The following is a 144,179-nucleotide window of genomic DNA, read 5'->3' as shown; positions in this document are numbered from 1 at the left end:
TGGTAACTAATGTTATATGTCATTTTAGAAATTATTTTATAATTTTTTATTAAAAATAAAAATTACTTTAAATACTAATAATTTTTTAGTTAATAAAATAGTATTTAACTTAATTTTACATGTTTTTTTTTCTCTAAATTAGTTGATATTTAATAAAAGAAAATTTAGTGTAAAATTATCAATACAAAAACTTGATTTAATAAAAAATAAAGAGAAGCATAAAATTTATAGAAAATGAAGAAATTAAATTCATACAAATTAGTTAACAAATGAATGTGTTCATTTTTTTTTCCTTCTCATAGTCTAGTTTATATCCTTTCAATACTTACATTATATATTTATTGTTTTACCTTATTTATCTGAAACAAATATATTCTACTATCAAAATACAAAACGATATAGGAATATGGCTTTTTAAATAATAAAGGTAAACAGTAAAGGTAATAAATTAATATTTTTTATTCATTTATACGGTTTAATATCCTCAAAAATACTTAAATTATATGTTTCCTTACGTTGTACTATTGTATTATCATTGATTTTTGGCCAATCAAACCATTAAATATTTAAAATTCATATAAAAATAATCCTAGCCATGCATGCATATACACTTAAATTTTCTTGAGACATTAATTTTCTTTATTAATTTGACATTTTATATACATGAGTAAAAATGAATTATGAATCTCTATTATTGGAAAATTGAACAATTATTAGAAAATGTACAAGTATACCAAAATTAAGAAAATAAATCAAATGTATGAAACACATAATATTTAATTATATTATGAATATTGCACTAATTACCTACATTTTGTTTCTCTCTATTAGCATCACAGCTCCAAACCAGATACAAAGAGGTTCATCACTGCATAGCTTCCTTCCTTTGTTCTATCAGTGAGAATGGAAGGGAAAATGATCAAACAGAAAAAAAAACGAGAGATTAAGAAGATTGAGAATAATAGGGATCTCCTCATCACTTTCACCAAAAGAAAACGTGACATTCACAAGAAAGCCAGTGAGTTATCAACTCTTTGTGGAGCAAAAGTTGATATACTCATGCATACTTCATCTGGAAATTGGTTTAGTTATGGGGAACCTTCTCGCCAAGCGATGACAGTTTCCAAGGATAAACAAAACCCTTCAGAAGATGTCATTAATCAGCTTGTGGAGAATCAAACAAAAGTAGAGATAGATGAACTCTGTGCAAAAAATAAGACACTTACAGATCAAATGCACTATGAGGAAGAACGAGAGAAAGAACTTACAGAGATTCTCAAGACAAGAAATGCCCATGGTTGGTGGGAGGCCAAAGATCTTAATCGTGAACAAGCCAAAGAAATGAGGGCTTCTTTGATGGAACTCAAACAGAAACTGGAAAATGAACTTTCTATCAAGCGTGGGGAGAAAGATAGGTCTTCTCATCATGGTAAGGTCTTTTATCATTATTCTTATTTGTTGTTTGCATTGATTAATGATTTCATCATGGAAAGTGATAACATTTTGGTGGTGGTGTTGTTTTAGCTCCCCCAAATCAAGTGACTGGATTCAATTTTTGCCCTAATTACACAAGAGGAAGTAGCATATCTGAAGTTGTCTTTGGTGCTAATAATAATGAAGCTTGTGGAACTGCTGCAACTGAAAGTATTCTTCCTGATATTTCTTTTAGTCCCATAGAGGAAGGGAAAGAATTCAAATATTTTCCATATGGTGAACGTAGGGAAGATTTATTTGATATTGTTTATCCTCGCAAAAATCTTTATCGTGGATACAGTTTTTTTGTTGATGATCCAAATGATAGTGGCAAATCTGCTTTTGCTTCTTTTCCTGAAAAACAAGTGCAAGGACTTAACCCTATTGATGCAAATGGAAGTACCAGTAGTACTCGTGTCTTCTCATCATTTTCAAATCAATCCCAAGGAGATAACTCATTTCTACACAATGCAAATAACGAGAATATCGGAATAAGAGGTAGTTATGGTGACTTTGGCCTTTCTGATTGAAATCAATGTTGAGATAATGACTCTTTTTTCTGTGATGCAGGTAATGAGAATGTTGGTGGAAATGAGAGTGGTTCTCTTTTTTCTTCCTCCTCTTTGAATCAACAGCAAGAGACTAATCCGTTTATGGACATTGAAACTGACATGAAAGATGATTTTTCTTTTCCTACATTTCAATGGTCTTGATGAGCAAGGCTAGTTCTGAGATTTGTTGTTAGCATCATTACAGTTATGTTTAATACTTGAATTCTTGCAGTAGTATCTTTTATGCTAAATCATGGTGAAAGACGTGCTTATTTTGTTTTACCTGTGATATATTTGAACCTATATATCATGTAATAAATTTGCTTGAAGATTCATGGATTCGTGTTTTGTTTTCAATCAATTTTCTAATCTCTATAAAAGATAAATAAATATAACTAATCAATAGTTTGCTAACAAAGTGAACTGAAGGAATCTTTTGTTGGGGGTAGATAATAAACAAAAGAGAGTAATTGAAGTTCATATTGATTTTCTAGCATAAATTATTAACTATGTAATTTGTAAGAGATTTTATATAAATCTGCCATTGTCCATATTTTATAGAGGTTATTGCTTGATTAAAAGGTGAAAATTATTTAAATGTGATAATCGTTCAAAAAAAGTAGTTTTTTTCATCTAAAACAGACTTTATAATTAAGTCAAAATTCAATCTTCTATCGATGAAATAACAATATCTATTGTATATACAAGATTAGTGTGGAAATAAATCTAATACAATATTTAATGTATGAAGATAAATCTAATTACTAGATTTTTATAGACGTGTAAATTATAATAACTTTCCAAACTTTTTTAATGAGTAAAGTCACTTTAAAGTTTAATGTTATCTATCTAGTGGCTACGTTTTTTTTATTTTATAAAAAAATATAAATATTAGAGTTTGATTAGACGACACGATTATTGTTAGTGTTTTATTTCATATATGAAATAAAGAGATTTTTATAAGATTTTAATTTAAGCTGTTCAATATGCATAACAAAATGGTTGAACTAATAAACAAGAGAAAATGATATTATAAGAGTTAACGTCTTAACAAACTTGTATATGAGCAAGACATAACATCAAAGCATAAAACTAATTAAACCCTAAACCTAAAACTCTCTCTGATGCCCATGGTCATTCTTGCTCCCACTATCCCATTTTTGCTACTTTCAAGATGGTTCAAACCCTGTTGAGAGACCATGAAGAATGCTAAATCAAGTAGTTAGACCAGATGGCTTCATTCTCAGCTGATCAAATGTTGTGTAAGATATGCCAAAATTTTCAGACATTTACATTAATTGTTCCATCTCTTCCATAATTTGTTGAAGTTATTTCAGTTGCGCCAGCCACACTAGTTTTAGATAACCTCTATGGCCCAAAAAACCAACTCTAACTCTTAAGAAGCTCCACCAACCCAATCACCCCACAAATAACTCATGAACCATCTCAGTATTTTTGAACTCATCCCTAACCCATTCACAAACAACCGCTAACTCAACAACATGACACCTCTACACCTCAACTCAAAATATTTTAAGTTGTTTAGTATCATAGCCACCATGAGAAGTTGTGCAAGTTGACCATGGAAGAAGAAGGACATATCAGGAGAGGAAACAAGCTAATCTTTTATCTATAGACTCATTCGTCTATATCATTCTTCTACGTGGAGTAAAAGGCCAACAGTAGATGTTGGTGAACGGTTATTATGAACTCTCTTAATCACTCTAAACGAGTTGTAGAATAGCCCCAAATGCATGTCCCCTTGAACATTCTCTGAAGTGTTCAAGAGCACAAACAATGACAAGGCCTTTTTGTTGCCATTGAGCATACCACATCATCAGAGTGATGAGAAATCAATTGGTATGTTTGTCATGAGACAGATGAAGGATCCCTCTTCTTTCTTATCTTCTGAATCGAAGAGATTAAGGTCTTCTCAAGCATACATGAGATTTTTCTTCTTCAAAAAAATTCTTTTCTTATCAAACTCTTTTTTAGGACACTCTGACTTGTAATGTCTTGGTTTGTTACATTCATAGCAAACAACTTTCATTTTACGTTCTTTAACTACTTTATAGTGAACTTCTTTCATTTACTAAATTCTGTGTTTTTTAGTATCTTCTTGAACTTGTGAGTTAGGAAAGAGAACTCTTCTTCATATTGACTTTTTAGAGTTTGATCAATGAATCATCTACTGTTTCCAACGCTTTAGTAAGTTAGATCTTCTTCTGCTTTTGAGGTTAAGGATTTGAATTTTCTTTTATGAGCATTGCATTGAACAACTCCTCATGAACTTAAGGATATTAATTAAAGTAATGTCTTGAATTCCTTATATATTTTTAAGGTTGTTTCTTGATTAAATATCTCCATGAAGTCGACAAAGTTCTCATAATTTATGATAAGGTCATAATTCTCAAGACTCTTCCTAAGGAACGTAGTTCATTGAGACTAACTTGGAACCTATAGAACATGAGTTAGTGATTTCATTATGTTAAACACCTCTACAGATGAGTCAAAGAACTAAGTTTATTTCTTTTGACTTCTTTAGAACCCTCGTATGTGATACCTAACTTGTCCCACATCTACTTATAAACTCGAACGCATCAATCTTCATGTATTCACCTTTAAAGCTGACAAACATAAGAAAGTTATGTGCTCTTGTATTGATCTGGTAATAATAGGATTTTATTTGCCATCTAGTGGAACGTGGTTGTCATTCCAAACATGTCCACATGACATGACTCAAAGAAATTAATCATCTTTTACTTCCAATAGCCATACTTCACGCCAATGAACAAAGATGAATGACTAAACATGTGACCTTCTACTAGGGAAAATATCAACAGAACTAACATTTCCTTAAGTGATTTTGATTACGTGTTTATAAAACATAAAAGTATATTTGTTTCTAAGTATCAGATCTTGGTAGATCAGTTCTTTTTTCTGATAACCATGGACACAAAAACATCTTGCATATATATCTTTTCCTAGTAAACTGAGTTTAGACAAATGTTAAGACATGTAATCTTCAACACTTCACAATACTATTTTTTTTATAAGCAATAATGAATAAATAAATATGAGTCACTTTAAGGATGATTCAATTCTTATACAACAAACCAAAACAATCCGCTAACATAAAACCATCCAAACTACTCTAAAGCCATCCAAAACTACTCTAAAAAAAGTAGCCCCAAATCCAAAAACAAATAAGCTAAAATCAGAGCTAAATCGAGTATAAACAAACCAAAGGTTCAAGACATCAATCTGAATAAGAAAAACAAGCGGAAAGAATTTTAGAAGAAATCCAAGATCAAACCTTCAATTGAGTCAAAGAAAAAAATTTTGAATGGTTCGTCACTCCACCTTTAAAAATAACCTTATTATTAAGATACTAAATCTCACTAACCACCGCAATCCAAACATTCCTCAAGGACAAATTAATAGAATTTGGTGCATTACTGCAAGAAATGAGATTGAGGATTAATAGAATCATTCGACTTCAACCCTAACCACGCATAGCAGAGACTCCATACTAACCAGGTGAATCGACAACCAAAAAATGGATGAAATAAATTCTCCTCTTTTTTCCCACAAAAGCAACACAGGATACTTTTAATCACAACCTCACGCTGGACTAAATTAACCTTAGTAGCAATATTATTTGCCAACACCCTCCAAGAAACAAAAAGAGTTGAAGGTAAAGATTTAATCCTTCAAAAGGCCTTAAACAACGACAGATGATCCCCTTTAGAATCTCCTTTTAGAATAACGTAAGTTGACTTAACCGAAAACTCTAAACATGCTTCATCTTTCCGGACCCACTTATCAGCTTTTTCCAAATTAAGAACTAAGTCATGGACCACCTCCAGAAGCTGACTGGCCTAGTTCTTCTCTCAATCAATAGGCTCCTTCTTCAACCCAAATTCCACACCCAAACATTGTTAACCCAAGTCCCACAACAATCCAACAAAGCTTCTTTAAAAACACTAAGAGAAAAGAGCCTTGGAAATTCGCTCTTTAAGGCATCATTATCCACCCTCCTGTCTTCCCAGAAATTAATAGACTTTCCATTACCAACTTCTCACTTAAAACGATTTTCGAAATTCATACCCCAATCTTCCAACTTCCATATCACCTTCAAATCTCTCTACCACAGAGAGTCTTTTTTGTTTAACCGAAACTTTTTCAAAACATAGTAAAACATTCATAAGTCTTTAAGAAGTATTTCTCAAAATGTTATTTCATCTAACCACCAAGAAAATCTCGCAAGAAATGGTCTCTCAAAGAATATGTCACAATTGCTATGCATAGATCATTCACCTTGTACAATGACTTTTACTCAATATGAGACAAAAGTTATTTGACCTAGGTCCCATAAGTTATGTTATGTATTAAAATGTTTCTTCAAGATAAAGTTTACATCAAATGTTGCAAGAAGAGAATTTATTGCAACCCTTATTGCCTACAATATCATATGCAACTTGATGAACAAAACACTTATCAAGATTCACTACAACTATAAAAGATTTGCAATGACTATCTTTCATAACCTCTATAAATAGAAGATATCCTATTTAGTGGAATTTGATAGTGTTGATCAAGAACTAGATAGTTTCAGTTATAGACAAACTAATATAAAAGTCTTTCTTCCCTTTGACTCTTTCAAATTACATATTATCAAATTGTTATCTAACTAGACAAAGAAGGAGTTTCTTTTTAAACAAAATTTGCAAAAATATCTTGATAATAAGTCCATCAACTAAAAAAATTTTCGATCATTATATCATATGTTGTTCTTGTGAACAAAAAAAATTTAATACACAATTTAACCTCCCTTCTTGTGCATTTGACCTATTTTTCACAGTATTGCACAATGAGTTTAAGATGAAGGATTTAGGGAATGTTGTTCAAATTCTAGGCATAGAGGTCAAATGATATCATGCTCAGAATAAGTTTTTTCTATGTCAATAGCAATACATCAAAAGGTCTTTAACCATTTTGACATGAGTGGTGCCAATCAGTTGTTACTCTATCGACATCGTCCGTTCATCTACCTGTAGCTAATACTACTCTATCATAAGGAATACATGTTCTATGTTCCTTATGCTAGCGTACTTTTTTTATAATATGTGTGATGTTGTGCATTAAACTAGAACTTGCTCAAGCAATAAGTTTGGTGAGTAAGTACATGATGAATTTAGGTAATGAACACTAGCAAATGGTGAAGCGTATTTTAAGGTACTTAAAGGGTAAAGGGTATGTTGATGTTTGATTCATCTTAAAGGGTGCATTAAGTGTTGTTTTACATTGGTAGATCATCTAATATACAATATTGAAGTGTTTAATAGAATCTTTTGTAGTTTAAAAGTGTTTATTGTTGATTATTATTAAATGATTATTCTATTATAGTTATTTAAGATTTTTATGACATTCTATTATAGGGTTAGTTAAATCAGTACTAACCTATATACAATGTAGTCTTAGTAATATTTTGTAGATATTAATTATATTTGTTGATGTCATTGCAGATAAAGGTAATTTCAGTAATAATAATTTTTCGCAACCAAAAAGGGAGAAATATTTCTACCTTTTATATGAAAACTAACTTGTGTAGGATGTTTATGTTCCTTATTGTTAGAGATATATTGTTCTATGTATATAACATTTTCTTTTCTATATTATATGTTTTAGGAAGGGAAATTCACGATACTCCATGTGTTGGTATTTTATGTTTTACAACATGTATAGTTGTTTTTTTTTGAAAAAATATTTGTCATTTATATAATACTTTTACATATGTATATTTACATGCAATGACTCTTGTATGATATTTATTGTTTCAATTGTTTTCTCTATTTATTTATGAGGTGAGGTTTACATTCACTTACAGACACTCCTCATGACTAAAAAATCAATTCGAGAATTCCTAATACAAGTATTCAACTAGTTCGGACTTGGCTCTGATACTAGATTAAAAATGAACTTTAAGTCTAACTCAACCTCATAAAACCAACTTATGAGGTGAGGTTTGCACACACTTATAAAGAATGAAGTATACAAATCTCTAGTCGATGTGGGACCTCCAACATATTATGGAATCAATCTAAAATTAAAGTTATTTGAAAGTGAATAAGTTTATTAGCATGTGAATTATTAATCTTTTAACCTTAATTAAATTGATTTAATGTATACATTTTAAATTGTTTATATTGATTTATATGAAAAAAATTTAACATGTAAATTTATCAACTATCATATTAAACCTAAATTAATTTAAATTAATAATGATTCTTCTTACATTTTACTATTTCATGAGATTTGTTTTAGCAAAAACAATTAAATATAAATAGTTCTTAACATTTTAAAATATATCTAAAATCTATCTATTACATATATAACAATATATCTATTTTCGTTTTATGATATATCTCTTATTCCTATTTTATCTTAACATATTTTAAAATTTAAAAAAAAAATAAACAACTTACATACTAAAAGTAAAGGCACACACTTCAATTACTTTATAAAATTTACACTTATTTTTTCATACAAATTTATACAGTTTTTCTAAAACTTCTGGTATTCAGATTATAAATTACATATATTAAATATAAAAATAATAATATAAATAGTAATTTTTAGTTCATGATAACGCATGTGCTCCACTTGTGTGTATATATATAATCTTCTTTCTCCCATTACTACATTCACAGCAAAAATTTGGTAAGTGTAGAAAAGGTGGAATTATTAACACTTGGATGTGATGTACTTGAATTTTATTTTATTTTATAGGCGCAAGTGACTAAATTAGCCTGCTGCTATATTTTGTTACGAAGAAATTCTTTCAAAAAAAGTATTTATAAAAATATTTATTTATTAACATGCATTTTTTTTTTAAGTATTTTTTATCAATTTTAAGTTTATTCTTATGAATGTTAGAGATCTCACGTCAACTAAAGATTAAGACATTTCATTGTATATAAGTGAGTGTCAACCTCACCATGAGCTGGTTTTATAGGGTTGAGTTAGACTTAAATCCACTTCGTAATATGGTATCAGAGCCATTTTCGAGACTATCCTAACAAGTATTTATTGGATTTATCAAGTCACCCGCTATCCGACTCTTATCGGCACCCATAATATAACACACACAAAATCTTAAAGATAAAAAAAATTAAAAAATATGAAATATCATAAAAAAATTATGATGGAGTAAAAATATATTGAACCCTTTTTATACAATAGAATTTCCTTAATCTTAAACCTATTATGAGTGAGCAAGGGCCACTTAGCCCTCCAATTGTAGGACCAAAAGGGAGGGTGGGGAGATGAACACAATTAATGAATTAATCAAGCAAATAAATAGCTATTAATTGCAAAACAAAATTATTTAAAAGCCAATACACACGTGAGATCATGAGTCAAGAGTCAAAGCAGAAAGTCAACTGAAGGAAAGGGTTTTATTTTATTTTAAAAAAACCCTAAAAAAGCGAGAATGTTTATGTGCAGTGTGTGACAGAAAAGAAGCAGAGAAAGAAGTGGTCTTTGCTTTCTCACCACGACCATAATTCGTAGGGTGGGTTCACCTTATATTATTAATTAATTAATTAGTATATTTATTTTTAACTTTTATATTTTATTTTATTTTGTTTCTAATGGATGCCCCTCCACTAAATCAGCTAAGTGTGTCACGTTTTGTTGGTGCTGCGGATGCTGTGAATGAATCTGCGATGCGATACGATACACCCACGCATCACATGCATATGCGTATGCGTATATACGCGTAGATCTGGAGGAGTGAGCAGAACAGAGGAGAAGGAGAAAGAACAACACAGGCGCTGTTTGTTTGTTTCACACGCACGAGGCCATGTCGGGATTCAGAGACGCTCACTGTTTTCCGCGTCTAGTCCTCGCTGTCAATCTCGCTCTCGCTCTTCTTCACGCCCTCGTTGCTTCCCTTGCCTTCTTCCAGGTTTTCCCTTACGCTGCTTCCTGCATTTGCCTCTCGCTCCACAATTTAGGTTTTCTTCTTTAATTTCGATTTGGAACATGCCGAACCGAGAGAATGTGTTGGATTCGAGAGGATAAAATAAACGTGCATTTTGAGCCTTTTTTTTTCTGTTTCTTCTCCGTTATCGTGTGCGGTGACGGTTTTCTGAATTCAATCATTTGATGTTATTAGATGTTTTAATTTTCAGGGCTTTTTGTTGAACCGTTTTTTTTTTTTAATATTCAATTGTTAGTTTTAGTGGTATGCTTGTCTGGCTAATTGGTTTAATTTTAGCTACTCTTTAAGTTGACTTTTTTGTGGTTGCACTTTGTCTCTGTTTAGTTTTTGGGATTCGTTGATATTCCATAACACTGATTTGAGATATTAAGCTCTGTGCTAAAGTGGAAGTGCTGAAGACTAAGTTATATGTGTTTACTTATTGTCGTTTTCTTTTTCTTTTTTAATTGGGTGCTGCAGTTGATGAGGATTCACTTGAGAAACGCGCAGCTTGGTTTGACTCGGCAAAAAGTAAGTGCATTTTAAAGGCTACTTGTCGAATTTTCTGCTATAACCGGATCTTTTCTCAATAGATGAATCTGTTTGTGTTGTAAATGTATTAAGTGATTGGTTGTCATTCGCCATTTACTGGTTAGTACTGTAGCCTGTGTATAGCAGTGCTGTTGGAATTATGTCTATACCAATTATCGAGATATGAGAGGATTTCCATTGTAGCATTCGCTAGAGCTTTAGGATATGAGTCACTGGTCTAATGTGTGCATATTGAAGGCTAGAAGAATGTGCTTTCGTGACTACTTGAAGTTACTGTGCTTAGTAATTCCTAGATGGAAATATTTGCTGCTTTCACTGCAGAATTCAACTGCTCTTCTTTATCCTTTCTGCCTTGCATCGTTTATATATTTTGTTGATGCTTTGGGGTGTTAGATATTTGTGTAAGAATGTTGAATTCTGAATGTATGCAACAATTTCAATGTAATGTCCAAGTGTCTATGAAATAGTTCAAGTTAGTGCTGTCCTTTATAATAAGAAAGGATAGAAATATTGCAATGCAGTTATGCATTTGTATAACGTTGCTCATAGGAATTTTTGTCTCTGAATTTTTATAAATATATAAACTTTTATGGTTTTTTAGTTTTCATGCTCTACTCAATTCTAGGCTTTTTTTACTTGCTATTACCCCAGGATTTGTTTATACATATTAAGCTTCTAATGAAATGTAAATATGGTGTGATGCAGGTGTTCCATCTATTGATTGGATCTTCTAATTTGGGTTAGTTGTATTTTACTTTTGATGTTCAAGTATATTGTATGTGTTATTTATGTCATCATTTCCTCTCTTGTACCTCTCTTGTATTTATGGTTAATTAATTTAAGCCATTTAGCATTTCATGGTTTGCTACACTATAGGAGCCAATTCTGATATTTTATCCAGTAATTGTTATAAATTCATAAGTGATTGGGTTTAGGTAGATTTGGTTCATGGCTACATCATTTCATAAGAAAATTCGACTTTTTAATTGTCTTGCCATTCATTAGTACTGCCAATTTTCAAGTTTGTTTTACATGAGAGTTCCTCTATACTTTGGCAGTTTGACCTGCTTTACCTATTTCGCTTCTTAGTTTTCTTTCTCTATTCTAGGTTAATACCTTGGCTGAGATGGCTATATTTCTAGTGTTTCTCTATCAAACATCCATTGTAGTTTTGTCACATCTTTCACTAGTGTAAATTTTGAGTGATAACAGTTATGTTTGATACTTTACATTCATTTTCCCTTATGCCTCTTGAAATGTCACCAAAATCCCAGAAGTATGATTCAAGTGAAAAAGAAATAAATATATACACCTATGAAGCACTTACCAGTTCTGAAATGTCAGGCTATTAACAGTGCTATATATACTGAGAATTTGATTACCAAGGAAAAAAGGCTTTGTATTCCTTACTCCTGGTCATTTTCTTTTCCATTTTTCATAAGAATGGGTGCTTAAGATGGGGATGAATCCCAGCTAGATCCCTAAAGGCTAAAGGACTAATGATGCTTGGGCCTTGGTCAGAATTCTTTAGCATATTGGTAAACTTGATAGTAAGTCTGTCACAGAGACAATTACCTTGTTACAACTTTTAGAAAGTGTTGAATGTTTAGTCCATAGTTTCTGTTATTTTGTTATTATTTTCATCTATAAATAAACAATCCTATGTGTGTAATTTACACAAGGGATATTAATCCTATATTTTTTTTATTTCTTTATTCTTAATATGGTATCAGCGTCATTTAGAGTTTATCCTAACAAAAGTTTTTTTTAGACTTATCAAACCACCCACTATCGAGCCACTATTGGAATACCCATAAATATATAGTCTCACGCACGAGTTGGGGGGTCTTGCCATGAGAGAAGGGCGGGGGATGGAGATCCCACATTGACTAGAGATAAAGATTTTTCATAATATATAAATAGGTGTAAACTTGACCTTATAAATTGGTTTTGTAAGGTTGAGTTAAGCTTATGTTCCTAGGTCTCCCTTCAACTTATCATCCATTTGTCGTCTGATATGTTCCCTTGATTGTGTTATTTCTTTTACCAAAGATTTTGTTTGTTTACAACACTGGAGTTCGGGACAAATAATTGGCACTAGATGTGAGTCTCATAGTCTTTATCACCTATGAACAATTGAACATGTTGGTAGGGTCATGGATTCTCCATCTCTCCTTCATGCTCAACTAGGTCATCCTAGTCTTGTCAAGACGCAACACCTTGTTCCAAGTTTGTCAAAAGTCTGTAGTTTGTATTGTGAGTCATGTCATTTAGGTAAACACTCAGTTCTTTTCCTAGTAATGTCTCACAACGTGCTTCATCCCATTTTGCCTTAGTTCACTCTAACATTTGGGGATCAAGTTGTGTTAAGTCTAATTTAGGATTTCAGTATTTTTTTACTTTTATTGATGATTATTCAAGATATACTTGATTATTTTTTATGAAAACTTGTTTTGAGGTGTTTTCTATATTTCAATCTTTTTATAACAAAATTAAAAATCAATTTGGAGGTTTGATTTGAACTTTACGCAATGATAATGCTTGTGAGTATTTTTCTCGTTCTTTAACCACTTTTATAAAATCTCATGGCATTCTTCATCAAACCTCATGTACCTCTCATCAGTGATAATGCTTGTGAGTATTTTTCTCGTTCTTTAACCACTTTTATAAAATCTCATGGCATTCTTCATCAAACCTCATGTACCTCTCATCAGAATGGGGAGGCTGAGTGCAAGAATAGACATCCTGTTGAAACTACTCACACTATTTTAATTTATGGTGATGTTCTTCAAAGATTTTTGGGTGATGTTGTTCTTAGTGCATGTTATCTAATTAATCGCATGTCATCTTCGGTTTTAGAGAATAAAATTCCTCATTCTATTTTATTTCCTCATGAACCTTTTCATCACTTACCACTTAAAGTTTTTGGGTCTACATTTTCTGTTTACAATTTTTGTCCTGATCTTGATAAATTATCTGCTAGGTCACACAACAAATGTGTTTTTTATGGTTCACTAGATCTCAAAAATGATATCAATATTTCGCACCCTCTCTTAACCGTTATTTCATTTCGGCATATGTCACTTTCATTGAGTCTTTATTTTAAGTTTTTATCTTCACCTATGTCTACATCTGATTAAGTACAATATTCCTTTTGTCTTTGATCCTCTTGTTATGTCTAGTGTACCTAAAGATTTCCTGCCTCCACCACCTTTTCAAGTTTATAGTCATCGTCAGGCTTCTCATCATCCACCGAATGACTCTCTTCTAGTGCCAAATCCTCCGCATCTTCTAGCTTCAATGGTTGAACTTGATTTTCCCATTGCTTTTCGTAATGGAATACGTTTTACCCGTAATCCTTCTCCACATTATACTGCTTTAAGCTACCATCAACTATCTCAACCTTTTTATACCTGCCTTTCGTCTATTTCTTACGTGTCTGTAAAGTCTGTAGGTGATGCTTTAGCTCATCCTGGTTGGTGTCAGACAATGCTTGATAATAAGTGCTCTTCAGACCAGTGGAACTTGGGAACTTGTTCTTTTACCTTCTAGGAATTCTATTATTGGTTGGAGGTGGGTTTTCGCTATCAAAGTTGGTCCTGATGGTACACTATTGATTGTCTAAAAGCTTGTCTTGTGGTTAAAGATTATACACAAATTTTTTGTTTAGACTATGGTGATACATTTTAACCAATAGCAAAGATGGTTTATGTTCGCTTATTCATAGCCATGGCAGCTCTTCAATGATGGCTTCTTTATCACCTGGATGTCAAAAATGCTTTTCTTAATGGGAAATTGTAGGAAGAAATTTATATGGAGCAACCTCCTGGTTTTGTTGTTCAGGGAGAGTCATGTATGTATGTATGTATGTATAGACTAAATTTCTAGGATAAATATTTCACCAAATCCACTTGTGGGTTAGAAAGTCATAATAGAAGTCATGCTATTTCATGTTAATTAGAAATTCTTTAAATGGTATAGGTCAAGTACTAAAGTCTTAGACTTTTTACAGTTAGTCCAATCTTATCTGTTGTGCAGTGAATGGCAGACTTAAATCTGGAATCTTGCATTTAATGGAAAACATACTTCGAGTATCTTTTCGTAGATCATGATAAATTTGATTGTGCAATGAAATGGGGTCCCAATTTTCCCTTATAACTTTATCAAGGTGAATTCGTTGCTCATGCTCCTTGATCATAATTGAAAACTTGGCAAGTCTGTCATCCTTTTGGCCTTCCAAGATTGCAAAGGCTGATATCGTGGGTGGCTTGCAATGGCCATCTAAATAATCTGAGACAGCTTTATCATAAGTATAGGGTTTAGGCAATGAATTTAATGTAAAACCACCTTAGTTTCATGCATAACAATTCTTCTGTGCAGAAGAGATATTCTTTTGATAACTTCTTTGTCATCTGTCCAATATGAGAATGGTTTTGTTTTAGACTTGTAACAAAATACATGTGTCGATGAATAAAATATGAGCTGTCAATAATTCATAACCCTCCGTACGTTTTCTCTTTATTCCTTCTAAACTACTAAATTTAAAAATTCAGGTTATGTCATTTATTTGGCATTGACACTTATTGCTGCTTGCAATGGATGGACCTTTTGGTCACACTCTTGTGGTTTCATGTTTATGGGTAAGCCTCCATTCTTTATTGACTAGACACCTGTGATATATTTTCATCCTTAATTAAAATGTTTGAATTGTTGAAAATTGTTTTGCAGCTTTCCCCAAAGTACTTTTTTTTGCAGCATTTCTTCTTCTTTTATCCTTCTGGTATGTAATCTTGCTTATTGTTATGACATTTAAATTTGTTTGATGAACTAGCTTCCTAGAAAAATTTACTTATAGCAAGTACTTGCAAACCCTCTTTAGTAGGGATGGCAATGGATAGGTGCTAGGTAAAATTATATGTTCCCATACCCACATGCTTATGTTGGTCATTAATTTAATCACATTACCCCTATTAAAGATATGATTGGATTACATTAAATAGGAAAATATGGTATGATTTGATTACATCAAATTTGGAAATATGTCAGCAAATATTTTATATTATTAGTTATTGATTTTGTTCCTTATTATTTCATCTCTTCATTATAAATCAAAGTACTCGTGTGTACAAGATACATAATTACAAGCTATTATTACCATATGGGATAAGAGGAGTACTATCCTCCGTGACATGTTTTGTCATTCATTTGTTGTTAGACAATGACTTTCCCAAGAGACACTGGCCCTGACTTTGTCAACTTGACTTTTTCTCTTGGAGTGAACAATACGCTTAACTATTTCACTTTGACTCTCTCTCTCTTGATTAAACAATACTTGTTGCAACATTCTTTGGTAGTTGTGGGCGCTCTCTAATCAATTTGTCTCATTACCAATTGTGAGTGCCTTCTTAGCATTTTGCACCATGGCAGTTGTCGCACTCTTAGAGCATCTTTGCTCTTGGGCAACCACCACACCCGTTGAGCATCTTTGCTCTTGGGCAACCACCACACCCGTTGAGCATTTTTTTCTTTGGCAACCACCACCCTCTTTGAACCAACATGTACAAAGTCATGCACAAAACAAATGATTTCAACTTTGACTCATGATGGTTGCAAACTTGTAATTGTTTGGTGGTGAAGAATGGAAAGCAAGAAGTCAAGAATAAGGTACAAAATAATGCAATGTATTGTACAAGAATGTGTGAGAATGCAAACCATTGTGGGCCCATTTCTCTCTTCTCCCTTCCCTTCTATAGAATGTGAGACTCCAATTCACACTTGAACTTTAACAAGTTGTCCAACTAATAGGTGATCTAATCTAATGGCTATAGTGCTCTTAGCAAAGGTATTTTCATTTCATGGAAAAGTGAAAAGCACAATGCTTTTGCAAGGTCCAATCCAGGTCATGGAAGAATGATAAGCATACTTCTTTTGCAAGGTCCAATACAAAGGAATAATATTGACTTATGGCTTTTGCAACATTGTACATCGCCTCCTAATCCAATTTTGCATGAACAAATGAAGCATGCTGAGATTGATTATCATTTAATTCATGAAAAGATTCTCTACATAAATCACCACATCATTTGTTAGTTCTAACATCATGTGTTGGAGATCTCACATCAACTAGTGATATGATCAAATTATACTATATAAGTGGATACAAACCTCATCTTATAAGTTGGTTTTGTAGGGTTTAAGTGTGGCTTAAATACTTGATGTCATATATATGTAATGAGATGGATGAACACGCCTTATGTGCTCCAACTCTTGGGGCAAGAAGTTCCAATTAAGATAAAATTGTATTGTTATTTCTCTATATAGTTCTTGTGATACCCAGACCCACATGGACCCTCACAATTTTCATGGGTAATCAATTACCTAGCCCGAACCCATTTAATAGGTAAAATCTCTACATTGTAAGTAAATTTAGCAAATGCTCGTCAGGTCCAAACCACCATCCCTACTCTTGAGGAGTGATGCCATCCCTTTTGTGCGTGCTCGTCACTTTTATTTCTTTTTTTCATCTTACAACTGTAGTTGTGAATCTTTGATTAATTTATGTAGCATGATTGCTAAAATTTGCTATTCAAGCTGCTTGAGTATTAGTACATATCCACAACATTGACATTTGCTACCATTGACATGAAAAGAATTTCTTTATTGAATGAGTTTTGGAATGTATCTTTGAAGATGTTTGTCTATTTCATCAAATTTTAGGCCCCTGTATTTCTCAATATCTCTACAGGATGATGATTTGTTGTTATTGTTGCATAGCTAAATATGAACTAGTTTCTTTGAATTGGGGCTTTCTTTCACAGGGTTGACCTTTGCCATCAGGCAGATGATGATGATGACTACGAAGGAAGTTTTTGTGACAGCCCTTTGCTGGAAAAGACATCCAATGAATCAAACATTGCAAGCATAGATAGCCATCGAAAGTGCTTTCCTCTTCGGCTTTCTCGGGTTGGAAATCGGCAAAAGATTGTGATTTTGGTATGCGAAACAATGAATGTTTCTTATGTAGTTTTGATTTTGTGGTATCGTTTTTCCTCTTTACTATGACTGTTGTCTAATAACTTACTTTACAATGTATTTCCTTCGTATATAATGATGATTCATGATTTTCCAGGTTACATTGCTAGTTTTCATTACCATGATGGCATTTGCTGTGATAATCTGGATTGGGCTAGGAAAGAATCCCATTGATTCTGAAGTGGCAGCTCAGGTATGGCCATTGTCATTTTAGCTTTTGATTATAATCTATCCATGAAAAAGGACTTAGATCCAAAAGGATTTGCTGAGGATTTAGTTAATGACAAAATACAATGTTATCATTTGATTCATATAGCCAATACCTAGTGGAACAAGGCTTTGGTTACTGTTGTTATTTATAATCAATGTTTTAAGTAGCACACTATAGCTCTGCTATAACAGCTAAACGGACCCTGCCTACAGGGGCTGCTGTAGTGGAGCGGCTTAGTGTAGTTTTCCAACTAGAAGATTGAATTGGGACCTGTATTGGCACTATAGCAGCGCTGTGTTGATTCCAAAAAACCCTTTGAAGTATGGTTTGTGACCAAAATTATCTTGCAGGTATATTTAGATCTTTCTGCTATTGGAATGCTTTTGTTGGGAGGAGCATTAGCCTGCTATGGTGAGCAACCGCTATTCTGTTTCTCCATTTTAAGTTTCAGTAGATTTGAATGTAATTTGTTTCTTTTGCTTGAGTGGATATATACTTGCTTGGTTTGTCTGTCGAAGTGCATCAATGTTGAGCAGTACTAAAACCTAGATACATATGTATGTATTAAGCTGAGATTATCTAGAAGGCCTGTTCTTGTCCAATTAAATGGATTTTATGTCCTCAAAATGCATGTGATACTACGTTGTGTAATTCTAAAGTCTCTATTTATTATTATCTCCACTCTCATGTAAAAAAAAACTAACTTCACACAGATTAGGGAAAGTAAGTGCAATAAATTTTACTAATCTATTAGTATTCTTCCTAAAATGTCTTCATAAAAAAAAATACATATAATGTTGGTGTAACCAAAAGTCAGACATTAATTAAAGTTAGGGTATTTTAGGAAAATTATCATTAAATGAAGTAAAAGTAGTTAAAATTTGTTTATATTTGAGAATAAGAAAAGTGTGATTTTTTTTGCTTATAACTGAAAGGAGGTAGTATTTGATTATTATTATTCCTAGTTATTTACAAATACAAATAATAACATGAATAGCCAAAAAAGCTGTTATAGTAACATAACATGTACCTAGGACTTTATTCTTGCTAAAGAAACAGAGTGGCATACACATGTCTACTATGTTTATACTGTGTACATGTTGGAAAATTCGAGATCACTTGGCCCAAGTCAGTTACTGAGGTGCAGTTTAATGCCAATTAGTTTTAAGATGAAATCTAATATGCTTTTAGAAGCTACCTAATCTTTGAAAATGTCTAATCCTCCACACATCATGGCACAAATGTTCAGTCGTAGTTGTTAGGAGTGTGTTAAGATATCCGAAATTGGGTAGGAATATGATTAGAATACTCCTTACAGATCTTGGGCAATTCTTCTCCCCTGATGTCACCTTTGGAAGGAAGTTAGACCTACCTTTGTTCACAATATGTTATTAAAGTTGATAGGCATTGTTGTTGCTTCCATGGTGTGTGAAGGGGATCTCTAGCATTCATATGGTTTCTATTGTGCATTTCCAAATTCGGTAGGCATATGCAGAGGAAGACGTGGGGCAATCCAATATTGCCTGTCTTAATTATTAGGGTACATTACTCATTAGGCAACTTCACTTGATACCAACTGGTTTTGAGAATAAATCCAACGTGGTAACAATCTATCAAAACCGCTATGACCACTTGTTGGGAAATCCAAGTTCACGAGCCAACCAAACAAATAAGAGAACAAGACACTGCCATCAAACCAAAAGTTTAAGGTAACAAGTTTATGGGTCTATCTCACTTCTATGTGGCTCAGCTTGCTCATTTCTACACAATGCAGAACTTCAACTAATATTTGATCTCTAACAAACTCTATCTTAAGGGAGTCCCTTCCACATTTTGTCCACAAGTACTCAATGGTGATCTTTACTTGCATTGCCAATCACCTAGTTGACACATTGCATGGATGCCCTGTCAGAAAGACTTTCAATACAAGGGATCATTTGCACACTAGGATCCACCACCAACTTCATTATACTTGTCTAAGTTGACCACCTTGAACCATAGACTTTGATACCATTGTTGAAAATCTAAGGGAGAGAAATATCAAGAAAATCTTGACCAATGGGTCAAAGTTGGTGATTTGCCCTGGTGATTGGTTTAGATGATGAGTACAATGGAGTTGGTGGTGAATCCCGTGTGCATATGATTCTTTGTATCAAAAGTCTTCCTAGTAGTGAATTCATATGTTTACTATGTGGAGACTCATACCTGAAGGGGAGTTTGTTGGTGTTTTGATGTTTGAACATGAGTTGGAGTGAGTCCCACATTGTGTAGAAATGGGCAAATTGAGAAACATATAAGTGAGTAATACCCACAAACCTATTGTCTTCTTAGGTTTTGAGTTGAAAGTGGTATCATATTTTCTTACATGTTGGCTGTGACCCATTTGTGAAGTCTTCTAAGTGTTTCTCACTACGATTGTGCAACAAAATGTATCTAGCTTATACCAACATTTTGAGAGTAATGTTCCATAACTGGCTTTTATATGATGAATAGTTTGACAAAAGTCAAAGCATATAATGCTAGGACAATATGGGAATGGGTAAAGATGGATTATTATGCACCAACGTAGATATGTTTTTATTTACAACTAACTACTGTCCAAGTAGGTAGAGGTATATCTTAATCTCATGCTTTTTGTGCCTTCCAACTTCCCTTCCTTCATTTTAATATAAAAATGTACTTTAGGAAAGATTGACTGAAAGATTAATGAAACTTTCACCTATCTGTGAGATACGTAACCTAATTTTGTTGTAAGCCTGAGGTACTTGTATGAGTACCTGCACAACTCTCATAACCTGCACCAATGCACGTTCTCCATGTTTCCAAATTTAATAATATTGATCATTTGCATGATTTCCCAACCATAATGTTGAATTGAAATCACTCCTCCAACATAGCCTTTTCAGACAACTTACAAAAATGTTATTTAAGTGACATTTCTTGCTTGGTTACAGGACACTTGTGATAACATTTGACCCTGATTAGTTGGCAGGTTGAAAAGGATGTTTTTTAAGCATTATTACTCACCACAAACCATCCATATAGATATAGCTTGGTTAGGGATAATAATACAGAATAGAACATATGAAACACCAATCTATAATGTATGGATTTAGGGTTTAGGGTTTATATTTTGTATAGATTAAGGTTTCAATCTCTTCTTATCATGGAGTGGAAATTTCCGTTTGCAAATAAAAATTCATTTTGTGATAACGTTAGATGAATTTATACTATAAAAGGTGTTAGTCATAGTATGATGCCTAGTGAGTTGTGGTGTGCCTCTTTTTGTCAACTGTTGTTATTATGATTTTTGTATTTCCTTTTAACAGGAATTCTATTATGCTTGAAAATGAGCAAAGTGAGAGCCGAGAAACCTTCATCTGAAATGTGGAAGGTACTACATTTCTCGTTTCCACTGGAGTACTGGACAATGTTTAGCCTCTGTGATTTTGAATCTTTTTTTTCAGGGGCATGGTGGTCTGTGACACCCATGGCTGCCATCACTTAATCTAACTTTTCATCTGATGCATACTTTATATGCTTATTTTAATTTTAAATATATTGACATATATTGAGATAGAAATATACAGTCTTCTGCTGTCATGTTTGTGTGTTTATTAAATTTAAATACATTGTTGATGGATTCAGTTTTCTCAGGTTGCAGGTTTAACTATTGTCTCCGTACTATGCTTCACATCAAGTTCATGTGTAGAACTTTTAACTGACATCCCTGTATGTATGAGTTAAATGAGTGCAAGAATTCTACTTTTTTTTCTTGATAAAAGGTTTAAGATTTCCTGAACTTTCTTGTTATGTAAATTGTTTTATTATTGCAGATGCAGTATAACTGGAATCAGCAGCGTCTGAATGATGCTTACACCTCTCTTATGCTCATTTTGTATTATTTCGTAGGTATGTGCTGTTAATTTAGTTACCAGTTACTAGTTCAGTTGCAGGAATCTTCTATTCATTCCGTAAAAGTGTTTGAAACTGTTACACAGCCTGCTATCTAATACTTGGATTATGCTCTCCATTCAACTTTCACATAGCGTACCACTGCTAATTACTCTCTTAAGTGGCTTCATCTCCTTTATATCTGAATATGATCCTTCTTCCAGGTTCATCAATACCTTCAGCAGTGATACTGTGGGTAATGAGAGAATTACCACCTGCGGAAGCTGCTGGCATACCAGAAGAATCTAGTACAATAACTTTTGTTGCCGATAGTTCAATTGCAATTCATCATCCTCAACGCTGGACTACAGCAACAAGCATGCAGAATCAGGTGCCTATATATTCCTTTGGTTAAATTATCCATGCAGTATTCAACTTTTGATTTTAGAATACACAAACTGTTTTACGTCATTGTCTAAATTCTAATTTCTCCTATACTTCATCTGTATAAAACTATTTTTATATTAACATGGATTGCTTAAAGCTTGACATGAAACTTGTTCACAATCATTTTGTTTCCCTAAGAGACTGAGTTCATAAGGGGAACGTAAATGATGATCCAGCATAGCACAATAGTACATCTATGCGGAATATAATAATCTTTAAAAATTGAGCAGTATAACCTTGTTTATTGAACATGCATAAGAACTGTTAGTGATATAAATGCTGCTAGTATTGCAGATATCAAGAGCGAGTCCTATATAATTATGCATTAACCTATGCAAATGTCTTGTTCTGCTGGAGTTTCGACAGCTTATTTCCTCAGAATATGTTTAACCCTAGAGCGCATCAGAGAAAATGATATGATGGATGCAAGTGCTCAAGGGCCGTGAGGTTTCCCTTCCCACTGTATTTACAATCTAAATCTAAATGTATATAGCAGCAATTTGATATATGAAAAATTCTTTTCTTTATACAAATTTTGGGACGCTACTGTTTCAATGCTGGTTGGGTATTTTTCAGAGCTTGAATAACTCCCTCCGACATCAATATGGCTGTCGCAGGTTGACCGTCTTAGCCTGCTTGCAAACTGAATTAATCAGTTGAGAAAGATTTTTTTTTATCCAAATAGTCCTAACATTTCCTTTTTAACTGCTAGGGAAAATCCTGTACCCCTGAAATTCATCACGATATTTACAATTTTGGAATAAAATATGCTTCAATTTAAGCCTCCACCAGGATGTAGGATGTAATCAGATCCGTTATTTGAATTTTATGCTTGAGATCACCAAATAAATAACCAAATATGGTTCGTATTAATGGAACCTAATTAGGTTGGAACAACTTCAGTATTCATGAATACTCAAAAGAAATTAAAATGGTTTTCTCTGACAAGTTAAATACTTTTTATACCTTTCTAAACTTATTTAATCAAACGAGAGTTCTTATAAATTAATGCAAATTTTCATTTTATTTTTATTATTTCTTGATGACATTTATAGAAAACTTGTACCAAACTGAACCAAAAAAATGTATTTTTGGTAATTTCTAATAAAATATTTGTATCTATTAATTCTTTAATCATTATCTTGAGAGCAATGCCGGGGGAAAGCGCAAAATTCAGAATTTGAGTGCCAACGGTTATGCAGCTAAATGGATTTTGAATGGCCATGGGCCAAAAACGGCATAAAGGTGGAAGGCCACTGAAAAAGGCTTTTCAATGGTGCGCCACTAACACTGCAAAACTAATTGAGGGCAACACCACTTAAACACACAATGCATGCATGACGTTCATCTGTGTTGCTTCAAATTTACACTTTTACAAGAAAATGACATCAAATATAGAAGAAAAAAAAGGTCAACAAGAACTTTAGCAGCCATGTTATACAACACTTGCGAGAAACATACCTCAAACTGAGCGTACTATCAAATGAAATCCAACTCAAAAATGAAAGTGGAGTTTGGCAGCAGCATATAAAACTTCATTGTGACAAGGTACCAGAAGCATTTATCTTGGGCCATGTATATTAATGGGACATTCATAACATAACAGCATGCATAATAATAATTGAGTTGTAGGTAAAGCTCAACCTAAAAGTACAACATTATTTATGGTATTTTCTTACATAACCTGAACCAGTAAAATGTCAGTCATAATTTATTACTCAGATAGCAAGGACCTGTTCTCATAACTTGGATGGTGAGTGAGGCTAGTAACAAACGATGTTGGGGAAATACTGAATTGTTGGCGCAACATCTTACATCTTCATGGTCCAACTCCAAACTGTTCCACCTCAACCTTGAGAGACTTGAGGTATTTAACCGCTTCATCTAAAACAGTGACAGAATCCATTTGATTACCTCCACCAGGCACGATATTTCTCAATATCCTCACCATCCTCTTTATCTCCCGGTTATTCCCATCATTGTGGCAGCAACCTCTACCCTCAGAACACTTGTGTACACAAGATGATGGCACCCTCTTCTTCCTTGATTTTGAGCAATAACTGGAGCAAGTATCAGATAAACTTTCATAATGTTCATGAGTCCTCGCCGTGCTTACTTCTTCCTCATCAAAGTCTTCTAGTTCATCACCTCCTATGCTCATCAGTGCATCAATGTCATTAGGATCTTCTTCAAAAGGAGATGACAATTCTCTTTCCATTTCATTCACTTTATTCTTCTCAAAATCTTGAGAAAAAGTAGCATCAACATCTAAGCCAGGACTATTAAATTTGTAGGTCATTGCAGGATGGAACATAATCCTACTTCGCTGATCTGTTTGATCAAAGATAACAAAATTCTTGGGGCAAGCCTCAGAGGGTTGCAACTTAAATCTTTCAAAGGGTGTTATCTGCCCCACACCTGGAGGTAAAAACGCATCAAAGGCAGAAGCAAGTGGAGGATGCATGTGAGCATCAGCATCAATGGACTCATCTGCCAAAGGAAGTACCATCTTCTTCGGGAGAAAATATTCCTGAGTCTGCATTATATTATCTGTTCAATCTGAGTGACGTTCAACGAGCAATGCTGATTTATCCTATGCAACTGGCAATTATTCTGTACTAAAGCTTGAAGGAAGTTCCTAAAGGAATGTTAAAACTAAACAGCAGGTGCTAAGGTGATTCCAATTTCCATCTAACATGAAGTGGCAATGGCAACTTTTCCAAACTAAAACTTCATCTCTCTGCAGCTTTTAATGATGAAGTACAATATAAGGCAATCCCCCCCCAAACCAATGTCCCTCAAAGCTAGACTACGTAACAGGTTTGAGCAACTGACGAAAATACTCAGCCTGCAAAAGAAAATGGTGTGGTAAAACAGCAGTAATAGTAAGGAGGAAAACCAAATATGAGTTTGTTGCTAGCAACAACAGTTACTGAATCTAATCGTGTTATACAATTAGAGAGAACTTCCATGGCAACCCAAAAGTGAGGAAGATGAAAAATTTACCTGGCAAACAAGCATCAATTGGTTGTACGCAATGACTCCAACACTCATTTTAATTTGTCCAACTTCCTTCACAGCTCGGTATCTCTTTATTGTTATCGCAAAGAACATCCTCAAATCCCCCAACAGCTTTGCAAATGAAATGGAGAAGAACCAAATAAAAGAGTTCCTTCGCAACCTAATGGGACTACACCCGCAACGCCAAGAAACAATATAAGACCATCCGAGGTAATATGACATGTAAAATATGAGATTCCACAAAATGTTCATAACATACAAAACTATGGCAGCTAAATTCAATGTATCGTTTCACATATTAAGAAGTTGTCATAGGAACTAACATGTTCTCCATGAAACAAAACAATTATACCAACATCACAATTGTTTTCATTCCATGGCAAGCAATAGACATAAAACATGTTAGAAGACACGTTCCAATAAAATTTCATCAAAAACAAAACAAGAATAGTTCTACAAACTGTAGAAGCAAATTGACAGGACAAAATTCCTCACCTGAGCGAACTAATTTACAGAATCACACGAAAAAACACCACCAAGCGAACACAGTTTCTTTTGTGATCCACAAACAAGGAAACCCACGGCATCTTGACTTAGCTCCACTCCAGATTATCAGATAAGACAAACCCAAAAACCTGACCTGAACAGAGTGTCAAAGTAAGGCTTAATCTTAAAATCAAAAGCAGCCATCCATAAAAGAGACACCAAAGGACTCAAGAACAAAACACTCCAATCTAGCTCCAAAATACTAAAACGAAAAGGCAAGATTTTTTTAGAAATAAAAGTAAAGTATCATGATTATCCTCAGAAAAATCTTAAATCTAATCTCAATCACATAATCCATCGTTCAACTTGCATACCCATTACCATAAACGAATTTTTGCAGCCCACCACACAGTAAAGTTCCAAACTTTGCATCAAACTAAGCCCCCCACCAAACCAGCATATCAATTTCGGAAAGAAAACACTATGTAGCAGTAGTGCAAAACTCATCACATGTATATATCCTTCTTTTTTAAAAAAGAAACAAACTTTGAGATATAGATCTTAAAACTGGAACCTCAGCAGCACAAAACAATTATTTTTACCAAAATTGACAGCAGCGTTTGAACGGAACAAATTGGAGTCAAAGATCACAGTGACAGAGCAAGACCTAAGATTTTGGAAGAAAATAAACAAAATGAAAGAGGAATCAGTGAAGGGCGGTGATGAAGAAGAAACAGAGAATTTTAGTCAGAATGCGTTTTGCCTTTGTAGCATTTTTCTTTTGTCTAAGGAATTGAAGGAGAGAGAAAGAGAGAAAGAAATGTGAGCCGTTGGATGGAATGAGCATGGTTCTTGGAAATGCACTTCCGTTTATTGCGGGTGTGATATGAACCGTTGGATGAGAGCGCGCGTGAAGAGAAAGTGGGGCCCATGAGGTTTGACAATGCATACATAATGGACTCACTCCAGTCACTAGTTTCCATGTGGAGCAGTGTCTGTTTGTGGGATTAATTAATTAATTAATTAACTAACTAAAATTAATTATACTTACTACTTCATAATTAATAAAGAAATTCACTCTTTGTTAATTAGTTAATTAATGAAGTACTTCCTTTTATAGATATTATTAAGTAATTATTACAGTTACTATTATTTTAAAATACTTAGGTTACTATGAACATTCAAATTGTTTACATGACCTTACTTTATTAATAAAAATAATATCTTAGTGTGTATTTTATGAATATGGATTTATTAAAATTATTTATTTCTTTAGAAATGTTCTGATGGTATTATTTATAATTTAAGTAGTTTTATTTCAAATTATAAAGAAAAAAAACATAATTTGAATTGTGTTTTTAATATATTCTTCAAAAAATAAAAAAGCCTTTATTGAAATGACATCTAAAAACGAAGAGGACGTGTGGAAAGGGAAAAGAAGACTTTATAAAAGATAAAGTTGAAGCATTTAAAGACAAATATAGAACACTTTGCAGGATTTGGACGATTTTTTTTCAGTTTCTTTCCAAAAAAAAATTAAGGAAATAAACTTTTAGGAATTACTTTTAATACCCAAAAATCTTAAAAATAAAATAAATAACGAAATTTGACTTTCATTATTTAAATATTTTTAATTTAAAGATTAAATCAATTAAAAAATTAAGTATCTTATAAATTTAAATCTTTTTAATTAAATTTATATTAAAAAATTGTTTTATTATGCTTTATTTTTATTTTTGTTGAAATTTCACTTGATTTTATTGTCAACTGAATAATTTAAATGTTGTTTTCATTTTCTCATCTTCAACTTAATAATCAACTTGTTCATTTCATCTCCAATATCTTTCAAATTGTTGGTTAACTCACTTTTAGCCTCTGTTTGTATCCGGGTGATTACTGTTCACCCGGATTGAAAAGGAAATAAATATAATGTGTTGTATCTGGGAGTTTGTGGGTATTAGAGGGAGAAGAAAAACGAAGAAAGTGAAAGAGACTTCCCTGTTGGGTTGAGAATATTTGGTGAGAAACTCTTTGATTTTACCATATTATCCATCACCTCACCTACTACCTATGTGTCATAGTAGCCTGTGCCAACAGCCCGTGCCATGCAGCTGCAATATTCCCTCCACGAGATTCTCACGCATGAGATTTCATCTGCATAAACACAACACAAACAAAGATTCGTACATTGTTTGGTGGGTTACTTCAAGTGTGTGAGTGATAAATAAATGAGAGGAATGATAAATATGGAAGAGGAGTGGAGGTGAGTTATTTGTTTTGAGTTGAGGGAGTACCTTAGAAACGGTCAGAGGTGCTCGTCGAATTAAAAAACAAACAACAAATTAAAGAATTAAAAAAAAAAGAGTAAAGAATCAAATAGTAAGTTAAGAATAATGACAAAAATATCACTAATGTCATTCCATTAATTATAAAATCAAACAACAAAGTAGTTAAAAAAATAAAATAAAAAATATTTTTTAAACACATAATATAACAACAATAATTAAAACTATCCAAATTTATAAATTACTAAGAATTTAAATATACATTAATTTAAAACCTTTTTATACTTAATTAATTCTACTCACGTGAGAGGTGGAGAAGCAAAGTTTTCCTAATATCAGTGAACTGGTATGCAAAAATCAAGAAAAGTCTTAAGCAAAAATCAAATACATACGTTTTACTAAGAAAATGATATGTGGATATAATAAATTAGTTAGTTAATTATTAAGGGCAAAGTTAGAAAAAAAAAGGTTTAATTATGAAAAATTAAATAAATGGACTTAATCTAAAGTGAAGAGAAAATAATAGCTCCATTACACAGAGTAGTATAAATAGTAACACATTTAATTCGGTAGTTAGATTTTAAGGAACAATTAATGAACAAAAACTCACTTAAGTTTTGGAGGATTTTTGCAGCCACCACACGTGACACTTGTCATACCGAAAATATGATGTCGAGAAGTGAAACTATTATGGAAACGAGGACGGATATAAGTGAAACATAAACCCTAAACTTTAAACTCTAAAGTCATACATAGTATGTTCGAATTATACACCTAAATTAAAATATAATTACTAAAAGTACTGTGAGATTACATAATAATTAGAAAATGCTCAATAAAAAATATTTAAAAGAAAATAAATAATAGATTTTAAAAATAAATTGAGTCCATTATTAATTTCATTTTTTATCAGCTTTATTAGTTTCATATAGTAGGTTAAACTTCAAAATTGTAAAGTACAAGTTTATAAATACACATATATTTTGACCGTTTATATTGGAAACTACACAAATTGACAAAATCTAAGTTGTAATATTTGAAGAAAAGTAAAATATGAGATGTTTAATGTATGATAAAGTAACGAAACCGTGGCAGTATGTTGGAGAGACTCAAGTAAGAAGGAAATAATTTTGAATTCATAAAATTAAGTTGGTGTTATTTTATTTTGAAGTTTTATAAGAGAATTGACTTTTAAATTAGTGGGTCTCATATGTAAGTTTTGTTATCTATTTTTTACTTTGTTATTTATATTAATTTAATAAATATTTTTTTTATTTCTTAAGCTTAAATATGTTTTTAATTCCTAAAATGTAATCCCAGTTTTAGTTCTAAAATTAAAATGAGCTGGTTTAGTTCTTAAAATTAAATATATATATATATATATATATATATATATATTCAATTCTTGTACCAAAATCACATGACTTAAAATGATGCACGATGTCAATTGTTGTCGTGTGTAGTTTCTTGAGTATATGAAAATTAATTTATTTTAACGAAAAAAAAATATATTTGTTTTCTGTTGTTCGAAATCCCCCGACTCTCCTATGTTGAAAAAATTCAATTCATAATCTGCAACCCTAATTTTCTTTTGAAATTTGTTGTAGCGAATGACAAATTACGGTTGGAGGTTTGGTTCAGTGGTGCTTGAAATATTTTGATTGGGCAAACTAAATTTATTTAGTTGGGTCAAACATTTATTGGATGATTCCTAAATGGTTCGTTATTCACAAACGTTCAATAATTGCTCAACGTTTTGAAATATTTCCAAGTACATACAAATATTCCACAAATTATTTGTATTTTAAGGTTTTAATAATTTAATTAAACATTAGGATGTATGAGATAGACACACAAATGTAAAAGATTAAGTTCAAATCACTTAATAAAACACTAAAAAGATAATATATGCATATTTTTATACTCAATATGTGTCGTTTTATAGTCTTTGATCTAACATGTTGTTTTAACTTTTTGTGGACATTTTTTTTTTCATTAAACTTGAAGACAATGTAAAATGAAATGAGAGGATTGATTTTAATATTCTAATAAACAAGGATAATTATTACAAATATTAGATATTAGTTATTGAGTCTATTAAGACTAGTATGCAAGAAGCAACACTAAGAATATTTTCAAAAGTTCACACATTTCATTAAAGAAGAACTTTATTTCAATGTGTCTATTGGAAGTTAAAAATTTTATATATAATTTTGAAGGTGGAGTAAAGTGAGTTTTAGGGAAGAAGGACATTGTTATAACGCAAAAAACTAGTTAGTAGGTAACTTGTATATCCTAAAAGGTTTCACTATGACACTCCACATTGTATATCTCTACTTGTGTCTAATACTGCTTTGTGGCATTTGTGTTTAGGCCACATAGAATGAAAGAGGTATGGACATTTCTTCCAGACATGGGTTGGGTTATTGGGTAACCATTAGATAGAGGTTTTAGAGTTTTGTGAGCATTGTGTCTATGGTAAGCCTCATAAATAACCATTTTCCAAGGCACTGAACAACACAAAGCACATGTTGAACTATGTTCATTGTGATTGATGAGGTCCTTTGAAAGTTCCTTCTTTGGGAGACAATAGATATTTCCTATCTATCATTAATGACTATTCAAAGATGATTTGAATATTCATAATGAAACAAAAATTTGAAGTCTTCCGTCATTTTAAACACACGTATATATATATATATATTTGCTTAATCAGACTGACAAGAAGGTTAAGTGTTTGAGGACAAACATCGTGTTAGAAGTCTCCTTTAAGGAGTTTGATAACTTTTGTAAAGATGAAGGTTTTCTGAGACATTGCAATGTTCAACATACTTTGCAACAAAATAGAATAGGTGAAAGGAATTAACAAAACCTTATCGGAGAGAGCAAGGGGTATGTTGTCTCATTTTGGATTAGATAGAAAACATTAGGCTAAGTATGTCAACACAAGATGTTTCTTAGTGAACTAGTCTCAATCTTCAACTAATGTACTCAAGACTTATAATAATGTGTATTTGGTAAGTCAATAAACTACTCAATATTAAAGGTGTTTGGTTGTTCAATATATTGTCACGTAAATGATGGTATATTAAGAAGGACATTCTTGTGTGCTATGGAGCATGAAGCCCTAAATCTTAAAACCATAAAAAATTATAACTAACATTTAAAGAAAAATTTCAAATTAAACTCATATCAAAATTTAAATAATAGTTATTATTTTTAAAAATAAATCCCTGTTAGGGAGGTCATGGAAACTTTCTTGTAGGAAATTATTCTAATATTTTCTTTGAAAAATCATTGGAACTAAGCATTTCTCCCTAGGTTGAAGTTAATTTTTTTTAACTTAATTATGTTTAAGGAAAAATATTACTTGTAACGAAATATCATTTCTGCCAACAATGTTGAAACTACTTTTTTTTTCTCTTTATATATTCTGTATACTAATTAGTTTTATATCTATATTTTTTTTCTTTTAAATTTAAAACCAATATGATAAAAAAATGAAGTTTGGTATTTTCTTATTTCTCAAATTCGATGAGTTTACTTTAAATGTTATATTTTTTATACAAGAATGCACAAATTTAATAAAAAAACATTGAAACTACAAATTGAGATTCAGCCTTCCTCTTATTCTTATATTTTTTTTAAAAAAATATTCTTAAAAATATTACTTGTTTCACAATTTTTAAAATTTAATTGTTTCAAATAAGATTTAAGGATCCAATTAAAAACAAGTTGTAACAATCTTAATAAGATTTCTCTTATCTTTTCATTTATTACTATTTCACAAGTTACTTGGTGGGTTGATTTGATGATACTAGTAACAAATGAGGAAGAACAAAGATTCAATATGAAATTTAGAAATTTTTCATAATTTAAATTTGTGCATACTTAATGTATTATATTTTGATATGGTATCATCCACTACAAGAAAAATCCAGTTTATCTACGAAAGAAATTCATAGGTAACAACCAAAATCTGTAGGTAAATAAACATTACATACGGATTACCCACAAACAAAAATCCATATGTAATGTAGACGTCGGTAATTTACCTACGAATATTGTGTTCGTAGGTAATACCCACTGACCATTACATCAGTCAAGTTTTGTTGTCCATAGAAACTTTAACCATTACATTAGTCAAGTTTTGTTGTCATGTTATGATTATTATTATACTTATGAGTATGATTATCAATATTAATATAATTAATAAAATAAAAATTAATATCATTATTATTATTATTAATATTGTTAAATATTATTCATATTATTAGATATTATTCATATTATTATTATTATTATATATTAATAATATTATTATTATTATTATATATTAATAATATTATTAATATTATTAAATATTATTAATATTATTAATATTATTAAATATTATTAATATTATTAAATATTATTAATATTATTAATATTATTAAATATTATTAAATATTATTAAATATTATTAAATATTATTAATATTATTAATATTATTAAATATTATTAATATTATTAATATTATTAAATATTATTAATATTATTAATATTATTAAATATTATTAATATTTATTAATTGTAACATCCCTATACTTTCCCATATCTATAACCATAATCTGTATGAAATATTAAAATAAATATATAAACATAATACAAATATATATAAAATTTCATTATTATAATGTTTCAAATTATCTCTCTCTTCATAAGACTTGAAACATTTACATAAAATTTAAAACAAAATTTCAAAAGAAAAATAAACATTTTCCATTATCCATCTTCTCATCGAGAAACTTTATCACCTGTAACATCATTTGCTCCCGTATAAAATACACGATCATCACATATCAAAGAAAAACAACCACAAAACCAAACAAAGGGTAAGCTAGGTATTTTTAAAACTCATAACACAAATATGAGTTTAAACATCCACATAAATTCATCATTTCTCATGCATTTCACATAACCATCAAGTGTCTATCAACAATTTCAATATTCATCTTTCTCATGTCAGACTTCTATTGACTCATAACACATAGACACTTGACTCTACTTCCGAAAGACCCGTGCGTTGACTTAGACTCAGAGATTTGCACCTGTCATACTACATCAATGTGAAATCCACACAGCTATGCGCATAATTAATCTCAATATCATCTCTCTCCTAGTATGACAGGGTTAATTCATATAACAGGTCAAGTTAATTATCTTTCAAACAACTTACCCATTCATATGAACCTCCTTCGACTCTCACCACCTGAATAACTTCATCTATATGATTCCATTATCTCAGGAGAGTCAGGATATCTCCTTCTAGACGAATCCCTAGTCAATGCGCATCCTAAACAATCTTAACACGGTATTTTCTTTCTTGAAAATACTATGTCTTGATTAGAATTCATATTTTGAACCTCAAAATATCCACCATCAAACAATCAAATCATACCAATGTTTAAAATTTCCCAAATACACAACAATTCTTTGACTAATCATATAAATGTCTAATTAAAGAGATTTTCAATTAACTATACATGAAATAAAAGTTTACATACTTTATAAGAAAAACTATATAGAAATAAATAAATCAATCTTTTAAAAGTTGTACCGCCCTGGTAGTCGGGAGTGATGACGTGGCATCCTGCTACAGTATAGGCGTGTTGGCAAGGCGCCAGGCTGGCAGAAGGGAAGGAAGTCGGGGGGCTCGTGAAGCCGCCAGTTATTAAGTTGGCGTGTTCCGATCTCCAGCATATCAGAATAGGCGATCACCGGGTTAAAGATGAAGTCGCCAGATGTGAACTCAGGCGACCAAGCGGTTGGAGATCGCCAGAGAAAGCACATCGCCGAAGATGAAGGAGAAGCAAATTATGAAGGCGGCCGGCGAGACCACAGGGAAGGTGTATGAGGACACCCTAACTCGCCAATTCCAGTAGAGATCGCACTCCCAAGTTAGCTATGCACTGGGCAGTACCATGCATAAGTAACTTAGCCAAAAGGAGAGTAGAAGCAGCGCCAAGTCAAGGAGGCTCCAGATGATGACACGTGTACGACTGGATGCGAGCCACGTGTCCAGGTCTGTAACTGCCAGGAGAGAGAAAACAACCAGGTATATAAGAGTTCTCAACAAACTTTCTGAGGTACGCACGTTCAGATTATACTCTTTACGCTTGCGAGTTATAGAGCTTACTGTGAGAGAGGATTTGCACGGTTCTTGTTCTCTTAGTATTTGGTGATTCGGTCACTGACTTGGGCGTTGGAGTGCGATCGGCCGCAGCGGCGCCGCTCTGTTTCTTTGCAGGTTCTTGAGGTGGATCTCGAAGAGGAACGGAGGTGTGAAGCGGCGCGCACGTCGATCCTTTGACGAGGCAGTTTCCAGCGTTCCGGTCAACAGGCAGGATCAAAAGCAAATAAAAATTAGTTTAATATATATTTTATTTTTATTTATTTATTATTATTTTTATTTTTTTTAGACTTTAGCTTGAACTAAAATTCGATAGCTTGAGCTAAAATCCACCAGAGAACACCCAGAATTTTAGCTTGAGCTAAAATTCACTAGCTTGGGCTAAAATCCTCCAGAGAGCACCCAGAATTTTAGCTTGAGCTAGAATTCGCTAGCTTGAGCTAAAATCCTCCAGAGAGCACCCATAATTTTATAGCTTGAGCTAGAACTTGCTAGCTTGGGCGAAATATGCAGAAAAATTCTGCATAACTTAATATACCTATTAGATTATAAATCAACATCTCATTCGATTTCATAAATTATAAATTTACACATTACATTGGTATCCTGTTCAGCATGATACAATCACTCTCATTGAATCATTGAGTTATTATCTCCATCTATACATATATATGATTTCTAATTCTACAACCATTTAAATCAAACAACCAATTCTCAATCACAACACTTTCAATTTCAATCAAACTACAATCTACTCAAAACAAGAATTTTTGCAACAAAATTTGGAATTGGTGACCACGTCACACTCACATTCAAATCTTCTAACCTAGGGTTCTATTGAAGATTTTAAACTAGCTTCCTTACCTGGACTTTAGCAGATGCTCACTAAGAGTTCCAAACCCACCAAAAGCTTAAGGATACCCTAACCTGCACCATAGAGTCATGATCATAAATCTAACTACATCACTAGGACCCTGAGCTAACAGAGACTAATTCTGAAGATAAAAACTTCACATGCAAACTTAAATTAAAAGGCAACCAACCAGATCAAAACTAACTCAAAGGAAAAATAGTCAATAATGAACTTACTCTATCTAAGATTTTGATCGGTCAATCTTGTAGAATTCACTGTCAGGAGTTCAATGACAGACTCTGATCATCAAACTGACGAAAGAGGAGGTCATAATCTAAGAGAGAAGGGAGAGGAAAGGAAAAAAGGAACAAAAATGAACATACTCTATGAAAGATTCTGATCGGTCAATATTGGAGATCTCGTTGCCAGGAGTCCAATGATGGACTCCGATCATCAAACAGATGAGCGAGGAGGTCGGGATTTTAGAGAGAAGGCAGAGGAAAGGAAAAATGAGTTTTTAGAGAGATGATAGTTCTTTTTAAAATGAAACTTGAATAACTAAATTTCTATTTTCACTTTAATAATAAAATATTCAGGTGCCATTTTAATTGTACCATTTCTATTCTAAGACTATTTTTCTCGGTCCTTACATTAATATTATTAATATTTATTAATATTATTAAATATTATAAATAGTGTTAATATTATTAATATTATAAATAATGTTAATTTTATATATATTTTTATTATTAATGTTATTATTACTAATATTATTAATTTTGTTATATTACTAATATCATTAATATTATTATTATTATTAATATTATTCATATTATTAATATAATACTAATTATATTATGTACATTATTATATTAATATTATTAATTTTATAATATTAATAATATGTAAAAGTTAGTTATGATTATTATTATTATTTATGAATATTAATTATGATTTTATAATTTTTCATATTATATTAATATTTTTAATATAATGTATATAATTATTATGATAATAGTTTATAGGTAATAGAGATTCGTGCGTGATAGTTTATAGGTAATAAAGATTTGTGATAATAGTTGGTAGGTAATTGAGATCCATAGGTAAAAGTTGGTAGGTAATAAAATTCGTAGGTAAGAGTTGGTAGGTAATGTTGAATCTACCTACGGATTCAGAATTTGTGGGTAATGTCTGTAGGTAATATTGTTCGTAGGTAATGCTGAATTTACTTACGGACTCAAATTCGTGAGTAAAAATCCGTAAATAATAATGATTTTTTTTTAGTGATCACATGTTACCATTAAATATTCTTTTAATTGTGGTTCAGCTTTATATTCAATTTTTTCATCCATTATAGAGTATAAATCAAAGATAAAGTGAATAGTAAAGATACATTTGAGAGAAAAAAATAATATATGTTTTAAAAATTACAACCACAAAACATTAGAAAATGGAGCATTAAAATTTAAATCTCACATTTTTTATATTAGGTAATTTTCTTCCTTTTCCCTACTATTTTCTATTTTTTATTTGTGACAGATTTGTTCCCACCGAATCAATTTTAATTTTAACAACGGTGTTTTGATCCGTAACATTTGTGAATTACCTCTCCACCTACACAAGAATAAATTTTTTTTCATGGCAGAAAAACTTTGCAAACATTAATCAAAGGTCATAATAATGATTGGGTCTAAAAAATCACAATATGATGAGATAAATATCTCATTAACTACCTCTTAATTGGTACCAACAGTTTTTTTATTGAATTGAATAAAATTGGTTCAATGAATTAACATATTTCCTTCTTTGAAAGGAAATCTTGTGTGCAGATCTTAGGTAGATTATTTAATGTAGAGATGACGCATGTGATTCATAATTTTTTAAAATGGAAAACTCAGTTAAAAATAAATAACAAGTATAAAATAATATAAAATTTCCTTTAAAGGTTTTTTTTGAAAAAAAATATTTTTTATTTTCCTTTCTTTCTCATTTCTAATTTCAAGAATAATAATTTAAAATTAAGATAGAAAATAAAAATTATAGTGAATGCAACAAATGAAAATTAAACTAGTAATGAAAAGAATCCAAGGACGGTGCTTTCACTTTCCCGTACCGTCATTGTTATTATCGCTTGCCTAACTCTAGGGCTTTGTGGTTGAAGGTGTTTTGGATAAATTGAGAAATACAATAATTTTTATTTTACATTACAAGAAATAAATAAATATATACATATATTTAAAGCAATTAAATATTGGTTAAGGAATGAGAGTGTAAATAACAAATAAAAATAATTAATTTCAACTTTGAAAAGTAATAAACAATTTATTTTAAAAAAATACAAACATAAAAAGAAGCAAAGATAATGTATTCCCTCTATCTAGATTCAATAGAAATTTAAAAGAAAATACATAAAAAAAAATTCATGTAAATTTTAAAAGTTTTAGGTTGTTGTAAATTTTTTAAACAATTTATAAAATATGAAATCATAAAATTTAAAATGATTTTATAGATTTAAATGAATATTAAAGTTACAGTGCTTAAAAAGATTATAAGTATTTTATAAAATTTTAGTTTTACTTAAATTTGATTTATCTATTACATTATCATACAATATTACAGGAATCAAAATATAGTTTAATGATTAAAAATACTGATATTACTATACTAACATTTTGTAAATTGTTGACTTTTGTGAAATTAAAGTCTAGAGTAAATAGTGATTAATTTTCATATCTTCTTATTGAGAGTGTTTCTTGAACATAAAACAAATGTGTATTTGGCCAATGATATTTAGGTTATATCTTAGAGAAATATAAACTAATAGTAATGAATAATTTTGTGTACTCATCTATAATTTAGAAGTAACAGTAAAAATGTACTTGTAATCATTGTTTAATTAATAAAATTCTTTATAGTGATAAATGATATTTTGACGTAATTTATGTGAGGATAAACTAATATAAAATTAAAGTGTGCCAATATATTTTTGTTTACATGTGTATAAGTTTTAGGTTGACTTATAAAACAATTGCAAAATTATTTGTGAACATCATGTAAAAACTATTACATGATCTCTTTCAGCGTCTAATAATTTATATTGTGAAATGTTTTTTAAAGTATTTTTATTAGTTCTATTATTCAACCTTTTTCTAGAGATAATCCTAGCCATGTATGTGTGTTAACATTTTTTCATTCATAATCTTAGTTATAAACAACAGATTCAGAGTTATAATATTTGTCAATTAGTAATTCTAAATATAAATATTCGTTTATTAATTTGATAAGAAATTTATTAAATATATTTTTAACAAAAAAAGTTATGAAATGTTACACGTGTTAAACACTAGTTTTACTTAAAATTGCTTTGTTCTTATAAAGATGAGAAGGTTTGGAAAAGACTAATTTCTCTTCCTCCTTGCTTAGAATCTGAGATGTAACCATCACAACGGTTTCTATAAATACACTCCCACATTTTAAGTCAACAAAATGTATTAAAAGTAATAAACGCATGATAAATAAACACTATTTTAATATTTTGATTTTGATTAATATGAATTAAGAGAGATTAGTGTTAGGTAATGTTAGTTTAGAGGATTAATTGGTATCCGACATGATGAAGGATCCTATTACAACATGGTTAAACACAATAATGAGAAGTTTGGACATTGTTAATGTTTTGGCTTAGAATTTCCAATTAATGAGAGCAGCACAACAAACATCAGCTTTGTCACCTTTGTTATTATCGCTTGCCCATGCTGGTCCATTTAATTTTATTTTCTATTATTATGATATTAACCAATTCAAAACACCTTTTTATTATCTCTTCTTTAATTTGAACGATTCCAATACACAATATTATTTGTTATCTCTTATTGCGTTCGTAAAAAATTTGGATATGTAAATACCATTTATCTGTCATATGCGATTATAAAAAATGTAATATAAAATCTAAAACTATAAAATGTGTTACGAGACAAGTAAATTAAAAATGGGTGGAATTAAAATTCCTTTATTTTAACTTTTATACATTTTATTTTATTTTATACTTGATATTATCTAAATAAAATAAAATTAAAAGTAACATATATTTGTTTGAGTATAAGTAATTAGACGTGGAAACATAGATGTTTAATACTTGTGTGTTCGTATTCTTTTTATGGTTAAAATTTAATATTTTAATTTAGTACATTTATTTAATACTTTTTTTTTATATATTTATAACCTAATTAATAATTTGAATGAAAATGAAAACATAAAAAATGAGGTGCAAATAAATAGTTTGATTGTGTAGTTGCAATAGCACAGAACGAAGTAGTTTGAGTTCACTGCATCGCATTCTCCGCCATCATGCAAGCGCTACACTCCCCCACTCTCCGGGCTTCTCCGTTGGAACCGCTTCGCGCCCCCAACAATGCTGCCAACAGAAGAACCGCCGCCAAGCGCGTTTTCTTCGTCTCCGCCACGGCGGCGCCCAAGGTCTCCGCCCCTCAGCGCCAGAAGGACCCCAAGAAGCGCGTGGTGATCACCGGAATGGGCCTCGCATCCGTGTTCGGCAACGACGTCGAGGGCTATTACGAGAAGCTCCTCTCCGGACAGAGCGGCATCACCGCCATCGATCGCTTCGACGCCTCCAAGTTCCCCACCCGCTTCGGCGGCCAGATCCGCGGCTTCTCCGCCGAGGGCTACATTGACGGGAAGAACGACCGCCGCCTCGACGACTGTCTCCGCTACTGCATTGTTGCAGGCAAGAAGGCCCTCGAAAGCGCCGACCTCGCCGCGGATAACCTCACGAAGGTTTCTCCTTTTCTCAGATCTATTATCTTTTCGCAATTCTCTACCTTTTCTTTCCTCTCATGTATCTTCTTCCGAAGACAATTTTGTTCGACAACATTTTTTCAGGATACTAAATGTAAACACTTGTCCAAATCGTAATTTGCCACATTACAGGAACCAGCTTCCACTAGAATCTTGTTAAAACTTTGTTTAACTGGAATCTCTGATTTTCTGGTTCTTCATTTTTCTTGTGGAAACCCTATTTAACTTGAATTTCTGATTCTGTGCAGCTTGATAAGGAGCGTGCCGGTGTTCTTGTGGGATCCGGAATGGGAGGCTTAACGGTGTTTTCCGACGGTGTTCAGGCTCTGATTGAGAAAGGGCACCGGAAGATAACGCCGTTTTTCATTCCGTATGCTATTACTAACATGGGTTCAGCTTTGCTTGGGATTGACCTTGGCTTCATGGGTCCTAACTATTCCATTTCCACTGCTTGTGCTACCTCCAATTATTGCTTTTATGCTGCGGCGAACCATATACGAAGAGGGGAGGCTGATTTGATGATAGCGGGTGGAACTGAGGCTGCCATCATTCCCATTGGGTTAGGGGGTTTCGTCGCTTGCAGGGCGCTTTCCCAGAGGAATGATGACCCCAAAACTGCTTCAAGGCCGTGGGATAAGGAGCGTGATGGCTTTGTTATGGGTGAAGGTGCTGGAGTTTTGGTAAGGTTACGTTCACCTTTTGTGTTTCTTAGGTCCCTTTTCAATGAACTTTTCCGTTTTGTAAGAGAAGAAAAAAAAAGGGGAAATGAATTCAGCATTTGACCTTTATACTAGCTCAATTCATTTTACTTTCTTATTTTTTCATCGTATAATCATTTAAATACGTACGAAGAAGTTTTTCTGCATAAGGACTTTGTAAGTATAAACTGTAGGATCTTTTTGAATTTATTAAAGTGGTAAACTGCTTAGAAAGTAACACTAGCTTTTTCAGTATGCTCATTCCCTGTTCTCCCATGCAATCCCCTTTTCCTGTGAGTGTTTTAGGAAATTGCTATTTTGTATGGGTTTTTGTTATATGCAAGCTAATTTTTAAATCTTATAAGGGGTACTTTAAAATGATAGGTGATGGAGAGCTTGGAACATGCCATGAAGCGAGGCGCTCCTATAATTGCTGAATACTTGGGAGGTGCTGTTAACTGTGATGCTTATCATATGACTGATCCAAGGTCTGATGGACTTGGTGTGTCTTCATGCATTCAGAGCAGCCTCGAAGATGCTGGTGTGTCACCTGAGGAGGTAATGTTTTTCTCCTTGTACTACTTTTCTTTTTCTAGCTAATTTTTTCCTTCAAAAAGATTGGTGGTTTCTCTTCTCCAGTTTTTATTAATTGTATTTCTCTTCAAGGATGTCTCCCTAGTTGACTCTACCTTTCTGTTATCTTGCTTGCATATTCCATGTGTCATCAATATCTTTGTGGTATGGTGGGGGATGACATAGCATATATATAGAAATGGTAAACATTTCTTATGCTGCTATGCAATATTATTTACAGTGGGCCTCCCAAGATTTTCTCTTCTAGCATTGAGGTTTGGATAAATGACGGCTAAGAGTTTAAACAGTTGCTAATACCCAATTAAATAAAACAGGATGCTCATTATGCTTATAAAATACTTATCTTCCTATTCAACCATTAAACTGCTGCATGGTTAGCAGTGTCAGGAAATAACCCGAAAAACAGGTTTACCTCGGGGAAGAAAAAGAAAGAGGGATGGATGAGAATGAGCACCTCAAGTGACTAATACCTGGAGTGAGAGAGTGGTATAATTTCCTTCACATGGCAAAAGGATATAGGAAGGTGGGAGAAATCTGTTAGAAGAGAGTGGGATGATAAAAGGGGAGGAGATAGAAAAGGCAAGAAAGATTCAAGTAGTGAGAGAATTGGAAGGAGAGACCAAAGCCTCCCATGAGTCTCGGGGGCCAAATGTTTTCCATTTTATAGTTTCTGTTCAGTTTTTTCTCTTGCATTTGGGGTATTGTAGCTGATGTTGCACTGAGATCTATAGCATACAGTATTTTTTTGGGTGTTTTTTACGTAGTCATGCCCAGTTTCTATCAATTGCTATTTGAGCTTCCTATTTTGGTAGTTGTGAAGAGTAACGTGCATATGAGCAGTAGAAGCTCTGGATATGAAGAAGTCAATAATGAAATGTTGTGACTCCTTCAAGAGGGATCTTGTGGGTTAGGATCTTGGGATAAGGGTTGGAAGGTGAAAGAAGCTAAGGGGGACCAATGGGAACCAATCTCAGCCATCAATGACCTAAATGATGGTTTCTTTTCTATTAAAGTATGGGTCTGGCTGTCTGTTTTCCCAACTGTACTCGTAGCTTGTAAGCTGAAAGTTCCAGTGGACAACCACATTTAACCTGTATTACATACTTCAAAGAAATCATTTTCTGCTTCTGCAAGTAGTCGGCCACTACCTAGGCATCAATAGGATGAATGAGAACACTTAAGTTCAACCAAATAAGGTCTTGAATATTAGGATTAGCCTAGATGCAATATTGATGTTCTTAGGAAGTGGCAGAATCTTCTTTACATTCCTTGAGAACAAACAAGGTGAAACTGCGTGGATACCCATAAGAATAAAAGGTAGAGGAGGCAGAGAATTTGTAACACACGTGAGGAAGGTTGTTAAACTCCAGAGTTTGCAAGCTTGTGGAGGCTCCATAAACACAACTTGTAGATTCAATTCATAAACTACGAACAGTCTTCTAAATACAAAAATTGTATAAAAAAAACTTAACTTTAGCATCCAAACAAAATAATAATATTATGTTATAAAATAATAAGAATAATGTTAATTTATTGACAGTGTAAAATATGTCATTCAAATAAAAATGACCTTTGGTATGCCTTTTGAGGTAATTATTGTAAAATTAACAAAATTATTATACTTTGTGGTTTGTGATTAGATTACGTATAAAACATTTTTACATTGACCGTGCATAGACTCTCTTTTTTCAGATATTGAATTTCCAACATTCTACTAAATAAAGAAAACCAAAATAACAAAGTATTTAAGTGTGATAGTAAAAATTAAAATTGTTCATAAACAACCATGTTAAAATATCGCAAGGTAAAGCTAGTTTGAAATTCAGAAAGAACACAATTGTAAACAATTTCAGCTTAGACACAACAGGGGATAATCAAGTGGGGTAGTCAAACATTCAGTGTTATTAAAACTTTGCACAGTTCCACCAAGCTATTGAGGGGAGGCACAAGACAACTCAGCACAATAGGGAATGAGAGAACGTACAAGACCACAATATCCATATGAGCTGGTTTTTAACTTTCAATTAGGTTCAGTTCAACTACAATAAGGGAAGCACCAATGCACAATAAGGAACAATGGTTCCTGGTTGCAATGTTGGGGGGTCCTTTGCAGGGGGTTGTGATCGCCATAGGTCTGTTGTTGCAGATTGTGGGGTGGTCATGTTTTAGAGGTCCCTGTTTGGTTGTTTGAGCTTGTACTTGCACCAATAATGCAAATGCAGCAGGAACACACAGCAGGGTTGTCTTTTGATGCTCTTGTACCTACCCTGTAGAGAAACACTTGCTATATAACACAGTAGAGAAACCCAGCGTTAAAAGTCTGTTTTTTCTTTTTCTTTTTTTTAAGTGGAGAATTTCAGACTTTGCTGAAGTTTATAGCTCAGCCTCAAACTTGTGAGTTTATCCATCCAAGTCTAACAAGTAATGCACAAATGTAATAAAAGATGAGTTTACATACTATTCAACTTGCTTCTCTAAGAGTTCAAACGGGTTAACTTTTGAATTTGCAAGACATCTTTTTTGTACTGCTATCAGTGTTGCATTTTACACTTTTCAGTCATCTTTTTTTCTTGTAATCATGGGTATGATTCTGACATTACAGAATTACACTGATTTTAGTAGAAAAATGATAATATTCAGTATGTGTAATTGTGTTGCACCATAGAACCCTTTTTTTTTTCTTAGAATGTGTGAGAAACGCAACTAGTAGAGCATAAATCAAAGTATGTATCTGAAAGTAAGGCCCTGGGCTGTTGCAGCTTATGCAAATAATCCTTTAATACAGAGTTACTCCCTCAACTTTCCAAGAGAGAGGGGCTTAAGCTACTAATGGAGCTAAAATGAATTTTGTAATGCCATCCCTACATTTTTCTGTCAGTTCTAGAAGTTAGTATCAATGTTTTGTTATTTTTATGTTGTTTCTGATTCAGTCATACCATAAATTTGCAAAGTGAAACTGGGAAAATTGCTTCTTTTCAGGTCAACTACATAAATGCACATGCAACTTCCACTCTTGCTGGCGACTTGGCAGAGATTAATGCTATTAAGAAGGTTTTCAAGGACACTTCTGGCATCAAAATTAATGCCACCAAGGTATTATCACGCTGGTGACAGCTTTCTGTTTTCTTGGTTATATTGGATTGTTTCCTTCTCCAGGAACTGACATACATGTTCTTCATTTTGTATCAGTCTATGATAGGGCACTGCCTTGGTGCAGCTGGGGGGTTGGAAGCCATTGCCACCGTTAAAGCCATAACAACAGGATGGCTGCATCCAACAATCAATCAATTTGTACGTTTACTTAATATTTTTAGGGTTAAGATTAATTTGACTGACTGCATGAACTTTTGATATTGTAAGCTGTTATTTATCAGTGTCTTTTTTCACATTTCCTTAGCCATGTGGGCTCTATTTATTGGTATGGCAAAGTTTTTTCTGGAAATGATTGGAAATCGTACTAAGGAATTTGCATATATCATCAACTTATATAAACACTCGTAATAAAGATGTGCGAATTATTTCACATATTAGACTGGTATATAGGGATGGTTAGTTTGAGGTCCTCGGGTTGTCTGAGCCAGATTCCAGTGAAGATCATCTTAGTATTAGTTATCATCATTCATCTTAGTGTTAAAGTTGGGAAGTATTGTTTTATGTTGCTGCGTGACTGGTGGGGCAGAAATAGCTGTGGACTTGTGTTTTTAATCGTGATTATTACTCGCACAAGCAAGCAGTTACGAAAATATTATGTCCTTTTATTGTCCCATTCTGTTTTTGAGAACCAAGCAGTATCATTCATTTTTATATTCTTGCTGCATTGTTTCAATTTTAGAGTTAAAATATGTACTTGGTCTTGAGTGCAGAACCCAGAACCGGCAGTTGATTTTGATACAGTGGCAAATGTCAAGCAGCAGCATGAAGTCAATGTTGGTAAGATTCTAATTTCTAAATAATGCAATAGGCAATTCCTCCACATTCCATAATAATTTGAACAGCAATGATTGATTCTTTTTCTATTTCAGCTATTTCAAATTCATTTGGATTTGGTGGACACAACTCTGTGGTGGCATTCTCTGCTTTCAAGCCCTGATTGCCCTGCTTAGTATTTGCAGTTTATGTAGAACACGGGTTTAAGTCAATTGAAATTTTGTTCTCTCTACAACTTTGAGGCTGTTTGTTCTATTTGAGCCCATCATTATATAAAAGCCGTAGGCCTTTAGTTCAGTTTGTGGTAATTGTGACTTGACAGTTAGCTATAAGACTTTGTTGTGTAGAACTTTTTGAATGTAGCTCGAAGTCATTAGTTTGGAGGTATACAGAGGATAGAATGAGCGTTCTTCCATATTGTTTGAGTAAAGATATTTATCATCAAACTTGTATCTAAGATACTTGCTGATTGCTATAAATCATTGTAGCATCAGGTGGTTTTATTTGAATCATTCATGAAAACATGGTGATACTCAATTAGAGTTAGGTTTCATGAGTTTCTAGATAAATTTGTGATCTCTAAATACTATACTTTTTATGCATTGTTAAGGTAACAGTTAAAGATTATGATAATAATATTGTTTTCAAAACAATTATTACAAAAGTACAGTCTTCCCATACATAGGCAATGCATATTTAGACTTGTTAATATATTCTACTTAAACTTCTAAATTAGATATTGAATATTTTATTTTAAATATAGTTTTGGTTGATTAAGGCAATGGTTATAATTGATTCAATCCGGTCAAAACAAAACATAACAGAAAGTTAAATGCTAAATATATTGAAAATTGAAAATAAAAAATAAAAAATAAGTTTTTCTATAAAACCGGATTTTATTAATTTATGATAATTATTTATACTTTCATTTCTTGTTTATTTATTAAAGGAATCGCATAACTTTATTCATTCATGAAAATATATTTAATTGAAGTTTTTTGTAATAATTTAAGAAAAAGCACATAAATATAAACTATCAAATTCTTTATATTTTTTTATTGGTATATATTTTAAAAGTTATACCACCTTATAAAATTACTTGTTTTTAAGATGGAAAACTTGTCCAAGCCAAATCGCTCTATATCAGATTGGATTAAAATTTTAAACTAAGCTCCTTAGATGATTGATCCTGAATTTTAAATGATAGAATTAATTTTAGGTGCTCAGAAGTTGCGGCAAACACTGAAAAGTAAATTAAAAAATGCTGAAGTAGAGATATGTTTAAAAAAATTAAATGCACATTTCTTACCAAAAAAAACTGTCAAGAGGAATCTAACAAATACAAATTTATTTATTAATATGACAATTAAAAAAATTCATGGTAACAATAATGAACAGACATATTTCGTAATGGTGACAATAACACTGACATAATGATAATAATAATACATAATAACAATGTAATAATGAGATGATAATAGTTGTGATGACAACAAGCTATAATTGAGACAATGAAAATTATATAATGATAACAAATTTTTTGATAATAATAACGAAAATAGTGTTGATTGTTAGCAACCATGTTGTGGTAGTGATGCTAATGTGATAGTTATAGAGATAGTACAATACTAATGGAGATGATGCATATCGAAAAAGTGATAATAAAAACAAAATAAATTATGATAATAATAAAGAAAATGAATGACAACAACAAATATGATATTCAAAAGTGATAATAATGATTGTAATAAAAATTAAGTTGTGGTGTGAAAAAAAAAAGATTGCAAGCGTAAAATATTAGAAAAATTATTAAACTAAAAATTATAGAAACTTCATTCTTAACTTTTTTTACATTTTCATTTTTTTAAATATAAAAATAAATATTTTAATAATTAAAATAGTTTCATTCAAATTTTATTTTCTGATTTAAAATAAATTAAAATTCCTACTGAAAATTGATTTCTGAAAAATGGAATTCCATCACTAAAATTTCAAACATAAGCTAGAATTGGAAGTGAAATGTGTTAGTTTTTCCTTTTCCTCTTCCAACCAAACACTTATTTTCTAACCACAATTAAAGATTTCAGTAATGTTCTGTGTGGGTACATAAATTATATCAGTGAGTGCAGAGAGCAATTGGGCCTTGGAAGTAAGAAAGCCCAGGCACAGCGCCAAGTTATTGTTCCCGCCACAACGCGAGCACGAAGCTCGATGTTCCCGCCAAAAACAGAGCCCTAGCGCCAAATGAAAAAGAAGCACCACATCGTTCTCTTTCATTCTTCTGATTCCACCATTCTCTGACGCTCTCTCGCTAGTACCAGAGGCCTTCCAAAATGGACTTGAGCGAAGAAGTTAGGGCAGCGCATAAGCGAGAATTTGCCGATTTCTTGGATCAAGATGTATGTCTTATTATGCATTCTTTCTTCTCATTTTCTGTGTGGTACTTTTTCCTCGTTCTAACGTTTTGTGTCGAATCATCAGGTGGGAAAAGGCATTTACATGGACGAAATCAAAGCCCTAATCAACCACAAGCGCCACCGCCTCATTGTCAACATCTCCGATCTCCACAACTTCCGCGACTTGGGTAACAGGTTAACACTTCCCAACACTAGTAATTAGTTTTTACTTTTATACTTTCAATTCTTTGGAGTTTGATTGTGTGTGAAGTTATTGTTTGCAGTTGGTGTTTCTATTTTTTTTAAATAGATATTGGATTTTTTGCAGGATTATCAGGAGTCCAAGTGAGTACATTCAATCGTTCTGCGATGCGGTGACGGACGCTACTCGTGCTATTGATCCTAAGTATTTGAAGGAAGGGGAACAAATGCTCGTGGGATTTGAAGGTCCCTTTGTTTCTCGCCGAGTCACGCCAAGAGAGCTTCTCTCTGAATTCATAGGTTCTATGGTCTGTGTTGAGGGCATTGTCACTAAATGTAAGACTACCTTTTTTTATATTTTTTTGCCCCTTTTCATTGTTTGTCATAGGTTGAGTGTTGAGTGCAGCTGGTTTCTCATTAAATTAGGGTGTAAAATGACTAAATTCCAATTCCCAAGTTGATTGAGGGCATTATCTGAAACCTTATTAAATAAAATCAAACTCACCGCTGTGTGGCTTTTTTAGTCCAATTTCTCTCTGATAAGTTTTACTGGGCTTAATTAGTGGCTTTGGGAATCATGTTCTATTTTTGGTTATTTTGAGTATTCAAAGGATTATCTTTTGTCATCGTCATTGGTAGTATGGTCTGAGTGTATTTTTGCCCCTTTTAGGTTGACAAGTCTTCCACTTCATATTTTTATCTGACCTACAAAGCTGTTATTTTATTTGCAAGTTAATATGTAACAAGTTGTTTAGTATGTCTTGAGTGGCATGTTATTCACTATGCTATGTGATAATGATGGAAATGTGAATGTCCTTTGCTGGTAAAAGTGTGTAATTTATTTCTCTTAAAAGCAGCAGTTTGGTTTTATCTTTAGGTTGTTCAGTGTCCCGCATTAATTATTTTTTACTGTTCAACAGGGGATAAATTTATGAACTAAGTTCTAAAATTGTGAACAAATACTCTGGTTTAAGAGTGCAGGGATCTTACCCTTTATTTTAATTTATAGGTTCTCTTGTAAGGCCGAAGGTTGTTAAAAGTGTTCATTTCTGCCCCACCACGGGAAACTTCACTTCTCGCGAATATCGTGATATTACCTCTAATTTGGGTTTGCCCACAGGATCTGTTTACCCTACAAGGGTAATGTCAAGCTCGTTGTTCTCTAATTTTTTTTTGTCTTCTCCTGATGATGAAATTTACTGACTAGATCTTTGTAGGATGAAAATGGCAACTTACTTGTGACCGAGTATGGATTGTGCAAATACAAAGATCATCAAACCTTGTCCATTCAAGAAGTTCCTGAGAATTCTGCTCCTGGTCAACTCCCTAGGACAGTGGATGTCATTGTAGAAGATGACCTTGTTGATTCTTGCAAGCCTGGAGATCGAGTGGCAATTGTGGGAGTATATAAGGCTCTTGCAGGGAACAGTAAAGGCAGTGTGAATGGAGTGTTCAGGTAGCTCCAGGATACATACTGACAATTCCTTTGCACTCCTTTGCTTTATTGAACCGAAACTTGATTGATTGATTGATGTTCATGCAGGACTGTGCTCATAGCCAACAATGTTTCTCTTCTCAACAAAGAGGCTAATGCACCAATCTACAGCCCCGAAGATCTCAAAAACATTAAAAAGATAGCTGAAAGAGATGATGCATTTGACCTGCTAAGTAATTCGCTTGCACCTTCTATATACGGGCATTCTTGGATAAAGAAAGCAGTGATTTTGTTGATGCTTAGTGGAGTGGAGAAGAACTTACAGAATGGCACTCACTTGCGAGGGTTAGTGTTTTTGGCTTGATTTCCCTTCTCTCTTTTAACTTGGTATAAAATTATAATGCTCGTCCGTCTTGCTTCTTTAGTGACATTAACATGATGATGGTTGGTGACCCCTCTGTTGCCAAATCCCAACTCTTGAGAGCAATTATGAACATTTCTCCCTTGGCCATATCAACTACAGGCAGGGGTTCTTCTGGGGTTGGTTTGACAGCCGCTGTTACTTCAGATCAAGAAACAGGTAAAAAGATCATTGTCATGGGCTCCATGCATAGTTCTTTATAACATTTTGTCATCTAAGGAAACGATTCTAACTTCTTTCTCAGGGGAAAGAAGGCTAGAAGCTGGGGCAATGGTTCTTGCCGACAGAGGCGTTGTCTGCATTGATGAATTTGACAAGATGAATGATCAGGATCGTGTTGCTATACATGAAGTTATGGAGCAGCAGACTGTGACTATTGCTAAAGCTGGTATCCATGCATCACTGAATGCTCGATGCAGTGTGGTTGCTGCTGCAAATCCCATATATGGAACTGTAGGTGGCGTTATGCTGCAATTGGCTGTGCAGTTTTAAACTATCCAATTTCCTGATATTGTACTGAACCTTCAATTTCTTTTCTAACTTGTGACCTTTTATTTGCAATTCTACAGTATGATCGTTCATTGACTCCAACTAAAAATATTGGACTTCCAGACTCCTTGCTTTCTCGATTTGATCTGCTGTTTATTGTGTTAGATCAAATGGATCCTGACATTGATCGTCGAATCTCAGAGCATGTACTTCGTATGCATAGATTTCGTTCTGCTGTTGATGGAGGTAAATAAGCAGTTTTCCAATGCTTTGAGACGTTCTTATACTAGTTAATTATTTTATTCAAAGTAGCTTAACAATATAGGTGAGGCAACGATTGATGGGAGCTCAAGATATGGAAGAGAAGATGAAGCTGATACGGAGTCGTCTATCTTTGTCAAATATAACAGAATGTTACACGGGAAGAAAACTGAAAGAGGTCGCAAACGAGATACGCTTACAATTAAGTTTCTTAAGAAATATATCCACTACGCTAAGCATAGGATTCAACCTGAACTGACTGATGAGGTTACGTGCCTTTTCTTATTACTATAAGCAATTCCATCTTTCATGATTTATGATTATTTCTCTTTAGAACTTTGTAATTTATCCAAGTTAATGTACGTTCCGTCTGCTATATTTATGTTACAATTGCCATAGTTGAGTGGTTCTGATTATTTTTAATGTTCGTTACGCTTCTATTCCCGTCCATTATTGTGTAGACATATGACTAGATTTAATTTAACATTAATTGACATTGTCCACAGGCGTCTGAGGACATTGCCACTGCCTATGCTGAGCTCAGAAATGCTAGCTCAAATGCAAAGGTTAGCATTCAGAATTGAAATTGGCGCTCTGCATTCGAGCCATTGTACAACATAGGTTTCTTATTGATATAAAGCTGACTTTATGCAGACTGGAGGAACACTTCCCATAACTGCCAGAACTTTAGAAACCATCATACGTCTCTCAACAGCTCATGCCAAACTGAAATTGAGCAGAAAGGTACTTGATTGGCGTCACTTTTTCAGTGCTCCCTTCTCCGTTATTTATAATATAGTGACATAAATATCTATTTTGGTAACAAGTCCAGGGACAATGTTAACTAACCTTTCGTCTATCTAATCATGCTTGGAAAACTATTCCAAGCTAATCTGTGGTTATCCACTAGTTTTTTTGCTGGTGGACTAACGTGTTACTTTCAACCAAAAATAATGTTGATATCTCCATTCAGTGTCCAATATTACTTTAGTAAGGGTTTGAAAAAAATAAGATTCATCCTTCCAAATGCAATTCTATCAAAATTAATTCTTCTAGAAGTACATTTCCCGTAACGGAATATTACTCCAATTAATCAAATCCGCACTTGGCATTCTCCTTAGCTGCATTTTTCTCTTTCTCCTATTGCTATTTTACTTATAGGAATTATTCCACTGTTTTGTTCAGTACACTTTGTGATTGAACCAGCACTTTTCTTTTCAGGTTTCAAAGTCTGATGTTGAAGCTGCTTTAAAGGTTCTAAATTTTGCAATATATCACAAAGAACTTACAGAAATGGAGGATCGTGAGCAAGAGAGGGAGAAAGAGCTAGAAAGGAAGCGCAAGGCTGATCACCATGAAAATGATGGTCCTGATCGTGGTCCTAAAGATAGAAGAGGGTGAGCAATAATTTAAACAAGTTGCAAGCATCTTTTTCATTCTAATTATTACTATAATTTAGATTACACGAAAATTCATTTATTGCCATTCTACAGCAGAAGCGTTTTTCTTTGTAACTCTTTATTACCCTCGTAATTTAGTATCCTTGCACACTTGTAAGCATTAAGACTTCTTCGTTGCCATGTAAATATTGAGGGGGTTGATGTCTAGATTTCTTAAAACATATTTGTCCATTAATGATCTATTAACTGGAGTCATTTTTTTTTACTAGATCAACATTAACAGCAGATGCCATTGAAGTAGATGATACCTCAGCAGCTGAAGCTGATGTTGGACTCACCCCTGCAAGGTCAGTCAACTGCCGATTCCTGCCTTGCAATTGTTTTCTTAAATTTCTTTCTGTGCTTCAACTGTTTCTGACGTAAAATATCTTATGTTGACATGCAGAATTGAAGCATTTAATTCTCTATTTGGTCAGCATATGCGTGCCAACCGCCTGGATCTCATAGCTATTGCAGACTTAGAGAATGTTATCAACAGAGGGGCACATTCACCGTACACCGCTGCAGATATACTACTCCTATTAGAGGTATGATCTTCTGATGAATTTCTGCTTCCACCTTCCCAACACGAACTTCGTTACTAGTGCGTTTTGTCTTTTCTGAAATTTCAGAGGTTGCAAGATGACAATAGAGTGATGATAGTTGATGGAATGGTGCATATGATATCATAAAATCTAAGATTGTTGCACAATTTCTCAATGAAGATTCAAAAGGGTATGCGATTTTACAAACTGATTATTATCATTAATTGTCATTGCTAAATATGAGCGCATTGGTTTAATTGGACGTGGATGTTTACACAATTTGCAATTGTAAAACTAATTTTTCATCATAACTATGGATGAATTTCAGGCAGCGGATTTTGCCGCCCGGGTAGGATGGAGTTCACAACTAAGGGAGACAAGAGAAGGATTTGGAATTTCCAGAGTTCATATATTTAAGGGAGTTCTTTGCTAACACTTCAACAAGAAAAATAGCTTATGCATTGCAACTGCATATTCTTCACAAAACATTTAAATTATGAACTTTGTCCTCCCCAATTGAGTTTTTTTACTGTTCATAATTTGATGCTGGCTTATCTTATGTATTGCTGCTCTGCCAACTGCAAAGTATTCTGTTAACAATACTTTAGAACTGACTGGTCTCACCATACTTTTATGTTCCGTCACTTGCGATACTTTTTTTTATTGGTACCTAATAGGATGTGGTTGGTAAAGTTTAATATTTAGTAAAATTAAAGGAGAAATGAAAAAGAACAGCTTGAAGCATGTGACGCGAGCTGAATTCAATTATAAACTTGTGATTTTTGAACATTAACAAGTAGACCCTTTTAAACCTTTGTCCTCTATAAACTGGGGGAGGATCAAAATATTATTTTATGTTGCACCTAGTTGAATAAGAAGACTTCTGGCGTGATTAAAATTAAAGCAGCAGAATATCATTACATATACGAGGTCATATAGAAGTAACAATCAATTTAACGTACTTAATAACATTAATGTATAAATGTTGCATAACATGCTGAATGTTACCAGAATCCAAAATACTTTGGAGAACACCTATTCCTGATTCATGATTGGAAGGTTTACATTGGTTATATTGGCCTCAGGGCAAATTACATTGGTTACTTACCTGGCTATACGCAAATGAACACATCCATAAACTAGTAATGAAACACGTAATTTGTAAACAAAATATTTGTATGGTTACGAAATAACAAAATTTGCCCCTGTAACATGCAGAAGGAGTCATTTTCTGCTAGGACTGTAGGAATGCTGTTTGGCAAGCACTTTTCAAGAGGTCCATAACTCATAATAAGTCGGGGGTGCATGAATCCTTATTTCATGTCATATTCGGCACATTTTCATGCTGCTTTCCTCTTTAAGTACAGGCAGTAAGCAGCCCCAAGAATGATATAATAGCGTGGATTCACTTGGTTAGATTTTTCTTTTGTTTCTTCGGCATTTGCCTTTTACGGTTCTAACCAAAAAGCAGAATTGAAGAAATATGAACGGCACGAGTATGTTATCATTATACGATTATTAACATGGCTCCTTGTTCCTTTGTGTTATTTAAAAAATGGCAATTCCATTGCAACAATTGCAATAATTTCGTCGTGTCAGGGTTGGCACTTAATAAGCTGATTGATTGAATCATTCTGGAGTGCGTGCTTAGAACCGTCGAAATGCTAATCTTAAATAAAACAATAAATCTAGCTGCCATATTTATTAGAAATGGCAGAGAAATCTCTCCAAGTATTTACCAAGACACCTCCCCCTCAATCCTGCAGCTATCCAAGGATCTTTATATCATCCTAATCCCTGAAACTAATAATTCTGGGAAGTAAGGATTGCTGAAGAGACTAACATGTAAGGAGGAAACGATAGAGGCAGCAATATGTGACATTAGTTGTCCCAAGACCAATAGTTTATTTGTCAAATTCCCATATAATCCCTCCATCTTCTGCAATGCCAAAACAAAAGACCATTACAACAATGTCTAATTCAAAATTTAACAGTAATGCCGTTGTTGTTTAAACTAAAACTTTGTCATTGGCAACGATTATTATCCTCTGAGAGTTGATAAAAATGACAATGAGAAACTCAAGGCAAGCTTGCCGAAGATCCATTCAACATCACAAAATACATAATTATGTACATTGACTTCAAATTTTTTAGAAGTACTTTAATCTAGCTTCTCAAAAACTTGCGGGATAAGCTCAATTCATTCTATCTTCTCGTTTAACGATTCTTTTATCTAAATATGGTCAGTCTAAAAAGTATGCGAACAGCCTGTCTAACAGCAGTGATGTTTCTAGATGCTAGATGCCATCCATTCAGTTAGGCAATTTTGTTTCTTAAACAAAAAATGGACGATTGGGGCAAAAGGTTTAAGAAGAAACTAGCTCTCATGATAGTAGTGCTCACTCAACATTGTCCTCTAGGAGAATCAGAAATGGTTTCCAAGAAAGATAGGCTTTCCATTTGGTAATTCAGAAGACTAACATAACACATTGGTTGGTGAAAGGAAAAAAGTGTATAATCAGAAAGGAAAGAGAAGGAGGTGAAAATACCTTTAACTTTTTTTTCAATCCAGGTCTCAACAACCATTCCGGTTGCTACACCAGCACCAATGCATGCACTGCAAAATAAAATGGCTTTGGGAAGTGGCCATCGAGGAAGGAAATAGAACTCAGGAATTTGCCTAACTCTGTTTGGTAATCGTTTCTTCAAGGTTGGTGGAGCACTAGGATTTTTCTGCATTTCACTACCAACAGCTTTCCAATCCACCCCTTTGAATGGGTCTTTTGCATCTTTACTTTCCATAACGCCTCAATTCCAAACCTTTAATTCCACAAATTATGCTGGTCGTGAACCAAAAAGCCTCAGAATTAACAAGATAATAAACGCAAGCAAAAACAAAACAAAATCCACTGGTTTTTTAAACAGAATACATGATGAAGAAATAATTACAAGTAGAAAATCATAGGAGGTCGAGTGAAATAGCAAAAATCAAAGAATACTGAAAATCATAAATTTAGCCAAAATGAAAACTGAACATGTAAATTTTTGGAGTCTTGGAAAATAGGCTTGGTATTTTATCCATTTCCTTTCTCAGAATTTAGATTCATGGTAATCAAACGCACCTGGGTAAAAAATTCGTGGTTCTCTCTTGCAAGCTTTTGTCCGTTTTGGGTGTTGATCTTATCCTCTACGTTAATCACAACAGTCTTCGGTCGTATTAGGGTTTCTGCTGTTTTTTTCCTCTTCCTATTTTGGATGATTCCCTCTTACTTTAACTCTAACACCTTTTTCAACTTTTGTTTCCTGCACCCGCACAATTACTAAGTGCACTCTCATACTAACAAGTGAAAAATACTAAACTATCCTTCTTCACTACACCACATGTCGTTGCTGTAATATGAAACTCAGACACTCCTCTTAAATGGCGTGTCAGTGTCCGATGTATGACACGCATCCATGAAGTGTCCAATTCAAAAAGTATTTGTTAGATGTATGATAATTGTAATACGGTTCTAACACAATTTGAAAAAAAATACGTTAATTTTTTAAAAATTCAAATTTTATTGTATAAATTGTTATTATGAGTATAAAAATAAGAAACAAATCCTTGTGAATCAGTCATGAAAAACATCTTTATGCTAAATAATCTGAAACATACTTGTGCACATAAATCTTTATTGTCAATTTATATAATTTATAATTATATAATATATACATTTGTATCCCCGTGTCCTATATTTTAGAGATTTTACGTATCTTCGTATTCGTGTTTGTGTCTGTGTCGTATCAGTGTCCGTGTCAGTGTCAGTGTTACATAGCAATACACCTACAATTACTTCATTGTCATTGCACTTTTTAAGAGGAAGAAGAAAAGAGAGAAATAATTGTGCTGAAATTTCATAAGGTATTAAAACTCGTTCTTTTCAAAATTTTATTTAAAAAATTATGTTCTGAAAAACATATATGTCACAATAAGTTTATTCTGGAAAGCTTATTTCGAAACACATCTTATATGTTTTAGAAATTATATTATAGAAATTCCAAAAAGTTTGCTTTGAAAATTTTTCAGAATTACCTTTGTGAAAAGTATAAGGTTCGTTTTAAAAAAAAGTGTGAGAGTGTAGCTAGAAATTATGGGGTGGAAGAAAAAACATTTTTTTTATAAAATATAATAAATAAATACAATATACTAAAGAATAATGATAAAAGTTTAATAATATTAGAAAATATATAATAATAATAAATAATATGATCCTATATTAATAATAATAATCTACAATTTATATTTTCTAACAAATAATATTTAGGGATTGAATTTTGTAACTTTTGTTTGGTTTACACAATTTTTACGCTTAGTATCTATGTAACACATACACTGACACAGATACTGATATGATACGGACACAAAAGTACATATAATCTCTAAAATGTAGGACACGAGAACAAAAAATCTATATATATTATATAATTATGAATTATATAAATTGACAATAAAGATTTATGTGTATAAGTACATTTCATTTTGTTTTAGAAAGATGTTTTTCATGACTGGTTCAAAATGATTTGTTCATTCTTTTTATAATCATACTAAACATTTATACAATAAATATGAGTTTTTACAAAATTAATGTATTTCTCATTTTTAAAATTATGTTAGAACTGTGATAAAATTGTCAGAAATCCAACAAATATTTTTTGAATTTGATACTTCACCGATACGTATTTTACAAGAATCATACGAGTGTCGATATTCATAAGTATACCCGAAACAAATAATAATTTAAAAAAATTATCCCAACCTCATAACTCAGTGTCCCTGTATTGGTAAACGAACTTTTTTTGGTTTCCACGTCTAAAAAAAGTTACCCTTGTATTTTTATTAAATAATTATAATAATCAATCAAACTTAAAGATTTATAACTAGTTTTTATGCACATATTTTATTATAGTTTTACTTTCTACTTTTAATGAAAATTACAAAAAATCCTATTATATGATTTAACATTATAAAAATTAATTAAAAATATTACCTTTATGATTTTTTATGTACACAATCTTTTATAACTTTAATATAAATTTTAGTTGTTGGAGATCCCACATCGACTAGAGATTAGAGCCTTTCGTTGTATATAAGTGGGTGCAAACCTCAACCCTATGAGCCGATTTTATGGGGTTAAGTTAGGCTTAAAGACCACTTCGTAATATTAGTGTTTTTTAATTAATTTTATTATAATAATTATTTTCTTAGTTTTTATTATCATAAATGGACACACTTTTTTTCTAATAGCAATAATAATAATAAACTAATAATAATAATAGTAACAATAATATCATTATTATATTAAGAAAAATATGAAAAAAAATTATTTATAGCCTAACATATTACGTATCTTTTAATATAACATCGAATTAATATATTATTTATAGGTATTTTTTTTATTTAATTAATTTCTTGAATTTGACAATTTGATTTACATGATTTATTTATTTGACCCTGTATTATGTGTTGGTAATATAATTAGTTTTAACATATTAGTTTTAATTTTTTACATCAATCCTATCCACTTAAGTTTATATTTTGGTAATTGATTTTTGTACCGATAAAAATCAACCGAATATAAGAGGTTTCAGTTTGTGTCGACCGACATGTTGAAATGAATTAAAGATTAAAAGAAGATTAACAAGTTTAAACATTGATCAAACATAAAGTATTGTGTTCTTAGTTACGATCCAAACGCTAATTCGATCTAATAATAATGAGTCCATAATAATCATATAAATAGTTATAAGTTTTGAGAGAGATATATGTTATTATCACGATTAATTGTACCAAGCATCGAATACTTACTTGATTGTTGGAGCACTTTTTGCCGGTACCATCTCAACCAAGAGCATACGAAGGAGAAAGGAGGTTGGATAGTAAAGGAGAAGGAGCGAGCGTTATCCAAGGTGAAGTGGAACTGTTGAGTTGAGTAGAGAAGGAAGATAGGTGATCGGCTGAAGGAATGAGGTAATAATTCTTGTTAATCTTCTTCTGATCTTTAATTCATTTCAACATGTCGGTCGATACAAATCGAGTATTGAAGCCTCTGCATTCGTCCAGTTCTGACCGGTACACTTGTTCCCCATGTTCGAGAGATTCAACCTGAAGAGTCTAAATGTGACCACTAACTTATCGATGTTGGATGTGACCACTAGCTTATCAATGTTGGATGTGACCGAAATCTTGACAAGACATGCACCATTATTACTTAGGGTTTTAGGCGCCAAACCATACGACACAATGATGATCGTTTGATTAAATAAGATTTAACGATTGAGATCAAATAGACGTTTCACTATTCCTCCCCCTCATTTGCCTATAAATAGTGGTCCCCCACCACTTCTCTTTTCAAATTTGTGCGAGCTTTGAGGCCGTGAGAGTGAGACCGTGAGACTTTGAGTCTGAGTTTTGCATTTCCATTTTTTTTTCAATCTTTGCGAGTTGAAGGTTGAGTCTCAATCTCCATTCCCATAATGAATTTCCTTCTTTTTTTCAATCTCTGCGAGTTGAAGACTCAACCCTAGATTTCGCTTTATGTGTTGTATTGATTGAGGTTTGTTTGTGTTGTGTTATCTTTGATTCTCAATACGAATTTTATTTTTGAAGGTCTAGCCCTAACGATTCCAGAATGATTCCCAGGACCACGTTTTTTTATTTCAATAGTTTGAGGAAGCTTGAGAACAATTCTATTATGAAAGTTTGAGGTTAAAACAATTTCATGGAGGTCTACCGTTTAAGATAAATTCTTAGATATTTTTAGGTGATATCTATTTTAGAATATAAATTTGACTAAAATACACTTTATAAACTAAATACAAGTTTAATAAACATACATTATTACAAGTCAAGTTAACTTGCTCAAGAAGAACTTCTATTGTAAGTTAACTTAGATGTTATGTTAACTTCCATTATTATTTTTATTTACGTTTTAATTATGATGTTAGTGATCTTTGAATCTGCCATAAGCTGTAGTTTACTCTGTTTAAAGCGCTTTGTTTATCTATGGGAAGAGTTTTTAGTTTTTGTTCTCGATTCCATTTAGATTTAGAGTGTTTAATGTTCATAATCTCTGTTGAGCAATTATGAACTTTAACCTGAAATGATTTTTCAAATTTTTAAATTTCACACTCGTGAAAAAGTATGTCAATAAAATTAAATTTTAATTCCGATTTTTTTAGAGTAAATATTATTATTATTATTATTATTATTATTTTAAAACTTTAGTAATAACATAGAACAAAAGCTAAGGTATCCCACGGTTGGAGCACGTGGCAGGGTTATAGCGTCTCGTTTGGCAGTGTGGAAATTACAAGAAATCTGTGTTTTTTACAGTGTCTCAATCATGTCAATGGCTTCGACTCTCACAATTGTAAGAAATCCCATTTTCCTCACTAGCCATTACCAATTCAACAAGCACTTCACCACACCCTCTTCCTTTCGTCTCCTCACTTTCGCTAAGGTAACAAACAACACATCACATTTCACAACATCTTCTATTGTATTTTTTCAGCATCATTTGCATGTCGAAAGCATACCGTGTGTTGTTGTATCAGAACACCCTTTTATTTACTTATGATTGGATTGCATGTTAGATGGAAGGAAGTGAGATCAGTGAAGAAGTGGGGGAGGATTTGAGAGCGGAGAGGAAAATTTTTGTTGCTGGAGCCACTGGTAGCACTGGGAAAAGAATCGTTGAGCAGTTATTGGCCAAGGGATTTTCTGTTAAGGCTGGGGTTAGAGATTTGGACAAGGCCAGGTCCACCCTTTCTTCTGCCAACCCATCTCTTCAAATTGTAAGTTTTTCCTCCATCTTATTGCTACATTAAGCTAATCCAGTCCCACTTTGTTAGTGTAGAGAAATGCTAGGAACACTCTATGCACTCTTTCTGATTGGTTGAGATTTATTGAAAATCACAAAATTTGATGGACCTCACAACTTCTTTAACTACTCCCTTTCTTGATTTTGTAATTTTCAATGAATTTTGACCAATCAGAAAGAGTTTACTAGAGAGTATTTTAGTAACATTCCTTTTAAGTGTATATGAGTGTGTTGGTGTGTTTGTGATGCAGGTAAAAGCTGATGTCACAGAGGGTCCTGATAAGCTAGCTGAAGCCATTGGTGATGATTCAGAGGCAGTGATATGTGCCACAGGCTTTCGGCCAGGGTGGGATTTGCTTGCTCCATGGAAGGTTTGTCAATTTTTTGTTAATGTCTTGTAGTATACTAGAATGTTTAAAAGTACAATTATAATCGTTTTGTTTTGCTAGTATGACTCACTTTTCATATCAGTCCTTGGTTTGGTTTAGAAGAAATATAGGTTGCAGTAGTTCAGGTTGACTGTTGTGCTCAACGTATTGAGTGATCCAGAATCTACCATGGTAGAAGTTATTTAATTGCTTTTGAAAGTAGTACAGGTTGTGTATGTTTTTGTAGAGAGTGCCATTGTTTATTTAATCTTTAAGCAGTTGATTCCCCTGGATCTTTGTTTCTTCCATGTCCTTATTCTGCACTTTGGTTCATGTTGTACTTCTTGTTTAGTAACTGACATCATCAAGGATATTAGTAGGAATGGAGGATGTTGATGGAGATTATTAGAATCTTTTTCATCAGCTTAATATTTCAAACTTGTATGTTGCTATGTGCTTTCATTTGTGGAATTTTTAAGACTTTCACCTGGGAAGGGATAGCATGGTTACATCCCTAATTTGAAATGTTATTCGTCCTCCAAAGAAGACATTAGAAACTAATTACATTACGAAGAAAATCACCAATAATGCAAAAAATTATTGCAGGGTGAGTGGATTATTCAGTCTTTTGGTATCATTCAGTGCTTATAATAAATTGCTGTGCAGGTTGACAATTTTGGTACTGTAAACCTTGTTGAAGCATGCAGGAAACGTAATGTCAACAGATTCATTCTTATCAGTTCCATTTTAGTTAATGGAGCATCTATGGGACAGCTACTCAATCCGGCTTACATATTTCTTAATGTTTTTGGACTCACCTTAGTAGCAAAACTACAGGCAGAGAATTATATCAGGAAATCTGGCATAAACTACACAATTATAAGACCGGGCGGGTTGAGAAATGATCCTCCAACTGGAAATGTTGTTATGGAGCCAGAGGTTGTACCTACATTTCTGACTTTCTGTTACATTTCCTCAGTAGAATCTTAAGTTTATATTTTTTGGAACAATTGTTAAATTATTTAAAATCCTTGTGTACCAGGACACCCTTTATGAAGGTTCCATATCCAGAGATCACGTTGCGGAAGTAGCTGTGGAGGCATTGGCTTATCCTGAGGCATCTTATAAAGTTGTGGAAATCGTGTCTCGCCCTGATGCTGCTAAGCGTTCATACCATGACCTTTTTGGTTCCATAAGGCAGCGATGATTCCTGAGTTTATGACTTCATTGCAGATTAACGAATTTGTTTCTCTGTTATTTTTATTTGTGGTGGTCAATGTGTATCTTTACTGTGTTTCATTTCTGTTGCTTCATTCAATTGGTGTGCTAGAGTAATATTGTAAATATTTCAGTATATCTTTTATTTTATTATCTCCTACTTTCCCCCATTAAAGGTGAGTAGATAATTCACCTTGTGCACTATTGAAGATAAGGCTACTTTTGTTTAGCAAATTTAATTAAGACATGTTTGGAGCATACGCTTAATAAGCTCTTATACAACGAGAGTTACAGTTACTCATATAAGCTTAACTGAAAGCTTACTGAAATAAGTTCAAAAGAGCTATTTTGATAAGGTTTTTCATTAAGTTTATTTTATAAGTCAAATATTCATGAGTTGAAATATGCCCCTTCAATTGTCTCCTTAATTTTTCAGTTGAAGCCTCTATTAGAAACATTCAAGTTTGCAGAAAATACCCTTCAGGATTGTGGTTAGCTAGTCAAGGCATTAGGATTAAACTGAACCTGAAAAAGACATGGAGAAGCTTTACTGGAGGTTTTCCTTCTCGTTGGAGCTGCCAACTGGGGAGGCTACTACATGGATACAGCAGGATCTCAGCTCTTTTCTCTTAATTTGTTTTGAAGTTCATTGAAGGAATTCTATAGAAAGAGTGATCTGATATATTTACAGAAGATTAGGTTCTTTGCTTCTACACTTAGCCTTTTTCTTTTAGATTTCCTTCTGAAATCCATCTCTATTTGTTCCAAACCAACAATTTACATATATAAATAGTAATTGACAGATGCAATTGCTTTTGCTTTCTTTCGCACAAACTTGATCTGTTCTACCCAGTAGGAATAGTGATAGCAAAAAATGCCAAAATGAACAAGGACTCCTGGGCCCATTTAGCTACTTTGATATCAATGGTAGTAATAAGCAGTCACTGTTTTAAATATTAATGTTTCATTTTCACTGGATAGCATTTCATTGGGCAACAGTTTTTCTTAACTTGAGCACTTGCTATCTCAGATGAACGGATATTTTAAATTTGGCGAACAACTTGTATCATGCAAATACAATATTCTTATGTGTATTCTATGACTCTATATCAGCACATGAATATTTTATATTTTAACCTCCTCATAACTTGAATCATAATACATTCATTTAAATTTCGCTACATAATGCGTGTTTAATAAATTTCAAAGGAGATTAATTACTAGCAATGATACCATAAAATATAAATATAAACTATATTGAGAAAGAAATAAAGAAATGAAACAGAAGAGTATGCAAGTTAGCTGGTGTTTAAAATATTTGCTGTATTACAAGCAAAGGAAACATTACATAGATGGTTGATAAATGTTGTGAAAACACCAATTCTCTGAGCATTACAGATCCCAACTCTGTTTCAACAAACATCAACCCACAGAAAATAAAGAATTAAATCATGTAATTGTATATTCTCTGAGAAACTGGACATCATATTACTCTTCTCAGGTGAACCTAGCAACCACAAAAGCAAAGACTACAAAAACAGCTTGGGCACAAAGTTGCACTCCTGCGCTTTCCATTGGTGCGGGTGGAATTGCAGCAACATCTTCTACCACATTCTCAGCCACACAACACTGAGCAAAAACCAACATAGCCATAATGTAGAAAGTGAGAACTAAAACAGTTTTGCAGCTCTCCATTTTTGTACCATCCATCACTTGATGAATAACTACTAGTTGGGCAGTGTCTGTAAATATTTGTGAATGATGAAAATAGTGGAACACCACAAGTCATTATATAGTTACGATTTGAGACGAGTGAGGAATTTTGAGTTGTAATATGTAGCTGAAACCGTAAACACAATGATCTGAGAGAGTGGGGAGTTAATGATAATGTTTTGTCTCTCTCCCCTTAAACAATTAGTGTGCCTGCACTATATAACGGTGCTGGAAGTATGTAATCAGCTTTAGAAGCGTAAACACTAAGCATGCAAAGAATTATAATTAAACCAGAGGATTATCAGTAGCTAAACAAAAAGAAAGATAAAAAAGTATGACAGAAAAGCTACAACACATAGCTTGTGGTGACAGTGTCCGTGTTGTGAGGGCCACTTTAGGTGCATAACATGTTAAAATTTTGGATAATTATACGTTCACAACTCACTTTAATATTTTTTTATATTATTTAATTATAAATTTATTCTTTATTATATATATTTATTTCTAAATTTATCACATCAAAAAATTTATATAAATTTAAGAGTGGTGAAAGTATCATTTTTCTAAAATTGTAACTGATAAAAAAGTGGCAGAACTTGTTTTTGCTCTCAATCAATAGATACGGATAAATACTTTTTGTTTCTCATTTTATTTATTTTGATTCATATATTAAAATAGAAATTGTATCTAAGTCTTGATCTTTTACATTTTTTATAATTGGGTTCTTTGTGTAAGCTATTTTCACAGCATTATTAATCCAAGTAAAAATTATTGAATATTAAGTACATAAATTGAAATAATTGAGTTCAAGGACCCGATTAGAAAGTCTTAAAAGAGTTGGTCAAACTTTAAGCGGAGAACCCCTTAAAAATTGAAGTCCATTGTTCAAACTTCAATATGTTTTATGGTCAGATTAGTTGTCGTAGTACTTGTGGAATCCAAATTATTTCAGGGCATTTTCTTTTATTCAAAAATTATACAATGTATTTAAGTACAGAAATATATGTAAATTAAACAAAAATGACTCTGTGGCCCAATGGATAAGGCGCTGGTGTACGGAACCAGAGATTCTGGGTTCGATCCCCAGCAGAGTCGTTTTACAAATTTTTTTCATATTTTACAATTTATATAGTTTAAATAATTTTAAATTAGATTATATAATATAAGTCAGGATGGCCGAGTGGTCTAAGGCGCCAGACTCAAGTTCTGGTCTTCGAAAGAGGGTGTGGGTTCAAACCCCACTTCTGACAAATAATATTTTTATTTTTTTAATGACAAAAACAATATATAAATGTTGTTAATTCGAAATATTTCCAAGTTAAAGTAAACATGTTTTAAAATAAATAAAGTATATATACTATATATAGTATTTAAAATTAACAATCCACAAACATAAATATAATATCTTAGAAGCACTAAAAAAATATTTCAATAATAAAAAATATTTGGTTTCTTGACTGTATTGTAACATGTAATCTACATTGGGAGCTACAAAAGCATTAAGGGACTACAAATGATTTGCTTTTTAAGAGAGGATATTTTAAGAACTAAATGTTTTAAAAGATAAGAAACTAAAAATATAATTTATTAAAAAATACACATGCATGCCACATTAGACAAATATTTGACATTACAATTCATTTAACAATTATATTAAATGGTAGGGATTAAGGATGCAAAATTTAATGTTTGAGACCCATAATTTTTTAGAGAAATAAAAGTATAATTTGAAAACAAATTAAAGAATAATAACATATTTAAACAAAAATTATATGATCATGATAATATGTTTTTTTAAGAGAATCTTTGTTGCAAATGTTTTATAAGATTTTTTATGGAACTTAGATTTTAATTTAAATGGATTATAGTATTATGTTATACTATTTAGAAAGAAATATTTTATCTCACTAAATATTTATATCAATTAGAGTACTGATGTAAGTTTAAAAATAATGTAAAAAGTGAAAATATTACAATTATGAATATTTAATAACGTTGTATTAGAAAATGACATACCACATCGATTATTGTGCAATAAACTTTATTCTATAAAAAAATATTAGGTGAATTGATGTAAAAGAGACACATGACATGGTTGTCTAATGCAACCGGTGCAATATGTGTTATTTTACATTAATTCTTATTTTATTTTCTCTTGTAATCAATGTTCCTCTCATTTTTATGGATTATATTAATAATATTTTCATAAATTTGTAATGATTTTTATCGATGGTATTTTAACATATTCCAAAAATTATGAGGAACATGAGAGACATGTTAGGATTGTCCTATAATGCTCAAAGAAACGAAATTGTATGAGAAATAGTCAAAGTGTGAGTTCTAATTGAAACAAGTTCAATTTTTTGAACATGACATTGTTGTTGATCCCTCAAAAGTTGAAGTTGTATACTAAAAAATATCCTATAAATATATAGTTTCTTTGGATTAATAGGGTATTATAGAAAGTTCATTAAAGATTTTTTTAAATTAGCATTACCTTTTACTAGTCTTACACACAAGCTCAACCTTTTGAATAGGAGAAAGCATGTGAAATTGGTTTTCAAGAGTTGAAAACAAAAATTAACATTTGTACCTATTTTAATTCTTCATGACACTACCAAAAAGTTTGAGGTATATTGTGATGCCTCCGGACAAAGATTGTGATGTGTAGTGATGCAAGAAAGAAGAGTGACAACTTATGTTTCATAATAATTCAGACATTTAAAGATCTTTAAAAAATATTTTGAGGGTACCAAAAACTTTTATAGGTGTACAAAAATTTTGGGATGCCAATTTTTTTTGTAAGTGCACAAAAAAATTAGGGGTACCAAATTTATAAAATATATTAAAATTTATATATATGTTAAAATTTATAAAGTATTTTTATTTATATATTAATTTATATATATGTATAAAAAAAAGTTAGGGTATAACCAAGTTCTACCACTGAACTCATATAAAATAAAGTTAATACCCTACCCATGGTATATATAATTAGTTGCAATAGTGTTTACGTTAAAAATATGGAAATATTACTTGTATGAGAAAGGTTTGAAGTTTCTAGTGATTATCAAAGCTTGAAGTACCTTTTTTTTTACCAGAAAGAACTAAACCTAAGACAATATAGATGGATGGAATTTCTTAAGAATTATGACTTTGAGTTGCAATATCATCTTGGAAAGGAAAACCCCCTTGTGGTAAATGCTTGAAGTAAAAAATCTCTACATGCACTTATGATGATGGTAAAGGAATCTTATGTGAACATGTGATATTAATAAGCAAAGTATCACCATGGCTAATTGGTCTAAGATTTGTTGTTCTAAATCAAATGGTGGGCTAAAAATTCCTAATTTTTAGGTTGAAAACAAAGCATATATCCTTAGGATTTCCTAGGATTTTGCATATAGTGGTATGCCTTGGACTGCTTTGATGAAGGTCAGGTTTCTTAAATCTAAGTATCAGAAAAATTCTACCTTTTATTCTTCTTCTATATGGTCAGGTATTAAGGATTATTATGACACTATCTTAGAAAATACTTTTTGGGATGACTTGTGGTGTTTGTTTAGGTGTATCTCTTTGATTATCTTACTACTAAGTTTCAACATGCTTGGAATGGTAGCTTTTGGTCCTTGTCCTTCATCCTTGTATAAATTGTTTGAGCTTTACAATTTACATAACATTTCTATCTATGATTCTTTAGATATTCCTAATTGCATAAGAATACTACTCCATTTCTACTCCACATCTAACTGTTGTAACATTCTTCCAAGTCTTTGATGCTCCACTTTGATCTTGTAACAAGTTAGACAAATAAAGATATATTAAGTCATCTCCCTCTTTATATTGAGTAATCAAAAGAATTCCTTTAGGTACTGGTATATCTTAGTCATGCCTTATGCAAACTAAGTCATTCTTATAATTTTTATTCTAGATAACTTTCTCTAACTTATTGTCTGCGGATACATAAACTTTGTCTTAAATCTCGAAACTCCATTTACTACCAATACGAAATCCTTAAGTTGTTTATTATTGAACACTCAATTTACTTAAGTTATTGGTCACCCCATTTGTCACTTGGATTGTCTTTCCACTTAAGGTATTCTCAACTAGATTAGCCTTCTAAGATGATACATAAACTTGAAATCTTAATTCTTTAATAACTTGATAAATATCTTTTGTCTTATGTCTAGTCTCTTTTGATCAAACAAGTAATTGACACTTTTACAATATTGAACTTGTGAGACTGAGAACTATAAAGATAATGTCTCCAAATCTTCAAGATAACACCATTACCACCATCTTTATAACATGAGTATGGTAATGAGCTTTAAGTTTCCTTCAAGCATAATTTATTGCCCTATTTTCTTGCATCCATACACAACTCAACCTATGATGTGATACCTTATACTAATTTTTTTTTCTTCTGTATGTCAAGAATTACAAATAGTAGTAAACTAATCAATCTATACTACAACTCTAGAAAAATTTATTCTTATTATTCGTCCAAGTAAAAAGTCTGGTCATCACAATTCAATTCTGTTAACAACATTACTATTCTAAAAAACCCTTACATCAACCTCCTGTAACATTTAATTATAAGTATAAACCCTCACCACTTTTTGAAGATTCTTTTTCCCTTAATACTTTTATTTTCATCCATAACAATCATTTAACTCAAATACAAACATGATTTCAAAAACCATCATTCAACTAAAAACTTTTAGCTATGTCCTTAAACTAGATTAAATAAATATTTACACGCAAAAGAGACATAAAAAATCTACTACCCTCAGATTATCCTAAGGACGAACAAATTTGATATCATAATGTAACACCCTCATAAAATTATATACTTTACTATAGACCCAACAGAGGGCACATACAAAACATATAATATTTCAAAATACAAATTAAACATATACAAAATATATGTTTGTAAATACAAATTTCCACAAAGATAGAGTCACAAGTAAAACTATAATATCTTCCTGATGTTGCTCCTTGATGTGAATTCATTTTAGATTGACACATTTCAGAGGTTGCACTTTTGTTTAAGCTTTTTGAATTAGCAGAATATAGTGAGAAACCTAAAGAAGATTCTCACTGGACACGAACTTAACCAAGTGGTTAAGTAAGTATGAAGGTTCACTTCTAGAGGGCAAAGAGAAAACACAATTATATGGTGTTAATGATGAAGAGATGCAGAATTAAAGAGCATATGAGGGAAAGAAAGAAGATGGAAACCGAATAGAAAAAGTTAAACACAATAACATAAAGTAATGGAAATGGCGCAAAGGAAGGAAAATAAAAAGACGAAAGGAAAGAGAAGCTTAAAATGATGAATGTGTGGTCACGCCACTTAAAGGGGGAGGAGACTCCAAGATGAGTGGTGAAGAGCCGCCACTTGAGGTTCACTACACTCAAGATAAGACCCAAATTCTAGGAGACTTGGCTCACTAAATACTCTGACATAGTTTCTTTTCTATTTAAAATTCAATGTGTAAATTACATGAGGTGAGACACCCTTTATATAGGAGAGAGTGACTTGGGGATCAAGAGTGAGAGAGGTAGGGACATCATTTGTGAGAAACCTTTTAGAAGGTAGGTCAAAAAAATCCTAAGCCTAGGTGCACTTGTCATGAAAGTTGGGCTTGGCACAAGCCCAGTTTATGCTAAGTACATCCGAATTTATGCTAAGTACACCCAAAGTAAGCCCAATTTATTTACATAAACTTGTCTTGTGAAAAGACTAGAAGGAAGAACATATGATATTATGGTTTATGTTTGGTTCTTCTTCTGCTGAGACTCTCCAGAGGTTTGGTGGGACCTGATCTTATATGCTGATATGATTGACCTAATTGTGAAGTGTCTGTTGTGTCCTTAGTCATCTGCTTGTCAAGGTGATTTGCATCACTCCTACACCTATATATATATATATATTCGTGTATATAGTACAATAATAACAATTCAACACAGAAAATGAAGTACCATGACAAGCTATTGAAATAAATGTTTACCATAACACAAATGTGTATAAAAGAAAAATATTATGATTGATAAATTTATAAATCAATTTAATGAAAACAAAAAATCATTCAATACAAACATTTCAACAACTATAAACCATAAATGGGTGTATATATATATATATATATATATATATATATATATATATATATATATATATATATATATATATATATATATATAAAGATATTCAACAAATGTATCGGCTCACGCCTTCCAAAAGAGTCATATTAAGGATGTCCCACTAGAGACTAAAATCTAGTTCAAACTAGTACTTATATTTACAAACGAACTTAAGAATAACGAATCCTGATAAGTTCATTACAACCTAAGTCCATAAATCTACATATGCCATCACTTTCTCATCACTTAATATTTTAGTCTATGTAACTTAGACCATCAGTGAAACAATTATATCTCTGTTACAAAACAAGTATCAATACTTAATACACAAATCAAACAATGGTTCACATATCATCCCAAATTTGTGGCCTCCAATTCAACAAGTATTATCATTCTCAATAACTATTTCCATACAAGATAACTCATTTAAACAAAATTAAAAAATAATTAAATATACAAATTAATATTCATTTTACATTTATAATGAACATTCACATTAAAGACAATAGAAGATAAAAAAAATAGCTTGAGCGAAAATATTTTCTCTAGAGCTAAAATTGTCTCGCTTGAATGAAAATTCTTTTATTTGAACAAAAATCTGGTCAGGGCTAAAGTTGAGTTGCATTTCTATTTTTACTTAAACGAAAATAGGTCTCAAAGTAAAGTTTGGATCTCTGTTCTATTTTTTTCTCGAGCAAAAATCTTTCGTTTGAGCGAAAATATAAGAAAATCAACCTCATGGAAGATAACAAATTTATTTTCAAAGTTTTACCCAAAACCGATTTGACAAATACAACTCTCAAACACATTCAAAATAATGAGTACAATCCAAAATTTTCTTAAATATCACCCTTTACTCATTTCCATTCAATCTTAATCATTCTAACTCAATATATATTTCATTCCCATCAAACTCAGTCTAATACATGGAACACTTATAAGAACTAACTAAAGTCATCAAAACCATATTCAAAACTTAGTTTAATAAAGTATATACCTTAACATGCATAATATGATCACTAAATTAACTTCTCATCGAGAATGTTCAATTCAAAACATTCTAAAAAATCATTTTAACCAAAACTCAAATAACATTTAGTTTCAAACATTCAAATAGTTTTCAAACAAAATATCATCCCTGCCTAAAAACCAAAATCTCGTGATCAAGTCATCTTCATATCCAAATTTTCTATCCTAAAGTTTTATAACTGGATTGCTATAGTAAGTGAGATTTGGAGACTCAGGAATAAGATAATTTTTAAATGAGGGGTGGTGGATGTTTCAGAAGTGTTTGCTCTTATTCAATTAAAGATTTGGTCTTAGATTGTCTCTAAGGTCCCTTCAGCTTGTTTTTTCTTATTCTGACTGGTGTCTTAATCCCCTGGTGTGAATGTTTCTAATTTAGTGTTGTTTTTAAGTGTTGGTTGTTTGGTTGGATGTTGGCGGTTGTGCTTTCCGTAGTTGTTAGGTGTGTTTGAGTTTTTGTGTTGTTCTTAGAGGATGAGTTATTATTCTGTATAAGGATTGGACCACTCTGGAGTGATTCTTATTTATTTTTTCTTTCTTGCTAATAAAAAAAATTCTTAAGTTTTATAAAAAAATATGAATAAATTTCCTTATTTGTAATTTCTTATTCCAAAGAAAGTTCCTGCTCAAGCAAGAGAACTACTCAAGATTGAGATTATCTAAAGCAAAATATGTAAACATAACCAAATTTTAATATAAACTTAACCAAATTGAGATTTTCATTTTTCTTAACTAATTTCTCTAAATTGATGACAAATTCATAAGAGAGGGGATAGAATAAAAAATCTCTAAAATAAACAACTTATTTGTTTGAAAATTTGATCAATTTAAAATATTCCTAACTGCTGCTAGATATAATCGGATTTTAGAAGAGATAAAGATTGAGAATAAAAAAAGTAAAAAAGAGAAAGAAAATTTGGAAAAAAAATACTCCTAATTTTCATTTGTTATTTATAATTTCAACCATGACTAATTTTAATTACTTATGTACATTCCTTTTTCAATTTATTTTTTATCTTCAAAAGCAATAATAACAATAAAGAACACAAGTTTGTTATAACAAAGATTCTCATTACTTGAAGATATTTTACTAAATACAAGTACAATAGACATATTTTTGTGATATTTATTTATGATTTCCATGAGAGACAAAACTACGAAAGCAACTGAACATGAGGAATCAGTAGTAACATGACATTGCGTGTGTTAGTGTGAATTAAAGAAGCAAATAAATGACAGAGTTTAGGTTTTGTCTTCTTCTTCGTACATGAATGTTAGAGTTCACGTTTCACCATTGGACTTTGAGCTTTCAAACCAACCATTAACAATCACCATTCACCTCCCATCACTACTACAAAAAATAACAATTAAATTTTCACTTTATAATAATTTACAATTTGATTTCATCTGATTTTGTGATTGTCAATTTCCAAAACCAATATAATAATATATAAGATAAGATTGTATTTATTCTAGATTGTATAGTTAATATTATTTGTGTGTAGTTAAATTATACAATTATAATAAGATAAGGCTGAGTCAGTCTACCTTCTTATTGACATGTTATATTAACATTACTTAAGTATAATTAAATATAAAATTTCAAGAATATAAAGTTTCACAATATATATTTTAAAGCTTGTTTGTGTTTTCAATGGATATTTTATCACATGACATCCAAATATCTGTCTCATAACTTCCACTTTTCTAGAAAATAAAAATATATTAAATAATAAAAAATCTCAATATATAAAAAAACAATTAAATATCAAAATGTGTATTTTATTCTTTTACTGTAGGAAGAAATGTTTTAAATTATTTTAGTTATGCGAATTAACCTGACATAATTGTTAAAACATCTTAATACATTTTTATAGGATAAAACATTTTTTATTTTAGTATTTTTTTTTACCTATTTTCTACTTTCCCAATTTGAAATGCATCATTTTATGTCCTAAAACATTAATTGTTTAATAGTGTTTATTAGAAGAATGTAAATATCATTTAATATAATCCAAGAAAAATGAATGTGATATTTTCATATTTTAAGTTTTCAAATTTAGAAAAATACAATTTTAATTTCTAACACTAATTTGAAAGATAAAAAAAATAAGTTTTTAAAAACTATTTTAGCTCTTTAAATTTAGTCGGAAATTTTAAGTGTAACCGGTGTATTCATTTTAGAGGACAGAGATTAATATTGTTACTGGCAAGATAAATGTCACAAAGTATTTTTACCTCTTATTAATTTTTTTTATTGGAATAACAACAAAGGTCCAGTGACATGGTAAAAAAATATTAAATTTTAAATTTTAAAAACCGTTTTTAAAAAAAATAATTTTGATCTAGAATTTAATATCAGAAACTAAAATCATATTTATATATATATATATATATATATATTCTAATTTAAAAGACAAAATTAAGGAAAATAGCAGCCATTAAAAATAAAAGTAAGAAAAGAAAAATCTGTATATTTGACTGAACCTTATTTTGTGGATTGAAAGTGGTTTGTGCTGTGGTTTCCTTCCACTTCCAGAGTTCGAGACAGTCACTCCTCACTCACACACACTCCATGGCTTCCCACGGCGAACACCACCACCACCACCACCATGATCACGATCACGATCACGATCACGATCACGATCATGATCATGATGGTGGAGAGGGAGAGAGTAAGTCATGGGTAGGCAAGGATGGGAAGGTGTACCATAGCCACGATGGTCTGGCGCCGCATTCTCACGAACCCATCTACTCTCCTGGCTTCTTCAGCAGAAGAGCCCCTCCTCTTAACAGGAATTTCAACGAAAGAGCCTTCACTGTCGGAATTGGGGGACCTGTCGGCACCGGGTGGGTCCCACTTCTCCCTCTTTCTCTGTTTAAGCCACCCTTCAAAAGTTAAGCCCTTTTCATTTTCATGGTAATGCAGGAAAACAGCTCTCATGTTGGCCCTTTGTGAGTTCCTTCGGGATAACTACAGTCTCGCTGCTGTGAGTTTTTCCACCTTCTCTTCTTCCAATTTTATTCTTGATTTGACAAAAGCAGAAAAAAAATGTGCTTGCTTTCTGTGTTGTTTCAGGTGACAAATGATATATTCACTAAAGAAGATGGTGAGTTCTTGGTGAAGCACAAAGCTCTTCCAGAAGAAAGGATACGCGCTGTGGAAACTGGGGGCTGCCCACATGCTGCAATTCGGGAGGACATTAGTATTAATCTTGGACCACTGGAGGAGCTTTCTAACCTCTTCAAAGCAGACATACTTCTTTGTGAATCTGGGGGAGGTATTTTTATTTATCTAATTTTTAATTACTCACTTCAGTTTAATTACATTGCTTTCCTTAATCATGGATTCTCATGTTATTAAGTTTATTCACTTTTATAATACATGCCTGGATGATTTTTGATTCCTTGATAGGGTGAAAGTTAAACTCTTGGTTACTATGTTTAGAATCTAGTTAACATGTTTTGGATGATTTTTACTATAAACACATTGTAAGAGAGGAAAATAGTAAAATGAATTTTTCCCTTTGACCCTGATTTTGAACAAGCTAAAGGAGTGTTTCTATAAATTAGTTATGTTCTCACATGTGTCATTGTTTTTGAAATTAAGTTAGATCCCAAGAGATTTTGATATTCACTTGAGTTTCCTTCTTCTGCAGATAACCTGGCTGCCAATTTCAGCAGGGAATTGGCTGACTACATCATTTACATAATAGATGTGTCTGGTGGTGATAAAATTCCTCGGAAAGGTGGTCCTGGAATCACACAAGCCGATCTCCTTGTAGGTGCCATTTGCATAGATCATCTTGCACTGTTCTTGTCACAGATCCATCAATGCTTATATACAATCCTTGTTGCAAGATTTTAGAATATGATTATGGAACTGGTTGGACTTCATTCCAGGTGATAAACAAGACTGACCTTGCTCAAGCAATTGGGGCTGATTTAGGAGTCATGCAGCGAGATGCTTTGCGGATGAGAGATGGAGGACCATTTGTCTTTGCACAGGTTAGTAAAGTAGATTATTTGTTGGAATAATGGTGTTATATATTTTAATTGTGGCTTAATACACTTAAACCCCATGGTATATCCAAGTTTCAGCTTTTCACCTAGGCTTTCTGTGTTCACTTTTTGCTGTATTTGCATGCTTTGTGGCACTAAATATACAGCAGTTTACAATACTGTGCTTCCTTTTCTATGTTATTTTTTAAGTTAGAATGCTTGCTTCTAATGTCTGGATGTTTATCACACTATAAGGAACCGTTAATATGAAATAAATGGCCTAACCTTAAAGTAACTTGCAGACATTACCTTTGTGACTGAGGTTTTTAATTGCATATTTCCCTTGTTTAAACAAATTGAGGCCTATTGGTTTACACCAGGAATTAGTTCTCCACCTCAGGCATATGTTCTGTTCTAATGCAAAATCTGGTTAAGATTAATTTAGATACAAAGCCCAATTATGGTAACAGTTTAGAATTATTGTATTGTGTATGATTCACTTCCTTTTAACATTGAAGTAATAACATAGGTTGTTGTGAACTGCACCTTACCTATATACAGTATTGGACATTTTTTCAGCTTTGGAATTTTTAGCATCCTAATCAAACTGTATCTTTATTATGGTCTTGAGCTACAATCCTTTAACTTTTTCACTCATTTCCTTCTTAACTTGATTTACAAATCTAATATGCAGGTGAAGCATAAGGTTGGAATAGAAGAAATTGTGAATCATGTCTTACAGGGGTGGGAAGCAACGACAGGGAATAAACGTCATTAACGTTTCTTGGTAAAATGGTTTCCTTTATGTCGCATGTTGAGAAACAACTCCCAAAACATTCATGTTCCTGCATGTTATGATAACAACTTCATCAACATGTTAATGCTTGGACCTAATCTGCATGTGCCACCTATCTTTTTCTCTATTTTTGTGGTAAACTTGCTTATGGTGCACTAGTTTAGGAAGGAAAATGTTAACTATGGAAATTATTCCAAGCTTGCTAGTTAGTCCAATAAAATAGTAGTGATACTATTGAACTCAGAAGTGGCATCAAGATTTTCAAAAATCTCTAGCTCAAGTGGTAGAATTTCAATATTTGGTGATGGTTGGACGAGTTTCTTCTTAAGTATTTTTAGTAACATCCTTCTTGGTAGAGTTTTTTTTTGGTAACGCGAAAAAATCCTTCTTGGTCTTAGGTTGTTTAAAGCACTTCTTTATTTTAATATATCTTTAGTGATTTTAAAGTTAAAGTAAATATTTTGTTGGTGTAATTTCTAATAAAACCAGTTTTAGATAATTTGATGGACTAGAACTTAAGTTGGGATTTTTTTCATTAACTTGTGAGGTGTTTCTTCTTGCACCCCAACAAATTTTTCCCTCCACTCCATAAATTTTTAAAATCTGTTTTTCTTTTGGAATTCATGAAATATATTCTTGAAAAACATTTTTCAAAATATAATTTCTAAAATAAATTTTCCATGATGTATTATATTATATATATTCCAAAATGCGTTTTCTAGAATAAATATTTTATAATATATTCTAGAAAGAACTTTTTGATATGGGACATTTTAATAATTTCATCTAATTGATGGATATAGGAACAAATGAGATGAAGGAAGAAACACCTAACTTGTGTTTATTTGAAGTCTAAAAATTTGGAAGAGCCTTACTTTATTTTGGAGTATTTTCCTAAATAAATTTATTAGAATAACATTTAGAATTATCAATGGTGGTTGTGAAATAATCAACAAACACAGTAATATGAGAGTAAAATATATTTTGCAAATCCTCAATATATCCCATTATGATTACATTTTTATCTATCTAATTGAAAATATGAATTATATAATCCTTTTTGGTTTTTGTCCGAAAATTTTAATTTTTTTTATATTTTATTAAAAATTTATATATAAATTTAATAATGAAAGAAAAGATAATTATAAAATTAAAAATCAAGGGCAGTTAAAAATATACAACTTAAAGATATTGAAACACAAAAAAAATACTAATGACGATTTCAATATTAAGAAATCTATTAAAAAGGTGGTTAATTTTTCTCCTCCGTTTATAATTACTGAAATATCTAACTTATAATAAATAATGTCTTTCACAGAAATACTTACTATTTTACAAATAAAACTAAAATCTATTTTTTTATTTGAAATGATTAAAATAAGAAAACATAATAAAAAACCATCATCGAAAAAAATTCTATTTCAAACGATAAAATGTTCAGCAATTAATAGGATATCAATTGTTTATAAAAAATATTTAATAATTATTCTTAAACAAATTATGGAGTAGAGTATCAAGCGTCGTTTGTAGATTTACTGGATTGTTTATAATCAGTAAACAACAGAACGATTTTTTAAATCGAAATACTTTTGCGCAATGATTTTTTTTTCTGACTTATATCAAAATGCAACTTCAGAATGATTGAAGTTGAGTATGAATTTTTGTTGACAAAGTTATGAATTTTAAGAGAAAAAATATAATTTTTTTTATAAAAGTTAAAGTCAGTTTAAATATAAGTTAAAAATAAAAATTTAGAAAACTTATATAATATTTTTACAAATTAATTTATGGAAATACTTCTTTTTCTCTTATTTTTTAAATAATTCATAGAACGAAAAATGTCTAAATATAATATATTTTGCGAGAAAAATGTATTGTTTCTGCCTTGTTTTAGTTCCAATCTTCCACACCTTATACGTTATGGTAGAAAAAGAAAGTAAAGGGAATTTTTATGAATTATAGTTAATGTTTATGGTGGTGATATTGACTTTATGCCAAATCTTTGAAAACAATGGCAGTGTAATGATTGCCATTATTATTCAACCTTTGTCCAGCTCGGTTGAATTATTGATTGATAATATATGTTCAATGGTCTGCCACAAGGTTTTAAAATAGACCAAAAAAAGTTAAGTTTATGCATATCATAGGGTCTTTCTAAAATATATTAAAATTATAAAAATATAATTAATTGATGCATAATTATAATTATATATATATATATATATAACAATAAATTTTGGTACCTTTTTGGTATGACTATGATCATCCGATTTAATCGACAACATTTAAGCATATAAGGAGTTATCTTTCCATTTCCATCACGTTTATACTATAGTTTAGAGTTGATTTCACCTATTTAGGTTTGATTGTCTTAAATATCATATATACTATCATAACAATTTAAATTTGAATCAGAATTTATCATATCAAAATACTAATATTAGAAAGTAATGTAATTTTTAAATTTTGAGTGCGAAAAATAACAAGAATAATAATGTATAGCTTTATTTGGGTATGATGGGTCATTTGTCATCCTCTTTATATATATATATATATATATATATATATATATATATATATTTATTTATTTTATTTTATTTTATTTATTTATTTTTTCTTTCATAATACATCATAATGCATAAGTCTTATTCTTTTTGAAATTTTCTCCTCTTTCATGAATTTCAGGTCTAAGAATGATGATAACAGTCAATCTTCACATTATTTTACAATTTTGATCACGTTGAATCTCAATGATAAAAAATTGTTTTATGAGAATAAGTTTTCCTCATCATCAACAGTCTCATATTGTCCAAGTTTCTTAATCGCTCATAGATTCCTTCTTTCTCTCTCTCTCTCTCTCTCTCATATGTTGATGCATCAGTGGTAACCTTAATATATAATACATTTTTTTGTAAGCAACATGATCATCTCATTGTCGCCTGGATGTTTGCCTACATGACTACACCACTCTTGACAAGAATGGTGGGTCTTGACATTAATGTTGAGATCTGGAACAAATTAACCACGTGCTTTGCCTCTCACACATGTGTTCAAATCAAGAAGTTGAAATTTCTTCTCGAGAATCCAAAGAAAGATCGAACCATTAACACCTATCTCTTGGACATCAAGAAAATGGTGGATTCTCTTGCTGCTATTGGCACACTGATTTTTGTCAAACAACACATTGAGGTCATTCTTGATGACCTTTCTGAAGATTGTGATTCTTTTATCACCTTTGTCATGGTCTTCTACATATCCGTACCTTATGGATGAGATCAAGACTCTTTTTTCTTAAACAAGAAGAACATTTTGATAAATATAAACTGGTTGATTCTCTTACGGTTCAGGTTAGTGTTGTTGCTACACTATGGACTCCTTCATATCACAATATTGATTATACTAAGTTCAAGTTCAAATCGTGGTGTTTATTTATTTCATATTTTTAATTAATATTAGTATATGATTTAATTAATTAATATAAAATATCTTGAAATACTATTTAGTTATTATTATAGTTGAACCATGGCTCAATTATTTGTGTGAATTAAAAAATAATAGTTTTTAATCACTTCATTAATGTTTATTTATGGAGATTAAATAATGAGTGATTTTTTGGACTTCTTAGGGCTAAGTGGTATGCAAGAAGCATACATTCGAAAGCTACAAATTGGGTAAATGAAAAAAAAAAAATCAGAAGATGAAAGAAAAATAAATTACAATTTAATTATGAAGAAGTTTATTTAATTTTTTAGAATTTTTTTTGGAGAAGTTGGTACAAATTTAAGGTTTATGCTTCTCACCTTAAATACATGATTAAGGTTTAAGACTCGTTTGTGTTGGTTAAAGGATATGAATATTTTAAAACTATCCTTAAGCTCCTCTAAAAAAACCTATTCTAGTGAAATTTTTAGGAAACAATTTAAAAAAATATTTTAACATTAATTTTTATTTGTTTTAGTATATAAGGAAAGCTAAACAAGAATGTAATAAATACTAAGTACATATAAAATGACTTAAACCCTTTATTCATAAGGTCAACTTTAGTAAGTTGACTAATGCTTTGATTTTGTATGAAACATTTGTGATTAATCAAGATTTTACATGTTTTAATTGAGGTTTGCTTTTTTACTTTAATAAAAAAGCTTAAATACAGAGTTTTTTTTTTAAGTTTTGAAGTATATAATATATGTTTCTTTTTTATATATATAATTGGTACAACCTGGCCACTAAAAATTTGGCCATTGAAATTAATTTGAAAGCATTGGGTCACACTTTTAATGAGGACATCACTGATGAATGCAACACTACATGTGAGGTTAGCAAAAAGTAGTCAAAATATTTTGTTATTTTGGTTAAAAAGATAATTTGAAAAAGGTTATAGCACACTGACTATGTTCCTGTGAAATATAATGTCTTTAATTCGAAACGATAAAGTTTATTTGGATAATTTTTATAGATTGAAAGTGACTAATTTTACGTGGAAAGAAAAATATAAAAAATAATTTAAATTTAATTTATCACATAAAATCGGTTTATAGTGAGTCTTATTTAAAGATATAGTGAGTTTATTGTGTTTCTGCTTATAAATAATTGTTTGAAGATATAGTAAAAGGTTTTCAAATTGTTTTCTTTAAAGGTTTCTGAAATTTTGTTTGTGTTTACAATAAATGTATGTTCGAAAATTTTAGTATTAAGAATAAAAAAGATCTTAATTAAGTAGTGATGGTACATATTCATAATTAAATCCACACATTTATTTTGATATTTATATAAATTATAGTTATTGGATATGGGAAAAATATAGAGATGTTATATTATGCCTTCTCCTCTAGAATAATTATATATTGCAGATTGTAGTTTTAAAAAAATTTACTTTTAACTATAAATTAACTCTTGTTTTTATCTTAGCCAAATTGGGTAATGAGAGATTGAATACATGTAAAATCACTTTAACTCTAATGTCATCAACAATGTTACGAAACTAAGGATAAAATAATAAATACATAGTAACACTATGATGTTCACTGTATTTATAAAATGTTTGAGATGAACTAAGAGCATTATATTATATGCAGAAAAAGTTGGATTCTTCTGATTGTTATATATGAAGGATGATATTTTTAAAATCTGGTTTCCCTATATATGGTTTTGTTATTATAATTTGTGTTTTTTTTTACAGAAAAGGGTAATTTAAAAAAAAAAAACCAAAATAGGTAAATCAGTTTTGGGGTAACAATTTTTTCAGAAAAAAATCGTTATTTGATGCAAGACGTTTGAATATTTCTTTTTGCCTTTTTTGAAAGTAGAAGATTTGCAACTACTAATTTCTAACTCTTTTATTATGTTTGTCACTGAAATCGTACTTAAGAAAACGAGTGTCAATTTTTTTACACAAGTCATGCTTGAAAGCATAACTTCCAAGCATGACATCAATTTCTTTTTTAAAAATAGAGAAGTTGTGTTACTTATTTCTTAAGGAAAATTTTAGTGACGAGCTTAAAAAAAAAATGAAAGTTGATATTCAAAACACAACTTCTACTCTTAAAAAAGAAAAGAAAATATCTAAACAAAAGTCCTGCATCAAATAACGATTTTTGTCTGCAAAAATGGTCACCCAAGGTCGATTTACTTATTTTTGTATTTTTTTAAAAATTACAGTAAAAAAAAAACACTAATTGCACCTCATCTTTATTAACAAAACCTTCATATAGCCATCTTTTAATAATTCATAATGAAATTTAAGAATTTATATTATTATAATAAAATGATCAAATAATTATACATACAATAGGGATTTTCAAAGTATCAAATGGAAGAAAGCAATAATTGAAGTAAAGAATACAATGGGTATGGAGTGATGATGTCTCTTAATGTTGTCCACTTCCTCAAGTCAAGTGCATTAGTATGTATGTTTTTGACCTCTTTGTTTCTCAATTCAACTCGTCCATGACATGGTACGCAAATCTCAACCAACCCCACCTTCAAATTGAGAAACTCTTACTTTTTTTGCCATTTTACTCACTTCTTAATACTTCCAACATTTACATTCAACTAACCATGTTGGACTTATGCTAACTAAGCACCATTGCACTTTAATTAGTATATTCATATTGCATCTCATCCTTTTGTAAAGCTTCTTATACAAAAAGTAGAGGAATGAAGTCCTCACCACACTTTAAAACCTCCCTTAGCCATCCCAAAAAACAATCATATCCTAAACCATCATTAGCTTCAAAACTCATATAGAGAGAGAGAGAGCTTAAGGGTAGCCATTTGTAGGCTCAGTTTCACCTCTTGTTGGGTTGGGAGAATGCATACCCTCTGGAAACCAGTGCACATTGCTGTGGCTTCATTTTATGTTTCTGTTCTTCTATTCAGTCACTGCATGGCCTATGAGGAGGGGAATCACTCTAGTAGTCACAAGAACACAAATAACAAAGTTTACAAGGTAGTACCTATTTCTTTGTAGTTTCATTTATAATGTTCTTCATGTTCATCTGCTTCTTCTTCACCAACCCTTCTGGTTAAACATTATTTGTCTTTTGTTATATCAGGTAAATCAGCAGAAGACATCTGATATTGCAGTACATGGACTACTCCTCTGGTCTTCAACCGGGTTTTTAATGCCACTAGGAATACTTATCATCAGAGGGTCCATTAAGGCAGAACCCGGATCTAGAAGGAGTAAAGTGCTCTTCTATCTCCATGTTGCTTTTCAGGTCATATCTCTTCTTTTTGTTCGAGTAAAAGTTATTCATACTTTAGCATGCACTTCATATACATGTAGGGAAAGTATAGTGGCATGAGTGGAGCTACCTAATCTTGACCCTTCTACCATGTATAATAGTCAAGATTGGGTTTACTCATGTAGAGGTAATATAGTAAGTAGACTCTAGGGTACAAGATGTTTCTTGAAAGTTACATCTTGTCATCATTAAGTTTTGATCTTTGTTTTACAACATAATCATAGCTTACTTTAACTTTAGTAGTGGAGAGTACAGAGCTTTTTAGATGATGTATTTTCTTTTCGACCACAGTTTTATAGTGCTTTTGATTTGTTTTCGTTAACCACTATGTCATGATTATCATTTGAATAGAACTAATTAGGAGTTTTATACATTTAAAATCAGCAGTAAATTTTCTGTTCTTTGAAGGCTGTATATACCTATGACATGTTGCCTTTCTACCTTAGTGCACAAAGTGCTTTTTCTTATTATCTCTTTTCCTTTCAGACCACAGATTTTACATTACTTTGCTTCCTTTGAGTTAACAACAATAGTTTGATCATCAACAAACTAAACTAGTTAGGAATTAATATACATTAAAATAAGCTGTGAATTTCTGTTCTAATTTGGATGCAGTATATATATATGCAATTTTTTGCCTTTAAATCTTCATTGTTCAGAGTCTAACATTTCATCTAACAGATGCTTTCAGTACTTCTTGCCACAGTTGGAGCTGCTATGTCCCTGAAAAAGTTTGAAAATTCATTTGATAACAACCATCAAAAGTTAGGCCTGGCACTTTATGGTGCAATATTGGCGCAAGGATTGATTGGATTTTTCAGACCACACAGGTCCATTCATCAAAATTTTCACCTCTTTGGTCTAACATTTTCTGTGTTTGTGAAAGCCCTTGAATTTTCAAAGCATGCTTTATATTGTAATCTTAATGCTATACAATTTGTAATTGAGTTTTGCAGGGGGAATAAAGAGAGGAGTTATTGGTACTTAATACATTGGATACTAGGGACAGTAGTTTCTCTTGTGGGGATCATCAACATTTACACTGGTTTGAAAGCCTACCATGAGAGAACCTTAAAAAGCACCACACTTTGGACTATCCTTTTCACTGTGGAAGTCTCTTTCATTGGATTGATTTACCTCTTCCAAGACAAATTGGAATATATGAAAAAGCAAGGAGTGATTATAGGAAGTGAGTCGTCAATTCTGTCATCTAACCAAGACATTCCTCAAAGCCAAACTCAAAAGGAGTTGTTACCAGTTGCATGTGGAAGAAAGAGAAATGCACTTGAGAATTTGTTTGACTAATATGAGACTCTCTCTCTCTCTTTAGCTTACATTTTTTAGAGGGTATTGGTTTGTTTTCACTTTAGTTTTTGGTGCCTGCACTTTATGCAAGTGGGAGGTGATTTTATGAAGATAGAGTGCATTCATCAAAAGGTGAAGTTTGATTGGTGCATGTCACATCTCTTTTCGTATTTTTCTATGCACATTCTTTCTTTCACATGTATTACGAATATTATAAGTGTGCGTGTGGACACTGACCACAGAATGTACAGACAATTGTGGAAGCAGTATGTGAACTTGTAATTTTTCATTTGAATATGATTTTCGAATACATGATTAGAAGCAAATCTTTATAATATACTTTTCTTTTGTTTAGATTTTGCAACATAGATACTGAGTGGCATATCTTAAGGGTCACAGATTCACAATACTTCAAATGAAAGCTTATGTTGTTGCTGTTCATCCACGAGTTAGAAATCATGAATACTTTAAACTCAAGCACTCTATGGTATTATACCTGTTCGTAAATTGATGACATAAATCATAAGGGCTATCTTCTTTTATTAATTTATTGGTCAAGTTTCTTATAAACATTCTTCAAATAAATAAATAAACAAATATTAATTTATAAATAAATGATTATATTATTTATACTATAGATTATATAAACATCAAGCGGGGATAGCTCAGTTGGGAGAGCGTCAGACTGAAGATCTGAAGGTCGCGTGTTCGATCCACGCTCACCGCAATTTGTTTTACTATTTATTAATTTCATTTAATTTGTTATCTCATTAAGTAGTTTGATATATATTATTATATAAATGAGATGACTTTTTTAATGTTTTTAATTAAACAATTTTAATCTTTATAAATTAAAATAATTTCATTATTTAATGAAATACATAACTATATACTCTTTGTAACTATATAAATCATTAAATAAAACTCAGTCACATAACTCCTTGATTTTTACCTAATAAAATTATTTATATTTTATTTTTCAAAATTGTTATTTTTTATCTCTAGAAAACATGAAGAACCATATATGTTTTCCCTGATAAGAATTATATAATATATTTTAATAAAAAAAATTACTTAGAAAAGTTAGATTCTTATACAATTTTTTTTACTAAACATAATTAAAACATTTAAAAAACTAATTTTCTACAAACCAAATATGATGCGCTTATTTTTTTCCAACTTATATTCTCGACGCGTAAAAGTAATTTTGTCAGTCCATCTAATTTTTTATTTATTTTATTTATATTTTGTTAAGAGTTTTTTGTTATTCTAACATTATATTTTTGGTTCTAACTCTCTTATAAGGATATATTTTACACCATTTTAAATGTTTATCTTGAATAATAATAATAATAATAAGAAAATAATTTGCATAATTATTTTATTTATCTTGGACTCAATTTGACATCTGGTGTACAACACTACAAATCAATTTTCTAGCTAATGTCACCTAAAAGATTTATTGATATTAGTTGAGAAAACTCTAAGAATATTATGACACAATTTTAGTAAGAATATTATGACACAATTTTAGCCTATTTATGTGGAAAAATATTATTAATAAAAAAAATAACATCTAAAGTAATTCTTATTTATGTGAATAAGTATTTTTACTATTGTTGATTAAGAAATCTTAACTAACATTAAAAAAAAAAAAATAATTCTACCCGATCAGATTTTCAAATAGTTGAGAAAAATGTTGTTCTCAACTTGTTTTACCACATACTAAAATTTGGTAATGTTTGGGTAACTTGTTTTAGGTCCCTAGATTTTAGAGTGGTTCTCTTACCTTAACAAAAATTTTCTCGGGATAAGAAATTACAGGCAAGGGAAGCTAACTTTAATTTTAATAGCACCCTATGCTAGAATATCTTAATGTGGAGGAGACGTGATCCTAATATTCAATTTTCTCTTGTAGAGATGTTGTGTGTTTATCTATTGTGTTGTTTGTTTATATATTATTTAAACTTGTAAAAATGTTAGATTTTGATGGTTTAGTATTTAAGTGTTGTTGTTTTTATGTTAAATAAAGTTTTGAATGTTGTGGATGGCATTTTGAATGATACTGTATGATGAAAATTGTATGGAATTGAATTCATACATTTGAGATAACGTATGAACTGATATATGTTTGTTTGTGTATTAAGTATTGATGTCTATGTGGTAACAAAGATCTCCGAACTTCACTGATGATTTAAGTCACAGTAAGATATTAGGTGGTGAAAAGTTGATGGGGGAGTTCATGCACACCGTGACATATGAGATGCACGACTTGGATTGTATTGAACTTACCTGATTCTTTCTGTTAGATTCACTGGTAATCTTTGGATCAAGTGTTAGTCTTTGGTAGGACTTATTTAATACGGATCTTCCGGAAGACGTTAGTTGTTATTATGTTTGTTAAATATCCTAGATGTGTAGATCCATGTGGGATCTATGAGATTGTTTTATGTTGGGATTCGAAAAAGATTGAATAATTCTGAAATTGATTCATATAATTTAGTTTTCTCTGTTGATTTAATTGTGCATATTATAAAATTATATTTTCACTAACCTTGCTTTTTTTTTTTTATGTGTTAAGATATTTTAATTTATTTTATTGAAACAATATGTTTTATTATAAACTATTTTAAATTATATATAAAAATGAGTTTGAAAACACATTAACCATATGTTTGGATAAAGACTTTAAAATTTCAAGGAAATTAAAATATTGAGTTTGAAATTAAATTTTATAATTTATATTTAAAAAATCTAAAAATTAAATTTTATAATATAAAATACAAGGAAATAAAATAAATGCAAATAAAAATAAAGGATATATAGAAATAAAATAAAGACAAATTAAGATAAGATAACAATAATATAAAGAAATAAAATTAAATATCACAAAGAATGTTTTGAATATTTTTTTTTTTTGGATTATAATAAATAAATAAAATCTAATAAGAGGAAAAGGCAAGTTAAATAAATTAAATATGCAGAAAATAAAAAAGCGTATAATATTCTTTTATGATATTTGATTTTATATTTATTGTTATCTTGATTTTATTTTATTTTAATAAAAACTAAAAATTAAATTTTTATAAAATCTAAAATTTTGTGTCAGAAGTGGGATTTGAACCCACGCCCTCTTTCGAAGACCAGAACTTGAGTCTGGCGCCTTAGACCACTCGGCCATCCTGACTTGTTTGAATTAAATTATATTTATTATAGTCATATTATGTGTTAATTAAAAATTAGTAAGAAGAAAAGGTTTTATTGCTGCCGGAGACAGATAGAAGGACAGTGTTAATTCGTCCTTTGGTGCCGCATCTTCTCACACCATTCACCGCTCCCAGAAATCGTTGTGAGTTTTTAATTTTAATATTTGTTTGTTACTTCATCAAATTCTTCAATTGAAAACCCTATTCTTAGGAATCACAATCACACTGATTACCTCATTCACTAAGCTTATTGTGCGACCTGGTTTAGGTGCCATCACTGAGACTACTACATCACCTTCTTTCTCTCTACATTTCACCATACTCTACCTCACTTTCACCTTTCAACTTCGCATACTCACTGGGTACGCTCCTGCTTCTCGCATTTAGTGTAACAATTAATGTTTTGAACGTTGTTGAGGAAGATTGAAACATAATATTCATTAGGTTTTCCTTATGTCACTTCTTATTTGCGTAATTCTATTTTTCAACAAAAAAATTTGGGTTTTTTTCTTCTTATAATTGTATTTTTTGAGTCTATTCTTATTTTGAGTTTTGTGGCCAGGAGTAACAGTCAAGGTTGGGTAAGGGGGAAAAGGGGAAACGCGAAAATGTTCTTCCACATAGTGCTGGAGCGAAATATGCAGCTCCATCCACGCTACTTTGGTCGTAACCTTCGTGATAATCTTGTGTCCAAGCTAATGAAAGATGTGGAAGGCACTTGCAGGTGTTTTGTGCTTCATTGATATTTTTTCTTCATGGTGCTTAAATGAAAAAAGAGAGTAGGAAAATATGTACTTTTTTTAATTATTGGATGATAATTAGGGAATGCTAGTTAGTAACAGTATCTTGTGATTTGATTGCATGCCAAGCATATAATTTAGATCATGGACAACAAAGCTTTTCTCTCTAACTGACTGGTTTGGACCTATGGATTTAACTTTTGGATTTTTAACTATTCTGCAGTGGTCGACATGGATTTGTGGTGGCAGTTACAGGGATAGAAAACATAGGGAAAGGGTTAATTCGTGATGGAACAGGGTTTGTGACATTTCCAGTTAAGTACCAATGTGTTGTCTTCAGACCATTTAAGGGGGAGATCTTGGAAGCTGTTGTTACCATGGTGAACAAGGTTTGTATAGTTCCTTCTCTGTAGAGTAAGGAAGCTGTGTAACTCTAATTTGTGGAGATTGTGGTTTATGGCGGTTGAGTTCTGTTTGTGCAGATGGGATTTTTTGCTGAAGCTGGACCTGTACAAATATTTGTTTCCAACCACGTAAGTTTTTGTGACTTTATAATGTCATAGTATATATAAAAGGTTGTTAGTATTGATCTTCATGTCAAACACTAAACTTATGTGTCCTTTATTATTTGTCTTTTATAATGTGTTATATCTAAAAGATTCTTACTATTATTCTTCATGTTAAACACTAAACTTATGTGTCCTGTATTATTCCTGTCATTGGAATTCCATGGAAGTTTTAGAATTTGAATCCTAAAATTATGTTTTTCATTTATGGTTGTTGCTATTGGAATGCAATATTGGCTATTTCAAAATATTGCAAATGATATTTTTTTGGGATATCCACCACCCTCAAAAGTACTTCGCAACCCCAAGATTGTCCAATTGGAACTTGGGGTAGGGAGACTGCCTGAATTATTTTGGGCTAGAATAGGATAACTACATATAGATAACTTCATTTCTAATCTATATTCTCTAACTATTTCCTAATTTCTCTTTATCTAAAGGTGGACAAAGGCAGGAGTGAAATAAAAATGATATAACCATCTGTTGTTTTCTTTTATCTATGAATGTTATCTCTTTGAATTTGGGCTTTAGGAGATAACACACCCTCACAAAATTGGTTGAAAGTGCTGGAGGCTGGAGGAGGCCACCTAAAGAGGGTGCAATGCATTTAAGGAGGGTCAGGAGTGATTACAATTCAGGCGATTTTGCCAACTTTAAGTTGTAATCATTCAGAGCTTAGATTCTCCTAGATTTTTTTTGCCTTCCTCCTTTTATATTCTGTTTGCTGATACTAATTACATCAGTTTATACTGGGATGACTGGCGGCATGGCATGCAAACCATCTAAAATTCTCAATCATAATGGGTTTGCTTTAGTCTTACCATACATCTCAAACCATTAAAACTTTCCCTTTTTTTCATTAAATTGAAATAGATTATGGCAATACTTTGAAACTGAAAAAGTTTCAATTCAACTTGTAATTATAGTTTTTTATACATAGATTTGTTTGTTGAGACTCTTTTTTTCTCTCTCTTTTAGTTGATTCCGGATGATATGGAGTTCCAGTCTGGAGACATGCCAAATTACACTACTTCAGATGGATCTGTATGTATCATTTATTACTTCACCAATGGAAAAGAAGAGAGCAAATTATTTTATATTTTTTGTTTGTTGTCATGTCTTATTTGATGATTATGGGTTATGTTTTTATTTTAATTAATTGGTCTTTTGCAGGTTAAGATTCAAAAAGATAGTGAAGTGAGACTTAAGATAATTGGGACTCGAGTGGATGCTACTGAGATTGTATGCCTTTATATCATGCCTTATACTTTATTTTGTTGAATGCTCTTAATTTAAGCTCCATCAGTTTTATGCTAAATTCTGTTTTGAGAAATTTAAACTAATTGAAAGATTTTTAGCTCTGTAAAGGATATAGCTTTTTTGTTTTTCCCACATTTTTTTCACAATTACAAATGCCTCTGAAAAGAACCTTTCAGTTTTTTTGCTAATTTTAATGCTTAGCTCATGACCACTATCGTTGCAGTAGTATGTGAATATCATGAAAGTGGTGATATTTTTACATCTCTGGAATGCTAATTTATGCTTGTTTGCTGGTAATTTACTGTGTTTGTAACTCTTGTCCATATTTAAACTTAACCCTGGTCCAAAATCAACATGGAATTTTACCAAGAAAAGTTTCTAGCTATCATGATTGAGTTATAAATTTACGCCCATATTTGTGGTATGCGACGAAGCATTGCTACTCCATGCTGCAGCTTTACTTTATTAGTAAACCCTTGATTGTCGGGAGAAAATTATGATTAGATATTCTCCAGTTACTGCATGCAATGAGAATGATAATATTTTTACCAACTTGTTGATGTCACATGTTGCTTGTATTGTTCCTACCATGACATGATTATCTTGTACGCCTTGTGTGAAAGAACTAATGATGCTGATGGCCTTGTAAAACTAATATCATTTTAGCAAGCATATGATACTAGATTGTATGCTATTAAAGTTTTAATACTCCTGCACGTGCTTGATCTATGTTTTCCTTCCCATCAATTGTAGTGCTATAGATATGAACTTTGCAACTGTTCAGTTTTTAAAATGACAAGTGTAGAGACACAGATAAGCTTTTCCTTTGCATATTGAATATTTTATCTGGTTTTAAATTTCAATGTTTTTTCAGAACTCACCTGATATAATGCGTTTTCTTTTGGCAGTTCTGCATAGGTACCATAAAAGATGATTTCTTGGGCGTGATCAACGACCCTGCAACAGTTTAAATACCCCTTTCTGTACTCTTCTATCGTATATAGTTTACATGACTTTGGGTTTTCCCACCTTAAATTCTCCAACTATATTATGTTGTATTACTCTATTGTTGAAAGTACCAAGTCGTTGATTTTTGGTTCGAGAATTAATATTCAACTCCCACAAGTAATTTTGGGAAATTACGCCAAGAAAGATAACTTTTTCTGTACCATTTTCATGCAATTGTTGGTAGCCAGTAAAATATATAAAATGCTGCTGGCACAGTAAAACTCAGTCAGGTACCAGCTAAAGTTTTGAAAGAAATTGCGTAGGTACTGTTCTCGACTTCTATGTTAGTGGGGTTGTGAAGCAACCTCTACCCAATGGTGAAGGATGGGTAGGCTTTAAAAGACGCCAAGTTTGTAGATGCTTCATAAACAGAGGTTTGCATTATAGAGGTTATTGATTGTTGTTAAAAGATATGTCCTTTTTGTGCTTACTCTTATATGACGTGACAATTTCAGTGTTAGGTGTGTGTGATAGCTTAAAATTTAGAGGAAATTGCGTTTTTATTTTTATTTCAGATTTTGCTCGATCTTTTTTGGAGATTTACAGAAAACTTTCCTAATTATTTTTGGCTTTTTTTTAATATATTGTACTAATCTTTGATTTTTTTTACCATGGCTTATATATCCTTATAAATATATAGCTGTAAGTATTCAGAAACTAGAATTATTATATGGAATTCGATTTTTTTTTTTCTAAATTGTAAAGAATTTAATTTTAATTTACTCTTAAATTTAATTCATGATTGTCTGGTGACTGGGGTTAGGAATATTTATAGGACCAAATTGGGGTGATGAGTTTGTTTTAATTTCTATTTGATCCTAAATTCTTATGAGATTATTTATTGAAATTTATTCACTACCTAATCATATATTAATTTTAATATTACGAGAAATTAAACTATATAGTTGAAGAAATGCAACACAGTATTTAAAAGGTATATTTTATCACAGGTAACATCCATGTAAATATAATATCAGTGTAAGATATTATATATTGTTATAATATTAACAAAAAGTATATACATATATATGTTAAAAATATTGGACATCACTTGGAATTAAGATGATGTTATAACTTGAATCTGTTATAAAATACCATGGTCCTGATTATGTTTACCCTTAAATTGAATAAAACTATTAAAAACAATAAATCATAAGTAGAACTTAGCTTGAAAGTTTCAATAATAACTGAAAATATCATATGGGACCAAAATGTGGATCTTAGTTATTATTTTGTTATTTTATGCCATTGACAATTTCAGGTTTCACATAGGATCAAATTATCCCAGCTTATATTAATTTTTCTCGATAAATCCCTCTTCCAGAAAAAAGTTCCTGATTAATTATTTTGCTGCTAAGTGCCACGAATCTTCTTTTTCCCTTCATTCTTAGCTACTTCTGGATTTTGGAAAAATATCACCACTATTCTTAAGTTTCAACATTTTCAAACAAAAGTAAAAAGAGTTAAACAAAAGGAATTTATTTAAAAAGTCATGGATGCAGAAAGAACACAATAGTCCGGTTAAACTGGAGCATGTTTCCAGATTCTCTTTCTTAATGGAAGAATCTTTCTTTTCCTTTTTTGTTAGAAGACAAATCCAATTATGAAGTTATATTTTTTCTTTGATTTGTTTCTTGAACCTCTTTATCAAACAATTATTCATTCTTTGGTCTTGGGGCATTATTGATAAGACCCCACATGGTAGCAAGATACTGCTGGCACTTGCTGCTACAGCTTCCATTTTCATGCAACAAATCTGGTTCTGCCCTCACAGTTTTTCTTGTCATAGATAATTTTTTGGCAATGGAAACATCACTTGGCTTGAGATTGTGCCTATACTCCACAGTCACTTGTTCAAAAACTTCAACCTGAAACATGTTCAGCTTCAACTTGGGGTTCATGTGATCTCTAACAAATGCAAAAGCTAATTGGTCTCTTGGGTTAAAAGCCTCCAACTCATTGAATATAAGACAGGAGAATAGATTACTTCTTAGTCCATGCTTCCTCAGGATCAATGCACTGTCTGGCACATCTACCAATTATATTGATTCCATAGTAATAATTTAGATGAAGCTTCCAAACATAAATGATAATGTGCGAAGAAACCTTTTCTAAAGTTCATGATACTACAGGCCATGCAAGTTTAGGGTGGATTAGAGTTAATTCCCTTAACAAATAGTTTAATGAGTAAATAGTGTGCAACTTTTTTGCATTATCATCTATAATCCTATAAATGATCATATTTGATAAGTTTAATGACTTTTTTAAGAGATAAGAAAATACTCATTTTGTTGAGAAGTTTTTCAATCAAACCTCTCATATAACTATTACCTTAAAAAGTTTTACTTATGATGATTTTTGATAGGTTGAACATGTAAATACACAAAACAATAAAGATATTAAGAACATAAGATGCAATTACCTGATGAGTATGGCATTTTGCTGGAACTCCACGGCTGCAATCCATTTGCACAGTAGGTCTCCATCTGCATCTTCAAGGCATTCACATCCCACCATTTCTTCCATCTTGCTGTGGCCATTGCTTCTTCCATGGTATGAACAAAATATGGGTGTTTTGATATAGCCATGTCTGCATTCTGAGATATAACAAGTGAATGAATGAGCAACAATGGATCAACCATTAGTTGCAGCTTTGCATCAATCCAAACACTGAATTGGGAATTTGGGAAAAGTCTATGAACTAAATATTTTGGTATAACACCATTCATTGCTGGGTTGTGATACAAATCCTCTTTTGTAACCTTCACAATCCTCCACACACCTATCTTGTATCCACTTGATTTTGTTGAAATTAAGCCATGATATTGAAGCCCTTTGAGGGTAACATCATCTATGAACATGGAGAAGCAAACATTTTCTAGTGTTTGGGACCCCAGACCCCTAGGTTGCCGGATCTTGTCGTGGTCATTGAATATTGCTGAAACTACAACTACACTTTCACACTTTTCCATGGCAATTCGATCTGCATATCCAGAGAGAAAAAAAGGATGAACATGAATTATGATGAAAACATTTTTAATTTTGATATTACCATATGAATCATTGATAATCTTGTTTGAATTTAGTTAAAAACATAATTCTAATCAAATTATTTACTAGGCAATCTCTTTTTAATACTTCTAATTCGTGTCTCTAAGATATCTTAATCATTTTTTCTCCTTTTCTCAGTAAATGTCACATAAGTATTTTCTGGTTATAATCATGTCATGTTTGTTACTATAATGAATCTATCTTATCATACTTATTTGTGTTATTCTTACTTTTTTTTCCAGTTTAATTATTTGTTTTAAACTTCAATATTCACCACCATAAAATATATTTAGTTGGATTTGTAATAGTATAATAAAACTTTAAATACTTCACGACAACAAATTACTCTCGGTAACTTCATTCGTTTTAAAATTAATTTTCTCATTATTTATAATTTTGATTATAGATACTTGTATTATAGAAACATATGTTTTGCCATCTTCTCTACTTTATACTTTCAAGTCATTCTTTTATTCACACACACATATATGCATGTATTCTTAAAATTTGAATAGACCCAAATCCTTTATTTCAATTTTCTTTTATCCATCATATTTTAAAAGGTTTATATCCAAAGCTCATGTTTTTCTTTTTCAGTTTATTGGTAAGAAATTAATCTTTATTTAATACTAGTTTCTTATTTTTTTTTAATCAAAACGATATCATTTTAAAAAAAAGTATTTAATAAAAATAATATTTCTTACATTGTAGTAAGCTAATTCAATATTTTATTAATAAGACTGAAGACTATTTACACCTAGCCTTAAAATATATATATATATATATATATATATATATATATTACTTTTGTTTCGAGAAATTCTCATTTAGTATTTTGTCATACATATTACATATAATATAACTCGAACATAAGTTGCACAAATACCTTTTTCCCGCTTCAAATCTATCTCATTATTTTTCTTAATACTCACTGAAGTTAAGAGTCTCCATCATTTTTTCACTAACTCATGAATACATAGAAAAGGGAGGGAGAGGAACTAACCAGAATCACTAATTGGAAATTTCTTGAAGAAGCCACATGGCACTTCCCTGCTATCGTTTTGGTGATCAAAATAAGAAAACCTTAAATGATTACTCAGATTCCCACCGAAACTATGACCAGCACCCTGCATCTGCATGTACCTCACATTTCTTGTAGAACATTCATGGCTCTTACGCAAATTCTGAATCTCCTTCAAAACATACCAGTAATCTGAACACAGAACCCAACTCCCTTTAGCCAAAAGAGGCTATCTTCATACCAAAAACAGAAAAAGTGGCCAAACATTTTGTGGGGTCATAACAAGCCTTAGCATTAGTGAATAGTACCTGAAAAATTGAGAGGAAAAGAGCAGGTAGAACGTGAGGTTGAGATGGCATACTTGTGCTGTCCATAGGAAGAAGGGTAGGAGAAGAGAGAAGAAGATTGAATTGGATCAAAAGGGTGTGATCTTAAAAGGCATTTGGATTGAGAGGAAATGACGTAAAGAGCAAGGAAGAGATAGGTGAAAAAGAGATAGAACAAAGAGAAACAAAGGAAGAGATGTTTGGAGGTTGTTAATGTTATTAGGTTTCCCATCAAGTGGTTTCCATGCATTTCCCTTGCTTTGAGTTTTTGGTTTGGTTATAAAACTAGATAAAGGAGTGATGTGATGATAAGATATTCATTGTTCCATTAAGTTAAGGCCCACACACATTCATTCATGGGCTATGGGACCTTCTTGTAAGGTACTTGTACTTTATCACCCAAGGATGTTCTCCGTTGTAATAAGAAAAAAAAAACTTTTACATTCTCAGTAGTAAAAACATTCATCTGATAGTCCTTTATAATAATATAATGATATATTAATATTTTAAATTAAAAAATAAAATAGATATAATTGATTGAGTTGTTAGGTAGGTTTTTTTTTTTTTTTTTTTTTTTTTTTTTTTTTATCAGCAAGTTGTTAGGTAGGTATATTTTCAAAATGCAAAAATATGAGAATTTTTACTACAAGAAAATCATTAAATAAAAATCAATTTTAGAAGAAAAAAAATAGTTGTTATATTAACTAAATTAGAGATCATTTTAAATATTTTTTTTTTCTGATTTCTAAATTAGTTTCTATTATTGATAAATAGTTTCTAAATTAGTTTCTAATTAGCTACTAAGATTTTTCTACCAAATTTAGAATCTAAATAATTGGTAGTTAAAACCTTGGTAGCTAATTAGATACTAATTTAAAAATTATTTATCAATAATAGAAACTAATAACTTTTTTTAATCTTTAAAATGATTTTTAATTTAGTTATAATAGAAACTAAATATTTTTTATTTTTATTTAGTAATTTTATTGTAATATTGTTGACAATGATATAAATAAATAAAAGTGTACATGCATTTATTTATTAATTTAATTGAAATGTTTGTGCTTGACTTAAGAGTACTTAATTTTGTTTTCTTTTTGTAGTTTATAAAAACTATACCTTCAGAGAATAACACAGCTAAAAGAAGAAAAAAAATATATAGAAATTTTGTACTTTTTTCTTTAATTTTTATCCCATACTCTTGTCAATGTGTAATTTTGGTGCCCATAAAATTTCAATAGTACGAGTTTTCAAAATTAAGCAATTTTAGTCCAAGATAATATATCATCTAATTACTAAAAAAATACTAACACACGTTTCGTGATAACAATATTAAAACTTATAATCGAACATTATTATTAATATTTTACGTAAACAAAATTGTCATCAAATTGAAAAATATTAATAATGAATTAAAATTGCTTAATTTAATAAAATCTAATAATTAAATATACAATTAAATTTTTGACATTGACACAAATCACATATTTGAAAATCTATAAAAACAAAAAAGTGGATTTAAGCAAAAAAATGTATCATATTAGAACAAATTACTTAATTTAAAAAGTAAATAATCACATATGCAATTAATTTTGTTTACAGAAACTAAAATTATACATTCACCAAACTATAGTAATCGAATGGATCAAACCTTTTAACTACTTAAAAAAAGTGGTATTTCTTAAAACAAGTTTTAAAAGTAGAATTAAAATTTCCTCCATCTCAAATTAGTTTACTCAAAGTGGTATTGCTTAGAACAGGGTTTTAGAACTGGTATTTGATTCCTGAATGAAAGTAGTTTTTACTGAGAATGAAGTTTATTCATTCAATTCCATGATTGTAGAAACGATATGTAGCTAAATCAGTTATGCGGATTATGGTCGGGTGAGTGTTCTTGGTGCTTTCAATCACTCCATATATGTCAATATCAAGAGGATTCCATTCACAACAACTTCATATAGTCTTATTATCTAATCAAACATTCTACATTTTATCATTGAAGTGTATTTAGTATTTATTACTTGTTATTTGTGTTTATTAAAAAAATATTAAAATTAATTTGCAATTAACCTTGAAGAGAGTTTCTTACTTTTTGTAAAATTTAAAATGTTTAGTCAAAGTTAATTACATATTAAGATTAATTTTCCTTTTAATAAACACATATGTCAATTACTAAAGAAAAAAACATGTAATATAGTAAAACAAAACTAATAGAATTAAAGTTGTTGTTAAAACGGTAACTTCTTTTTTATCATACTAAAAGTGAAATATGTAAATATTTATTGTATTGAACCGACTATTTACTCTAGATTTTATTATAATTTAAAGGTATTAGGAGTAGAGCAACAAAAAGAGATGAGAGAGAAAAGAAATCATAGAAGAACATAACGTGGTTCAACACATAATGTTGAAGATATAAGTATAGACATTACGTGTTGAAATCATAGAAGAACATAACATGGTTCAACACGAAACTATATTAGAAAATATTTGATTTTGGTATGCTTATTTTTTTTTTTTATCATGTGTTGCTTATATACCAACATAGAAAAAAATATCCCTCAATATTATACTATGTGGGTCTACAACCAAACTTTAAATTACTAGTAATTCTCCCTTTTGGAGTTTGATTATCATCACCTAGTGTAGTGCCTTTATAATCAATTATCCTTGAAGGATAGTTAAGACAAATACAAAACCTTAACTTATTTGTTGTGATAGTCTTGGTCAACATATCAATTGGATTCTTTGATCATGAAATCTTCAACAACAACAAATCTCCATCAATTATCAAGTTTTTCATAAAATGATACTTCAATTTAATGTGCTTGCATCTAGAATGAAGGATTGAATTTTTAGCAAGACATATTGTCATTAAATAATAGAGAATAATCTTGCCCCTTTCCTAATTATTTGAGAAGGTTCTTCATCCATATTTGTTGGATCAAGTACTTACCACTTGATAAAAAATTATAGATGATAGTTAGGGTATAACTCTTTCTACTTAAGAGTATAGCCGCCTAAACATCTTAATTCATTTGTGACTTAACTTTTGACCTCCTCCATGGGACAATTGATGCCCCTTACAACAATTTTCTTCAATAATTGCCCCAAAATTATAACTTGACTATGACACCAATTGTTGGATTAAGCGTTTACCACTAGGACAAAAGTTATAATTGATAGTTAAGAGACAACTCTTTCTACTTAAGAGCGTAACCCAAATGTTACGATTTCATTGTTACTTGACCTACCTCGCTTCTTTCACGTGACGATTTATGTCGCTTGCAACAATAAACTCTTTAGTTGCTTATGAGATTGCCACTTACTTGGCTTCAGTGGTTGAAAGTAAAAATCTACATTGGAGTTTAAACTTCTATCTGACAATAGTAGCAAAAAGAGGAATAAGGACCTGATGTAAATAAGGACAAGGAAGAGCTTGTTAAGGATGGAGAAGAAGAACAAATAGGAATAAAAACAAGAAGCACGACAAAGAAAAATAAAGAAGAAGAAATCTATAAAAAATCTCAAGAAAGATTCACAAGAGAAAGACTAAAAGAATAGAAGAAGAAATAAATAACTCTATTCTGTAAAAGTTTTAGATCATAAAATTTATCTGATTCTCTTCGAATTTTGGAATCCAAGAGTCACCAATAGACACATGTTAGACGTTTCAAGAGAGTAACCAAAATTTTTGCTACCAAATTTAGAAACTAAATAATTGGTAGTTAAAACCTTAGTAGGTAATTAGATACCAATTTAAAAACTATTTAACAATAATAAAAACTAATTTAGAAACATTTTTTTTAGTTTCTAAAATAGTCTCTAAAGTTGGTTTCTATTTCATGTTTTTATTGTAGTGCTACTATTAAAATTTGCTTGTCATATATAATATAAAATAACTAACGTTACCAAAGAATCAAAGGCTAAAAATAAAAAACTTATAGTACACTAGCTTTTCCTCTACCAAGTTTTGATTCTGGCATGATTTTCTTGTTGAATCTGATGCTTTAGCTAGTATTGCCAATTTTTCTTTGGCAGCTTTTTTTTTCCAAAGATGGTGGTGCTTTTAATTCAAAGTTGTCTCTGGTTATCAATGAACACTTCAATACCTCAGAATTTGGCTCACAACCTAAAATTCTTGAAATCAAGATTATCCTAATCAAGTAAAAGCCTCTAGAAGAATCTGAACATCCATGTGTTGTTGGATTTCGTTTATCTATGTAGTAAACCCAGGGAAACCTCCACATAAACCTAGGAAAACCTCCAACCTATTTAAGCTTGAAGCTTCACTCAGATCCATATTCCTACAATTCTTTCACCAAAATCTCCATATACAGAAGCTAGCTTTTCTTCCAGTCGAACCTTTTCCTTTTTCCAATGCGACAAAGAACAAGTTTTAGTTAAATGAGTATTCCTCACAAGTCAATAAGCAGCAAGTTAAAGACGAAATATAAAAAGTTTGTGAAGTGTGATGCAAACATTCTGATGCTATTCTAGGCCTGGTAGTTAGGCAAAGAAATTCAAATTTTGTGTCCACAGTAATTCCCTTGTTTTAAGCAAAGATATATTCTGATTAGCAAGGTGGGGCTAGTAAAGTGAAAAAACGTGGTTCTTGGCTAATGTGTAAAAAGAAGCAAAGAAATTATACGTACCCACCCATTTTTCTCAGCTTTCTTTCAAAACACAAAATAGATACCTCCCTTCAAACTTTTCTTTACCATGGATGCACTTATTTCATTCTCACGCATTTTATAAATACTTGTTGTAGTACACTTGTTGACACATATGCTTCTAATTATACAGAATTTGTCCTGCAATAATTTCCATCAGATGGAATCTGCTATTTCCCTACGTTACTGTCCCTTTCCCTACAGCTCCAAAGGATTTCAAGGTGCAGGCTCCACCAGATTTCATCTCAGGTTTAACCATGCCACACCTCTTTGTGCCCCTCAATTTTCCACCACCAGACACCCAGTTACACGTTCATCAGGGCATGCAAATTGCATACTTGGAAGATTCTCTCAGCCCTCCTCCCAGAACGAGGGAAGAGGCAGCAAAATTTTGAGAGGGGTGACAGGAGCTTCTCTTGTGCTGGCATGTGTTCTTGGATTGTTTAACTTTAAGATGAATCCAAAACTCATCACTGCTCATGCTTGTCAACAATCTGGAAAATTTGATTCATCTATGCTTGATGGCCGTGGAAAGACGGCTCTTGAGTCATTGTTGAAAATAAAGGAAGATGCAGAAGATGCAGAAGATGATGCAACTCATCAGAATGAGATTATCCCTTCCAAGTTTAGTGATGATAGACCTAGCAAAGAACAAGTTAACACCCTTAAGGTTTTCTTCTTCTGCTATAATATAATACTAGTTCTAGATTTTGTTGTGAACAATGAAGTGAAACACCAAAAGGTTGATGCTGCATTTAAAAGAATGAAGATAATTATTAGCTAATCATTTTTTATTCAACATGCCTTGCCTCTTTGTCATTTTCAGTCGATTGCTATTGGTCAAAGCAAATCTGATAACGGAGGTAAAGCACTGAAAACACTGAAAGAACAATACGAGAAGTGCAAGAAGAATAATTACCCAGAGGAAGTACAGAACCTTGGAGTGGCTTTGGTAGAAGTTTTCATAATTCAGGTATGAACTAAAGAAAAACTAATTTACACCTTATATTTTTTAATTATTATTATAAAGATTAATTATTTTTTTTATATTTAAATAAACAGTATACTATAAGGAAAAATCACCTTTTCATTCATAAACACTAAAATAAAATTAATAATAAAAACTAATAAAAACTAATTTTAAAAATCAAAATTATTAGTTATTATATTGATTAAATTAAAGACTATTTTATAAAGTAAAAAAATTATTAGTATTTAAAATAGTTTCTATTATTAATATAAATTTATAAAATAATTTCTAAATTGATATCTAACCAACTATCAATATCATAGATACTCTATGTTCTAAATTAGTCATCTATTAGTCCGGTAAAGATTAAGTTAAAATAAAAATACAGATAAAATTTTGGTAGTTATTCTAAATACCACTTTATAAATTATTCTATAATTTTTTATTAATAATAAAAATCATATAAATACTAATAATTTTTTAGTTTCTAAAATAATATCTAATTTATTATTAATTATTTTTTGTCTCAAAATATGATTGATATAGTGATTTTTTTGTGTGGTAAAATTACACTCAACAATTTTTTTATTTATCAATTTATAAATATTTAGTGTTAGTTTTATATTTACTATTTTTTTTGTAGTAAAATTACACTCAACAGTTTTTTTATTTATCAATTTATAAATATTTAGTGTTAGTTTTATATTTACTTATTTTTTAAATATTTTACATAGAGAGAAATAAAAGTAAAAAGTATGCTAAGAAAAGTAAAAAATATTTTTAATATAAATAAAGATAGTAGTTATAACTTCTAACGATTTTTATCATAAAATTTTTTAAGAGAGAAAGAATAAAAACTAAAAATAAAATATTTTTATTAATTAAAGTTAATTTATGCATAAATTTTAAAAAAGTTCATATATAATTTGTCTGTTCCATAATTTTTAATTTGTGTTATATATGTTATATTTTAGTGTACAATTTTACAGTACTTTAATATTATATGATACAAAATAAAATATTTGCACAGAAAACGAAATATTGAAAAAGAAAGAATAATGACACATGTGTTGGAGATCCCACCTCGACTAGAGATGATGATAATTCATTGTATATAAATGGGTTTATGGGGTTGAGTTAGGCTTAAAGTCCACTTTGTAATATGGTATCAGAGCCATTTCGAGTCTATCTTAACGAGTGTTTGTGTTGGACCTATCGTGCCACCCGCTATCGGACCGGTTTTATGGGGTTGAGTTAGGCTTAAAGTTAATAACATATACAATCCAAAATTTTTATACATGTTACAATTCTCAGTAAAATTGTATATATTTAAAAAAAAATTGTCCAAAGATAAAATAGTTTGAATCTGAGTTGATTGCGTAGGAAAAGTTGGAGGAAGCCCGAACAGTGCTTGGCGAGCAAATGGACGAACTGCTTCGTACTTATTCTGACATATTTGACTGTAAGAACTGTAATGAGTGTAAGAAAGGTAAAGAGTGTAAGAAGCCTAAGAAGTTAAACACTAAAGAGGTTAGTTAATTTCTTCCCTAATTAACATATATCTTCACTCTGTTACATTTTATACAAACTTCTAGTTAAAGATTTCTTTTTATCTATCTCAGAAGTATGATGAAATATTGAAACTTCACGAATCTGATGCCTTTGAGATTAAAGTGGTTAAACCCTGGATATCTCAACTGATACTTTACAAGGTTAGTCATGAATCACTTCCAATCTCAATTCAATTTTTCAATTTGAATCACAAAAAAAGTTTGGAAGATGAATTAACTTGTTAAGAGTTAGAACAAGTTTTGTTTGACATGAATTTGGTGAAGATTAAGTGTGATGTGGATTATGTGCAGGCCATTGTACACACAATGTTGGAAGACAAGGAAGAAGGGGAATGGAGAAGAGGTAATAAGGAAGCAATGGAATGGAGAAAAGCATTCATCAAAACATTTTAATCAATCATTCATTTCTTTATTTCATCTTTGTTTCACTGCAACAACAATTTCTCAGAACTTGTTCACTGTGAGAAACAATTTTTTTTACCTCCAATTTAATACTTTAATCTATTTCATTTTCTGTAATAGTTCATATTAGTTTAATAACATATCAAGTTTCACACAAATCCTATGATTTGTGGAACATTTAGAGTTAATTCTAACATTATTTAATGTTTTTTATTGCCATTTGTTAATTGATTTTTGTTTTTATTCTTTCAGATTTCTTTTTGATAGATCATAATAATCTCATCAATTTGACACTTTTATTTGTAGTCATTATAATTAATTTCAAACATTAAACATTTGGAAAATTTTCACCCCAACTTAATCCTTTTACATTTTTTTTAATTGAATTAGACTTTTTCTGGGCACCCACTAATATAATGTGATAACCATGTAGCAAAACAGTAATTTTAGATATTGATATTTTTTTCTAGAAAGTTCAGCATGATCGAAAAAATAAATTATGAAAATGTAATTTATTTTAATATGCAAATACATTAACTACACATAGTAGCAAAGTTAAACCATTATAATAAAATGTAAATTTTTTTTGGACATAAGATGTAAAAGTTAAGTAATTTCTTCCTTTACTCCATAGTTTATGCGTACACCTCCATAAATCTTTTAATTCTAAAAAGTTGCTGGATTGTTTTCTTTTCATTTTTAAATTGTATAATTATCGTACACCTTTTAAACTCTAAAATTCATAATATAGTTTGGAATGTGTTTTTTTGAGTTCAACCTTTCAAATTTGGGAATTTAAAGTTCAGAAGATATTTTTGAATTAGAAAATACATTTCAAACTCTAAATTTTAAAAAAAATTTATATTCCAAATTCTAAAATTTAAATTTTAGAATCCTAAAAAAAGAAAAGACGGGTATCAATGAAGAAAAAGCAAAGTTATCATTTCACGTATTTTATGAAGGTGCAGGAAGAAAACATGAAAATGCAAGAAAAAATCGCCAAACCTAATAAAATGTAATCCAAATTTTAGGCCCAAATTAAATGCAGATATTTTCTAGGCAATTACTTCCAGCACCCGACGAAATTTTCAAAATCCAACTATGTCCTTGTTTTCTTTAGTTTGAAAAGCTATGAAGGTTTATTTTGAAAAGCTGTGAAGGGTGCGGAGAAAGTTCATTTTCATCTTTGGTGGTTCTTTGAGTTGCGTTGGAGGTGGATTTACGATAGTGGTGGAGGGGGTTGTTTGCACTTTGACATTGTTGTGAGGTAATATTAGATTTACGCTTTTTTATGGCATTTTGTTCGAGCTCAGGTAGAGATGGATACCAAAATCCGGAAGTCTCATTTTAACCTTATGGATGCAAGCTTCCGTAAGTTAGTAACATTTTATGCACCATATCACTGCATTACGGATATAATTATCCAGTATTTCGTTTTGTATTATGGATTTAAATATCCGTAGTTGTTTTTTGAGTTATGGATATCCATATCCGTAGTTTTTTTTTATAATTATGGATATCCATATCCGTAGTTGTTTTTTATCCACAAGTCAAATATCACTTCCGCACAAAAATTACATATACCGGATAAAAATATCCGCAAGTCAAATTTGACTTCTGCACAAAAATATCCGAAAGGCACAAACTATGATTATGCATAAATTTATCCGTAAATCAAAGTATAATTCCGAACAAAAATATATTCAAGTCACTTACCTTGTCTTCTCCGACGTTTGCCCCGGGCTTCCTCTCCGTTCAAGGACTCCTTCGCCGTTGCAGCTGATGCTCTGCCGCCGAAATCAAACGGAACGAAAGGGCTGCGCTATGCTTCCCTGCGAAAACCTAGAGGAAGATGGTGCAGATGAGTTGTGATTGTGGGTTGAGTGAAGAAGTGAGGGTTGGGTGCAGGTCTGTAATTGCATTGGATGCACATTCATCACTTGACCTAATCTAAAATTCATTAAAGGCACTTTTATCTTTTCAAAAATATGATCGAGTGCCAGTTTGAATTGATCAAGTGCAGGGAGAATGTGCCTATTTTCTGTCACGAATGAAGCCCATGTCATAATGAGGATGAATTGGACTAGAACTACCCACATTTTTTTTTAATTATGTTATTAACGAAACTATGAAAGTAGTTATCATAGGATGGTCTTGAAGAAATTAATTATATTTTTAATAATTATTAATAATTGAAATTAATTTGAATTAAGATATTAATGGAAGAAAACAAAACTAGAATAACGCAAAAAAATAAAAAAATAAAAAATTCATGCAAATCAAGTAGGTTATAAATTGTTAATAGTTTTTTATTACATAAAATTCTAACACATGTAGATTATTAATATTTTTATATTATGAAATTCTAATGTGCATACACATATACAGATGAAAAAAATGTTAGCTTTATAGAGGAGATTTAAAGAGAGCTAAAAATATATTAAAGATTTGAAGATGAATAATCCAGTTAGACAATTAAGCGAAGTTATCTTTTTTTTTTCCAGCAAAGAATCTAATAAAATAAGGGAACACTTTAGGGGTGTCCCAACCCTTATACAAACTCACTATAAATGGGAAAAGGAAAAAAACAAACAAAAAGATAGCATAAGAAAGAATAAAACTTACCTTCTTACAACTACTTATAAAAACCTAACAACAAACTAACAAATCATGTGCAACCACACAACCTAAAAACAATACATCTGCATAAAGCTAACCCCCAAGTCACATATACATTCTAGCATTACAGAACCTCACCCCATCTTAAAATGTTAGTTGCAGCCCTCCCATTTACCTGCACCAAGACAAACACCTTCCATACCTTCCCAGTAACATAGGTAAAAACAGAATCATCCCAATTGGTATTAATCAAATTGCTTATAATTACTGCAACATCCGACCCTACTTACAAAGTTGTCAATGATAGGAAGCATTCACACTTGATTTACCACTGCTTGATAGGTATCTGCTGATTTTTATCTGATATCCTCCCTATTTTCCTGCAATAAAGAGAGAAGACACCTTCCCCACCTCATCAAAACATAGATATACAAAACCAGGTCCAGCCCATAGGTCTAAAGCAGTTTAATTAAAATTGTTGCAACAGCCAACCAACATTCATGATATAATAACAGAATAAGATATTATCTATTGATCATATTGATACATGTTATAGGGGATAAAATCCAATCGGAAAATGAAAAAGTGGCTTTCCTTTCTTTGTGTTTCATCCAGACCCATGATTGTACTTGTGCCAAAGTGAAAATTTCCTCCACATCTAACTTGGCTTGTTTAAAGATAATACTATTTCTGTGCTTCCATATGCTCCAAACAACTAATACCCAAAGACTTTTCCATAACCTATTGCCCTCTTGATTAGAATGTATGTCAGGAAATTGTTCAAAGTGATGATTCAATACATTATAGTTCACCGAACTTACTCCCATCCAACTATAGCACATGTTTCATACTTTAATTGATTCTTCACAAGAAACAAGGATATGTGAACATGTTTCTTCCTCTTTTCCACAAAACACACATTGTATATCCCCCAATAACACACCCTTTTTTTGCAAATTCTGTTTTGTTGCTAATCTATCTGATAGTGCCCTCCACACAAAAAACTTAGCTGATGGCATGACCTTTAAATTCCAAAGTAGTTCGAACACCTTCAAAACCCCCCCTGTATTATGCTTTACTAACCTGTTGTAGGCTGATTTCACCGTCAATGTATATGACGGAGGATCGATCCAAATTCGTGTATCCTCAACCTCTTGTTGTGGTATCACTTGAGATATAATTGTCATGAAGTCCTCAACCATGCTTTTCTCCCATTCAAACCAATCTCTTCTCCAACTGGAGTTCCATTCCCACCCTTCCGTAGTCCAGCTTCCACAGCTACCAATATACTTGTCTTTGAGGTTCGAGTTATTATATAACCTCTCATATCTTGTTTTGAGTTGACCATTGGTTAACCACTCGTCCTCCCAAAATTTAATCTTCTCCCCTGAACCTACCTTCCAACCCAAATTCTGATTGAACTAATTGGCCCCTTGGTCAGAAAGGCTAGCCTTGGCTAGATCACTCCACCATCTAGATGTATACCCCTTTCTTATTGGTGCATATGATATCGTCGTTCCCCACTGGCCATATTTTGATTCTAGAACATCCCTCCAGAGTCCAGACTCTTGAGATCCCAATCTCCATAGCCATTTTGCCAGGAGTGCCTTATTGAACAACTCAATGCTTCTAATACCTAGACCTCCCTCTTCTTTTGCCTTACAAATGTTTTCCCAACTTGTCCAAGCGATTTTCCTCCCTTCCGCTCCCCAACCCCACAAGAAAGTTCTTTGTAGTTTCGTTATCTCCTTACACACTCCAATCGGTGCTTTGAAAAAGGACAGGAAGAATAGTGGTATGGCACTGATGACAGATTTTATAAGACATACTCTTCCTGCGAAAGACAAGTTCCTCCCCTTCCACATTGAAAGTTTCTTTCTAACCTTTAAAAGCACAGGCTCCCAAAACGAATATCTAGATGGATTACCTCCTATAGGTAGGCCTAAATATGTAAATGGTATATTCATTAGATTGCAATGAAGTATTTCCGAGTACACATTCATCTCATACCTACCTACCCCAATTGCACCAATTTTGCTCTTATGGTAATTGACTCTAAGACCAGAGCTTAATTCAAAACATCTCAAGATTGCCTTAATGCATATGATATTCTGAACCTTAGATTCGCAGACGAAAAGGGTGTCGTCAGCGAATTGGAGTAAATTCACATCCACCTTCTTTCCCCCAACTTTAATTCCCGAAAGCAGATTTTTCCTTGTCGCTTCATTTACTAGACCCGCTAATCCTTGTGCGACGATCAAAAACAGAAACGGTGCCATCAGATCCCCTTGTCTAAAACCTCTAGAAGGCTTGAATTCCTTAGTCGGACTACCATTTACTAAAACCGAAACAGTAGCGGATTCTAGGCAAGCTCTAATCCACTGAATCCATATTTCACAGAACCCTAGTCTTCTCATCATGTAGAATAAGAACTCCCAACTCACCGAGTCGTATGCTTTCTCAAAATCAAGTTTCACTACCACCCCACTCTTCTTTCTTCTTTTCAACTCGTCTATAACCTCATTCACCACTAGGACACTGTCTAATAAACCTCTATTAGATAAAAAAGCTTATTGTGTCCCATCTACCACCTTCCCAATAACTTTTTTAAACTGGTTAGCTAACAATTTGGTCAGGATCTTGTACACACAACCGACTAATGAAATGGGTCTGTACTCCTCTAGAGATTGGGGGTTCTCAGTCTTTGGAATCAGCGTTAAGAAAGAAGCATTACAACCCTTCGGTATCTTCCCTTCTCTGTAAAAGCAGTTCACTGCTCCCTCCACGTCCTTTTCAAGAAGATTCCAGTTGTTTTTAATAAAGCTGAAGGTTACACCATCTGGGCCCGAACTTTTATCGCTATCACAATTCCAAATGGCTTCCTTTATTTCTTTGCCATCAAAAGGTACAGTCAAGAAATTATTGTCATGATCAGATAACTTCTTGAACTCCACATTATCCAACCTTACTCCAATGTCATCGACGACAGTCATTTTATTCTTGTAAAACTCTTTGACCATCTCCTTTACCATATTAGGTTCTTCCACCCAGCTACCTGAATTCTGACAGAGTACTCCTTTTATCTCATTTCTCATTCTCCTCCACTTGATCGAAGCATGAAAAAATTTGGAATTGGAATCCCCTTGCTTAATCCACAATGCTCTTGACTTTTGTTGTAATAACGACTCATTCCTCGTATTTATAACCTGTAGCTGGCTTAAGAGATCTCTTCTTTCCATAATCTTGTTCTCATCCAAACCATCTTCATCATCTCTCATATCCAACTCTTGTATTTTCTTCACGATGTCTAGTTTAATCTTATCAGTATGCCCAAAGACGTCTTTGTTCCACCCTTTCAAGTCGCTCTTTAGCATTTTCAATTTCTCCTTTAACACTAGGATTTCGTTTCCCTAGACCAAGTAATTCTCCCACTTACTTTTGACAAAAATTTCAAACTCCTTCTCTTCCTGCCAGATGTCTAGAAACCTGAAAGGTTTTGGCCCCCAATCTACCACGTTTGATTTAAGCACCAGTGCACAGTGGTCATAAATTTGTCTATCTAAAACATATTGCTTGCTTCCCGGCCAATGTTGTAACCAATCGAAAGTGGTTAAAAATCTGTCCAGCCTGCTCTTAGCTTTGCCGTTGGGCCTGTACCAAGTAAATTTTCTTCCAATACATGGTAAATCCACCATCTCCATACTATCAATGAAGTTGTTAAAACCTTGCATTTCTCTGTTAATACCGCTAGGACGATTTATCCCCCTTCGTTCCCTTTCATTTCTTATCGAATTGAAGTCTCCGAGAACACACCAAGAATTACATTGTTCCCTTTGCCTGATCTCTAATAAATCTGCCCACATTTTCCTTTTCACTTGCATAAGACACGAAGAATACACATTTGCAATGATAACAGGGATATTTTTCTCCTTAGACAGACCAATAAACACAATGAACCATCTATCAATGATGTGACTAGTACACTTTAAAAACTTTTTGTGCCATATCGTTAGAATACCCCCTGCCCCGTTTGATGGTTCGCTATAAAGAAAATCAATATCATTGTCCCCCCATAGTTGGCAACACTTATTTAAACTAAAACTTTCCATTCTTACTTCTTGCAAACACACCATTTTGACATCTTCCTTTCTAATGTAGTCCTTAACATACCTCCACTTCACAGAGTTCCCGAACCCTCTCACATTTAGAGTTAAAATTCTCATTAGAACCCCCGATGTTCCCCTTCTTCCCTACGAGATTTGAGACACCTATCCCTTACTTCCAGTTCCTCTAAATTTAACATTACATTACCTTCTTCCCCACAAGACACCCCTATCTTTTTACCCAATTCCCATAATCTAATCGTTTCTAGGCTACCGTTTTTTAACCAGAATAAATTATTACAGTTATTAATGGCCAAATCAGAAACAGAATTGCTAATTTGAGATAAGGCTGACCTTACATATTTTCGGTCTTCCCGCGTGTTGTTTTTGCTTGTTTCACCCACCCAGAAGACTCTTCTTTCAGATGTACCTAGGGAACAAATTGATAAGGATTCGTTGATTACCTTTGTTAGAACGGGCAAACCATCCGCACGCGTTTGAGCCCCTCTTTCCCTTTGTTCGCCAAACGGTAGAAATGAATTTCTTATTCTGCCCGGATTCGACCCCAAATTGATATTGCACCGCTTGTATTTGTGCTCGTCGGCGTTAACTACTTGTTGCCTATGTAGTTTAACTTCCATTTCGCTTGTCTGAAGTAAAGAGTCCTCCACTCTCGAAATTGATGTCTTTGTTTCGTGCTTCCCCGCGATTTCAACCTCTTTCGACGATGTGGATATCGCATTGGAGGTTCCAGCCCTTTGTTCAGACGAAAACGACGCACATAATGTCGCCCCTTTCCTCTCCGCTGCCTCTCTGTGTGATCTGACGAGAGTCTCGATTTTTTCTTCGTTTCTGTTCTTCAAAGATGGTGCCATGGTGGTCTGAATCTGGCCTGCTTGTTCTATTTCACCCAGAACGTGGCTCCTTTCGGTGATAGGCAGGCTTCCAAGCACACCGCTCCGTAGAAACTCCTCCCTACCTGCCAATGGGCCTTCAATGAATTTAGGGTTTTGATCTCCGCACCTCCCTACTTCCTTCGAATCAATTTTTTGACGCACCACGCTTTGGCCCAATTCAGCAGGCCCAAACCAGTTTGTCACGTCAACCCTGGTTTTAACCGTTGGGGGTTCTGACACTAACACTTCCTTTCCCTTGGCTGTAGGTCGACTAGGTGCAGAGTTAGGTCCAGTAGGTCTTGCCAAAAGCGGCTCGCAACACCTTGACGGAAAAATAGGTTCCGATCTGCGGCGGCTTTGTTCCATGGGAGGCGGTTCTACCGACGAGTCTTCCTCTTCAGCTTTGCTTTCCTCAAACTCCCTCCTTCCCAAATGGTCAGATGCTTGGGACCCAATTGATTCTGCCTCTGTATCGGCACTTCCAGTTTCGTCGTCCCACTGACAATGGCATAGCTTATAATCTGGGACATTGCATTCTTCCTCCACCGATACCTGATACAGAACTTCATTGATTCTCATATAGCTTGTTAACTTTGCCTCACAACCCACTGATACTCTAATTTTGAACCTTGCGTATTCGAGTTCTTCCAGTGCTATTGTTGCTTCATCCACCTCAACCAGAGTTCCCAATAACGCTGCTACGTGTTTGAAGCAATCGGCATTCCATAACTTCAATGGTAGGCCCCTACATCTCACCCATACCAATTTGTCTACCGCTACAAATTGCTCATCCCATGGTATGATTGTGTCAAATAAATCTTCGAGCCACTCTTTATTCTCCTCTATGGTTTCTTTGATTTTTGTGTCGTTTTCCCCCTTCAACAATACATGAAAACCACCCAGGTATTTAACCTTTATGTGACTGAAACCACCCATGATGAATCTTTCGTTCAAACTTAGGACTTTACTTAGGTCCGATACTCTCCCAATATAACACATCTTTAGCCATTCCCTGGTAGATTCTTCTGCTCTAAAGTGAATAGCGTGCAAGCTTGCCCTGTCATTGGATTGTGCTCTGCTTTTGTTTCCATACTTGACAGTGTTAGCATACGAATGACTACCTTTTGCCTTCCACTCTTGCTTGATTTCTTTCATTGTTTCTGTTGCCTTTTCTTTCAACTTAGCATTCCATTCTTTCTTTGTTTCAGCTGCCTTAATATATTTCGGTCTGTTAGCTTTCATTTTCCAACTCCCAATCCATATTGTGTTCAGTTGGTTCTCCAAGGTCCTGACATTCTGCACACCCTGAAATCTAACAAAACCAAACATTTGTTTCTTTATATTCAATCTTCTTGAAATGAAAACATCACTCACCCTTCCCCATCTTCGAAAAATTTTCCATAAATTTGTTTCTTTGATATCAAAAGGAAAGTTAGAGAAGAAGAAGAAAGGAGTCCCTCCTCTGTGTCCCATCTCGTTTCCTCAACCTTCGATAGATCTTTATTAAGCGAAGTTATCTAAAAAAATTATAAAAATAAACACTATTTGTATAATACTAGTTCACTCCTAAGCTGACTCTAGTTTTTCAATGCAAATTACAAATAATTTTATTGACCAATTAAATGTTCTAACTAACATGAATGTACAAAGCTTTATATAGGTTGAGTTAAAGAAATAAATTGAACTTTTAAAACTTTTAATCACTCTTACAAAAATAGAAACTAAATTTAAAATTTTATTGTAAAAGTTTGGATAAAGGTTTTGAAATGTATTACCAATTTCTTTATATTTAACATAAATAAGTATTGAAATAGGTAAGATATATAAAAATTACAAGAAAAATTCGATTTATTTACGGAATAAATTTGTAAGTAACATCCAAAATTTGTAGGTAAAAAAATAGTAAGTTACTCAGCAACCTCTGACCGTGAATAAATTTATAAGTAAACCTACATATTTTATTTTTAATTTTTTAATTATTTTTTATTTTTGATTATTATTTACAATTATTATATATATTATCATAATTATTATTAATGTTATAAAAAACTACATCTAGGAGTGACTAAAGAAGCTTTAACATTATTATTAATATTAATTAATGTCATTAATATTATTAATACCATTAATATTATTAATAATATTATTATTCATACTATTAATATTATTAATTTTATAATATTAATATTAATATGCTTATCTACCAACTCTAATTTGTAGATAATATTCACCACCTTGAGTTTGTAGGTAATACTTACTAACTCTAGTCCGTATGTAATATTTACTAACTTTAGTCTGCAAGTAATATCCACCAACTTAAGTTTGTTGCTAATATCTATAATCCCGTCTGTGGGTAAATCCAAAAGTAATATTTAATATTGCATATCTTTCTTTATTTTTTTTCACTATTCTTTTTATATTTTCTTATTATTTATAATTATTATTTACAATTATTATTTATGAATATTAGTTATGATTATTAATTATAATTGATCATATTATAATATTATTATTAATTCTACCCATATAATTATTATGATTAATATTATTCATATTATTATAACTGTTAAAGTATTTATATTCTTAATATTGTAAATATTATTAATATTATAATAATAATATAGATATACATATTAATATTATTAATAAAAATATTTATGTTAATAATAATATTAAATTTACTTACAAATATAGATTTCTGAGTAAAATTTGTGGATAATATAAAATTTATCTATGGATACAGATCCGTGAGTACTAATCTGTAAGTAATGCTAAATTTACCTATGAATGTATATTTATAGATAATATATTTTAGATAATACTGAATTTATCTACAAATTTAGAACCGTATTTGTAGATAATACTAAATTTACTACAAGATTTATAGATAAAAATCCCTCAATAAATATGATTTTTTTTAGTGAGTCACCTTCCAAAGATGGTTACATGTTGATGTCTAATCACACTAATAAATTCAATCTACTAAATTAAAGTTTTTACATGCACTCTATAAGGCAAAATACAACTACTAGATCTTGAACCGTACAAGATCTTTACGCACTTGTAAAACTGTTCCATAGGTCAATCTTAATCACCTTGATCAAGATAACTACAACATTTATTTTTTTGTTATTGAATTTTTTATTTTATATTAATGTTAAATTAAATTTATACATTATATTTAAGCTTTTAATATATATTTGTGTTTAAATTTATACTTTTCTCTATAATATAGTTTTTTTTTCATCTTATAAGTTTCTATAAATTTCAATAGTTTCTGGGTCCTCTCCAAAAGTTGATAGTGAATGCCCTAGAAAGTGCAGTTGAAACGCAATAATGCAGGTTGATATATGATCATCACATTAACATCCTCTTCATGTCAACGTGTAACGCAGTACTGTAATGGGACCACAATGGGTTTCTTTGTAGTTTTAATATTTTTTCTGTTTTTGGCACAGAAAAAGGGAAAGATGTAACATAAAGGTGCATACGGGAGTGTTTGCCATTAATGTGTTAAAGGTTGAAAATAGGAACAATAGCTGTCAGATGAAACCACACCCCAAAATAAGAAAGGAATCCAATTTCCCATACCCTACAAATCCAAAGCTTTCTGCACTAGCCTTTCCATTTATTACATGATCATTAATATTATATTCATCACTCTCAAAGAACTACTCTTTTCTCTTACTTTCTTTATTATATATATTAGATGTATGATTTTACACTGTGGTCAACAATTGAACCATAACCAACGTTTGAATTTCAATTACACAAATTACTATATTCCATCTCTGCAAAATAGTAAAACCATCACAGCAAAAAGCTCAATAGTTCTCACCGAGATTGCAATTACAACAGCTGTTTAGAACCATAACAGGATATATAATTGCATTTATCTTTTTATTTTTCTTCATTTCCTTGTGATTTGAAGTTCCTTTATACAAGTTTATCTCCTTTTTCTTTCCATTTGTGTCCATCGTTTTTCCACGATTATGTGTATATGCATGCCAACTGCAGCAAGCAACACCTTGTGTTCCTAATCAGAAGCCGTATATAACACTGTCCCACACACATATACATATATATATATACACACATTACGTACCTGCCATGTTGTGTATGTCTGATGTACAATATTAAACACTATTGGCTAAAATGTCTCTTTACTTTGTTTCTACGCCAACTGCATCTTTCTTTCATTCTGCGTCCCTAAAGACACAACATCTTCGTACTAGCTTTTGTTGTCCAATAATGATTCCACTTTTTTTTATCTAAAAATGACAAACCATTTTTCTCTTCTCAATCTTAATTATCCTTTTATATTCATGGTATAGACCAATGATGATAAACGTGCGAAGAGTACCACCTTATGTTCTATTATCTGAATATTATTAATAAAGGAGAAGAAAAAAAATGTCAGATATCTTTGTCATTTAACTCTACAATTGTTCTTTTCTCTTTGAACTTACCCACACTGGCTTGCAAAAACTCCTTCTTTTGAGATTGATTCCCTTTAATTTCGGTGATGAATGATGATTAATTAATTACTTTATATTTGTTATCGAAGGTATGATTAAACCGAGAATTCGGAATGGACCACAGATCAATTAGCTAGCCACACAAGAAGATGCGGTCACTTCAACTTCTTATCTTAGCTTCATTGTTTTAAAGTTTGCACACTTTCCTAGATTGACACCGAAGGACTTAATGGAAAAACAAATGCAGCACTACTGTTTTGCTGTAATATAGCGTGTAATCATTATGTCTTTTAATTATGTGATTTGAAATTTAATTTTAAGTTTTATGTGTATGGAAGAGTGTTTAGGGAAAAATTATATTTTTGAATGAATATTAATACTATCAAATGAATGCTCTCTAAGACCAACCTGAATTCAGCTAAATTTCTTTCCGTTAAAGTTAAGATTGGTAAAATAGAACTTAGTTTATGAACTTTTTTATGTTAAAAGGTAAAGGAGAAAAGAGAAAGTCTAAGTTAAGGAATCTTCTTAACACAGAAAACAGTATTGAAAGTTGTTGCAGTGAGTATTAACGTCTAAGATATTGTTGGTTATTAATTCAGATTTTATTACTCTTAAATTATTTTATTGTTATATTGCATTAATGGTCAATTTATAGGCAGGTTAGTATTCCTAGTTTATAGCTTTCAATAATTGTAATTATTATATATATATATGATTGAGTGAATCAAAATGAATAAAATCAGTTTTGTAATTTTGTGCAATTACGTTCAATCAGTTGTTATAACCTTTTGTCTTCTCTTATCTCCTTCAATTAGTTCATACAGATATCACATGCTAGCATATGAATTCACATCACAAAAGCAAGCAAATAGGGCGGAAACAAGTCTGAAATCTGATAAATTGGACTTAATGCTAAATAGACTTATTTTATTAATAACTAATAAAAAGTGAGTTCGAAGGAATAAAAAAAAGGTTTTAGTAATTGTCCTCTTTAGGGAATATGTGCACTTCTAAAGAAGATTTCAAGTGGTTTTAGATAGATCCTTGTCATACCGACTGCACATGCTTTTTGAAGATGAACATTTTCTTTGAAACACATGGTGGTTCTCCTCTACCATGATCAAAGGAATCAATCACACGTTTTCCACCTAATATGAATTATTCTGCAAAAGATAATAATTATTACCCTTCAATAAATATACATTTACTTTTTATCTACTTTTTATCGTATGCTTTTGTCAACTGTAATTATATAGAAAAATCTTCAATAATGTAAAGGATTAATACAAGGATATGCAAAATCGGTTAAATTATCAAACGAAGAGATATATTGTAAGTTTTTATAATTATTGATATATTTATAGTTTTAGTTTACATTATATCTATAAATAAATTATATAGTTTATGGTTAAAAATTAAAATTCTAAAACAATGTAATAAACACTTCAATGATGCTTTTAATTTTTAATTCAAACTTCAAAATTAAACTGATTATAGAGGTTCTATTAGGTTTTTTTATCATGATGGGTTATTATTTTTGGTTTTTATCGAAATGGGGTTCCTATAAAAAAAATTACAAATTTAGGCAAGTCATGCCTAATTGGGACGACTTCATATGTAGAAGTCGTCCCAATTAGGCACGACTTCTGTCATGTCCTACTGAAGTCGTGCCAACTTGGCACGACTTCTGCCACATCATAATTTTTTATTGTTTATATATTAGGAAGTAATGATTTTACAAAACACGTAATGATGAAAAGAAATTAATTTTGAACATTACATAACTTACTACCCAATATATAAATAATAAAATTTAATATATATATATATATATATATATATATATATATATGACGGGGCAGAAGTCGTGTCAAGTTGGCACGACTTCTGTATGACAGGGCGGAAGTCGTGCCAAGTTGGCACCACTTCAATATGACGGAGCAGAAGTCGTGTCAAGTTGGTACGACTTCAGTATGACAGGGCAGAAGTCGTGCCTAATTGGAACAATTTCTACATATGAAGTCGTGCCGAATTGGCATGACTTGCCTAAATTTATAATTTTTTTTAACCGACCCCATTTTGATAAAAAAAAAAACCATGATAAAAAAACCGGTTCTATTACTATCTTTTTTTTTTTACTTTTTGGTTTTATACAACTTTTATTGAATGCAGACAATTTTTACCATCTTATCAGTCTGTAAACATAATCAAATCATGTCTGAGTGATTTATTTGGTGTTGTGCGTCAATCACAAACTGAGAGTAATGTGAATCCAATAATTCAAAATTTGGAGCAAGCATGAAGAAGGGGTCATGCAACTTTATGTAACCTATTCATTACTTTGTCGGCATAGTTTTTTTACCTTTTTTTCTTTTTCAGATATTATAACCCTCTCTCCATTTTTACTCTTATAAAGATTTGAGGAAAAAATGCTTTGAGGAAAAAATGTGTAAGAATTTGAGATGAAAGTATAAAGAAATTAAGTGTGTTTGAATAGATATATGTTTTGATTGATGTGATGATTCTGAGATAATTTTTAATTTTTTTTTGAGAGATTTAAAATATAAGTTTATAAATATATTTTTATTTTTAAGAAAAAAAGTTAATAAAATCTATAATTTTAATAGTAGAAAGAGAGTGTTTTGAGAGATAAAAAAGAGAGAGTATATTATGATAAAATATTATGCATCAAACTTTATAGAGAATATTGTTTATGTTCATTTAAACGAGAATTAGTGCAAGCCTAATCTTGTATAAGTCAAAAAGAGGTTATAATCTTTAGTGAGCTAAACTCATGATCTTTTCATCATTCAAACCTTGTGTTTGTAAAAGTTAGTAGTGTCTTGTCAAAATGATACTTAATTGAATCAGAAGTGGATTTGAGAAAGAATACTTGTTTGAGCTATAAGTGATTTGAAAAATAAATAAATTACTTGAATGGAGTTAAGCTAAAAGTGACATGTTGAAAGAATACTTGTTTGAACCAAAAGTGACTTGAAAAATAATACTTGAATAAATTAAGTAAATCAAGTTAAAAGTGCCTGAAAAATAATAGTTGTGTGTACTTCCAGTGTTAGTATGTCTAGAACTTGACTAGTTGATCAAAATATAGTTTATGTGATCAAATTAACCAATATAAAAATATTGAGTATCTTTTCTTTTTTTCTAATTTTTTTTACATGTTATTTATTTGCTTAATTAACTAAATAAGAAATGAAAAGTAAAAACTAACATTGCCAAGATTTATTTTTATTATTGTTGATGTATTCATCATTGTATGGTTTGATAGTAATTTCACATATGATACCAACGAAAAACTACAATTTTTTAAAAACACAAGTTGACTCTTATTTCACTACAAGAAAATCATGAAATAGAAATCAATTTGTAGAAACCAAAATAATTAGTTGCAATAGTAACTAAATTAGAGACCATTTTAGAAACTAAAAAGAAATTTGGTTTCTAAATTAGTTTATATTATTTTCTATTATTGTTAAATAGTTTCTAAATTGGTTTCTAATTAGAAACCAATGTTTTTGCTACCAAATTTAGAAACTAAATAATTAGTAGTTAAAACCTTAGTTGCTAATTAGATAAAAAATTTAAAAATTATTTAACAATAATAGAAAATAATAGAAACTAATTTAGAAATCAATTTTTTTGTTAGTTTCTAAAATGGTCTCTATTTTAGTTCCTATTGTAACTAATTATTTTGGTCTCTAAAAATTGGTTTCTATTTCATGATTTTCTTGTAGTGTTTCTTATACTATTTCCTGTTTTTCACAAAAATAATTTACAATTTTTTTCACAAATAATGTTTTGTAATGATTAACATTGGTAGAATCAATGTAATTGAAAGGAGTAGTTCACATGTTGTTTTATATTGGTTTAGTCTTAATTTGGATTACGTCTATTCTTCAAAGTCAATAACAAAAAGTTTTATAGTCAAAATTTGATTACAAGTACTTTTATTATATTTTTTACTCAAAACAAGTACATATAATCACTTTTTGGTTATCTAATAATCTTTACTTTTGGTTATCTGCACAAATACATGGTTTCTTCAAGAAAAATACACGTTGTCTCTAAAAGTCGTACCACAAAAAAAATTATATGAACTTCACACTTATGTGAACTTTAAAAGATTGAAAGAATCTTGATAAATTCATAAAAATATTTGGAAACTCAAAACTTCATAAAAAATAAAAATAAAAACTCTAAAGCTTGCGGAAACATGAGTTCATGGTGAGTGAAATTCACAACACATGAAAACCTATGTAGGAACAAGAACAAGTAAAAAAAAATATTAAAAATTAAGTGAAAAGTTAATATAGAGTTTTAGTCTCTGTCTATTTGTTTGTTGAAGAAGATAATAATAAAAGTGCTTACTATTTTTGTTTGTTTGTTGAAAAAGGTAATAATTAAAGTGCTTACTACAAACTAATCTTTTTAAAAAAGAACCGTTAATAGAATACACTGATATAAATTAAATTAATATTAAAAGTAGATTTTATTTAATACTGACGAAGTTCACATCAAGTGAAAAATAAATTTCAAAATACTAGAGAATTAACATATATACATGATCTTAGTGAGAGACTATCATCAACCTTATTAACCTTCAAAAGTCAATACAAGATAATTAACCTACTTGATCTTATAGTTTATTTCTATACAATAATACTATTTATTTGTCATTAATATTGATTTTTGATTATTAATATAACACACTAAATACTATGAAGTATTATACAACATATTAAATTTTCATTTATTAAAATAAAATATAATCATAAAAAAAGCATACATATTCGCCATAACATGTATTTTTGCTATTATATATCATTACAATAACATAAAACATTATATTAGTTAATATCATATAGAGAAATGAAAGATCTAACTCTTTAATAAAGTGAGAAATGGGTTGGAACAAGAAGAGAAAAAACATTTTGACGAGTACAAAAAGGTTGAATTGGTATGTTTTGCTGCTGTTTGGCTAATTTTGGTATTGTCCTTTCTTTGCTTGTTCTCATGATATTTTTCTCTGTACTTATAACTTTCTTCTTCTATTGTACCCTCCTGGTATCAGTATTTCATCTATTGTACTTATACTCAGGATATTACTTTTTTTAACCCTTCCAGTATAATATTTGTTTTATGACAACACAAATTTAGAATCGATTGTGTTATGTAAAATAGTAAACACATTGCGTACCACTAATTTATGCATATTTTCTAGATACAATTTTTATATTATTATGCTTATTATATTATTTCATATTTAATAATTATATACACATATTTTTCCATCATTACCATTACCATTATCATTATTATTATTATTATTATTAATTTTAAATCCTAACTAATTTATTGAAAAATAATTCAGCCTACGATGTCTAGTAAAATTTAAATGGTTTATGATAAAAATATTATTTGATATTTTATTTCTCATACCATTATCTATATGCATCACTTTCTTTTTAGTTTTTTTTCTTCTCACATTGTTGGTTTGCTCTATCAATAATCTAAACGAAAATCATGTTAAAAGACAAGTCATAAGTAATGTTTCATGGATATTTCATCTCAAATTTGCTAACATAATATTTTTGCATATGAGATAATATTAGTTTCAAATATTTATTTACAATTTTATCTTTAAAAACTGCATCAAGTATATATATATATATATATATATATATTATTCCTAACAGTTTTACTAACATGTCAAAATCCCTAATTTATAAACCAAATAATAACTCAAATACAATAGTTACATAAAAATGTGTACCTACGTAAAACAACTAACCAAAACTACACTTGCTACAACCTAAAAAATACTACATAAAGGTTTATTAACCTATAGGCACAAAATATACAAGGTTATATAAAATTGGTTACTAATTATGAATTTAGCAAGAATGGAATAAGAATTAAGACACAGATGGAAATCCAACAAGGTTATGTATGCTCCTTTCTTCTTCTTACCATTCCTCGTTTAAAAGCATAATATAAAAATTTAATAGTTTTCGAAGAACTACATTATATTAAAAATTAAAACAAAATCTATATATATATATATATATAAATAAAAGGACATGTGATGAGAGAGCTCCCAACCACACATAACCATATAACAAGGAGGATGAAGACCTAGATGTTGTTTATTGATTTAGTTATAAATATGGGTCTAATTGGACTTTTGTTTATTTTTGTTGGTCCAATCAAGAGGAAAAATCTAGGGTAAAGGAATGTACAAACATATCCAAGAATACTTCCAACTCATCAAAACATAAACTAGAGTTTTGGTCAAAAAAACACAAGAAGACTGAGTTTCTGCTAACTAGTCAACAATATTTTTGGGTCAAGCTTTAGCTTAAATAAATTGTATAAAGTTGTTTAGGATTTCATGGGCCATGTATTGTACCTAGTAGCATACAAAAATTGGACCAAATATTTGGGCCAAGTAGCATGGGTTTTTGGGCTTGTATTTGGGCCAATAGTAAAATATGTCTAGTTAGGGTTAAAAGTGACTAGTTAGGGTAACAATTGGATTTCTTTGAGCCCAATATAACCTTAAAACATCTAGGGTATATTGGAGGACGAAAATTACCTTGGCATGGAGTACATGGACATCCACATGGCAACCTAGCACTACAAGAAAATCACGAAATAGAAACCAATTTGTAGAAACCAAAATAATTAGTTACAATAGAAACTAAATTAGAGACCGTTTTAGAAACTAAAAAGAAATTTGGTTTCTAAATTAATTTATATTATTTTCTATTATTATTAAATAGTTTCTAAATTGGTATCTAATTAGCAACCAAAGTTTTTGCTACCAAATTTAGAAACTAAATAATTGGTAATTAAAACCTTAGTTGCTAATTAGATACCGATTTAGAAACTATTTAACAATAATAGAAAATAATAGAAACTAATCTAGAAACCAATTTTTTTGTTAGTTTCTAAAATGGTCTATATTTTAGTTCCTATTGTAACTAATTATTTTGGTCTCTAAGAATTGGTTTCTATTTCATGATTTTATTGTAATGTAGGAGTGAAGAGGATTTAGCATGGAAGATGTGAGTTCAGCATGGAAAGCATCACTCCACATGACACCTTCTCATTGGAGAGTTTTATTTTGAATTTTCAAATTTTGGCTCCAAAATGTTCAACCCTCTCTCCTATAAATTGAGGTGCTTGACTCTAATTTTTCTAAAATTAATGAATGAGTGAAATTGCTGCCAAAGTTGCTAGCTTTTCTCACTCCCTTGTCTTGTCTCTTCAGGATAAACATTTTAATCTTCTTCTTTACCTAGCTCAAGTGATATGACCCAACCAATCACTCTCCCTACCTATCATGCATCTTCAAGAAATCCATAGTTTTATATGAACCATCCTTATTCATCTCATCCATTGAAGCTTTCACCAATCCTCTCCAAAATCCAAGAAAAGAATTTGGTCATGAAGGCACATTTTCCATCAATATGTGTACCTTTTTTTTATGAGACATTACTTTTTAGAGTTTTGTAACGATATAAAATGAATCATTCTATTTTTTTTCTTTATGATAAATTGTCCTTCTGGAGATTCAATTAGATGAATTACGATCTAATGTTTTACTTTCTTTAACACTCTATTCTACTATCTTTCTTGATGGATGTAGAACATGTACGCAGTTGTCAAGAAGAGGACCTTGTTTTTACGTTAGTGGTTTATATATTATTCTGCTACGTCGATTATATAATAGACATTATAAAAACACTACTTCCCCTTTTCATGATTGCCTATCAAAGAGGCAAAAAGATATATGTATTTTAAAAATAAAGTAAAATAAGTGTTATTTTACAAGAGAATCGAATTATAAAAACACATCACTAAAAAATCATTAAATAGAAACCATTTTTAGAGACAAAAAATACCTAGTTACTATATTGATTAAATTAGATACTAATTTATAGATTAAAAAAATTTTGGTATCTAAAGTAGTTTTAAAATTTATAAACTAATTTCTATTAGTATCTAATTAGCTAATTGATTTTTTTTATCAAAAAATAATAAATAAATTAATGTGAAAAACTTGAGGGGTGCTCCAATCCCATAACAAATAGAAGGTCTAACAAAGATGACCTCCAACCAAACCTACAAAACTCAAGAAAACTACATACTCTTTCCAAAAACCAATATCATGAAAAAGTTCCTCCAAAACCTTCATCCACTAATAAATACATGAAGAACCAACTATTAAGAAGTTTTATTTCAGATATACTTAGCTGCAAAATCATGTAAGGTAATTGGCTGCTCAAACCAACATTGATATCTAATTGCTACCAAGATTTTAACAACTAATTTTATAATCTAAATTAGTTGGTAGCTAAAACTTTGGTAGCTTAGATACAGATTTTGAAACTAATTTATAAATTTTATTGATAATAAAAACTACTTTAAATACCAATTATTATTTTAGTCTATAAAATAGTATCTAATTAATTAATATATATAGTGATTAATTATTTTTTATCTTTAAATTTTTTTTATTTAATGTTTTCTTTAGTGTTCACAAAAGTAAACCGATAACCTAAGTATTTCGAGATGGGATTATTCAATTTTTTATTTATTTAAACCACAATTGCTTCCTTAAAGAAAGACAAGTATTTACTTACACACTTATTAAAAATAGCCACTTCGACAACTATAATCCAGTCTGAGAGTAAACTTTTTTTAAATTGTGTTTTTTTTATACTCTGAATAGTTGCAATGTTTGAAGTTATTAAGAAAACGTTTCTTATTATTCATGATATGAGACCTTAATTCTATAGAAATAAGAAAGATCTAATTTTTTAGTGGGGCAAAAACATAAAACAAGTGTGGTTATTTTGAATTTATAAATGCAGCTTTATAGCCGCATTTGATCAACACGCACTTGTAAATCAAGAAATACAAATGTGGCTATATAGCCGCATTTATAAATACCATTTACAAGTGCGACTATTTGTTTTAGTCGCACTTGTATATGCCAAATCATTAAAAAAAATTTAAAATTTTAAAACATCGTCAATCAATCTTGTGTGAAGGTAACATTGATGAAGAGTCACGGGAGCGTCAACAACGGTGGCAGCAGCAAAAGCGGCGACAGACAGGGAACAGCGATGGAGCAAACCAAAAAGCCCACAAGAACGCACGGAGACAATGAAAAAAACGAAACAATACTTCGAGACCACCAATGCAAGGAAAAAAACATATATAAGAAAAACGAAAACATCTATGCATATATTTGTGAAGATGAAGAGGAAGAAAGAGAGCTCAAGAAACTTACATTGACACAAATGGAATGTAGATGCAGCAGAAGGAGAGGAACTCAAGGTGCGAACGCGAGACGAAGGCAAAGATGAGAAAGAAAGTATGAAATTGTGTGTGGCGCGCTTCAAAATTTAGGGTAAAAAAGGATTTATGAATGCGGCTAAAGGTAAAACCGCATTCGTAAATCAAAGAGGGAGTAGGAGAAGACGTTAAACGGAGTGGCCTTCCAAAGTTTCAATTAAAAAAGCAAGTGAAAACGATATTACATTGTAGGTCATTGCATGATTCATATATACACTCTCCTATTAATGAAAATATCTAATAACTAGTGCAAAAAGAAGAAAAGAATACTTGCTTTTCTTTCTCTGATTGGTGTCTCGACCCTCTGGTATGTCTTAACTTGATTTAGATTGGTGATGGAATTTGTTTTTGTCAGGTTTAGTATTTTTAGTATTTGTAATAGCTGTTTGGAAGGTGTTAGAGGTTTTTCCTATTTCGATGTATAAAGGTTGAATCACCTCTGAAGTTGTTCATATGTATATAATCTTTATTGTTGATAAGATAAAGCTATTAAGATTTTAGCTACTAATATTTTAAATTTTAAATTAGTCTCTAAAAGACTAATAGAGACTAATTTAAAATATAAAGTAGTTAGTAACTAAATCCTTGGTTGCTAATAGTTAGATAACAATTTAGAAACTATTTTATACATTTTTATTAATAATAGAAATTACTTTAAATACCAATAATTTTTTTAGTTTATAAAATAGTCTCTAATTTAATTAATATAGTAACTAATTATTTTGATCTCTAAAATAAGTTTTTATGTAATGATTTTTTTGTAGTGTCTTTTCTTGGAAGACTTCTACCATATCAAATATTCTCGTATTTTTAGTATAACGTGTACATTAAATCTCTAGTTTAAGGAGGGATAAATAGTAAAAAGTTTTAATAATTAAAGTATGTTGGAAAATGTGTTTTTTTATAGTGTATTAATGATGGTCTAGAGAAAAGGTCATTGGTGGTGAAATTGTTTAAGTCTCACTTATTTTACTCGACAAGTAGACTGAGTAAACTTTAATACAATTATGGGTTGTCGATTAACAGGAAGTTGATGTTATCACAGTAAAGATAACTTTCAAGATGAAGTGATACGAAAATAAATGTTGTTTTGCATACATTTTTATAACTAATTAACTAATTATAATACTACAACTAGAATGTTTACACTAGTGCAGAAAACGCATACTACAATCACTTTCTAGATCGGTCAAACGAGAATCGATGTAAACAAAAAACACGGTGACATTTTTGTAAATATTTGATACATATTACACCGGTTGGATGACCCAACCGGTGTAATAGACTGGTCTAAGACTTATATTTTTTTAAAACTTTTTTTGTTAGATGTGTATTACACCAGTTAGTCTATCCAATCGATGTAATATATTTTGCCAACAGTTAAATATTAAAAGTAATTTTAGTTTTTGTTCTAGAAAGTGTATATTATACCAGTTAGATAGCCCAATCGGTATAATATACCATACTCTCACTTAAGTTTTTTTTAGTTATTGTTTTTTGTTGTGAGTATCGTGTCAAGTTTCTACAATTTAAGTATAATCAGATTTTAACCGTGTTAAATTTATCTATTTTGATAATTTTAATTTTTTAATTAGAATGTGAAATTGCCCCTAATGGATGAAAAAACCAAAAAAAAATCACACTTTTAGTAATTTTATTTAAATTGATTTTATATGTATTTTTTTAAAATTCATTACATATATTAAAAGGGTCTTTTTTTTTGTAGAAAAATTAAAGAAGATAATAACGTTAAAAAGGAGAAGATTAAAACAATTTCATTAAACTTCAATAGTGTAAGTAATATTGTCTCCTTGTTTATATAATATACAAATTTTAAAAAGAGACGTGAGTTTTTAATTTTGAAAAGGAAAAGAAAAAAAAAAGACAATTATTTTACATGTGTGGGTCGATAGTATAAATGCCAGGAAGACAATGAGAGCCAGATGGCTGTCTCTATAGTTCGTAACGCCTCTCCTTTCTTCACCCTTCATGCATTACAATTCTCATTCCCATTCTCATCACAATTCTCACTCTTCACATCATTCCTCTCTCACTCTCTCTCTCACTTTTTTCTTAGTGTGTTCCTTTTGCTGATAGCTAGCATTGGCAACTACTAAGACCACCATGGTTGTTCTTTCTAACCAATCTGCACTGAACGAGTTGTTTCTGGCCAAGACATGCAATCCCCCCACCATGTTCACGGAGGTTCCCGTGGTTGATCTCTCACGCCCTGATGCCAAAACAATCATGGTGAAGGCCTGCCAAGAGATTGGTCTCTTCAAGGTGGTCAACCATGGCATTCCCTTGGAGGTGATAACGCGTTTGGAGAATGAAGCGCTCAAGTTCTTCATGCAAAGCCAGTCACACAAAGACAAGGCCGGTCCTCCCGACCCTTTCGGCTATGGCAGCAAGAGAATTGGCACAAACGGTGACCTGGGTTGGGTCGAGTATCTCCTCCTCAGCACCAACCCTGACATCGTCTCCCCCAAAACTCTTCAGCTTTTTCACCAAAACCCGCAAGTTTTCAGGTAACTCAATCAACTTTTTAGAACAGAGTCCCCTGGTTTCTGTTTTTTTGTTCTCTCTTTAATTATATGTCAACGTTTCAAAACGCGTTCACCACAGCAATTTTGGCTGCACTCTCTGTACAAGTTGACCACCTTAATCGCATCTGCATTTATTGTATTTTCTGATAAAAATGTTTATTATGATGTGATGGAGATGAAGATAAGTAGGTTTTGACGGTTATTGAACAGGTTGTGTGTGGAGGAATACATAGGGGCAGTGAAGAAGATGTGCTGTGAAGTGTTGGAAGAAATGGGTGAGGGGTTGGGGATGGGAGAAAGGAATGTGTTTAGCAGAATGATAAGAGAGGAGAGAAGCGATTCATGCTTGAGGGTGAATAGGTACCCAGCATGTCCAGAGCTGAAAGAGGAAGGTGCACTGAGTGGACGAAATTTGATTGGGTTTGGAGAGCACACAGACCCACAGATATTATCTGTCCTCAGATCCAACAACACATCAGGACTGCAAATCTGTCTCCCAGATGGGACTTGGGTTTCAATCCCCCCTGACCCTTCCTCCTTTTTTGTCAATGTTGGTGACCTCTTGCAGGTACATCTTCAAACCAAAACCCTTTTTCCTTTTCTTCTTTTTTAACTCAAGATCAAAACACAAAAAGGCTATAGGATTCAAGACAACAAAACAAAACCAAACGTGGAACAAATAACATCACTAAATTATCCCATTCTTATCATTTTTATATATTATTATTATTATTCTATAAAAAATGTATGTATGAAGAATATTATATATAAATGTATAGATTATAATTTGTGATAGAAATTGAAAAAAAAAAATTATACAGTAAATCAGTAAATATGCGTTTAGTTGGTAGTATATGTAGTTAGTTTTACTATATATGTAAATTTTGTAAGGAAATGTTGTAGTAAATGTTTGAATATGCAAATTTCAGGTTATGACAAATGGGAGGTTTAGGAGTGTTAAGCACAGGGTGTTGGCTGACTCAAGCTTGTCAAGGTTGTCAATGATATATTTTGGAGGGCCATGTTTGGACGAAAAGATTGGTCCTTTACCTTCACTGGTGTCAAGGGAAGAAGAGAATTTGTACAGAGAGTTGACATGGCGGGAATACAAGAATGCTGCATACAAGACAAGGCTCTCTGATGATAGGATCACTCTCTTTCAAAAATCTGCAGATCACACTCACAAACAGACTTGACATTATAGTATTTTTTAGATACAATTTTATGCCGAATGCAACTCTTGAATCAACTTTTTATATGTTGCATATTTAATAAACTTTAATTTCTTTTGCTACCCTAATTTTCTTTTATTTTTAACTATACTCATCACTAAGAACAGTTTATTTTTTGTGTTTTTTTTAATATAAAATATAATATTAACTAACTAAAATAATAATAGGATAACAATAATTTTTAAAGTAAGCAGTATAAAACTTAATTAAGCAATAAAAGAATTATAGCAGTATCCTATTGTATAACATAATTCAGATCGAAACGTCTGTTCATGACAGATATTGAGGTGCATGTTTTTTCTGTTTGTATCCGAATAGATTTTAAGCTTAAATAAGCGAATAATTTGTGCCCTAAATTCCTTGTTAGGTTCGAAACTCAATTATATAGTTGAAAAATAGTTAAGGAAATTTTATGAATTATGAATTATGAATCAGAAGTAGTTCAGGAATTAAGCAAGTTGAGCCAGCTATATAGATATCATTCATACTCGTAACCCTTACGTCGATATATGACTACAAAAATAGTTTTTTATGAGTTCAAACAAACTAGTTAATGATGTCTAATTACTACTAAATCATTTGTTCTTACAGAAATTTTTGGTTAAATAATGATGTTTATTTTGTATATTGAGAGACAAAAAAAAGGGTAAAAATGTTTTAGAGAAAAAAATATAATCATAACCTACTAATTAATAACTCATTTACTATTAATTACTTTGGATAAAATAAAAAGGAGTCGATATTTTTTAGTGTCTACCATCGCTCCCGTCATATGATATTTTAGAAAAACTAATTTGTTCCAAATTAGATATCGTTTCAAAAAAATTATTCTGCGTTAAAAATTCTATAGGACTGTTATTACGAGTGAATGACTAACTGATTAAAAAAATACACTAAAAGCAACACATTATTTTTTGTGAAATTAAAAATATTAATTACATTCTTCATATACATATTAGCTAATTAAATATTTTTTTTTAATCTCCTAAAATACTATACACTTTGAATACACGGAAAGCGTGATTGGGAGTAAGAAAAAGAAGAAAAATATATCATAAAAGAAGAAGAAGAAGATGAAAGAAAAGAAAAGTAAACATGACGAATAATGTAATAAAAGAGATTTATTGCTGATAAAAAAAAATGTAATAAAAGAGAAAATTAATTTTTAAATTAAAAGTTCAGAATTATGAAATTATTTAATTGTCAATTCGTGGAAAACTATGAAAATTGAGGTTATGATTTTTGTAGCCGCCCGAACATTTGTACTCACAAGTCAACAAGAAAAGGATGCAATCAAGAAGCTTCTAATAACAAAAACCACACAGATATAATAAGAGAGATGAAGAAGGTCAAAGAAACATTTTTACCAGTTCAAATGAGTAATAAAATGAATTTTAAAAATGGTTAAAAATGTTTACTGCAGGGCGACGGATGACGACTGACGGTTTAGTTTGCTATTTTTTCAGGTTGAAGGAGGAATCTACTAGTCATTTACTCTTTAATTGTAGAATTGTCTAGCTTGTTTGGGGTCAATGTTCTGCGTGGTTAAGAGTATCGTCGGCCACTTCCATTGATCCTTTCGTTCACTTCTTGCAATTTTGTAATGTTATGTATTGTAATGGGTTTGTTTTGAGATGGTAGGAGATTTATAGTGGTAGATTATTTTTGACTCTCTTTTTGATGGTTTGAGAGACCACAGAAATTAGGTCTTATATAGGTATGTATAAGGGTTGAACCACCTTTAAGTGGTTAATGTTATTCCATCTTTATTTGCTGATAAAAAAAAATGTTTACTGCAAATAATATTTATGGAGTCATGATTACTGAATTTTTCATACTATTATTCTCATGCGAAGTAAGATATGATTTGTCTGTAGATATAAAAATGTTGAGTGAGGACACTGCTACTATGATGAAACAGAAAGGGCAAATGCATAAAATAAGGTGAAGACTAATGGACAAAAGTTGAATCATAAACTCTGTCAGAAGCTGTTTGGCAACGGTTTGTGAATCATTCATCATTTGAGAAAAGTGTGGCTTAAAATATGATTATTCCACCATTGTCAAACATGTAAAGTTGTAATTAGCTTCAAAATTAAACAGTTGAGATGAGAATGAAATCATTGCCGAAAATAAAAGCCAGCATTTGTGCGAGTGATCCAATGGAAAATGAAGTCAAAAAGATGCAATAGAGGCATTAATTACACCTCACATGTTGCCCTAGTTATCCAAATTAGGATTTTTAATGGAGATAAACACAACGTATACTACATCAACATCAACTTCCAGATTCAAAGCAGGTTATGTGGAATGGGAAACCTTTTTCTACTGCTTACATTGGAATTGTATTCTATTTTTGTGTTTTTTTATTAATTTATTCTTTATCAACTTTTCCTTTATTATAGATGATTTGGTTTGAAGCAGTTTTGAACTGGTGGTTTCGATTTTAAATATCAACTCAACTAATATTATTATTTTAATAATTTAATATATTTTTTAATTATTAACTATAAAATAAAATTGATTTTTGTCTATATTCAAACTTTAGATTATTCAACTTGTAATATAAAAATAATTAAAACAAATCATTTTATATGTAAAATTATTATTAATTTTTTTATGTAAATTTGTTGTTATTGTTTTGATGGTTAATATCTACTATAATCACTTCTAATAAGTTAATGAAATAGAACCCTTAAATTAAATTAATTTTATATAAAAGAAATTTATTTCAAACCTTTTTATATTATAAATGTTTAAATCGTTTGAAGTTTGAATCGAGAATGAAAACAAATCTCGTGTTATAGTATAAAAAAATATATATTTAACCTAGTTTCGAAGAGAGATTATATTTTCTTGGAAAAGGGAAAAACAACGCTACCTTCATTGTGAATATTTGATTGAAGGAAAGTTGTTGATGCTATGAGGTTCGGACACTTATCTTAAATGGGCGTATCCGTGTCGGACATACTTGTCGATGTCGATACTCGTAGGACACTTATCAGTGAAGTGTTCAATTCAAAAAATATTTGTTGGATTTTTGAAAATTCTAACACGGTTCTAACACAATTTTAAAATGTATAAATACAATAATTTTCTAAAAACTCAAATTTATTATGTAATTTTTTATTATGATTATAAAAATAAGGAACAAATTCTTTTGAACCAGTCATGAAAAATATCTTTCTGCTCCCAAAATAATCTGAAACATACTTTTGCACATAAATATTTATTTTCAATTTATATAATTCAAAATTATATAATATATAGATCTGTGTCCCCGTGTCCTACATTTTAGAGATTATACGTATCTCCGTATCCGTATTCGTGTCATGTCAATGTCTGTATTCGTGTCGTGTCAGTGTCCGTATCCGTATCTGTGCTACATAGTGTTGATGTCGAGAAGATTTAAGGTTTGAAAAAATGTTTCTTCTATTTGATTTTTTGAAAAAATAATAGTATTTTCAGAAATCATGTTTCTTTAGAATTGTGCACAATCACGTTTCCTGAAAAAATAATTTCGTGACCGTGAAATTTTATTTAACCAGTCAAAATTTATTAACGTTTAAGAATGAAAGGTTAAAGAATGTCTCAAATACTTTTATTTATTTAATTTTTTTTAATAGAAAAATATTGATAATTTTTAAGGTTTATTATTCTTAGAATCATGATTCGAACACGAAAAAAAAAATGGTACCGAACACCCTCTAAAACAGAATTAACATAAATTTTGATCAAAAATAGAAAAAGGAAAATCAACATTTAAATTCCTTTATTTCGACAAGTTTCCCCAAAAACAACATAAGGGCTCTCTCTCCTTTAGATTTGTCTAGGTTGACAACCTGTCCAAAAGAATAGAAGTGACCTATCAAGTAAACAACTTGGCCAAACATTTGTTTAATATATATAAATTTTATAAAATAAAAAATAGTTTGAAAAAGGTTAATTGGGAAAGTTGTTGAGGTGGGTTGTTTTTTCTAGAAAAACTAACATCCCAAAATGTCTGGGAAATGGAATGCCTAAAAAGATTAGGTGGGGTACCTAGTATTTGTTGTGATATGAAGCATAGTGGTGGGAGATAATTGAGGATAGTAAAAAGGAAACATGCTTTGGGATCAAGAAAGTGAGGTCTCAATAAGGTTGTGGTGGGGGCTTAATTCATCAACTAACTCATAGTTTAGTACTAAGTTTCTTCTAGGAGAGTGTACATGAATGACTAAAACAAAATCTGTTTTGTTCGTTTGGAATTCTCCCTGGACACAAGATCAGATCAGATCAAGTTTGGTTATAATTCTATATTAATATTCCTAAGCTAACAAAATCAGCAAGCAGATGCTGTCTGAATTGATTTATTCAAGAAATAATTACTGTTTACATGTTTTCTTTAGAGAATTTTCTGGACTCATATTAATTACTTCTAAAGTGAGGACTTGGAATAAAATATTTAAGCCTATTTAACATCATTCTTTTAGAAAAGTGAAAATGACATTAAAAAAAAATTAGTATTGTCTATGAATTTTTATCCACGTAACTGATTTCGTAAATAAACTCAGCATTACCTACGGACAACATTATTTATGAATATTATCCACATATCAAAATTCGTAAGTAAATTCAACATTATTTTACAACTATTATCCACGGATCTCTATTACCTACCAACTATTACTCACGAATATTTATTACTTATCAACTATTATCCATAGATCTCTATTACCTATTCACTACCAACATTTACCTACGAATCTCTATTACTTACCAATTATTACCGACAAATATCTATTACCTACCAACTATTATCATAATAATTATATACATAATATTAAAAATATTATTATAATTTGAACAATTATAAAATCATAACTAATATTCATAAATAATAATAATAATCCTAACTAATAGGTATACATATTATTAATATTATAAAATTAATAATAATAATATAATAATATAATTAATATTATATTAATAATATGAATAATAATATTAATAGTATTTGTAACATTAATAAAATTAATGATATTAATAATATGAATAAAATTAATAATATTAGTAATAATAAATAAACAATATTAATAAAAATATTAATATCATTAATATATTTATAATATTAATATTATTTACAATATTAACACTATTTATAATATTTAATAATACTAATAATATTTAATAATATTAATAATATTTAATAATTCTAATAATATTTAATAATATTACTAATATTTAATAATAGTAATAATATTTAATAATTTTCTTAATATTCATAATAATTTTTATCAGCACTTTGCAAAAACACATATAAAACAGTTTTAAAGCAATGAGGGATAGAGAGATTCACACGTAATGTTTATACTGGTTCACTTTCAACCTGAGCTACATCTAGTCTCCAGAAACTCCTGGGTATTTCACTAAGTAATCAACCACAGATTACACAACACAAATATCAAAGAGGTGATCTTAAACTCTTCAAGAACACTCACCCTCTTTGAAACACAAAAACTACAAGTCAGAACACCCTCTGACGGTAAAAAACCAGTATCTTACAATTTTACAAATATGAATTGAAACACAAGTATGAACATGAAGGATCTCACCTGATACAAAATGAATATAGCACATCCTATTCCACTCTTAACCAATGCAAAGCCTTAAGCAATCTTGAAAAACTTTTAATCTCTTTTGTAAATTTTATCTCTCTCATTTTTTAGATTTAAACACTGATTATATAGCCTAAAAAATAGTCGTTTTAGACTTTCAATCAGGGGCCAATGGTATAGACGAGAAACATTTTATATAGAGAAACTTAGAGCAACGGTATAGACGAGAGAACATACTTAATTAAACAAATCCTCCCTGCCACCGACAAAAATCTACCTTTTCACCTACCCAGTTTGTTTTTAATTCTATCAACCACTCCAACCCAAAATGCACCTCTCTTATGACGCCCCCCCCCCCCAACACACACACAAGCTTCCCCAAATACTTAAAAGGATTTTTCATCACTTCATAGTTGAGAATTGCAGTAGAACGCATGATCACTAACTGATCAACTCTCACCCACCAATCCTGCTCTTCAAAAAGTTGACCTTAAGGTAAGAGACTAGCTCAAAGCAATTCAAAATTACCTTTATTGTAAATACACTTTTAGTATTAGCTTCACAAAAGAACAAAGTGTCATTTGCAAATTGAAGCATATTAACGTTTACCTTCTTAACCCCAATCTCCTAATTGTCAACCAAATTCCACTCGACAACTTTCCTTAACACACCTGTTAGACCTTCTGTCGCAATGAGGAACAAGAAGGCTGCTAAAAGGTCACCTTGACGAAGACCCCTCTTCCGGTGGAACTCCTTAGTTGGGCTCCCATTAACTAACACCAAAACAGAAGAAGAATCCAACCATGATTTTATCCAATTAATCCATTTATCACAAAAACCTAACATTTCAAGCATATAGAAGATAAACTTCCAACTAACAGAATCATAGGTCTTCTCATAGTCAACTTTGAAGAAAACACAACTTTTCTTCTTCCTTTTTATCTCCTCTAAGACCTTGTTAGCCACAAGAACACTGTCCAACAACCCTCTTCCTTCAAGAAAGCTGTTTGTCTAAGGTTTATTATGACTTTACTTATCACCTTTTTCAGCCTTAAAGACAGAATATTCGACACAATTTTATATAGACAACCAACCAACGATATAAGTCTAAAGTCACCTAACTGATGGAGATTATCGACCTTAGGAACCAAACAAATGAATGACGTGTTTTAACCCCTGGGCCATCTGCTACTGTTCGCAAACTCGTTCACTACTGAGAGAATATCCTCATTTAAAAACCCGTAAGGGTCAAGACTCTTCAAACTATCACAACTCCAAACAACTAATTTAACTTTCTCTTCAGAAAAGGCTCCTACCAACATACAATTATCTTCACCAGATATTGAATTGAAGCTAAAATTACCCAATCTAACAAGAATCTCATCAACATTTTCAAATCTTTACTTAAAAAAGTCTTTGTCCTTATCCTTAATCATCTCCTTGTCATCGCGCCACTGATCATTCTCAAAACCCCAATTTAACCCGTTCTTAGCCCTCCTCCATTTTACTGCTGGATGAGCTTTCTGTTGTAATACAGTTTCTTGCTTGAGAAAATTTCTATTTTGTTCGGCTAGCAGAAACCTCCGTTCCTCCCTCCCTTGCTCATCAAATCTCACTTTCGATGTCTTTTGCATCCATAAGTACTTCAAGTGATTTTAACCATTTGAAACGTTAATAAACCCATTGTAACGACTTTTCAAGATAAGACATGTTTTGGTTTAATAAGTTAAAATGGTTTTTAAATAATTGATTATACTAGATTATATTACAAGAAAATCATTAAATAAAACAAATTTTTGGAGATAAAAAATAATTAGTTGCTATATTTACTAGATTAAATATTATTTTAGGGACTAAAAATATTATTGGTATTTAAATTAGTTTCTATTATTGATAAATAGTTTCTAAAAATTAATATCTAATTAACTACCAACTTTAGAATCTAAATAATTGAAAGTTAAAACTTTGGTAGTTAATTAGATAGCAATTTAAAAACTATTTATCAATAATAAAAACTAATTTAGACACCAATAATTTTTTAGTCTCTAAAATAGTATTTAATTTAGTCAATATATAGAAACTAAAAATATTTTGTCTCTAAAATTGTTTTTTTTTAATAATTTTCTTAGTTATTTCTATTTTAGATCTTTTATTTATATAAATAAGTTCTTTGAGACTTAGAGATAACCTTTTTAGGAAATGAAAAATTTGTAATATTTGAGCTGAAGTTACTTCTTGAAACCTAGTTAACAAATCTCTTGGTCAAGATGAAGAATCTAGCATTATTTGAGTTATAAAATAAACATATAGTAATCACAAAATATATATTTCAATTTTTTTAAAACATTACAAACTTTTAAAAAAATTATAGTACGAACTTGGTATAAAAACCTAATAAACTTTTTAACTTTAATAACATAAGTCAACGTACCAACTCATTCCTAGCTTCTGAATTGTTGAGGTTAGCTAAATAAATCAGGTCCCACTAGGAAATTAAAACTACCTAGTTTGATCCACTAAATCCGATATATTGTGGCCCCTAATTACCACTTTATTCTATTTTAACCTATAATGTATTATTAAAATATAAGTAAGTAATTATTATATCATATATCTTTAAATATCTAAATGATATATATAATCAATATTGATTGATAAAATTTAATTTTAATAATGGTTAAAGTGTCAATTACTAAAGTTGACACCATATACTATAGACTCATAACTAAAAAAAAATTGTTGACAAATATTTTTTTTAATTAATCATTTTAGAAGATAAATTAGGAGTTGAGATTTATTGCTAATTGGTTTTTTTATCAATAAAAAGTAAATAATAAAAAAAACATTTAAGGGATATTCTAATCCTTAGACCAAACCAATTTATTCAACACCATTAAATTTTACAAATCAACGAACCAATCCTCAAATATACATATAAAAAGAGATAATATGTTACATCAACCCTTATAATATAATAATATATAAAATAAAATGCTCTCTCTATGTTTCTACCTTTATCCATATATACAAACTAACTTGAGTCTAAAGTCTAAACCTAATCACATTAGAAGGTTTAATCTTTCAAAATCAAAATGGGTGGAGAGAGTACATTTGTAACAACAAATTTGTTTTGCCCTATACTAAGCTAAAGCCGTAGAGGTGCATGTCAATCAAAATTACTTTCATTCCCACTACTTCTGAAAATATTCGTTTGATGTCATTCAAAGACCCTACAAGTATAGCAAGTGATCTTCCTAGTTTATCAACTTTATTGTTTATCTTTGGTGGGGATTCTATTGATGATGTGCCACAAATCATCTTTTCTTCTTGAGTATCAACACAATATAATGATTAGATTCAAAAGTAGGCTTTAATTGACTAGATGGGTCAAGTTAAACACAGTTTAGTTTGACAAATACAGGAGTCAAAAAGTTTAATGTAACTTTAGTTCAATATTTAGTTTATTAAATGAACAAGTAGGGTGCTAATGTGACCTGTTGGGTCACATTGAGTTTAGCTTTTAGTTTAACATATAGTATTATTTGACAAACAACTTGGGTCAGATTTAATTTAACTTTAACTAATAGATGAACAACTTGGGTCGGGTTTAGTTAAACTTTAATACAACTTAATCTGATTAGATAAACAAGTTGTGTCAGTTTTAATTATACTTTAATTCAACTTAATTTGATTAGATGAACAAGTTGGGTCAGGTTTAATTAAACTTTAACTCAAATTCATTGATTAGATGAACAAGTAGGGTGTTAATGTGACTCTTTCGGTCAGGTTTAGTCAACTTAATCTGATAAGGTAAGATGTTAATTATGTGATCTTTTTGGGCCAGGTTAAAATTAGCTTTAACTTGGAGTCTATTTTTACTAGGTCAATTTCTTGAATATGATATTATGGGTTGACCACAAGACTTTCCTCAGCAATGAGTTCTTTTCTTAGATTAATTTTGTTGATTTTTTAAAATAAGCTTCACGCATTGAATTAATTGAAATAATCTGTTTTTGGTACTAAACTTTAGAAAGTGCCATTATATATTTAGATATCAATTATACATATTAGAGAGAAAATCTATTTTATTTATTAAAGAAAAAGGTCAATTTATGGATAAAGTAGTAGATGATGATTTGAATGAATTTAGGATATACTACTGTATTATCTTGAAATGTAAGTTTAGAGGTCCAAATATTTGAGGATAAGAAGGTACATTGAAGGATAAGGGTGTTATTCATAGTTTGTAAGGTACAAATAAGTGAATATTAATCTTATAAAATGATTTATTAAAATTTACATTTATTTATATATTATAAAATATTATAATTTTTATTCAATGTGGTATCTTTAATACTTGCAAGTAGTACAATTAATGGAAGTCCATAATAATAAAATGATTTTCCCTAACAGCTAAAACGGATATAGAATTAATGAAAGTTAGAACATGGGCACATGGGTGTGTTTAGAAAGGAAAGTGGAGCATGTGTCTCTTCCTTATTACTATGAGTGGTGTTGAATCTCATAACTGTATAGGGACAGTGTGGTAGTCCATCCATCAAGTTTATGGCTTTCATATGTATGTGAACTCTCATGAAGATTCCTAATTAACATGGCCAAGAGTATTGTACGTAAATTCTCTTTGATAAGAATTTGTCTCTTATCAAAAATTCATCTTATATATTAATTCTAAACTTATTTTCCTCTTAATTATAAAAACATTTGTATAATTTCTCTTCTGATTGACCCGATAACAAATCATGAGTGTAAAAGTGAAAGAAAAAAGGAGAAATATATATAATTTTCTCGTTAGGGACTTCAAATGGAAATGACTTGACGGGTCTCTTTGATGTTTACAAATAATTGATGATGAATGATGTGATGAATTCATCTGTAGTTCCATGTTTGCTTTTCAGCTTACATGCATGCCCCGCTAACAAAGAATCCTAAGCATTTACGTTTGGATTATTTCACAAATTAAAAATAACTCTATTTTTTACATTTCTATTTATTATAATTTTATCATAACTTAAAAAAGAAAACTTTTAATATAAAAATATGGAATGAATATTGTACTGGTATAGACTGACCGGTCATTACCACGACTCGTCTCCCTAACCGAGTTGACCGAAAGGTATACGGACGGCCTGCCTGACCGACACACCTAATTCATTAACGTTCAAACCAAAGTCAATAAAGTTAAACCGTCATTAAGAATTAAGTAATACCCTTCTAAGCACGATCCACTTCACTAATCTGGCACAATAAGGTAAGCTCATTAAAATAATATAAATAGCGCACACATTCCAAGAAGAAAGGTACGTCATTATCACTGTACACCCCCAAGTGTCGAATACCCTTTTTACTGACTTGAGTGTCGGAGCGCCTTCTGCAGGTACCTTCCCCATTTGACATTCACCCAAGACTGAGAGACCGAAACCGAAGGAGTGACGCGAGGACTAGAAGGATCACAGTGAAGTGTTAGCAACTTGCCCAAAGAAAAGAAAAAGACGAAACTCTTCAATAGTTCTCTAGGTCTCATATTCCTAACCGGAACACATATTATTTCCTTAAAAAAGTCTTCTACTTCTATGTTTTTTGTCTTCATCTTCCAAGGCTTAATTTGAGACTGCATGCAGTTGCAAGTGTAACACATGCATGCCTAAGACAGAGGGATAAACATTGTTGTCCTCTCTACAAAAGGGCCATCGTCATGTGCATCCTCATCAATCACACATATAAATTGGTCTTTCTGAAAGCTGTGTATCTGTTTCAAATGTGAAGGAAAACAAACACCAATAATGCTCATGCATCATTCGTCTACTGGGACCTCCAAAGAAGTTCATCACCTACTAACCTACTTCAATACACCCAATTCATTTCTTTTATCAGCCAAAAAGAAAATATAAATTAATAATAAAGGTATCTCAATCCTTAATAAAAAAACTGCAATCTAATTCTTTTTTTTAAAAAAAAAATTGTATCTAACAAAGAAGAATCCATACACCCAATTGATGGAATAGTTCTCCCACCATGAGAGATTATTATCTTAATTAACATACAGTTGTTAATGGGAAAATCAGCAAAAGAAAATTCAATATTTGCCACGATTTGAAGGATTTGGACTCTCTTAACTACCTAGGTCAACGAATGTTGATTAGTGTTTAACTCACTTATTTTCTTAACACATATTTTAGTTGCTGAAATTGAATGCTATAATAATGGTATTACTTTTATATATTCTTTTTTATTAGGAATTAGTCACATTCATATAGTTCTCATTAAATTATGTGGACCATATATTAGGTTTTATATTCTCTATTTAGTGGGTCATAAAATAAATACTATTTCTTAATAATAAATAGTATGTTAAAAGATGTATTAATTAGTGGGATGTCATTGTTATTGCCGTTATAATCTATGGACAATATGTTGATTGACAATTTATTAATCTGTTTGATTAAATATTTTTAATAACACAAAAGCACGTCAGAATAGCTTTTTTTAAGTAATAATACTTTTAACTTCTTTTCCAGCAAAAAGTTTTTCTTGTGTTTCCTTATTTAGGGAAATATTACTACGTTGTTAATACTTGTAATTGAAAGTTTTGGATCACTGATTTGTTGAGTTTTGGATGATTAAGGTTATGTATTTGGCCCAAGTCACTATTTGGAGGGTATTGGTAAATTAGTCATCAAGGAAAATTTGGTAAGAATAGGGATAGAGTTTGAGAATATTTTATGTATTATCTGCAGGGTGGAAAATGAGTCATGGCGTCATTTGTTTTTCGAGTGCAGAATAGAATGATTTATTTGAAGTCAGTGCTACGCTTGGTTAGGTTTGGTATCTGTGGACCATTATGATCTTTTAATTTCCTACAGTTTAGGATGTGTAATGCATTTGAATCTGTTAATGTAATTTGGGGAACTATTTGCATGTTCCAGTAAGTAAGATTTGAAGGTTCAAGAATAAGGTAATTTTTAAAAGAGGAATGGTGAATGTTTCAAAAGTCTTTGCGCTTATTCAACTAAAGGTTTGCTCTTGGGTTGCCTCCAAGGTACCTTCAACTTGTTTTTCTTATTCTGACTGGTGTATTGATCATTTAGTTTGCATGTATCAGATTTGGAATTTTTCTTTAATTTTGCTTTCCTTGATGGATGTTGGCTGGTGGTGTGCTGCCCGCTGTTATTAGAGTTTTTTTATTATTTTGTTTGATTTTCAGGAGAGGGTTAGATTATCCCTGAAATGATTCATATTTGTTTATTATTTTTTTTGATAAAAAAAATTGTAACTTGGCATTAATTGGAGGAAATGGAAGCAAAGTTTTCTTCTTAGGGTTTTTTATAAATAGAATAAGAGAAGGTGAAGGGATTGAGATGAATGAGCTGTTTTTCTAATGGATCAGCATAGGAAAAATCAACAATTGAGATGAGGTTGACGATTGGATAGTTACAAGTATAAAGAGAAAACTTAGATATTAGATGAGATTTTGGTAACATATCTAGGTGGGGACTACTATAAAATAAGTCTTCATTTTTGTATTCAATTACATTGGTTACTGAAAATGATGAGTTATATTTTATTCTGCCAAATAACCATTTAGTATTAATTAATCAAAATAATAAGTTATTTTATGAATTTATTCATAATCATCAAAATATAAAGTTGTTTGTTTTGATAAACAATTAGTTTCACTAACCCTTATAATTAATATTCTCATAACAAATGTCAGTGTTTTAAATTCTGCAAATAATCTCGGACCTTTTCAAAATTTTGTTAGATTAATTATTTTTTTATAATATAATCTCTAGTCCTTTCTACAGAAATAAATAAATATATTTTTGTCTTAATTGTAACAAACATGTAGACTTAACTTTCAGACGTATATTGGTGTAGAAATTGCATTTTTAACCATATTATAAACAATATTATTAAATATAACCACTTATATTATTTAATTAACTGTGAATATATGAAACGAGAAATCTAATTTCATGAATTAAAGTTATCTAATTTAATTATTTTTGCTGATCATGACATTTGTTTGATTTTTTAATATAATTAATAAAACCGGATGAGGTGCTAATATCTGATATATTATAATTAAAAAATACTTTAACTAAATATAATCTAAAAATTTCAATTAATCAACTTTGTTATACTAGGGTCTAAATTTTAGAGACAAAAAATACTTAGTTGTTGTGACTAAATTAGAGACCATTTTAGAAATTAAAATAAAATTAGTTTCTATTATTGTTAAATAATTTTTAAATTGGTATCTAATTGTAATTAGATATATTATTACGAAGTGGACTTTAAATCTGACTCAACCTCATAAAACTGGCTTAATGAGGTGAGGTTTGAACCCATTTATATACTATGAAAGGCTCTGATACCATATTACGAAGTGGACTTTAAGTCTGACTCAACCTCATAAAACGGCTCAATGAGGTGAGGTTTGCACTCATTTGTATACTATGAAAGACTCTAATCTTTGGTCGATGGGATCTCTAACATATATCAATTTAGAAACCATTTAACAATAATAAAAACTAATTTAAAAACCAAAAATAGTTTATCTCTAAAATGATCTCTAATTTAGTCACTATAACAACTAATTATTTTTTTTCTTTAAAAATAATTTTTATTGCATGATTTTCTTTTCTTTTCTTTTCTTGTAATGTAGTTATTCACCAAAACCTATTCCTGCTTCTAAGAACCTAGAGTACAAGCCACGCCTATTTTAATATCATACAGAGTAACAAAGTGGCTTTATATATCACATACAATTCATATTTCAACTCCATCATACTCAAGTTGAATTTGTTTTGCTGCCATGGATCTATTGTTGAGATGGTCACCATGTTGCTTATATGTTGTCACCAAGATAACAACCAAGGTGATGGTCCACCCAGGACACACAGTTGGCCAGGCCAAGAGTGATGTTATTTCCAAGGTCATGGAGGCTTAATATTGGCCAAAGTTCCAAAGTTACAAGGCACAATGATTTTGATTGCACATGTTCAACTCTTATGTTCTTCATTCCACCAGTTAGTCATAACTAAAATAACTACATTTATCTAAATATTTAATGCTTGTTTATGTATGTTACTTCTTTTGGAATTGAAATAACTTATACATGGAGTGATTGGTATGTTAAATTAATAAAAATGAGTTATATGAGTTATTGTAAAATTTATAGTATATGAGTACGATTCTTTCCCATGGATAAAAACAAATAAGAATACATGGTAAGTATACTTTGTCAATAGAAGGAGTAAGAATTTTAAAAATTTACTTATATAATATATATAATTTTTTATCACGAAAATCTAGATAGTTTGTTTATCATTTTAGACATGTTTATGAAAAAACTTTATTAATAGTTGATATTGATCTCTTTGGCCCCTCCATTGCTTTTTGGTAAAATATGAAATTCATTATACATTAAAAATAATTAATTATAAAGATAAACCATAATTAGTTACTATTAATTAAATTATATATTATTTTATAATTTTAAAAATTATTAATATCTAAATTAATTTTTCTGTTAATACAAATATATAAACTAGTTTCTCAATATTACTAATATAAATTTAGAACTTAGTTTATAAATTTTTATTAATAATATAAATAAATTTAGATACTGATAATTTTTAATTTATAAAATACGATTTAATTTAATGAATATAATAATTAATTATTTTTTATTTTAAAATTATTTTTTGTTTGGTGATTTTTTTATTGGTAATTTGATAATTTTTTTGACTGGAAGTCATCTATTAAAATAATAAAATCAAGCTAGATGGCTCCATGTTTAACTTCAAGTAATTATCGGTTATAATTTTAAACACAACGCTTAGCATTCACACAATCAGTTCTAAAAAATCTTGATATTATAAGAAATTATATAGATAAATGTGAATCATATAAACCTTCATTTCAGGACCGTAATTCAAGTTTCAGACTGCAATTTAAACCCTAGCTCTAGAATACAGACCTAATCATGCATGCAAGTTGTTTCACTTGGTATTAATCAAGGAGTTTGTTCATTCCTTGTCTGCGATTTTATGCACATCACTGATAACCAGGGACCATGGTGATTAGGATAATTTCGGCATCTTTGAAAAATGTGATTCTGCTTTTCAAATTGTTTGCCACATTCATTGAACTCACTTCATTCCTGTGAGGACAAACAAGCTATCGAGCAATTCAACAGTATAATGCAATCGCATATCGTTTCACACACACAATTATATATCATCAAATTGTATATAGACTTTACAGTAGGGTCATTTTTTGGATTTGTCCATATGTAACTCCTCCTTCCCCAGCCCCACCCCAAAAGAAGATAAGGGAGGAAAAGATTGACAGACAGAAATGATTATGCAGAATCCCTATGCTGCTTAGTTTTGTTTAGGGTTTATAACTTGAACTTTAATATACAATGTAATTCTATTTTTCTACTCCTTCTATGAACAAGATTCCAAGAAATGTGTTTACAGTATAGCAGGATTGTGAGAAATCAAATGTTTTAAATACAAACTATAAAATAGGTGCATTGGAAGTTAGGTTGAGGTGTTTGTATAATTTTATTCAACTTGTTGATCATATTTATTCAATTTGAGCAAGATTTGTTTCATAAACTGGGGCTGAAATTGTATCAATAAACCTTTTTTTCTTAGAACAGATTACTTTTGATGTCTTAACCTGTACTATAAAGAGATTTGTTAGCATTGTCCTTAAACAAATAAAAATTTAGAAAAAATATAGATAACAGCTTGACGGGGTCCAGTGAGAATGAGATAACGAAATTTATTTAATTTGTCTGTCAGTTGTCAAATTGCTATTGCATGAGAAGATTACATGACTAAGCACTTCTATCAATTTGACAGAATCAATAATTTTGGTAAGAATTAAGGTCATTAATTTAGACCATGAGAAAGTTCTACTTTTCAATGTTCCCCGGGTCCATTTTGTAGTTAGGTAACCGTCAAAGACGATAATGCTTTAGGTGCAACTCTAATCAGAGTTCTCCTGATATTGTATAATCAAGTATAGGTTCAGTGAGTGCTCACTGTTCTCAGTATACTTTGCTTCCCGATTAGACAATCGAGTAGACATTTTATGGTACTATTCCAAGACCCACC

General features: G+C 31.0%; 12 protein-coding genes and 4 non-coding genes across 20 annotated transcripts; 12 read left to right on the top strand and 4 right to left on the bottom strand.

Annotated features, from left to right (window-relative positions):
* The first annotated feature begins 9,482 nt into the window (after positions 1 to 9,482).
* LOC137811729 (tobamovirus multiplication protein 1) lies at positions 9,483 to 22,823 on the top strand. Its single transcript, XM_068613567.1, has 14 exons — positions 9,483 to 9,600; positions 9,704 to 9,996; positions 10,492 to 10,542; positions 11,269 to 11,302; positions 15,117 to 15,203; positions 15,292 to 15,343; positions 17,382 to 17,556; positions 17,693 to 17,788; positions 18,157 to 18,217; positions 21,136 to 21,200; positions 21,464 to 21,538; positions 21,643 to 21,718; positions 21,925 to 22,091; positions 22,442 to 22,823. The coding sequence occupies exons 2-14, from the start codon at positions 9,892 to 9,894 to the stop codon at positions 22,463 to 22,465; spliced, it is 1,068 nt and encodes a 355-aa protein (XP_068469668.1). The 5' UTR covers positions 9,483 to 9,600; positions 9,704 to 9,891; the 3' UTR covers positions 22,466 to 22,823.
* An 862-nt stretch (positions 22,824 to 23,685) lies between these two features.
* LOC137811730 (transcription factor bHLH144) lies at positions 23,686 to 26,508 on the bottom strand. Of its 2 annotated transcripts, none has more exons than XM_068613568.1 (4): positions 26,257 to 26,508; positions 25,664 to 25,808; positions 25,154 to 25,337; positions 23,686 to 24,995 (listed from the first exon to the last, which is right to left on the bottom strand). In XM_068613568.1, the coding sequence occupies exon 4, from the start codon at positions 24,687 to 24,689 to the stop codon at positions 23,967 to 23,969; it is 723 nt and encodes a 240-aa protein (XP_068469669.1). In that variant the 5' UTR covers positions 24,690 to 24,995; positions 25,154 to 25,337; positions 25,664 to 25,808; positions 26,257 to 26,508; the 3' UTR covers positions 23,686 to 23,966. The 2 variants fall into 2 exon arrangements, with proteins under 2 accessions (XP_068469669.1, XP_068469671.1); XM_068613570.1 differs by having other exon boundaries at positions 25,664 to 25,803; positions 26,257 to 26,507.
* A 12,722-nt stretch (positions 26,509 to 39,230) lies between these two features.
* On the top strand, positions 39,231 to 45,567 carry LOC137811728 (3-oxoacyl-[acyl-carrier-protein] synthase I, chloroplastic). Its single transcript, XM_068613566.1, has 7 exons — positions 39,231 to 39,758; positions 40,028 to 40,459; positions 40,862 to 41,035; positions 44,051 to 44,164; positions 44,261 to 44,362; positions 44,935 to 45,001; positions 45,094 to 45,567. The coding sequence occupies exons 1-7, from the start codon at positions 39,312 to 39,314 to the stop codon at positions 45,159 to 45,161; spliced, it is 1,404 nt and encodes a 467-aa protein (XP_068469667.1). The 5' UTR covers positions 39,231 to 39,311; the 3' UTR covers positions 45,162 to 45,567.
* Positions 45,568 to 47,136: 1,569 nt separating this feature from the next.
* On the top strand, positions 47,137 to 52,824 carry LOC137811725 (DNA replication licensing factor MCM3). Its single transcript, XM_068613563.1, has 17 exons — positions 47,137 to 47,397; positions 47,480 to 47,589; positions 47,723 to 47,931; positions 48,605 to 48,735; positions 48,813 to 49,051; positions 49,139 to 49,375; positions 49,456 to 49,610; positions 49,696 to 49,904; positions 50,021 to 50,186; positions 50,266 to 50,468; positions 50,708 to 50,767; positions 50,856 to 50,945; positions 51,423 to 51,598; positions 51,871 to 51,948; positions 52,047 to 52,188; positions 52,273 to 52,375; positions 52,514 to 52,824. Exons 1-16 carry the CDS (start codon positions 47,332 to 47,334, stop codon positions 52,330 to 52,332), a joined length of 2,331 nt encoding a protein of 776 aa, XP_068469664.1. The 5' UTR covers positions 47,137 to 47,331; the 3' UTR covers positions 52,333 to 52,375; positions 52,514 to 52,824.
* Positions 52,825 to 53,786: 962 nt separating this feature from the next.
* On the bottom strand, positions 53,787 to 55,448 carry LOC137811726 (uncharacterized). Of its 2 annotated transcripts, none has more exons than XM_068613564.1 (3): positions 55,308 to 55,448; positions 54,735 to 55,025; positions 53,787 to 54,124 (listed from the first exon to the last, which is right to left on the bottom strand). In XM_068613564.1, the coding sequence occupies exons 2-3, from the start codon at positions 54,985 to 54,987 to the stop codon at positions 54,090 to 54,092; spliced, it is 288 nt and encodes a 95-aa protein (XP_068469665.1). In that variant the 5' UTR covers positions 54,988 to 55,025; positions 55,308 to 55,448; the 3' UTR covers positions 53,787 to 54,089. The 2 variants fall into 2 exon arrangements, with proteins under 2 accessions (XP_068469665.1, XP_068469666.1); XM_068613565.1 differs by having other exon boundaries at positions 54,735 to 55,005; positions 55,308 to 55,427.
* A 4,041-nt stretch (positions 55,449 to 59,489) lies between these two features.
* Positions 59,490 to 61,808, top strand: LOC137811724 (uncharacterized protein At2g34460, chloroplastic). The gene is made up of 5 exons (XM_068613562.1): positions 59,490 to 59,687; positions 59,821 to 60,021; positions 60,299 to 60,418; positions 61,082 to 61,354; positions 61,458 to 61,808. The coding sequence occupies exons 1-5, from the start codon at positions 59,571 to 59,573 to the stop codon at positions 61,620 to 61,622; spliced, it is 876 nt and encodes a 291-aa protein (XP_068469663.1). The 5' UTR covers positions 59,490 to 59,570; the 3' UTR covers positions 61,623 to 61,808.
* A 2,560-nt stretch (positions 61,809 to 64,368) lies between these two features.
* Positions 64,369 to 64,441, top strand: TRNAR-ACG (transfer RNA arginine (anticodon ACG)). The gene has a single exon. It is a non-coding gene; the product is annotated as a tRNA-Arg (tRNA).
* Positions 64,442 to 64,512: 71 nt separating this feature from the next.
* TRNAL-CAA (transfer RNA leucine (anticodon CAA)) lies at positions 64,513 to 64,596 on the top strand. The gene has a single exon. It is a non-coding gene; the product is annotated as a tRNA-Leu (tRNA).
* An 8,402-nt stretch (positions 64,597 to 72,998) lies between these two features.
* On the top strand, positions 72,999 to 75,566 carry LOC137811723 (urease accessory protein G). The gene is made up of 6 exons (XM_068613561.1): positions 72,999 to 73,372; positions 73,452 to 73,512; positions 73,602 to 73,803; positions 74,182 to 74,303; positions 74,426 to 74,530; positions 75,219 to 75,566. The coding sequence occupies exons 1-6, from the start codon at positions 73,098 to 73,100 to the stop codon at positions 75,300 to 75,302; spliced, it is 849 nt and encodes a 282-aa protein (XP_068469662.1). The 5' UTR covers positions 72,999 to 73,097; the 3' UTR covers positions 75,303 to 75,566.
* A 5,881-nt stretch (positions 75,567 to 81,447) lies between these two features.
* LOC137811722 (cytochrome b561 domain-containing protein At4g18260) lies at positions 81,448 to 83,706 on the top strand. The gene is made up of 4 exons (XM_068613560.1): positions 81,448 to 81,768; positions 81,875 to 82,039; positions 82,748 to 82,896; positions 83,023 to 83,706. The coding sequence occupies exons 1-4, from the start codon at positions 81,631 to 81,633 to the stop codon at positions 83,369 to 83,371; spliced, it is 801 nt and encodes a 266-aa protein (XP_068469661.1). The 5' UTR covers positions 81,448 to 81,630; the 3' UTR covers positions 83,372 to 83,706.
* Positions 83,707 to 84,025: 319 nt separating this feature from the next.
* On the top strand, positions 84,026 to 84,098 carry TRNAF-GAA (transfer RNA phenylalanine (anticodon GAA)). The gene has a single exon. It is a non-coding gene; the product is annotated as a tRNA-Phe (tRNA).
* Positions 84,099 to 86,474: 2,376 nt separating this feature from the next.
* On the bottom strand, positions 86,475 to 86,558 carry TRNAL-CAA (transfer RNA leucine (anticodon CAA)). The gene has a single exon. It is a non-coding gene; the product is annotated as a tRNA-Leu (tRNA).
* A 27-nt stretch (positions 86,559 to 86,585) lies between these two features.
* Positions 86,586 to 90,314, top strand: LOC137811720 (DNA-directed RNA polymerase II subunit RPB7). 3 transcript variants are annotated; one of them, XM_068613558.1, is made up of 8 exons: positions 86,586 to 86,720; positions 86,846 to 86,939; positions 87,149 to 87,301; positions 87,541 to 87,706; positions 87,800 to 87,850; positions 88,862 to 88,927; positions 89,057 to 89,125; positions 90,052 to 90,314. In XM_068613558.1, the coding sequence occupies exons 3-8, from the start codon at positions 87,186 to 87,188 to the stop codon at positions 90,112 to 90,114; spliced, it is 531 nt and encodes a 176-aa protein (XP_068469659.1). In that variant the 5' UTR covers positions 86,586 to 86,720; positions 86,846 to 86,939; positions 87,149 to 87,185; the 3' UTR covers positions 90,115 to 90,314. The 3 variants fall into 3 exon arrangements, with proteins under 3 accessions (XP_068469659.1, XP_068469658.1, XP_068469660.1); XM_068613557.1 differs by having other exon boundaries at positions 87,140 to 87,301; XM_068613559.1 differs by lacking the exon at positions 86,846 to 86,939 and having other exon boundaries at positions 86,636 to 86,720; positions 87,140 to 87,301.
* A 1,355-nt stretch (positions 90,315 to 91,669) lies between these two features.
* Positions 91,670 to 94,798, bottom strand: LOC137809731 (alkaline ceramidase TOD1-like). The gene is made up of 4 exons (XM_068610820.1): positions 94,532 to 94,798; positions 94,206 to 94,415; positions 92,574 to 93,134; positions 91,670 to 92,183 (listed from the first exon to the last, which is right to left on the bottom strand). The coding sequence occupies exons 1-4, from the start codon at positions 94,779 to 94,781 to the stop codon at positions 91,807 to 91,809; spliced, it is 1,398 nt and encodes a 465-aa protein (XP_068466921.1). The 5' UTR covers positions 94,782 to 94,798; the 3' UTR covers positions 91,670 to 91,806.
* Positions 94,799 to 99,135: 4,337 nt separating this feature from the next.
* On the top strand, positions 99,136 to 102,353 carry LOC137809730 (uncharacterized). The gene is made up of 5 exons (XM_068610819.1): positions 99,136 to 99,892; positions 100,049 to 100,195; positions 101,576 to 101,722; positions 101,815 to 101,904; positions 102,055 to 102,353. The coding sequence occupies exons 1-5, from the start codon at positions 99,338 to 99,340 to the stop codon at positions 102,154 to 102,156; spliced, it is 1,041 nt and encodes a 346-aa protein (XP_068466920.1). The 5' UTR covers positions 99,136 to 99,337; the 3' UTR covers positions 102,157 to 102,353.
* Positions 102,354 to 125,600: 23,247 nt separating this feature from the next.
* Positions 125,601 to 127,490, top strand: LOC137809729 (gibberellin 2-beta-dioxygenase). The gene is made up of 3 exons (XM_068610818.1): positions 125,601 to 126,179; positions 126,408 to 126,765; positions 127,127 to 127,490. Exons 1-3 carry the CDS (start codon positions 125,776 to 125,778, stop codon positions 127,391 to 127,393), a joined length of 1,029 nt encoding a protein of 342 aa, XP_068466919.1. The 5' UTR covers positions 125,601 to 125,775; the 3' UTR covers positions 127,394 to 127,490.
* The last annotated feature ends 16,689 nt before the right edge of the window (positions 127,491 to 144,179 follow it).

Source organism: Phaseolus vulgaris, chromosome 2, assembly GCF_000499845.2.
Source record: "Phaseolus vulgaris cultivar G19833 chromosome 2, P. vulgaris v2.0, whole genome shotgun sequence".
Lineage (NCBI taxonomy): Eukaryota > Viridiplantae > Streptophyta > Magnoliopsida > Fabales > Fabaceae > Phaseolus > Phaseolus vulgaris.
Note: the sequence above shows the minus strand (reverse complement) of the source record. Positions and strands in the feature narration are given on the sequence as shown.

Excerpts from the sequence above, each read along its gene's own strand:
- LOC137809731 (XM_068610820.1), bottom strand. The coding sequence starts at position 94,781 with ATGGGAAACCTAATAACATTAACAACCTCCAAACATCTCTTCCTTTGT. Across the intron at positions 94,416-94,531 it reads TTTTCCTCTCAATTTTTCAG|ATTACTGGTATGTTTTGAAG; the intron begins GTACTATTCACT and ends TTCTGTGTTCAG. Across the intron at positions 92,184-92,573 it reads CAAAATGCCATACTCATCAG|ATGTGCCAGACAGTGCATTG; the intron begins GTAATTGCATCT and ends TATAATTGGTAG.
- LOC137811722 (XM_068613560.1), top strand. The coding sequence starts at position 81,631 with ATGCATACCCTCTGGAAACCAGTGCACATTGCTGTGGCTTCATTTTAT. Across the intron at positions 82,040-82,747 it reads ATCTCCATGTTGCTTTTCAG|ATGCTTTCAGTACTTCTTGC; the intron begins GTCATATCTCTT and ends TTCATCTAACAG. Across the intron at positions 82,897-83,022 it reads GGATTTTTCAGACCACACAG|GGGGAATAAAGAGAGGAGTT; the intron begins GTCCATTCATCA and ends TGAGTTTTGCAG.
- LOC137811724 (XM_068613562.1), top strand. The coding sequence starts at position 59,571 with ATGTCAATGGCTTCGACTCTCACAATTGTAAGAAATCCCATTTTCCTC. Across the intron at positions 60,419-61,081 it reads ATTTGCTTGCTCCATGGAAG|GTTGACAATTTTGGTACTGT; the intron begins GTTTGTCAATTT and ends ATTGCTGTGCAG. Across the intron at positions 61,355-61,457 it reads ATGTTGTTATGGAGCCAGAG|GACACCCTTTATGAAGGTTC; the intron begins GTTGTACCTACA and ends CTTGTGTACCAG.
- LOC137809729 (XM_068610818.1), top strand. The coding sequence starts at position 125,776 with ATGGTTGTTCTTTCTAACCAATCTGCACTGAACGAGTTGTTTCTGGCC. Across the intron at positions 126,180-126,407 it reads CAAAACCCGCAAGTTTTCAG|GTTGTGTGTGGAGGAATACA; the intron begins GTAACTCAATCA and ends GTTATTGAACAG. Across the intron at positions 126,766-127,126 it reads ATGTTGGTGACCTCTTGCAG|GTTATGACAAATGGGAGGTT; the intron begins GTACATCTTCAA and ends TGCAAATTTCAG.
- LOC137811729 (XM_068613567.1), top strand. The coding sequence starts at position 9,892 with ATGTCGGGATTCAGAGACGCTCACTGTTTTCCGCGTCTAGTCCTCGCT. Across the intron at positions 21,201-21,463 it reads CTTCATCTGAAATGTGGAAG|GTTGCAGGTTTAACTATTGT; the intron begins GTACTACATTTC and ends CAGTTTTCTCAG. Across the intron at positions 22,092-22,441 it reads CAACAAGCATGCAGAATCAG|ATATCAAGAGCGAGTCCTAT; the intron begins GTGCCTATATAT and ends CTAGTATTGCAG.
- LOC137809730 (XM_068610819.1), top strand. The coding sequence starts at position 99,338 with ATGCTTCTAATTATACAGAATTTGTCCTGCAATAATTTCCATCAGATG. Across the intron at positions 99,893-100,048 it reads AACAAGTTAACACCCTTAAG|TCGATTGCTATTGGTCAAAG; the intron begins GTTTTCTTCTTC and ends TGTCATTTTCAG. Across the intron at positions 100,196-101,575 it reads TAGAAGTTTTCATAATTCAG|GAAAAGTTGGAGGAAGCCCG; the intron begins GTATGAACTAAA and ends TTGATTGCGTAG.
- LOC137811723 (XM_068613561.1), top strand. The coding sequence starts at position 73,098 with ATGGCTTCCCACGGCGAACACCACCACCACCACCACCATGATCACGAT. Across the intron at positions 73,373-73,451 it reads GGGGGACCTGTCGGCACCGG|GAAAACAGCTCTCATGTTGG; the intron begins GTGGGTCCCACT and ends ATGGTAATGCAG. Across the intron at positions 74,531-75,218 it reads GACCATTTGTCTTTGCACAG|GTGAAGCATAAGGTTGGAAT; the intron begins GTTAGTAAAGTA and ends TCTAATATGCAG.
- LOC137811725 (XM_068613563.1), top strand. The coding sequence starts at position 47,332 with ATGGACTTGAGCGAAGAAGTTAGGGCAGCGCATAAGCGAGAATTTGCC. Across the intron at positions 47,590-47,722 it reads TTCCGCGACTTGGGTAACAG|GATTATCAGGAGTCCAAGTG; the intron begins GTTAACACTTCC and ends GATTTTTTGCAG. Across the intron at positions 47,932-48,604 it reads TGAGGGCATTGTCACTAAAT|GTTCTCTTGTAAGGCCGAAG; the intron begins GTAAGACTACCT and ends TTTAATTTATAG.
- LOC137811728 (XM_068613566.1), top strand. The coding sequence starts at position 39,312 with ATGCAAGCGCTACACTCCCCCACTCTCCGGGCTTCTCCGTTGGAACCG. Across the intron at positions 39,759-40,027 it reads CCGCGGATAACCTCACGAAG|CTTGATAAGGAGCGTGCCGG; the intron begins GTTTCTCCTTTT and ends GATTCTGTGCAG. Across the intron at positions 41,036-44,050 it reads CTGGTGTGTCACCTGAGGAG|GTCAACTACATAAATGCACA; the intron begins GTAATGTTTTTC and ends GCTTCTTTTCAG.
- LOC137811730 (XM_068613568.1), bottom strand. The coding sequence starts at position 24,689 with ATGCAGACTCAGGAATATTTTCTCCCGAAGAAGATGGTACTTCCTTTG.
- LOC137811720 (XM_068613558.1), top strand. The coding sequence starts at position 87,186 with ATGTTCTTCCACATAGTGCTGGAGCGAAATATGCAGCTCCATCCACGC. Across the intron at positions 87,851-88,861 it reads AAATATTTGTTTCCAACCAC|TTGATTCCGGATGATATGGA; the intron begins GTAAGTTTTTGT and ends TCTCTCTTTTAG. Across the intron at positions 89,126-90,051 it reads GAGTGGATGCTACTGAGATT|TTCTGCATAGGTACCATAAA; the intron begins GTATGCCTTTAT and ends TTCTTTTGGCAG.
- LOC137811726 (XM_068613564.1), bottom strand. The coding sequence starts at position 54,987 with ATGGAAAGTAAAGATGCAAAAGACCCATTCAAAGGGGTGGATTGGAAA. Across the intron at positions 54,125-54,734 it reads GATTGAAAAAAAAGTTAAAG|AAGATGGAGGGATTATATGG; the intron begins GTATTTTCACCT and ends TTGGCATTGCAG.